The 144,179-nt window shown below is 37.2% G+C and overlaps 5 protein-coding genes across 6 annotated transcripts; 4 read left to right on the top strand and 1 right to left on the bottom strand.

Moving 5' to 3' along the window:
- Positions 1-27,681: 27,681 nt before the first annotated feature.
- Positions 27,682-53,884, top strand: LOC139141893 (E3 ubiquitin-protein ligase listerin-like). Its single transcript, XM_070711651.1, has 30 exons — positions 27,682-27,873; positions 30,150-30,350; positions 30,661-30,759; positions 31,075-31,305; positions 32,290-32,342; positions 32,945-33,125; positions 33,994-34,167; positions 34,563-34,753; positions 35,390-35,537; positions 36,371-37,219; positions 37,422-37,605; positions 37,844-38,001; positions 38,660-38,741; positions 39,376-39,526; positions 40,126-40,309; positions 40,647-40,979; positions 41,372-41,505; positions 41,964-42,080; positions 42,922-43,064; positions 43,641-43,767; positions 44,353-44,497; positions 45,075-45,276; positions 45,927-46,164; positions 46,742-46,813; positions 47,475-47,661; positions 47,924-48,080; positions 48,851-48,983; positions 49,571-49,862; positions 50,677-50,844; positions 52,570-53,884. Exons 1-30 carry the CDS (start codon positions 27,829-27,831, stop codon positions 52,627-52,629), a joined length of 5,439 nt encoding a protein of 1,812 aa, XP_070567752.1. The 5' UTR covers positions 27,682-27,828; the 3' UTR covers positions 52,630-53,884.
- A 2,124-nt stretch (positions 53,885-56,008) lies between these two features.
- LOC139141892 (calcipressin-2-like) lies at positions 56,009-69,867 on the top strand. Its single transcript, XM_070711649.1, has 4 exons — positions 56,009-56,548; positions 63,419-63,589; positions 64,049-64,223; positions 65,283-69,867. Exons 1-4 carry the CDS (start codon positions 56,345-56,347, stop codon positions 65,411-65,413), a joined length of 681 nt encoding a protein of 226 aa, XP_070567750.1. The 5' UTR covers positions 56,009-56,344; the 3' UTR covers positions 65,414-69,867.
- Positions 69,868-74,846: 4,979 nt separating this feature from the next.
- Positions 74,847-95,106, bottom strand: LOC139141891 (adhesion G-protein coupled receptor G6-like). Of its 2 annotated transcripts, none has more exons than XM_070711647.1 (13): positions 94,868-95,106; positions 88,763-88,871; positions 88,072-88,462; positions 85,677-85,759; positions 84,506-84,692; positions 83,279-83,394; positions 81,918-82,146; positions 81,342-81,498; positions 80,766-80,924; positions 80,310-80,426; positions 79,627-79,681; positions 77,600-77,712; positions 74,847-76,954 (listed from the first exon to the last, which is right to left on the bottom strand). In XM_070711647.1, the coding sequence occupies exons 2-13, from the start codon at positions 88,866-88,868 to the stop codon at positions 76,850-76,852; spliced, it is 1,818 nt and encodes a 605-aa protein (XP_070567748.1). In that variant the 5' UTR covers positions 88,869-88,871; positions 94,868-95,106; the 3' UTR covers positions 74,847-76,849. The 2 variants fall into 2 exon arrangements, with proteins under 2 accessions (XP_070567748.1, XP_070567749.1); XM_070711648.1 differs by having other exon boundaries at positions 94,907-95,106.
- A 5,121-nt stretch (positions 95,107-100,227) lies between these two features.
- Positions 100,228-116,060, top strand: LOC139141889 (adhesion G-protein coupled receptor G6-like). The gene is made up of 18 exons (XM_070711646.1): positions 100,228-100,375; positions 103,199-103,307; positions 105,047-105,452; positions 106,108-106,190; positions 106,576-106,771; positions 107,263-107,384; positions 107,852-108,083; positions 108,525-108,672; positions 109,069-109,230; positions 109,408-109,524; positions 109,992-110,049; positions 110,835-110,947; positions 111,502-111,629; positions 111,840-112,111; positions 112,625-112,694; positions 113,021-113,406; positions 113,853-113,939; positions 115,292-116,060. Exons 1-18 carry the CDS (start codon positions 100,364-100,366, stop codon positions 115,306-115,308), a joined length of 2,718 nt encoding a protein of 905 aa, XP_070567747.1. The 5' UTR covers positions 100,228-100,363; the 3' UTR covers positions 115,309-116,060.
- A 6,283-nt stretch (positions 116,061-122,343) lies between these two features.
- LOC139141888 (adhesion G-protein coupled receptor G6-like) lies at positions 122,344-143,727 on the top strand. Its single transcript, XM_070711645.1, has 16 exons — positions 122,344-122,467; positions 124,944-126,035; positions 126,211-126,361; positions 127,832-127,953; positions 128,320-128,551; positions 129,530-129,698; positions 130,215-130,373; positions 130,585-130,704; positions 131,171-131,228; positions 133,422-133,546; positions 133,931-134,052; positions 139,943-140,214; positions 140,936-141,011; positions 141,693-142,075; positions 142,374-142,453; positions 143,015-143,727. The coding sequence occupies exons 2-15, from the start codon at positions 125,984-125,986 to the stop codon at positions 142,445-142,447; spliced, it is 2,115 nt and encodes a 704-aa protein (XP_070567746.1). The 5' UTR covers positions 122,344-122,467; positions 124,944-125,983; the 3' UTR covers positions 142,448-142,453; positions 143,015-143,727.
- Positions 143,728-144,179: the final 452 nt, after the last annotated feature.

Raw genomic sequence — 144,179 nt, 5'->3', positions numbered from 1 at the left:
CTGACCAGTCCCTAATTACTGAAGCATCAAAACACCGATAGCCGTCCCGGGTCATGAACATTTACGAATGAACAACAATCCTGTAGCGGATCAATTTGACAAAATGAATGGGCCGGAGGCCCGAACGGTGTCCATATCGCCTAAGTGTCCAACCGTATGTCTTAATTGTCTTGCAAGATTGTGAAATTGTCGATAGCTGTTCGTTATATTTTTTATTTGTTTCGTATTTTTCGTGTAGCCTGATGTTCAAATAAGACTGTAAAGTTGCATAACGTAACCATGTGAATATCATCGAAAACAGACTTTGTTTTAACAGCATGACTTTTGAAGACTTTGTATAGCCAATGGGCTTCATGATCTTTGAACCAATAGTTCTGTACCCGCTGGTATGGGGTATAAAAGCTAGGTTTTACGGCGTTTTGTTTAGTTTTCGGGTTTGTTGGTTTTTTCTTTGGTTATTTCGTGTAATGCACTTATCAGTGTTTTCCGCGGGGACGTAGTGCAGAGAAATTGATCGGACATCGTATTCCGGCAGCTGCAAATTTGATCGCTACCGTACGCCCAACAGGTGGGGATTTGACAATGTCGCAAAATAGTAATTTTTTTTAGTATATGTACATTATACTTGCAATGTTCCGTTCAGTTCAGCATTGGCATGCAGATTCTAGCATCTGAATGGATCGATTTTGGTGCAACAATATGATACAATACAGTGTTCGAAATAATCGGTGGCAATGATGGCATTTGCCACCAAAACCTGTCAATCTGCCACCAATTTTTTTTCTGGTGGTATTTTTCTACCACTAAATTTTGGGGTATCATGTCATCGATCCTACGGCTTGAATGAAGGAACACTGAAGGAAGACGCGTTGTCTGACGGCGGAAAAACTCATTAGCAAAATAAAACAAACTAATTGCGACATTTTGGCATGAATGAAAACATAGCGTGAATTCAAACTTGTGATTGGCTAATCTCCATATCGATGACAGCAGCTTTTGTACACTTGACATGTTGTTGCCCTCTGTGATAGCCGCATATGCAGTCATACGGTACAAGATAAAAGCATGTTGTGACATTTTGAAAACAAAGCAAAACCGCAGCCTGCGTGATTTAAATATACATGTTAGGCCGTGTAAATAAAATTCTTTGTTTGCCGTCCTTGGATTTTTGAAAAACCTACCAGCCAGCCAGCAAAAAAAAAACAAACACAGAAAAAAAACACAACACAGATCAATCGCATAAACTCTAACTTTCCCATCGGTTTATGGGTCACAAGTATGAAAAAATCACTGTTACATTTACAATGCAGTGTTTCTTATGCTCTTCATTAGCACGCTGAAAACAATGCGTGGAAACAAAGGTTATACTTGTGTAAATACAACAAGCATACTTAGAGTTAGGTGACTCTGAGTCTGAACAAAAATTCCATAATAAACAATGGCAATAAACACTATACCAGTACATAATGTACAACATGTACAGTGTGATAGTAATCAACTGGTTGTGTTACGAAGATCTACAGATTGTCTCTGACGGAGATTTATGCACTGGGTGCGTGGTCATAGGTGCCAGTAAAACTATTAATTAAAATAACAAGATCTCAAATATGAATAAAAAGCATATTTGCGACAAATGCAACTTACGTATACGAGGATGTTTACAAAGTTTTGAAGAAAACAAAATATATTTGAATTAACACCTAATGAAGGAACCTAAGAATTTCACGTAATGGGTTCAATTTTGCAACGTGTCTAAGTGACATTTGTATATTAATTATAACACGTAAATTTAAGATCGAGACCTGTATTGATGTTTACGATTGGACGTATATTTTTATCTTTAATTTATATCTATCATGATCAAAACCAAGCTTTAAACTTAGTTTAAAATCCTTCTAAAATAATACGGGAAAGGACAAGAGAGAAAAATACAACAGACAGGGCAGGAGGACACAACGACCAAAGAGTAGTCCAGGGCATTTAGACAATTGGAGAAGCGTAGCTTGGACGGCACCTGTCAAGCTTGTCTACCGAGAAGTAAAGTCTACATAGTACCAACGAAACACTATTTCGAAATGTTGGGGTAAGCTTACAACAAAAAGGTGTTCTTGCAAAACCTGAACATTCCACATATTAAACTGCAAAAGTTACTGAGTATAACAAAGTATAGATGTCACTCAGAAAACAAATTCTAAACATCTTGGTAAAGGTGAAACTACTGTCTCTTCCATACAACACAGTCCCTCTATCCATAGTGGATAGAGGGACTGTGCATACAATTAGAATTTTTGCAGTAAGAAGAGTGGGTAGCTGAGCAAATCATAACAGCCTTGAGTACAAATCCTCCTTTTTAAGTGTCAAATAAATACTAGTCTGAGCACTGTTTCTGTTGAGTTAAATGCTCCATTAGCTATAACTTTAAAGGCTATTTATTCTGAATTTTGTGTATCAACTAGTCTTTTACCCGAATTCTAATAGCGCTGATCTCGGTGTCAGGTTTGTTACTATATATAGCTGCGCGCGCGACTTCGAACACCGCTGCCTGAAAATCGGACAAATTGTGTTACTGCATGCGCGGTCGTTGTTGCAACTTGTAGTCTGAGCCATAAATTCATATGAATTAGTGTGATTTTCTGTATGCATTATGACGCTAGCAGGTTTTGATTTCATCGTTCTTGCCGAAAATGCGGACAAATTTTTGCACATTAATGAAAGAAAAATGACGTTAAGTGATCAGCGCTATTGCATACTAAAATGCTGAATATTCTGTTTGTCAAGACAGCAATGCCGAATGGCCATTGCTATTTTTGAAAACTGAATTCTAATCCGGACTATAAAATGACCACATCGTTTTTAGCACAAAAACAGTGTTCAAAGTGAAAGCAACTTATCCTGCGTACGAACTATTTGGAGCATTCACAACGAACATTTCACCGGCGGTAACTGCTTGCCCCACCACCGGGCTGCTTGCCCCCTCGTGATCAATCGCGGATCGCGCAGAAGCTGATGGAAATTCAGTTCCATTCCTTATTCGAAGCTAAACCAGTCAAGAATTGTTTTCGATCCGTCTTGTATGGAGACCAAGCCAATACAGCGCACTTCCGCCGATTTGGAAACTTTGAGGGAGAAATAAACTTGTGAAACGGTCGATCGATCTTCACTTACGGTATACTGCAGTCCACTACAACAGGAGGTGCACATGTACACTTTACGTACAGCGGTTGATGTAACCCTTTACGATAGGTAATCTGATTTGTATCGAAACGATCGTACGACATTTGCGTTTTTGAGACATTTGAGTAAGTTGCTGCGTCATTGCCAACAAAGGAAGGACACAACGCGTCGTATTTTCGAGCATACGATCTGTGTTTGTTTTTCATATTTCGTCCAAAAACCTACCCGCACGCGGACGGCAAACAAAGATTATTTTACGGCGCCTATAATAATAAACTTGCAATTCATTAGCCAGTACAGGGCTCAAAATTCCTATCGCCCGACGCCCGGCCGGGTGCTTCCCGTCCGATGGGCAAGTGCACCAGCGGTTAAATTAACTAGGCTCTGGACAATTCAAGCTTGAAAAGGTATTTCATTACGTCTGTACACGCCTACAATCATTTTAAGTCCTTCAACTCTGAGAATTTTTTTTCTGAAAACCCTTGAAAATCCGCCCGACATCGCAAAATAAATGTTCTTGCTATTGTAAAACACAAAAAGTCGTAAAATTAGAGTTTTGCGACATGTTCTCTCCAACGTACGCGGAGTCAACTGACTGTTTCTATGTGTGCCGTAAAGTGGTATGCCCTTGACAGTGGTTGCCATTCTCTGTGTGCAAGTGTATGACGGTCGACTTCACTCAAGAGTGTAATTGCAACTTGCATTGCGCTTGGTAAATGGATGTAAAGTGTATTTGGAGCCATGGATCTCGGCAATGCTTAGGGTGAAACGCATTAATCAACCCTCGGTTGAAAAAGTACAAGTTTACATCGTAGTCGAAACGGGCTCAGTCGACCAAGGAGGCCACATATTGCAGCTACGTAGTGCGTGAGATGCAGACAGTTTCAAATTACGTGACCTTGGTTGTTAGGAATCGGCTCTGACTTAGAGAAAACAATTCTGCACTGAAGAATAACGAAAACGAAACTGGAATCTGCTTTCTTCACGAATACATTTATCAAAATAAAACTTTGAAAGACGGCTGTGCTCAGTGAGTAAATGTGTAAACATGTAAAAGGGTTGCAGATGTACATGTGCGTATGCATTGGCAGATAAACACTAGCAGAGTAGTTGTTTGTGATCTCAGCTTGATAATAAAGAGCAGCAGCCAGCCCCGGCAGCCAGCCAAGCACATTGTAAATTAAAGACATTATTTAATGAAGAAAATCTGAAAGTCACACAATCTTATTGATCTTATGCAAAGATTTTAATTTTGGATTAGGTTGTGGAAAAATTCCAAGATGTTTTCTAGATGGCCAAATCTACACAAAAGACAAAAGTATTCTCACATTTCTTGTGCTACATTTCAGATTTGATAATGGTCCTTCATTTTAACAAAATGTAGTTCATGTTTCAATCTGCTTTTTTCCTCTTTGGATTCACTTAATATGCCCTTGTACAATTATTATAAATTTCGAGCAAGTTCACAAGTTCTATACTTCAACAGATTCGGAATTTACGTGTACACAAATGTAAATAGTACAGCCCTTCATTCTCTGTTTTCTTGGCTTGATTGGACTTCTTGAAGTACATTTGTTATATTTTATAATACATTTATGATGACCATGTAACTCTGATTTAAAACTTGTACAAAAATAAATTCTGTGCTTGGCCTATATGTTGAAAGTGAATGTGATATTTGTAACTTAATTTGATATGACTTCTAAGCTTCAGCAGCTATACTTACTTTAAGTCATGCTTGAAGTTTATGAGTATCTCATATTATAATTAGCTACATTAAGCCATCAACAAAACTGAATGGAATGAATTTGATCCAAGTTTCGTTTAACATATATGCTTTTGCTTAATGAGCATGCCATGAGTCATCATACTTACATTTTGCTATATTTTTTTGAAACATTTTTGAAAGTTTCATGAGTTTCCCATATCATAATTAGTTCATTTGCATATATTTGCATATATTTTGATATATATATCCTTTTTTCTCTCAACAGATTTCTGAAGGGCTGACCATTATTAATTATAACCCATGGCATTCACCTCCAGGAGCACAGGAACGATAGTGAAAGATGTCAACTGTCAATCATACCAAATTCACTTACTTTGACTTGGTCATGTCATTGCTCCTATTTGAAATGCATAACAGTCCAACAAAACAAACCATCTCGAATCATTCTTGTCACAACTCAAATTAATTCCAAAGTTGCACTTCAAAAGTTTTACTTTATCTAACTTTATTGTAATTCTTGTGTAGATTCCTGAGTTTGTTCTTTGTCATTCTATAGTGTTACTTGAAAAATGCACATTGTTTGTTCATTTATTATAATTAATTGTCTCGCTTCATTTACTCTAGTAAAAGAGTTATTAATACTTATGTGTCATGTAATCATTGTCAATGGAAATATTTTGGTCTGTATGCTCATGTAACTTCAGAGACACCATGCTTGCTTTTATATCATAGGAACGCAAATCCTATTTTTTTTGTAAATTTATGTAGTGACAAATTCTATTATTGGATTAATCTTGCATTTTTCAACTATTTCCACGTGGGCAACTTAAGTTTTACTTTGATTACATATGTGGTAGCTCTGTGGTCATTTACCCAGGAAAAACTATTTTCACCATTTATAACTCGCAAGATTTTTTACAAAAACGATAAAAATAGTACAGGAAGTTGCCCATGTAATTTGAATCATGGGAAAAAAGCTCCAAGCTTGGAGCTTGCATAATGTGATATGGAAGGGACCATCTCCGGACGGGTATGGCCCCACACATAGTCCACTCACAGTAACACGGTAATAGACAGCAACACAAAATCTGACAGTGGACAGTTTATTATAAGTGAATCATCGTTTATGCAAGGATACTCAGTATAAACAAAAGTTATGTAAATACGCACAGCCTGGTTTAAGCATGGGTGAGTGGACAATGCCATACCCATGGGAAAATGGTCCCTTCCATATCACATTATGCAAGCTCCAAGCTTGGCGCTTTTTCCCATGATTCAAATTACATGGGCAACTTCCTGTACTATTTCTATTGGTTTTTGTAAAAAATCTTGTGAGTTATAAATGGCGAAAATAGCTTTTCCGGGGTAAGTGACCACAAAGCTAGCACATATGTAAAAATCATCCTTGGTGAACTTCCCCTTTAAGGGTATAGAACCTGTGGTTACTGAGTTATGCATATATATGTATAATCAAGGTCAAAGGCCATTTTGAAAAAAAAACTGTATTGCTAGTAAATCCCTATATGCCAAAAATCAGACCTCCAGCTCTATTCGCTTGCCCAGAATTAGATATGTGCATAATTAATGAGGTAAAGCGTGTGTTGTCATAAGGTCTCCCATCCTACTAAATATAAAGGAGATAGCACTTGTGGTTACTTATTTATTGACATAAACGTATATTTTAGGTAAAAGGTCATCGAGTTAACATGACATTTGTCAAAAAATTTCTATCCTATAGTTATCCCTATATACCAAAAATCAGACATCCAGCTCTATTGGCTTGCTCAGAATTAGATATGTGCATAATTAATTAGGTAAAGCGTTGTTGTCATAAGGTCTCCCATCCTACTAAATATGAAGGGTGTGGCACTTGTGGTTACTTGTTTATTGACATAAACATTTATTTAGGTAAAAGGTCATCGAGTTCACATGATTTTTTGTCAAAATATTTCTATCCTATAGTTATCCCTATATACCAAAAATCAGAAATCCAGCTCTATTGGCTTGCTCAGAATTAGACATGCACATAATTAATGAGGTACATTATGTGGCGTCATAAGGTCTCCCATCATACCAAATATGAAGGGTGTAGCACTTGTGGTTACTGAGTTATGGACAAATATGTATATTTGAGGTCAAAGGTCACCAAGGTCACGTGACATTTTGTCAAAAAAATTGTATTGCTAAGTTATCCCTATATACCAAAATCAGACCTCTAGCTCTATTGGCTCGCTCAGAATTAGACATGCACATAATTAATGAGGTACATTATGTGGCGTCATAAGATCTCCCATCATACCAAATATGAAGGGTGTGGCACTTGTGGTTACTGAGTTATGGACAAATATGTATATTTGAGGTCAAAGGTCACCAAGGTCTCTTGACATTTTGTCAAAACAATTGCATAACTAAGTTATCTCTATATACCAACCAGATATGAACTGAATATGCTCACGTATTTACAACAGGTTCATTAATCCCTTCACAGAACAGTAAGATATATGTTATCACTATATGTTGCAGGTTTTTTCAACTTCGCACAGTACTCTCAGAGTTTAATCACTAATTACAAAACTTTATTTAATATGCAAATGAGCTGTTAATTAACTTGGCACTGCTCAATGCTTCATGGGACAATAGATATCCATCAGATCAACATTTGTAGCCCGTTTTATTTGCTCACGTGTGAACACGTGAGCATATGTCGCAGCGATGTCTGTCTGTCTGTCTGTCTGTCTGTCTGTCTGTTGGTCCATTTTCTCAAAAACGGCTGAACGTATTTCAGTCAAATTTGGTAGACATCTTCAGAATTCAAATGGCTAGAACTGAAAAGGTTTTGGTGGGCGTGGCTTGGATATTAATGAAGTTATGAAAGTTTTAATTTTTCTGTTACGCCGCGTATGACAAGTGAAAACAATCGACTGTTTGAGGGCGCTGTGAAATGTGCTTGTCCAGGTTGGCTACAGCTGGATAGCCCTGCGTACGATGCTGTGTGTTCCGCTACAGCTAATAGCCCCGCTCACCACAGCCCTGCAAAGACCCGTACGTAGAGTTGGTGACTTCAAATCCATTTTTGGACTTGACGTAAAAAGCCAAATTACTGCCGAAATTCAGCGTTCTTGGCCCAAGTCGTATCCCTGCCTACCTCAGCTACTCGATCGCTTCCAAAAATGCCAGTCTTTTATTCTTTTTTCGTAAATAACCGTCGATGTCGGCAACTCTCTCGCTAGCCCTGCGTACGTACGCACTGTACGCTGTGCATTTCCTGTGTGCGTTCCTAACACACAGCGTACACTGCGTACGTACGCAGGGCTAGCGAGAGAGTTGCCGACATCGACGGTTATTTACGAAAAAGAATAAAAGACTGGCATTTTTGGAAGCGATCGAGTAGCTGAGGTAGGCAGGGATACGACTTGGGCCCAAGAACGCTGAATTTCGGCAGTAATTTGGCTTTTTACGTCAAGTCCAAAAATGGATTTGAAGTCACCAACTCTACGTACGGGTCTTTGCAGGGCTGTGGTGAGCGGGGCTATTAGCTGTAGCGGAACACACAGCATCGTACGCAGGGCTAACAGCTGGATAGCTCTGGTTTCAACCACGGTCCCTCCGTGTTTCAACCTCGTATTGAACATTAAAATATGATATTTTATTACTCATTCAACTCACTATTCAAGATAAAATATCGTTTAGCAAATTAGCTTTATCCTTGGTAATTGATTGTTTCCCTCGCTGCTCGATCGCCAGAAATGAGTACATACGTTCTCTACCTTGCCTCATGGCATGGAAGTGCTGATGAATAATAACTTTGGGTCAAAGGTATTGAAGTGTCCAATCAGGTTCGTGCACAGAGTCCAAGGCCATGACCTACTTCATGTACTTCTGCACTGTTTTGATTTTGCTTCGCCAAGAAACGTGTTCGTCATTGTCCATAGAAGTATGTTTGCTCTCCTTTGAGGTTGTTTGTGAAACAAATTCCGGGATAGGCCTTGGAATGCATACGATCGGCATCGCGGCATGTAGCTAGCCCTACGAGTATGACGAGAGTGTCCGGCTTTGGCTACGCCGCCTCCCACCTCCGGTAGGCGCCGTAGCCAAAGCCGGACACTGTCGCCATACTCGTAGGGCTATGCATGTAGCGTACCATGCTTGTGTAACTGCCGAGCTCAACGTGCATTCACGGTTGATACTCGTGTACAATCATGATGTGTTCAATTCTGATGAAGATTCATAAGTCTTACTTTGGCAGTCTTTTTTCCGTACGATAATCCCGACAATACGTGTTACTGTTAGACGAGGTGGCCATTTTATGATAAGTTTCAATACTGCACAGCTACATAGCGTCACTATCGTGTGATCGAGGTACAGCGTTGTTGAACGGGATACAGAAACTCTGCAGAGGGAGAAACGATCGTTGACATGAACAGTCAATGTACTTCAGCACGTAGTCCGCAGATAGCGGATCGAGAAAATAAACGTGTCCCAGTAAATAACGGAATATTTATGTACATTAACTCGATATTAATCAAATTTCCAGCTCATCGCAAAAAAAATGTATTGCAAAGATTAATTTGTCACTGACAAATACTGCACTGTATGGAAACAGTCTGTAGAATTGTTCAACTTCAAGTGGTATTACCCGAGACAAACACTTGTGTTGTCAATTTTGATTTCATTTCATAAACTTCATACTTCATCGAGTATCGTGTATTTCAGCCTTTCTGAAGCCATTTTATTGATATTTTCAATTTTTGTCTTGGCTTTGTTGTGGAACATGTTGAATCGTCTCCGTGGACATGTAGGCAAAAGTGTGACGGGGTCGAAGTGACTTGGGTACCTGGGGCCGACCAAAACCAGTGTGAATTACTGGGGTCAAAGCGGACAGCGGCCGGGATGACGTGTTCCCCAAGCGAGCTACCTTCAGAAGTCTGTTTTCATCGCAAAAAACGTCAACTTTTAAAACCCGTCATTTATTTACTGATGTTATTCTCAGCATCACAAACATATACGCCTCTGCTATGTATCACAGCAAATAGTTATATTTGAGCGCCCCGTAAATGGGATCCTCGTTTTTTTGCGAACCCGGAAGTGTGTCTTGCTCAATGCATTTCCTACCCATAGCGAGGGAAACTGCCCGCGTTCCCATGCTCCCATGCACCCTTTTTCAATGCCAGTGCAACGCCATCTGTGCAAAATTTGTGGTGGTATGCTCCCGTGTGATGGAAAACCTCTCTTATTCTAACAATGACGTAGTTGACTTTGGACTTCGATTTCGTAAATGTGATGTCCATGCAGTGAGTTTGGGTTGGCGCGCTTATAATGCAATCTTCGCCCGCCTGCGGTCCGATATCCCGCATTTATTAGCGATATTTATCTGTTTTGACTTGACCAAAGTTGGCAAAACTTGCTATGTACATTAAAGATACTATGATACAAGATTATTGAAAGTCATTTGACATTTTTTTCAGCCAATTCCCAATATGCATATTTAATGAACCTTCCAATTAGGGATATATACTGGCATTTACTTGATAAAATTTGGCGAAACATGCTGTGTACATTGATCATTATACCAGGTTATAACAGTATTGAAAGTCATTTTGCATTTTCATGTCAGCTAATTCATAATTTGCATAAATAGCTAACAAGCTTTCACGGTTTGGCATATAGAGCTTGAAGGACTTGACCAAAGGTAATTACACATGCTATATTGTGATACAATGACAGTACTCAAAGAAATTAATTATTTTTATTTCAGCTAATTACATATTTGAATACTTAATGACCTTTAGAATTGATCTGTGGTGAAATTCATTGTGTTGATCATAACACTTTAAATGTAGCAAAGCATGTAGCAAAGGTTCAAACTTGCACATAAATGCAATATATAATGAAACACGTGAGCATTTTCAGTTCATATCTGGTTTAATTTAGTGCTGTAATTTTAGAGTAATGTCACTAATATAAAAAATTCATTAAATATGCAAATAAACCCTAAATTAACTTGACACTGTTCAATGATTCATAGCACAATTAAATATTTATCAATCAATGTCTGTCGCACGTTTCACAAAATTTAGTGACGTAATTTCAGAGTTATATACCTAATTACAAACATTATTAAATATGCAAATGAACCCTTAATTAACTTTACACTACTAAATGCTTTACAACACAGTTAGATATCTGTCGGATCAGTATATGCAGCAGTTTTCATGACGTTTGAAGCAGTTATTTCGGAGTTATATGACTAATTATAAAACTTCATGAAATATGCAAATGAGCTCATTCTTAACTTGACACTGCTCAATGCTTCTCAGTACAATTGGATATTTATCAGATCAATATCTGTAGCAAGTTTCAACAAATTTAACGCTGTAATTTTGGAGTAATATCACTAATTACAAAGTTCATTAAATATGCAAATGAACCCTTAATTAATTTCACACTACTAAATGCTTTACACTACAGTTAGATATCAGTCAGATCAGTATCTGCAGCAGATTTCATCACATTTAGTGAAGTTATCGGAGTTATATGACTAATTACAAAACTTCATAAAATATGCAAATGAGCTATTTGTTAACTTGACACTGCCAAATGCTTCTAAGTACAATAAGATATATATCAGATCAATATTTGTTGCAAGTATCATCAAGTTTGGTGCAGCATGAGAGAAAATGCCGAGAGAGTTTGACCGGTTGACCTCGCTGTTAATTTTATGCAGGAAATTACAATAACAATGCTTGGTCGAATGACGCAGTGCCTTGAGGGTGGGATCACCAGTGGTATATGGGGAGGAGTACCTTCCCGATGGTGATAAGTGGTGCAGATTACCGTCGCCTAGGTGACTGGCGTATACGCGTGCCAAAAGACACCTATGGTTGATTTCCTGTTGACCAGTCGGATGGCAGAGTTGCAAATACCTGGACTGAACCATTTGTTTTTTTGTGGGTGTCGGTGGTACTTTGACAATATAAGTAAAGATGCACATATATTGAGTTTATTGTCTTGTTTATGAGCGGCCAGTATTTCCAACAGCATAAATTATGTGCATTTGCCCTTGAAGGAATAAATAATTTTCGAATAAAACATCGCGAATGTAACTACATTCCTTAAGCTCGACGTACACTTAAGTGCCCCAAAGAACCATGAATCGCCCGACTTTCGATTGAAGAGATGAGTTTTGCCAAACCGCGTATACAGAAAAAAGTGGCAGATGACTTTATCTTTAGAATCATAGACAGTATAGCGAGATGTAAAAAATGTGAAACAGGCTCCCCACCTAACTATCCTAAATGTTTTTGTGTCGAGTTTGTGTTTGATTCGTTTCGAAAATGTGTTCCTACATTCTTATCCGATTGTTTGTGTTAATGAAATGTTTGTTTCGCTTTGGATATTTGTAGAGAAGTTTGGATTAGTGTGTACGGTAATGTTTTGTTTGTGTGGGAAAGCTTATGGCGAGACGCAGCCGGACCTATGTTGTTACAAAAGTTGATAGAGTCGCCCTTTGACGCTTGCGTTTCGAAACCCGAGTGTGGTTTCTCATCAGTCGCAGTGTAGATTCTTTCCTGAGTTTGTGTTTGTGAAAATTTATTTTAATGCATTTTAGTGGTCTTGCTTTCGATTAGCGAGGCAAGTTATTAATTTTGGTCACGTTGTGAGTCCGTTTGGTGGTTCGGTTTGTTTGTTCTATTTTTCTTTACTTCGGTAAATTTTGTTTTGACTGGTGTGTCTTTTAGATTTTTGCGGAGGTTTGTGAATTTTTAGGCAATAAGTATCACTGCGGGGTACGGATTTTATGTTTATTGAATCAAGATACTTACAAGTATCCTGGTTGATGTGCTTGTTCTCGTACATTTTAATTAATAGTTCATTTACTTTGTTTGCTGTTTGTTCTGGCTTGTTGTGTATAATACTGAGTGTTACGTAATTGCCTTTCGCATTCGAGTACGTAATCGTTTGTGTTGACAATAACGAAAACCGACCCTTGTCGAAGGGTTATTTTCCCAAATTTGTCCAATGTTTGCAAGCTGGTTTATCGCGATTATTTTGGCACGCGACATGTTTTGTTTCCTTGTTTGAAAGGGTATCTCTAGAAGTGCGAGTAGACAGCTTCAGATAGCTTTCAAGTTTTTGTTTTTTTGTTGTTCGTGGAGTCCAATTTGACTTTTCTTTGAATTGGTGTTGTTGCGATTGTTTGTGTCTCACGATGTAGCGTAGTCACATTATACGACTTTATTTGTTGAAATCCAGAGGTGGTTTTATTCTGTTTGGTTTTGTTGGTGTCCGAATGAATTTTAAGGCTTTTGCCTAGTACTATTTTCGGAGTTTCATAGTTTGAGCGATGATAGGTTGTTGTTGAATTTCATGTTGTTGTCGGCTTTTCTTTGGAAATAGCTGATTTATTTCCACGGCCATTTTTTCTGTTACGTTACTGTGATTGTTTATTTTGTATTTAATGTTGTGTTTCAGTTGTTTGTTATGTGTACGATTTTGTTATTTCTTTTAAGTGTTTGTGTGTTCTATGTCATCTTATCGTATTTTTTGGTAGTTCCCTTTTTGGAGTATTTGGTGGCCCTGAAAAGGGCCGCTTGGTATGGGTTTTTGTTAGCGCTTGGCGCGTTTGTTTTGGCGATGAGCCTAGCTTTTTATGCTTCTTTTCGCCGATTCGATGTGCTTGGTGAGTAGGTGTTTGCCGCCTTCTTGTCACTGTGTGTGTACATGGACAGTCTGCATAGCCCTTGAATGTGGTCTCGATTTTGATCAAACTTACAATTTAGGAGTATATATCAAAACTGATAAATGATTTATGTGATTACTGTAGCTATAGATAGGCTACATTCAGGACGGGCAGCGACGGGCAGTAATTAGTAGGCAAAACAGGTGGTTTTCACCATGGGCAGAACTCGGTGCAATGATACTGAACATTAATAGTAAGCCTATCACCTTGAAGGTAATGCTGTAGGTGAAACAAGGACACACGATGGTACAAACAACACCACAAGTGAAACGTACACACAGAAATACACGCGTTCCTACGTTGTGCCCACCCGGGCCACGCGATTAAAATATGACTGATACTGCTGGATAGTGTTAATGGGTCGGTAAACAGTCATTAATAGTTTAATTGACTACCTGGGTGATTGGCAGGTCGTGTCCAACGACGCATATGCAAAGCAGGCCAAAAGACAAAAGCCCCCAAAGTTATTGACAGCTGGCCAGGGGTCACCATGAATACGTAATGAAGCTTCACTACGCAGAAACTGCGTAGTCAAGCCCTTCTTAACCGGTCAAACTCTCTCGGCATTTTCCGGCATGGGAATTTCAGAGTTATCTCACTAACAAAAGTTCGTTAAATATGCAAATAAGAAGATAATTGACATGACACTCACAGTATCATCATAATGTTCTGAGACTGTGTCATCTGTGAAAAGTTTCATGAAATTTTGTGCAGTATTTCTTGATATATGTCGACACTGTCATTACTGTCTCCATAGGGAAACTATTATATGAAAAAAATGATATTGCATAACTTCATTAATATGCAAGCCACACTAACCAAAATCAAATCAGTTCTTGCAAGTAGCATATGGTACCTGTCTACCAAATCTGACTTGAATCCGTTCAGGCATTTTTGAGTTATCGTGTAAACAGACAGACAGACACACACACACACACTAACATACACACACACATGGACAGACAGACAGACATCGCTACGACATTAGCCCACGTGTTTACACCATGAGCTAAAAATCAGACCTCTAGTTCTATTGGCTCGCTCAAATAGTATATATGCATAATTAATTAGGTATAATATGTGGCATCATAAGGCGTCCCATCATACCATATATGAAGGGTGTAGCACTTGTGGTTACTGAGTTATGGACAAATATGTATATTTGAGGTCAAAGGTCACCAAGGTCACGTGACATTTTGTCAAACTGTCTGAGATATCTGCTTGAACGGATGGAATCACGGATGGACTCACGGACGGACATGACCCAATCTATAAGCCCCCTGGACTTCATCCGTGGGGACTAAAAACTGTGTCACTGCATCCTTTTGCAATATGAATACAATGAGAAACTAAATTGTTATTTTTCTTGGCCTTACGCAGTGAAAGTGTTAATAGCTCCTATGTACCTTAGCTTGTGATATTCATAGTCAAGTGCATTTGAAAACATTTTGATGCACCGTCCACTGAAGTATGAAATGGTTGGCAACTTGCAACTGTGTGACATTTACACAATGCCTTGCAACCTAGTACATCATAACTAGTGATATTATCAGCCATACCAAACTAAAGGTCTCCCCTGTAATATTGTAATGCTTTATGCATTACAATTACATTAATGTAGACAGTATGTGGTCTCTCTATGGTCTATCATTGCACAATGAAAGACTAAGGTAAGATGTAATAATTGGCATTCTTCAGAGCTTCCACTGTTAATGATATGCTGCCACACCTACCCAATCAGATATGTACATCTGTTTTAGAGCGCTTCAAATCAATTAAAAGCATGAAACCGGTGATTTGTATAGAATTCTAGAACCATATGACTATGGAAAGAAACAAAGTCCTTTCAACTAAACATGGATGCATTTTTTTCAGACAAAATTGTCATATTTACATTTGCAGCGGATTAAGCAGCAAAGTTTACTGACTATACAGATAACACCTTTTATGAATATACTTCTGTTATCCTGCATCTTGAAAATGAAAGACTGGTTGTTTACAAGATCTGTACACCATAAATTCTTTTAGATTCACTCATAGCAACTTTCATGCAACACTTTTTGTACAATATGGTATGTTAGCTGCCTTGCCAAGACAATCTGATCAATGTTTATTGAGATTTTCACCAAGTTTTTCAGTTTTTGTTGCTCATCAGCATTTTTGGTAACGTTGACTTCATTTGAACAAATACTACCGGTAATTTACAGTTGAGCATGTACATGTATACCATAAATACACACTAAATGTGCAGCAATTCACAATCTTTTGCAATTTGACCTTGGTCTTCGAGAATATCACATTTGGCATTAACAAAAAAATGAAACATGCAAAAAGTGGCCGATTACCAGATCGGTACCTGAAAACTTCTTTTAAACACAACATATTGATAGCTCAATGTTATTTTTTGTAAACAGTGTGTCAGCTACACTGCAACTTTTGTCTTCCAATTCGCTCATATTTACTCATACAAATTTCATCAATATTTTGATTTATGGTATACCGGTAATCAGATGATCCTTAAGAACTTAAAATCCAAATTTGATACCTGGTATCTGACATGTGACTCTTAAAAACAAGACTTTTGACCAAAAATCGGAAAAAAACTTCAAAAATACATATATACCAATTTTATGCTTTTCAATCAAAATATCGCATACATTGTCCCTCCTAACATAGGTACCAAAAATAAAGTAATTACTCTCTTATCCATATAACTATTGCAGATTATGAAAAATCATATTCTTTTTCTTATTTTTTTATCAACATCTACAAGCTTCCATTGTATTATAGATAACCATCTAAACATTCTGAAGCTAGCCACATTTAATGTGGAAATTATTCAGTTATGAGCTCCAAAAACTTGGTCCACAGAAAGACTGGCAGAAAGATGGACATACAGGTAGACTGACATACACAGACTGGCAGTGATGGCATTAACTCTTAGTGTACTTTGGCCAATGTAGAGTGATAAGATATAACAAACAGCTGGATGTAATGATAAAAAAAAACTCATATAAAAATGAATTGTAACAAATGTTGAAAAGCAGACAAGAATTCTTTGATTGCAATTTGTATGATGATCATCATGTGGAATTGTAAAGATTTTTGTCAAAATATTCCGGTATAGTTTGGTCAGTATAGTGACAAGTGTGAACGTCATGACAACTAACAATGAGACACCATTATTATTTTGACAAATGAATTCCAGTTGTAAACAATAATAGTAATATTACACACACAGGCCGAATAGACATTCACTATAGCTACCAGTCATTTCTACATGATTGCAGTAGGAAGTTGAGGTGTTTATTATAAACAACTTTCGGCAATATAAACTACTTTCGGCAATGAAACAGTTGTTCCGTCAAATCATCATAGCGGAATACAAGCTGAACACATTTTCGTTCATCGGAACATGCAGCTAGAAACGGAAGCCCGAAGAATACATGACGAAAAATACATGACTATTCCACTTTCCAGCAGCCTTCCCACTACTGTTAAACAGTTTGTTCAGTGTACAACTCGGATGCTTTGTTGTCCTCTTGAAAAATTGGTTAAAAACCTTTTCCATCCCGGCTCTAGGCTAAACAGCCCGAGCTGTCTCAACAGGTACAACTCTAGCGTACCATCATTCATTCTCAGCATGACGAATAAACAGTAGCTACATGCGTGTATGGCATGCGAAAGATAGGGCTATCATTACCAATGACTGTTTTACACAGTCACTGTTTAATCAAGACTAACCGAGACACGTCTTGGAGGTATGAAGATCCACTTTATAGTACCAGAGCGTTGATGTAGTCCTCAGAGAGACGGATCTTCTGCATTTGGTGCCGGACGAAAGCCGTGTACATCCGTGATACAAACATCATTTTGTTTAGGAGTAAATACAAGTCAGAAATTCCAAAGCAGCAATGTCCGGAATTCCCGAAATCAGCGGCATACGCGTAACTACGTAACTTTGTGATGGCGCTAATCTCGTATAGTCTCACTCGCCCGACGCCTCATCAGCGGCTATGACGTGATTTGCGAAGATCAACCCACAGGCTTTGGGCATGGCATGCATGGATTGTCTGCTCCTCGGCTGCACAGGTGCTATAAAGTGTTTGGAATTGCCAATGCATGCAATGTGATACAACAGGAAGTTGTGAACTGTAATATTATATTTGTCTCGCGTCTTCTGTCAATGGCAGTACGACTCACTACGTAAAAACATTCATAATGATACAAGGAAGTGTGGAATGCAGAGGAATAAGCTCCGAACTTACAGACTTTTTAAGACAAAATTTGAATTTGAAAGTTACTTGCTAGATATAAGATCTTTTACCTATAGGAGGTGGCTGACAAAACTAAGAATTTCGGATCAAAACCTACAAATAGAACTGGGTAGAAGGTCAATTCCAAAAGTTCCTGCAAATGAAAGATTCTGCAAGTTTTGTAAGTCTTTAGTTGAGGATGAATTTCACTTTGTTATAGAATGTCCAAAATACAGAACGTATCGAGATGGTCTATTTTCATCCACAAGTTTGTATAATCCAGGCTTTCTTGATTTGAATGACAGAGAAAAGCCATGTATATCTTTACTCACAAAGATAAACTACCTCTTGCCATTTTTTTCCCTTGTACTTTAGTTCCTCCCCCAGCAGCACCTTCATCCAGTGTTTGCTGAGTAATTTTTGCCTTACCGCACTCCTTGAGTGTGTTGTTGAGCAATAAAGTATTGTATTGTATTGTATATGTACAATATATACTACGTATGATACGGAAATTGATGGGGACTAAGGGAGACCCTGCATCTCCCCTGCATTGTCATACCGGTGATGATAGAAAGTATTCAATACATCCTTCGAGCAACCGGGTTAGAATGGGATCACTCCAACAATATTTTAATGTTTCCATAACGATTTTCATTATGCATCTTCACAAATCCAGGACCTCTCCTCGGTTACCGTATGGCTACGCTTCTACCGAAACCCTACTTCAATGAATATTTTAATACTTCATCAGCAGTGACTGATTTGAAAACTTCATATTTTGAGTAATTACTGAAGAAGTACACCTTTCTGTTGGTGCAAATTTTTTCCACTTAACAGACAAGTTCTTATCTTTATCTACAAAATTATCGCAGTGTTCAGGACGAAAACTGTAAAGCAACTCGACAAAGAAATTTAAAATTTCAAGGGCGGAGGTTTTGAGGGCAAAAGTGAGCTCTAAGTCCGATGTTCGACAAGTAACGTTGAACGTATTAAAGGCTAATAGCTGCAACTTTTTGGTGATATTTTCACTTTTTTGCGTTGAATGTCAACTAAAGGTTATTCTTCTCCTTCCAAAGCATGTTGAGATACGCAGTGTTCATCAACTCAGCCTGTACATGTTTAAACTACATCGTTGTTAATTGTTGACACAGATCCTGGTGCAGTCTCTTTCCATAAATCGCTCAGAGAGTTGTTTGCTATTTTTGTTGAATTTCAGAGACTGAATTAAAATAGTAAGTTTGGTAATCTCTTGTGAGGGTAGGGTTCTTATGGTTCACCTTTGGCCAACATGCATGACTTTCAACTTCACGCCATTTCTCAAGCGTTTGAATTTCCAGTATCGTGGATTGCCTGTGATCAACAGGTGACTGTCTAGCGCCCTCTACCGGCAGCGGGGTTTAAAACTGCTGATGCCCCGCGACCATGCATGTATTTTCAATTTTCACTGTACCGGACTTATGAACTCTCGGAGTTTCACAGAATTCGAGGACCGTTAGCTGTTTTTGCTTCGCCGTGATTATTTTTCATCAATTACCGCAAATTCAAGGATATTTGGATAAAATTAAACAATGGCTTTGAATAACATACAAAAACAAACAAACAAGTACTTTCATGTGTGTTATAAAGTATTTAATAAAGAAATACCCCGTATGTGATGAATATTCTTATCAGAGGGATTTATATACATCTTGAACAATACATATACAGTCAACAAGACCATGCTTTGAAGAGGGTCTTACTTTTATAGTTTCTGTCACAATTGAAGCTTTGATTAAACGTACAAAGCTCCGGATAAACTTTTGCATTTTATTGAGGGTAAAAGGTTGACAAATCCTTTTCTAAATATTGAAATGTGTTAGATCATGTGACATAAAAATAACATTACTGAGTTTCTAATTATTTTAATGATCAATATTTAATGTTTTATCTCGTGTAATCAAACACGATTTTTAACATACAGTACTGAAGTTTCAATATGCTCAAATTTAAATGTAAATGATAAAATTTTACTGGATTGAAAGTTTGATATGTACATATTTGATACATATGCATCATGACATCTGGGAAGGCTTTAATGGTTGTACATACACTGATGAATGCACATTGAAATGCAGGGAGGATATCTGAACAAATCATGAGACTTAAAAAGACCTTGAAATCAAATTGATGTACAAAATTGTGTTGGAACTTCTGACAACTGAAGTCAAACGAAAATGAGTAACACAAATAAACTTGTGAGAAAAAAATACAAATTTTTGTATTTTCATAGCAACAATTAAGAAAAAGAAAAGGCGAGAAAATCTTTTATGATGGAAAGTGCCAACGATGAGAGGCTTTGTCTTTTTAAAGTCTGACAAAACGTAGGGATTCCAGTGAAAACTAAAATTTCTATACAGTCTTTGTTATCTGCTCAATCCTCAAATTTAATTCAATATTTTAAGTATGATGAGATACCTAACACTATTTGCTCTGCAAGTTTTCACTTTTTTCTTCGGACTTTTGGATGGACAATGGGGTCACAAAATTTTTCCTCTTTGTAGATATTTGAAAGCTTTACATGTGGCTGTTGCAACTTCAGTCTGGTGTTGATGGATCTTTGTACATCTGAAACTGACTTACTGCCACCTGACTTGTACCTGGTTAAGAAATTACAGAAGTAAAATAAATTTTAAGAATGCCAGCCACACTGAAACCAGTGCACCACTAAAGCTAATCTTCTCAATAAACGAAAAGTTCACATATTTCTTGTACTGCGCATGTTGCAAAGTTAATGCAATGTTATTTCCAGATTGACACTAGTGCATAAATGTGGCAACACTGACAGTCAAATAAACCATGCACTCACACAGAAAACACATCAGTCCTTCAATTGACAATTTTCAATATTTTTGGTTTCTTGACAAACCAAGAATGTTCCATGATCAGAAATACTTGAACACAATCATTTTAAACCAGTGAGCTAGCAGCCTCTATAGCTATACTGTCATTTAAAACAAGTGAGCTCGCAACCTATACTGTCCGGACCAGAATTCATTTGTAAACAATAAACAATGATCACTACACACTTACAGGCTGTGTTGAAAAGAATTATCGAGATTTCAGCATGACAAACGGATTAGGGTCAGACACGGTAGTTGATATACAGAAACAGAGTACTGAAAAACTTGCCACAAGTTACAGCTTATCGTCCCTTTAACAGAACCGTTAACACCTGTTTTAGGATTACATCAAACAAATTAGAAAGAAACTGGAAAAGAGCATCGATACTATCATTAATATTTCATTGACAAGCCAATCTGGGCTCGTGAAATTGCCAACACATTAATTGTATCGACTTCTTCAAATGTACAATTTTTGTTTACCTCAAAAAGGTAAATTGAGCTTTAATACACAATCGACAGCTCATGGCAAATAATCTTGTCTAAAGAGGCAGACTAAAATAATTTAACCATCGATTTGAATCAATGCTACTATTATTAAATGAAGCCCCCTGGGACAAGATACGTCCACCCCTTCTGATGCAGTGATACTTGTCTTGACATTTTTGATTTGTAATTTCGATTATTTTAATCGTAATAATGCACAAGCCTTTAGTCGATTATCTTGAATAAAACAGAAGGGAGATGTAAGATATCCCACTTTTCGTAGATTTTAAGACAACGACATCGAGCATTAAATTCAAAAAGTCAAGTTGTCGTTTTGGCGCGACCAATCGCGTACAGGTGATGTAACATCTGAAAGCTGTGGTTGATAATTCTCAGAGTAACTCATAAGATCGTGTACACTGCGTGTATCCCTTCTACACTCTGCAAATGTAATATACAATGAGGTCAACTAATAATCGGTTATCGCAAGTGAGTTTGAGTTTGACCCCATTAGGGACTGGTCAGTTCTTCAGCCTGGGGGGGCGGTGGATTCAGGGGGGGGGTCACCCTGTTTTTGACTTTGGTGATAGGGGGGGCCACCATGTTTTTGAAATGCCAAATAGGGGGGTCAGTGTGTTTTTGAATTTTGACACAGGCTCATCATTGCCTAAAATGCTAGTGTCAGCCACAAATTTCATCATTCAGTTGTATTTTTCGGCGCGCCCTTCGGGCGCGTAACTTTAATAATCAGTCATATTTTTCAGCACGCCCAACTTTAACGTATCAAGCATACATACATCAGAGATATCTGTATGTTCAATATTTTTCAGCATGCTCTTCAAGCTCAATTACTTTAATATATCAGATATTTTTCAGCATGCCCTTCAGGTGCATGACTTTAATATACAAGGCATATATATCAGAGATATCAGGATGCATATATTATCGGCGCGCCCTTCGGGCGCCATACTTTAATAAATCAGAGATATCTTGATGTTTGCTAAGTGAAAGTGTACTATTATGAAATCTGCATTTCATATGAAAAGGATGACAAATTCCTGATACTTTTCTGTTCTCTCTATGAGAATTCAGTATGAGAAAGCAACATGCACACATATTCACAATACCCTATATTTGATACAGTGACTTATTTTAAAGATAGAAAAATGAAAGATATCTTTCCTTCTCATTGCAATTGATGCAATTATTTTCCTTTGTTTCACAGGTTTTCTGTAGAAAGATGCTTTTTATGAACAAAATAACACTTAAAAAGGCAGTTTTTGTCATTATTGGCTGTGCTTTTATGGTTTCAATGTTACAAGAAAAGGTCCTCTCAGACACTGTACACATCAGATTTGGCTAAAAAAGCTCTCTATGGCTCCTCAGGAGATTTGATTGAATGGTTGGCAAGTCTTAATACCCATCAAAGTTTTTGATTTACTGCTTTTTCCTCTTTGATATTAATGATTGACATCCATTTCTGTACAACAGTTCAGGACATCTGGTTAAGCATAGAAAGTGTGAAATACATTCACAGCTGCAGCTCATTCAAAATACAGCTCATTCAAAATGTACTGTATTCAAACTTTAAGATTGACACTTTGAAATTCCTATCTTGCAACTGACATGTCAACAATTTCATTAAAACATAGAATGACTATTAAAATATAAATATATGTAAAATGTAATATATATATATATATATATATATATATATATATATATATATATATATAATATATATATATATATATATATATATACTGAGAATCTAGGAACTTGTAGTTGTCACTCTACAGGCTGTTTCATGCGCTAAGCAATCATCAGGAGTGAAGGTTGGCGGCAATTGAACTGTTTATATTGTGTTGCAGGTGGGCATGCTATTCAAATAAGCGGTTGTGGCCAATGGCAAGTCAGTTATTACAGAGGAGGAATTTGCTGCGGTGTCTGCATTTTGAGAGGAATTCAGCACGTTTGTTGAGGTTGATTTGCTATCTGAATAAATTATATGGAGTTTTTCTGTTATGCAAAGGTTGCAGCGTTTGGTTTTTTTGCTCACGTGTGAACACGTGAGCATATGTCGCAGCGATGTCTGTCTGTCTGTCTGTCTGTCTGTCTGTCCGTCTGTCTGTCTGTCTGTCTGTCTGTCTGTGGGTCCATTTTCTCAAAAACGGCTGAACGTATTTCAGTCAAATTTGGTAGACATCTTCAGAATTCAAATGGCTAGAACTGAAAAGGTTTTGGTGGGCGTGGCTTGGATATTAATGAAGTTATGAAAGTTTTAATTTTTCTGTTACGCCGCGTATGACAAGTGAAACAATCGACTGTTTGAGGGCGCTGTGAAAAGTGCTTGTCCAGGTTGGCTACAGCTGGATAGCTCTGGTTTCAACCACGGTCCCTCCGTGTTTCAACCTCGTATTGAACATTAAAAATATGATATTTTATTACTCATTCAACTCACTATTCAAGATAAAATATCGTTTAGCAAATTAGCTTTATCCTTGGTAATTGATTGTTTCCCTCGCTGCTCGATCGCCAGAAATGAGTACATACGTTCTTAGCCCTGCGTACGATGCTGTGTGTTCCGCTACAGCTAATAACAGCGTACACTGCGTACGTACGCAGGGCTAGCGAGAGAGTTGCCGACATCGACGGTTATTTACGAAAAAGAATAAAAGACTGGCATTTTTGGAAGCGATCGAGTAGCTGAGGTAGGCAGGGATACGACTTGGGCCCAAGAACGCTGAATTTCGGCAGTAATTTGGCTTTTTACGTCAAGTCCAAAAATGGATTTGAAGTCACCAACTCTACGTACGGGTCTTTGCAGGGCTGTGGTGAGCGGGGCTATTAGCTGTAGCGGAACACACAGCATCGTACGCAGGGCTAATACGTTCTCTACCTAGCCTCATGGCATGGAAGTGCTGATGAATAATAACTTTGGGTCAAAGGTATTGAAGTGTCCAATCAGGTTCGTGCACAGAGTCCAAGGCATGACCTACTTCATGTACTTCTGCACTGTTTTGATTTTGCTTCGCCATGAAACGTATTCGTCATTGTCCATAGAAGTATGTTTGCTCTCCTTTGAGGTTGTTTGTGAAACAAATTCCGGGATAGGCCTTGGAATGCATACGATCGGCATCGCGGCAGTGCATGTAGCTAGCCCTACGAGTATGGCGAGAGTGTCCGGCTTTGGCTACGCCGCCTCCCACCTTCGGTAGGCGGCGTAGCCCCCGGCGTAGCCAAAGCCGGACACTGTCGCCATACTCGTAGGGCTATGCATGTAGCGTACCATGCTTGTGTAACTGCCGAGCTCAACGTGCATTCACGGTTGATACTCGTGTACAATCATGATGTGTTCAATTCTGATGAAGATTCATGTCTTACTTTTGCAGTCTTTTTTCCGTACGATAATCCCGACAATACGTGTTACTGTTAGACGAGGTGGCCATTTTATGATAAGTTTCAATACTGCACAGCTACATAGCGTCACTATCGTGTGATCGAGGTACAGCGTTGTTGAACGGGATACAGAAACTCTGCAGAGGGAGAAACGATCGTTGACATGAACAGTCAATGTACTTCAGCACGTAGTCCGCAGATAGCGGATCGAGAAAATAAACGTGTCCCAGTAAATAACGGAATATCTATGTACATTAACTCGATATTAATCAAATTTCCAGCTCATCGCAAAAAATGTATTGCAAAGATTAATTTGTCACTGACAAATACTGCACTGTATGGAAAAAACAGTCTGTAGATCAACTTCAAGTGGTATTACCCGAGACAAACACTTGTGTTGTCAATTTTGATTTCATTTCATAAACTTCATACTTCATCCGGTATTTCAGCCTTGTGAAGCCATTTTATTGATATTTTCAATTTTTGTCTTGGCTTTGTTGTGGAACATGTTGAATCGTCTCCGTGGACATGTAGGCAAAAGTGTGACGGGGTCGAAGTGACTTGGGTACCTGGGGCCGACCAAAACCAGTGTGAATTACTGGGGTCAAAGCGGACAGCGGCCGGGATGACGTGTTCCCCAAGCGAGCTACCTTCAGAAGTCTGTTTCATCGCAAAAAAGTCAACTTTTAAAACCCGTCATTTATTTACTGATGTTATTCTCAGCATCACAAACATATACGCCTCTGCTATGTATCACAGCAAATAGTTATATTTGAGCGCCCCGTAAATGGGATCCTCGTTTTTTTGCGAACCCGGAAGTGTGTCTTGCTCAATGCATTTCCTACCCATAGCGAGGGAAACTGCCCGCGTTCCCATGCTCCCATGCACCCTTTTTCAATGCCAGTGCAACGCCATCTGTGCAAAATTTGTGGTGGTATGCTCCCGTGTTATGGAAAACCTCTCTTATTCTAACAATGACGTAGTTGACTTTGGACTTCGATTTCGTAATGTGATGTCCATGCAGTGAGTTTGGGTTGGCGCGCTTATAATGCAATCTTCGCCCGCCTGCGGTCCGATATCCCGCATTTATTAGCGATATTTATCTGTTTTGACTTGACCAAAGTTGGAAAACTTGCTATGTACATTAAAGATACTATGATACAAGATTATTGAAAGTCATTTGACATTTTTTTCAGCCAATTCCCAATATGCATATTTAATGAACCTTCCAAATTAGGGATATATACTGGCATTTACTTGATAAAATTTGGCGAAACATGCTGTGTACATTGATCATTATACCAGGTTATAACAGTATTGAAAGTCATTTTGCATTTTCATGTCAGCTAATTCATAATTTGCATAAATAGCTAACAAGCTTTCACGGTTTGGCATATAGAGCTTGAAGGACTTGACCAAAGGTAATTACACATGCTATATTGTGATACAATGACAGTACTCAAAGAAATTAATTATTTTTATTTCAGCTAATTACATATTTGAATACTTAATGACCTTTAGAATTGATGTGGTGAATTCATTGTGTTGATCATAACACTTTAAATGTAGCAAAGCATGTAGCAAAGGTTCAAACTTGCACATAAATGCAATATATAATGAAACACGTGAGCATTTTCAGTTCATATCTGGTATTTGAATAGGGGGGAGCTCTGTCGATGATTGACCATTTGATGTCGTAGTTTATGTTGTTGCCTTTGAGCTTCCATATGAATTTTGAGAGCTCTGTGCTATTTCTTTGCTTGGGAGTTTTGAAAGTGTACTTGTGATACGTGTATCTTTGTTTGAAGGTTGAGTCCGTGAGTCCAATGTAGTGTTTCTGATCGTTGCTTGTGGTGACAGTGGCTTTGTATATTACTGAAGAGGTGAGGCAGTTTCCTGAAAGTGGACAATCGTCTTTTTTGCGGCAATTGCACCACTTCTCTTGCTCCCTGTCTTTATGTAGTATTGGTTGTTGTGGGCTTTGATTATACTTCCCATGTTTCTGGAGCAACTGTAGCTTACTTTTATGTTGTTTTTATTGAAGAGCTTGTGTAGACGGTGGCCTTCTGGAAAGTGGGTCTTAATCAAGTTCAGGAATGTTCTGCCGATGTTGGTTTTCACTGCCTTGTTGAACGGGGGATTGTACCAAATGATTCGTCTGCTGCGTTTTCTTTTGTTTTCGTTGCTTGGTGACGGGGGCTCGTACTTCATTTTGTATGTGTATCCACTTTGTTTCAGCGCCTTTTCGAAGTCGGGGGCTGCTTTCTTGAATGTTGTTTCACAATCTTCACAAGCAGTAAATCAGCAAGGCAATGTGAAAAACTGAAAAAGGAACTCACTTCCATTTTCCACGCATTTGATCTCCGCATAACTATCCAAGCAAATATCAAGACCACTAACTTCCTTGACGTAACATTCAATCTGGAAAATGCTTCTTACAAACCATACAGCAAACCAAACAACCAGCTTCTCTACGTCGATAGACGATCCAACCACCCCCCGCCAATCCTGGAACAAATACCTATCTCAGTCAACGGCAGAATATCAAACATCTAAAATGTTGTCGATGATGTAAACATTAAAATATTTTTATTGAAATATTCGTTGCATGAGTGATACATTTATTTATTTGTTAAGCCTATTGCATGCATGTATGTTATCCAACTTACAAACTCAGGAAATTGTGCCACTAATAAAAACAATGCAAGTTCACGGAAGAAACTTACTGAGAAACAGGAAAATCATATACTATGAATGAACCCGACCAATGAAATCTCTCTCTCTCTCTCTCTCTCTCTCTCTCTCTCTCTCTCTCTCTCATATGTTTTATTTAGATGATTACATTTACTTTACTTATCTCATACAATTGACATTCCATTAATATCCTTCGAATGCAACAGATGCATCCGTCAATTTACATTACGTCTGGGATTGTTTGAGCGCCACCAGCGGCGTACACGTCGCTCAACCCCACTCTTCCCTTTAGAGGAATAGTTTAGTCCTCACCGGAAGTGGGATTTCCAACATGGCAGTCGTGTGACGCCGGTCGTGCGAGTTCGACTTCCTCCAATCTTTACGGAATCGACGTCGTGTACCCGCCGAGGAGATCTAGTTACCTCATTTTGCGAGAATCAGGTGAAGAGTTTTACAAACACACGAAAGAAGATGGGAGGGAAAAAACAAGCCCAACGAACAAAAGGCAATACTCGGGTAAGTTACAGCATGGAGGAACAGTTTGCCAGATGTTGTGCAACAACCGCCCAACGCTAGTACATATGTGAATGAGTCAATGACACCACCAAAGCTGATTTCTGAGAACATGATCGTTTAGGAATCGTGATCGATTTTAAACACTGATACTTTACGCTATTATTTAACACATAAAAACAAGTCTGGAGAAGCACAGTTTTAGTTAACGTAGTCTTCCGTCGACGCCGTAAGAGATTTTCACGGTCAGTAGAGAGACTGATGATGAAGTGTTGGGTTTGAACTTGAAGTTAACCTTGTTTTGTTTGAACGTCTCATTTAATTGTGCTCTTGACATCTGCAATAACATGAGAAAATTCATATTAAAATAGCTATTAACAGTAAGTGCTCGTTTGATGTTTCAAGTATTCGTCAACACGTAATGAATGGGGAATGAACAGATGATACGTCAAATTACCCTACGTGGTACCATGGCGCTACCAATGGTGGTACTAAGGAAAGGAGCTTGTAACTTAGACGCAGCAGTAGAGTAGCTCGACGTTGTCGTCCGACCCAACTACCCAGGTAAAACTTCGAGCTACTGTACTGCAGCTGGTAACTTGGCAGTAACTGTCAAACCTTGGTCAAACCGAATAACTCATAGAGGATATCCTGATCTTCATGTTCGCCGAACCATGGAAATACATACTAGTCTCGATATTTCATCAATTAAAAGTCATTCTTGTTGTTATAAACTGCAATCAACTATACCCTCGCACAAGTGAATACATAGACCTATAGGACTATACCAATAGCTAGTGATGTCTTCCCTTAACACGAGTCCCATTGTATGAAAAAGTGATCCGTTTCGTAGCTTCACAGTGACAGGCATAATGTCAACCCATAGAGGTACAGTCCCTCCCGGTTCCCAGACACTTCGCACCAAAACCACTTCGCACCATACCATCTCGTCCCATACCATTTCGCACCAAAACCACTTCGCACCAAAACAACCTCGTACCAAAACCACTTCGCCCCAAAAGTCATGTCCCCCAAACCACTTTGCCCGAAACTTAATCGCTAACTGGTAAAGCTGAAAATAACCACCTCCTGTCATCCTGGGACTGAAATTTTGAAAGTGTAAGCATTTCGCGAAATTGACATCGTGCAATTCCGCGCACGGCACCTGAGTTGTAGCATTTGTGTGTTTCTTTTTTCTTATTCTATCGTTTATGGTTTCATGCAACAATAAATGGTTCGTGGTAGCCAAAATGTCCTAACACATTAATGCTTCCAAGTTGTAGGTAAAAACAACCTTATGATACGTCGTAACATCGTTGTTTCAGGACGAGTTGACGGTACTATACTTTGGGCGAAGTGGTTTTAGTACGATGTGGTACTTGGGGCGAAGTGGGGTTGGGCGAAGTACCGGTTGTACTTGGGACGAGGTGGTTTTGGTACGAAATGGTTTTAGGACGAAGTTGCGTGGGGCGAACTGGTTTTGGTGCGAAGTGTCTGGACCCCCCTCCACCCACCCACTATGGATGGAGGGACTGTGGTAGAAGTCCCTCCACCCACTATGGATGGAGGGACTGTGGTAGAAGTCCCTCCACCCACTATGGATGGAGGGACTGTGGTAGAGGTTTAGTGTTCTCCATGGCTTGGAAAACTGAAGGTTGGCCACTTAACATAACAATACATAGCTTGCATTCTCTTTTGTTATGAAAATGTATATATTCTTTTGTATAGCATTAACACATGAATACATTATTAAAAACGAGAGGGGTGAAGTTCCTGTCAGAATCCTCTTATTGACATCATTAAGGTGCTAATAAAAGTCCCCCATTTGTGAGGGATGTTCAGCAAACATTCAGTTCCGCAACCATTACATTTTTGTCAGGCCTTCCGAGACCAGACATCGGTTCTATAAAAAAAATTAACCAACTTATTTGAAATGGTCTTTGCAAATGCATATGTTTCTCTCAATAAGCTAATCCGAAATGTGCAGTGATGCAAAAATGAAAACTGCCCAGACAGTTATCATTGCAATGTTTAATTAGAAGCCATTTTAATTCGTTAGGTGGTGGTTGTTGCTATTGTTGTTTGTTTTAAATTTCCCATGATGACATTGTTATTAGAGGTAGTTTGTTTGTTTACTCTTTGTATCTCCAATTTCTTGAATTTTTTATACCAGTAATCCAACATTATTGCAAGAGATTTCAGAAATGAAAATGAGCCATCCAGTTCTGGATGCTGTATAGTTTGAATGAAACTGAAATGTCGTATTGATTTGTCGCTAGCCATCCAGCAGTGGTCGCACAGCAGAGCTTCTTGCCAGGGAAGGACATGGTGCTGTTGGATTTGTTGGTTTTGGTTCAATGGCAGGGGACCTAGGCTATGTACCAATGAAAGTATCGGAAGAAATTGACTCTTCTGTTGATGGTGACTTCAGAATGGTAATGCGGAAAATGACCAAGAAAGATGTCACCACAAAACTCAAGGTAAAATTATTTATTGACTTAACCCCATTTACACACACTGTTGATATGTGATATAGAGCCTGTCAAAACATAAATTGTCATTCAGTGAATATAAGTAAAGCAAAATTTGAAAAGCTTCTGACAAGATCATTAGATGATATCATGATTGTGAAAGAGTGGAGTTAAATAACTTATAACGTGATGAAAGCGAATTATCTAAACAACCTTTTTGACCGTTCTACATGGTAGTATGTATGTACATTACATGATAGTGTAGCTTTAGTAGTACATAGTAATATTTGTGTTTTTTGCTGTTTTTCCGTACTTGCAGGCCATCCAGGAGTTTTCAGGAATGTGTAAACAGAAAGATGAAGCAGATGTTATTGCTATTCTTCCATACTGGCCAAGACTTTATGTGAAAATAGCCATGGTAAGTGATGTGAATAGGATACAAGTGAGATGTGGTTGTCAATCTGTAGCACAGTCTACAACACATGTAAATGTGTTTGTACAATGCAGTACCAATGCATGTACAATTTGCTGTCTTTGCACCGGCACTGTACAGTTCATGAACTTGTGTCAGACGAGGCTTTGTTGATGAATTTTGGAAAAGGCTTTCAAAGTCCTGTTTCACTTCTTCTTGACCATGCCTTACAGACTGATGTACAGTAAATCTGTCGGAAACGCTTTCCAACAGATTTGCAGATGTTAAGTGCAGTCATTCTTGCATCTGTGATAATTTCAGGATCACGATCGGAGGGTTCGTGAAGCCATCCAACAGGCCCATGAGCAGGTAGCATTGAAAGTGCGTCGCAGTCTGGCACCTCACTTGAAACAAATCATGGGACCCTGGCTGGTTGCTCAGTGTGATACGTATGCACCAGCGTCCAGTGCAGCCAAGGCAGCATTCAACAGCGCTTTTCCACCGGCCAAGCAAAGTGAAGCCATAACCTTTTGCAAGGAAGATATCTTGGCTGTAAGTTTCTATTTTAAAATTTAATTCAGGTTTTCGAGTCTGACGGTATATCATGTGTTTGGGGTTGTTAAAGTTCTACCTGTTGAACCCTTTGAATGATGCTGAGTGAATTCTCAGTTGCTGGTATCAGATCCAATGCATGGGAGAAAACCTTTATGAATAGAGCATGAAGATTGCAATAATTCCTCGGGTTTTAAAATTTAATCGAAACATGTATGGTGATGCAGGCATTGTTACCACCAGTAAATCGTCCTGTTACAGAGCATATTAAGCAACCATATGATACATGTATGCATTGCTCGACAATTTGTTAACTCTGGCTGTATTCTAGCACCATAATTGTATAAACCTCTTTACACAACATGGATGTTTCACTGGTTCTTCTTGTTCCTTTATACCTTCTACATCAAATAGTAAGTATGATACGGTATGCTGCCGTAAGACCAACATTTCATTTGGTCTGAGGTCCTAAAGCTGTAGTTTCTTTTAACACATGTAATATAGTCTCTCAAATAAAGATAACCTATAGTCGCAAGCTTTCTGGTTAATGAAGGTTGCGTATGCCTTGAAAGTGAAAGACTGAAACTTTCGCTCAAACTTTCCATCATGAAATTTTCAACCATTCTCTTTCCAAATAAGGAATAAAAACGAGGGGTCACTTTGCAGTTTCAAACTAGAGAAACAAATTATCTAATATTTATTGCTACTCGATTTGAAATTCCAAATGGCCACCATCCCTGTGTTAACTCTATAGGAAAAAATAAACTTTTTGATTTTTAAGAAAACTACAACAGTGGAAATTTTCTTACTTCATCAACTTTAAAATTAGCATCAGGATGAGATCAGGAAGAATTTAAAAAAATCTGAGTCTCCAAATGACTGACCCTGAGGACACATTCTACCTTTAATTTGGTTGCTGAAGACAAGAATTAGTCTGCATTATCTGTCATGTAATTCATCGTGTACAACATTTTTTTCATGCAGCACATTGAAGATAACATCTTTAAGCAGACACCTACAACGCTAAGTGATGCAAAGTAAGTGATATCACAAGCACATGTATTGTCATTATTGTCATCCACCTATAGTCCACTATTCATATTACAAATCACAAACTCTGATTTCCTCTTGTGTTTTAAGGACCAGTAACTGTACCTTTGGATGACTTTTTTCACTGTTTTTGTTTTGCATGCCAATTGTAAGTTTTTGTTCATCTTCCTATAGCAAGTTGAAGCTCTCAAAGTATATTATTATACTTGAATTAAGTACTTCAATTGAAACTGAAACTCAAGGAAATGTTACACTATTCTCTGTGAAAGTCAAGAATAAAAATCAGGAGTCACTTGGCCAGTTTTGGTACCAGACAAAAAAAAATCACTAAACATCTACTGACACTTTAAATTCAAAATGGCTGCCATCCCTGTTTTAACTCTATGGGACAAATCTAAATTCTCAAAAATAAGACATTGAAAATTTCATTTCTCTGCAAGCTTCAAAATTAGTTCATACAAGCAATATATCTGTTCTAGAAGGGCATGCTTCCTTAGGAATATCTCAGATTTGTTTATCACCAAGTTAAAAAATATTGTGTTGTCTAAGTCCCAGCATAAAATCTTTAAAATCTTCTTCTTGATTTCAGGTCCACTCCACCAGAAGAAGTAGAAGCCAAATACAACAGAGTAATGACATCCAGTTTCTTAGCTTTGAGATATTTCTTACTTGTATTGCCAAAACAAGAACATGAATTGCTACAGACGCAGTACACAGGGCTTCTCAGTGAACCAAAGTTTTGGAAGTATGCCAAGAACAAGGCTGCAGCGGTAAGGTCAAGTTAGTTTTCAAAAATTGTACCAGTGATTTTCAACGAAGCTTGATGATCAATTTGTCATCATGCCAGAATTGACAGTGATTTAAAGGTCTCCAGTCTCTACATTTTCAAACCCACTTTTGAAGGCATCAATGGATTTGATATTTTTAAATTTCATAGCCCCTCTGCTATTGTTTGATCTGAACACCCGAACTATCAAAAACTTAATCTCTCAAATCTGGAAAGTCAATGCTAGTTTTGCCTATAAATTAAATATGATCCACATAGCTTATTTTGGGAAATCAGAACCCCCTCCCACCTCAGCCCCCACCCCATCCCTTACCCTCTTAACCACATTTTCACACATATTGATCCAATCAAGCCATTGAAATCAATATAGTTGGATCAAAGGTAGGTAGTAAAGCTCAACTTCAAAGGTCAAAGTCCACAAGGAATTGGACAAAGCATTGATAAATATCAATACAAAGACAATGGGTTTCAGTTCAGCACAACAACTCTGTATGTGAGACAGACACATCATATGCACAATATGAATGATAAGCTTGGACCACCGCTCATTGGAAAGTCACCGACTGATTGATTAGAACCAGCAACGGGCAACTCTGTCTGGACTGACAGTTGAACAGTTGATTTCACTTGATCTACAGTGTACAGTAGCTGTTTTGAGTAACAATTACAGCGGAAGGTTGGAAGATGTTTGCTGAAGCTGACATTGTCTCACACACTTTGTTGTGGCACTGAATTTAAACCCACTTTATTATGCATACTGCGGTACACCAACCTGTTGTGATTTGCATTAGCATATTGCATTACTGTTATTTCACAATAAAAGACCTGGGTACGCTTGTTTCTATTTGCAGATCAGAGGTGCTTTTTATTCAGCAATATCTGCTGTGTGCCAAGCAATTCCCAATGTAGCTGAAAGCTATGCAAATAAGCTATGCCCAGCTGTACTTGGTAACATAGATGATACAGACCCTAGTGTATGTCAACCACTATGGGAAGCTGTGCTCCATGTGGCCTCATCAATAAGTGTAAGTTATTACATTAAAGAATTTTTTTTAGGAATTAAGGATTTTCAAAAGATGAACTACAGTGTTATTCAGTTGTACCAAATTTATTTATATCGAAATATTTGTTTCATAAAGACGTGACATCATTTTTGTTCTGTAATTTGAATGAAAGTGGCAGGTTTAGGTTTTTTTCATCATAACTTGGTAGATGTACTGTTCTCGTAAGCTAGAATAGTGCTTCTGATATTAACAGAGTGTTTAGACTATGAGTCTGTCACTCTCATAGAAATCTTCGTATTGTTTTTCATGACATGAGTGATTTTGCATAGTGATGGACAGACACAAATAAAATTCCAGCCATGATTCTTCAAACTGACTCTCACTCACTGGTTCCTTTACGTTTTTTTTTCTATCAGGACTGCTGGAAGCATGTGAATGCAAGGAAAGCATTTCTGCCAAAACTCTGGTCTTTATTCCGTCAAGCTGGGAATGGTTCTGCCACGGTAATCTATCCAAACTTGCTGCCACTTCTCAGTAAAATACCAAGTGATGTCATCGGACAGGGTGTCGGGTTTTATAATGAATTCTTTGGAAATATGAAACTAGGGTAAGTCCTGTCATAAACATAGAAATTCTTGATTAGCTTTGTTGTGACACAGTCCTTCTATGTGATGAGGAACCGTGGTTGTAATAATTGTCATTGTTTGTAAGTGTTCCTGTGATGTAAAAGCAGACAAGTCACCCACCCTAGCTTGCTGTAGATACAGATAGGTCACCCTAGTTTGCTGAAAAGAGAAAAGGACATCATGCATGTAATAAGAACATGCTTCCTAATTATCATGATAAAAACAAATACACCCAAAGGTTGCTATATGAGTTTCATTTGAAAGATAAACCTAGTATTATTGCTGCATAAAGGATGAAAAATCTGTAAAATACTGGACTTTGACCATGATGTTAACCTTGGTAAGGTACTTTAATAAATTATATGTATACAAGTGTCACACCTCAATAGATAATAAAATTATAAAATAATAAATAAAATAGTCAACAAATAATAGATATGCATAGATGTTTGAACCACTGTTTAAGAATTTGAGGCTGCATTAATAGATTACTGCATGTGAATATTATCTATTTTTTTTAGTTCCAAAAGGTGAAAAAGATGGTTGTTAGTCAATTAAGGGAAATTGTGTTTTATTGTGATCACTGCCAAATAAAAGAGTCTGTTTTTTTAACTCAGATTGAGCACAGACCGTGTTGAGAATAGCAGTAGTGAATGTTCTGCAGTGGTTAATGCGTTCATGGAGTGTCTGCGATACTCACTGCAACAGAATCTACAAAGCACAGATGAGAATCAAGCCATTCAAGATCATCTCATACTAGACCAGGTACTTGTCAATTTCACAAAAAATTGCTATTCACATATTGAATATTCACAGACTGAAACCTACAAATAGAAATCTACCTAATGTAAAATATGTGTGAGTGTGGACATCTATGAACTATACCACTGACACACTGACACCTTCACAAAATACCTACATTTGCCAAATGAACTCTATCTGAACTTAAAGCTCCATAAGCTGTATCTTTTGGCTATTTTTCCAGAACTTTTGTGAACAGTAAACAATGATCACTACACACATACATGCTGTGTTGACGAAAAGAATACTCGAAATGTCAGCATGACAAACAGATTAGGGTCAGACACGGTAGTTTATATACAGAAGCAGAATACTGTAAAAGTTGCCACAAGTTACAGCTTATGTCCCTACTTAAAGCTACATAACTTGAATTATGAATAGTAGCGTCTGTGTCCCAACTCATGAATTTAGAAGATTTCTTTTACCCTAATTATACCTTCCTTGAAGGCAGTACCAATCAGGGCAGTTATGACATTGATAGGTGTTAACGTATATTGCCTAGTACTTGAAATATTGAAACTGAATGAAAATTTTATATACATCAGCAACCTGGTATCACTCTTTAGTTTTCCTCTCATCGACAATTTACCTGTTTTAAGAGGTTGTAATAAAGTTTGTATAGCTCCTGCATAATTTGTGGTTTCCATGTGTCTCATGTTCATGAGAAGTGGATTTTATGTACAGGTGAAAAGTCAAGCGTATGGCTATCTTTAATTATGTAAATGTATATGTATGTATGTTAACTATGTTTCTACTCACTGAAGGAAGTTTTTGTATTTAATTTCTCACATCAACAGCTACTGCCTGTACTGGAATCATCAATCACAGAAGAAAAATCTCAGCTGTCATCATCTCCATTGTTTGCCCAAGTCTCAAGTCTTCTAAACCACCTGGACAAAAACCAACAAGCTGAAAATTCAAACAGTGAGACATACCGCAGGGTTTTTGATCAGTTCTGGAAAAATTTCTCGCCAGTCTGTGTGAATGTTGTAGGAACTGCCGAAAGTGATTCGTTACTTGAGAATGTGGCACATTTCTTGGAGTTTGTGAAGTCACCCCATACCAGTCGGAAGAATGTCACCAAAAAACGAACAAAGGTAAAATTTTCAGATGGGCCACCAGTCAGCAGTGGTGCCAGAAGCAAAGTGGATCCCATTGAAGTTCCTGAGGTAATTGAGACATCTGCAACAGCGCCCTCACAGCCAGAACCTCAGCCTATTAAAGATGGACCCTTACTGCAGCTGGTGTGCCAATTGGCAAAAAATTCCCATCAAATGATCCAAGAAAACCATTCAGTCAAGCAACAAAAATTTCTGGCCAAACTCATAAAGGAGTTTGCCTCTCCAATGTTATTCAAGGAACTTATGGAAGACAGTACTTCAAACACAGTGGATGCCGACAACAGTGAAGATGCAGACAGAGATTCTCAGGCAGAACCCACACTGAGATTTTTCCACAGCATTTTGCTACCATGGATGAGACAGACAGAAAACAAGGAAACAGACAATTTGTCAGTGGAGTGCCTGGTAGACATGGTGCTTGCAGTGGTACAATCGTCTTCTGATGACTCCAAGAAACTAACAATACTGAACCAATGCTTAGAGATGTGTGACAACACGCTGGTACTGTGTGACCTTGTGAAAAAGGTAATTGTTGAAAAGAAACCATTTTGCTTTTGAAAACTGATCACAAAATAATGCACTGAACTGTTGATAATATATCATACTTTTTTACAGGGTAGATGACAAATGACTATACTGGGGTAATGTCAAAAACATTGAGCTGCTTTATAATTATAAAGATATTTCTTTTGTAATGTGTGCATGTCTGTATTTTCCAATCTGATAGGCAATTGCTTGTCCAAATGATGTGGCCATTATGCAGTGGCTGAAAGGTTCTGGATTTGGAAACAAACTGGTCAAAGTTGCCGAGCAACTGTGTCATGACAGCCTGACCTCTGATTCCTGTGAGTCAACCAATGAGAGCAGCTGGATGCTAATTAGCCTTGGTCTGTCAACCAATGGGAAATTGGGTAGGTGTTGCCATGATTATTATATACATGAAAGGGATGACAGTGATTTGTATTCCTTCCCTAAAATGAATTTTCAATCGATATGAACTTGCTCAAAAGTATGAGGAATTGAGAAAGTATTTGCTGACATACATAAGTGTAAGTAAGAAAGGTTTCAAACATATCATTTTATTACGGCTGGCTGAAATTTCAATAGAAACTGGTTATTTTGTTTATAACTTTTTGATCCTGTTTACAGAGCCAGTGATTGCATCACAGTACATGGAGCAGATATTGAATAGATTTCACCAGTCATTACCAAGGTCAAGGTCAGAGATGTCAGGAAACGGACAGCAGTTACAGAGATGCATCAGTTTCATCTGTGATATCACTTGCAATTTCTTCACTGCTGTACAGGTACGTAAGATCATGACCCCTGTCAACCCAAGACCATAGTTCAATGTCATTGCTGTGATTGTTTGATGGAACCAGTATTCATAAAAAAGGGGTGCAGAAATGGGATAAATTTAATTGATATTGTCATGGACAATATTTAGCTCCCATCTTACCATAATATATATATATCCAATTTTGGTTCAAACAGTATTTTTGTGTAATTTTGTGCTGTGTATCCATGTTTATGTTTGGTTCAATGTTTTCTCATTATTTTTTGTCCTATGGACAGATTGCATCCAGTCTGAAATAAAGTGAACAATGATAATGATTCAAAATGTTTAAATTAAGCATTGTGAATCAAGTCTTAATATTCACCATGATAACACAGGCGAGAGTTGGGAAAGTGCATCTCAAAATGACATTTCACCAGCCACTTATCATGTACACAACATAGGTCATCCACGTTGACCATGTTGGTCAATGATCAGTTCAGATCGTTCTCTGGTGAAGTTGGACCAGCATGGAGCATTTATTGCAGTATGACATCAGTAGACATTATCACAGCAACATTTCTGCACTAAAGTATGGTCGATACATGATGTCAGTTTCTACTGAAGCTGTGTGAATAGATAGAATTCCTTCATAACATTTATTTAGCCTGTTTTTTCCTTCTCTTCAGGGTTGTTTTATGATCAAAGCATCTGAAGAACTGCTCTTTACTCTGTTCCAACTCAATTGCACAGAGAGCTACAATCTATCTGGTAAGGCCGTGTCAATGTTTAATGACCAGTACCTATAACTTGTGATGATTTTTTCACTTTTTTTATTTCTAATGTCAACTACAATCTCTTGTTCTACTCCCTAAAGCATGTTGAAACACCCACTGTTTAGCATATCACACACTGTCTACATGTGTAAAATGCAATTCTACATTCTAGTCTAGACCAGAATTCATGTGTCAACAATGTCAATGCAGTCTGCACATGTACAGGTTGAGTTGACAAGCTAAATTTTATCTCAGCATGGTTTGGAGAGTAGAACAAGAAACTCTAGTGAACAGTAAAACCAAACACAGTAAAAAAATCATCAAAAGTTACAACTTTTGGCCCTTAAACTGCTACAGTGATGTCATTTTAACATATTAAGTGTGCTTTCTCAATCACTCTGATACATCACTGACTCAGAGAATGCTCTCTCTGACACAAGAAAATTGTTCATACTACATGTACATTGTACACTAGCTAGTGGTATTGGCCTTACCTGAGAGAATTTCATGAATTTTTTAAATCGATAATTCAGAAATTTTGAAAGAGGGTAACAATGCTGGCTGGTGTTACAGACTCAACGGTAGTTTTCATCTGTAACAAGTCATTTGTACTATTCTTTTTTTTTCAGATTCTGTGATAGCAAGGTTGAAGCAAACCTGGCATGCTGGTACAAGGTCTCTGATCACACAGAGAGGAGGTTATCTAAATGAAGATGGATTTCTTTACAAGGCAGCTGTATGGATCAAACAATCAGCATTGTTGGTTTCTGCACCAATCAGGTACATTTTCTGTTAAAAAAAAATCAGCTTTAAGACTCATATCTTGCAAGCTTTCTGTAAAGATAGAATGCAGCCAGTGTCAACTGTATACTTCAAGATGAATGTGACTGTTGTAGTCTGAAGAAATGATGTATTTTTATGGTACAATGTACCTGAGGACAGATAATCAGACTCTCAAATTATTGGTCTGCTACTCTTTTGGGCTCATTTTAACCCTTTCACCCCCAGTTCCCTGTATACAGGTCCAACTTTACCATAGGAAACATGGATTTGGACAAACCATGGTGGTGAAAGGGTTAAAGCTTAGGGAATAATTAAGTTTCCAATGGCTATTTTTGTGATAATCCAATATTTTGTTTTTCCCATAGAGTTAACACAGAAATGGCAGCCATTTGGAATTCCAAAAGTCAGTATATCTTTGGGCAATTCAGTCCTGTAGCACACAATTTTGTACAGTGAGCCCTGATGTTTTGTCTTGGTTTTCAAAAGAGATTTGTTTACAGTTTCCTTATTGAAAGTTTGAGGAAAGGTGCTAAGTTTTTCAAATTCAAGGCACATTACAGTTGCTTATTTAACATTGTGTAACTTTTCCTTTTCAGTGTGAAGAGCCTAGCAGAATCAGCCATTGAACTGTGTGAGATTGTTGCAAGTTGTCTTCCAGCTGATGAAGATGATGAGGATGATCACAGCGATGGAAATAACAGCACCGTCCAGTCCCTGCTAGAATTGATGTTACCAAGCACTAATGACTGGCAGTTACACAAGACGCAGCTACCAAGCTATGTAAGCATCATGAGTGTTATGGAATCAGTATTTTCTCCGGAACTGAGATTTCATGGAATCTTTTCCTGGTGCTGTCTATCATTTGTAGTGCATACAGCCTCACATGTAATCCTGGCAATTTACTCAGAGGTGTTTAAACAAATTTGTTCTTAGAAATTTAATCAGAAGGGGCTAAAATCCATTTGTAGCTGCCAGCAACCAAGGTTAATTTGAGTTGAGAGATGTTCCGTAAAGGTTCAAAGAAATTACCTTTGAGTGACCTAGATTTTTGATTGAAAAAACATACAAAAAACTCTTTTTCCAACACTGAAATACACATCTATCTTCTGTTTCACAGTGGAAATCCAGTGTTGCCATGAAGAGGGTAATGACGTTTTCTGACATCCCAGAATCCTCTCCTGCAAGCTGTACCTCAACACCGAGACACGCCCTACTCAGCATATTTGTGTCAACCATTCTGAGCAAATGTTGCCATGATAACAAGACGGAAGATATCAACCAGGCAGGGGATTTTGATGAAGAAGTTTTGACTGAGATTGCATCTCAAATAGACACGAGTAAATCTCCATTCAACATCGATATTGGTGATTTCTCTAGTGATGTCATGGAGTGTGTGTATGGGCTGACATGGTGCAGGGCAGTGCTTGGTTCCTGTTGTGATGACAACATGGTAAGATACAGTTATGGTCAGTGTGCCCTCTAAGCCAATATGGCGCTCCAGGATGCAAACAAATTTGCTGTGACACAAACAAAATTTTTAGTTAACAAGTAAAAGTATAGGACTGACATAAAAAAATTTTATTATTCCGCAAATTTGTGCAAAGTTTCCAGAAATCCATGTTTGTTAAAGGGCACGTTGCTTATGTTCAATGAAAGATAGGCTTTTAATGTTTTAGATTGCATTCTGAATAAGTTACACTCCTCACACCTTTTGGAATATAACCTGCAGGAAAAACTGCTCTTTTACGGCACACTGATACATTTCAGGTAACAACATTTTTTGTGATATTTTGTAAATATTTTATTGTATGATAACTCTCATAATTTAAAACTGTGTTTCAGGATCTGAAAGGAGTGTCTGCAAACCTTCAAGAAATTGTTGAGACTTTTGAGATGCTGAATGCAAACTTTACAAAGTTGTTGTCAAAGTTTAAACCAGGTCATTGGGAGATAATGATGTCATCAGTAGTTCAAAGGTGATAATTGATTTTCACAAAGTTACAGTCAGCCCATCTTTCTTTTTTCGCCTGCTTCTTGGGTGAACTTTGACCCTTGAAACCAAAAAAGTTTCATTTTCAAATCTCATGCTTTTCTCATGTCATAGAAATACTGTAGTTTATGCAACTCATATTTATTTTGACTTGAAGATACAATTGATTGAGGGTAATCGTACAATAGACTATATTGTAGATCTATGTTGATCAGAAAAGACTTCATTTTTGTAGGAGAGTATGATCGACATTTTACAAATTTGTACAGCATCGTGTTCAATATAGCTATCATCTCTCTTATGATGTGTCTCATGTTTTGTACATGTTATCAGCTATCAAAAGACACTGTCTTATACCAGGCTTACAAACTTCTCAACTTGATGTTTTAGTCAGGAATATTTTTGTTCAGGTTGTTAAGTTCTATTTTTCACGTCTTTTTTCAGGTCTCTGGAATTCGGCAATCTTTGGTCTCTTTCTACCGGCTACCTGTTGTCAGAGATTGAGAAATCAGAAATAAAGTTAGATCAAGATATCATACAGATGGCTGGATCACTTGACAGGTAAAGTACAGTTATTTGCCCAGTCAGGTTCCAGTGTTTTCAATACGAGTGATTGGTTTTCACATAAGAAAGGGTGTTTTTGTGTTTAATGTGCCGAGAAGGGTGTGTAGATTGTCAGTCCAGATGCGTAAAATCTAAAGATAGAATAATTAATGACTCTGCAAATTTGCAAATATTCGTCACCTACTGACACTTTGACTGGGGTCTTCTCCAGCCAGTGTCTTGCTCCTCAGAAAATCCCTACACAGTATATACATAGCATTGTGATGTTCATATTTTTGTACCTCAAGCGTAGACTGTCCAAAATCTACTGGCATATTAAAGAGCAATGGCTTCTTATGGGAGTTTTCCATATTAAACTCTCTTTCGTGGTTGGATGAATGATACTAACCGCATTTCCAAGTGTGGAGGTCTGGATGAAATACATTGTATTTAAAATCAATACGGCAGAAGACAGATGAATTTTACTTGTTTACTTGTTTGACCATAAAATTTCACTAATTTGATAAAGTAACAAACATGTAGAAGAGATATGAATAGACAAGTAACGACTGATAACCATAGAAACACAGGAGAGAAGAAAGACACCATTCATGAACAACACAGATATGTAAAATTAAATTTAGATTTATCAAACCTTTCAATCAGGTGTGTTTCTATTCTAACAAAACTGGTATGATCAGATGTAGTTTAGCATACAGTGGCATGTCACAGTGCCCTTCTGTAAATTGCACCAAATGTCAGCTTTGCAGTGATCATCTACCAGGTACAAAACTTTACAATGAACACTTTTTCAATGATTTAAAGTTTGATGACTAACTTACAACATCAATGCTTACAGATTTGCTGTACTTGATGAGGGCAGTCTTCACACACTGCAGTGCATTATACCATATCTGGACTCAGAGTATGTACTGCAGCTAACTGAAATCAATACAGCTGGGTTAATTACCGCAACTCCAGAAAACATCAGTACATTGACAGGTTAGTGTGTATAGAGCTGAAATTCAATTTACAAAAAACCATTCATACAACTACCATAAAGTTCACCATATTTCTGTGACGTGGCTGTGCTCAGTATCTGAATATTGCAATCTGTTAAAGTGACCTATAGTTTTGATTGAACATTGGAAAATTTTAGTTAACTTATGGAATAACAAACAAGGTGTTCTGATAAAAGCTGTGGTTGAACCAGTCAAATATTGATGATGATAATAATCTATAAGTTGTATGTGATATTTGTACAGAGAAACCCACAGGCATCTAAGAACCTATTTATGCAATCTACTGTACTGCTTATAGTATTGTTGAAAGGAATACTTCAACACGGTAACCATTTCAGAGCATTACTGTCATGTTATGCTCCTGTGTAGTATTAATTAATCACATTCACCTTTAAAAGTGGTTCTTGTAACAACTATAAACTTACCTTTTACTCATACCACCCTGACAGGTAGCCCAGCCCCTCTCTAAACCCCAGGGCTGGACCAAAAGTTTGACAATTATTATGATATCTCCTGCAGTATCTAATACATATTCATATTCCATGATTTATTCCAGGAGGTTTTGGCGCATTGTCTGTCTTGAATCAATGCTTTGCCAGTAGTGCTGGAACATCACATCTACTATCCAGCATTCTTGATCTGCTGAGTTCACTGAGAGAAGAGCAACTCTACCTGTTCTCATGGTGAGAACTCCTTCAACAATCTGACATTTTATTCTTCAGTGGAGCCCTATCAAACTTTTCCTTTTCTTATTAATGATTTTTGATAATGTTTATCAAAATTTGAAATCAATTGCAATATCTATGAGGTCACCATTTTATTCATATACAAGTGTCAACACATTTTCTCATACATGTAGTCCAAGGTTCTTTACTGTCTGTACCTTTCACGACATCAACTCCAAAGTGTGATATACAGTATACTCTGATGTTCTGTGTCATTTTAGACAACTGGCCTATAGTGTTCAGGTACTTTATAAATAGACATTTATGCAGAAAGAAATATCTTGAACGTGCAATGATGATGTGAAGATTATGGACAATATGTAAAATATTATTCAAATTGTATTCTATTTTAAACCTTGTGCACATTTGACTCAGTTTGAACATTCAGAACTTTTGAATCCATTCACTAATTGAATCATACACTTACATGTAACAACAGGTAGTGGCCAACCTAGAGAAGTGAACACACACTGGTATTATACAGTAACATTATAAGATATACATTAATGAAATAATCTTGGCTGTTTTCTTTTTCTTCCACAGTGATGTGAATGATGGAGCTGCCAGCAAGGTTATTTTCAACATTGAGGTGATCCAGCTGATGATAAACTGTGTACAAAGACAGCCAAGCCTGATTGTCACCACTCACTGGGACTTTGTTATGTGCAGTATTGTCTCCTGGATACAGGTGTGTTGCAATTTGTCTTCTATGCATATAAGCTTTTGCGTACAAATTAGCAAAGATGGCGGACTACATACATCATCTTTCAGTGCATATTCTGCTGTACTCAAGGTTAAGTGAAGGTTAAGATGCAAGTCATTTCATTTCTTCATTCTGCATAAATTTGCACAAAGTTGATGAAAGAATTCTTTATTTCTTCTACATTGATGTCTAATTCCGCAAAATTTGTACAAAGGTTGAGCAGTTTTTTTACAGCAGCTCGATCAAATAAAGGCACAAAAGTCATTGTTGGCTACTGCTACCAGGCAACAGTTGCTAAGTGACAAAATAAGTTGACTTGAAAAGGGTGAAGTAAACTTGTGCACTATATTTCTTAGAATACTAGACTGTATTATTACTGATACATACAGTACTCGTCCTTTGAATCCCCGAATTTACAGTTTTTATTGTCTTGATACTCTGTTAGTACAAATGTATCAGTTCAGACATGTTATTTTGCTGTGCAACAATGTTATTCAACTTTGCATTAAAGACTAAAGAGTACCCTATATAATTCCATCAATGCATTCTCTTTCATCAACAGAGCTGTTGTGAGAGCTTAGGGAGGTCATCATCAATTGTAACTCAAGTCTTTTGCTGTGTGACGTTTGACCTTTTAGAGGTCATCGCCGATTACATCATCAGTGATGCAAGCATTGTATCAACCAATCAGAGGATGGAATGGGATGAGTTTTTCAGTGACAGTGCGTACACCGCCATGTTTCCAATTTTCACTGAAATTGCAGGTGAGAAATTCTTGAATGACTTGTTTTCACTCATCAGTGAAATGGTTCTTTGCAATAATCAATGATGTGAGGATGAAATTGGGAAGAGACTTGACAAGATTTCTTACTTATTGCAAGCCATGAGCAAGATAGTTAACTTATAAATTGTGTAGAGTAAAATAATGCCGTAATTATTTTAACAAGCCTTGCTGCTTTTTATTGGTTTTACTTTAACTTTGCTGCTGGGCTACTCACAGAAAAGTTGATACCTTTCTTAAAATGTAAAACTTTACTATAGAGACTGTAGAGTTGTGTCAGAATTTTGTTGTGAAATTAAAAATTATTGCCTTTCATGTACATGTATGTCTTGGTATGGAAGCAGTGAAATGTATGTTGTCTCTTGTGGTAATAATTTTTTTGCAAAAACTTCACCTGTCTGCATGGTGAAGGAAATATCATGTCTTCTGTATCTTCCCTTTCAGCAGGAAGTTAGACAATGCCAATGAATTTGCTCATGAACTTTCTGACACTACCAGTGCATGTAGAATCTTTTATCACACAGTCCATGTTGATATTAATCTGTAACATGTATTTTGTAAAAATATTCCTTCCAGGAGTATCTAAAAGGCAACCCATCTGAATATTTCTGTGTAACTTTATTTTCCCTGAAGGAGATGCAACAAACAAGAATAAGCAAAAGATTGAAGATTACTTGTTGCGGTCACTTTGCAAAGCTGTGGTGGGAATCTCAGCAGAGCAGATGAAATCGTCCAAGATAACCATCAAGCTGAGAGCAGACTGTCCAACACAGCTACCTGACAACGTACAGTCTCTATTGAATCATCTGTGTCCAATGTTGATGACTCAGAACAAAGCAACACAGCTAGCAGCATATCAACTGCTGCTCAAGTAAGTCAGCTTTCATCACTGTTATCCCGCCACCCCTGGCAACCACCATGCAAGTCAAACCTGCACATAAACAATCGGTTTGCCAGTCAAAGATTGAAGAAGGTGGAGCCATTGTCACACCATTTACCACTTTGGTAATATATGCATTGTAAAACCAAAACTGTTATATACTTATTTATTTAAACTGACATTCAAAATAGGCATTCACAGGGATATGTAAAAGTCAGTGACAGAATTACTCAAAATTTCTTTTTGAGTCTTCCCTGGATACAATGTAAGAGTCTTCAAAATCAATTAAAAAATGGACATCATTTGCTGAATTAATTTTCTGAACATTCATGCCAAGAGCTGAAACACATCACTGTTTAGACAATTAACGCATCACTGTTCTTCTCAAATTCATAATTTTGCAATTAATCACAATGCCCAGTCATTCTTACCTCACAGCCATGTATAATTTGCTAACAATGAATGCCAAGCGTTACTTCTAAGGGTTGCTGATCATTGTATCAAATTAAGTTCAGCTATGTTTCAAATGAAAATAATAAGATCTGAAACTGTTTACCAACACTTACAGATTGATGTCAGAGTTACCAAAGTACGATGAGGTGAAGGTCAAGGAAGATGAAGACAAAGAAGAAAGTACTTTGTGAGTATTGCCGAGCATCAAGTAAAGGTGTTGAGAATAGGCATAAGAACTGAATGGTACTGGTATGAGTACTACAAAAATATGCAGAGCACAGAGTTCCTGCATGTAGAATTCAGAATATACAAATTCCTGTATCTTGTATGTTTAATCAAGAACTTCTAGTACTGACATTTATTACTGCTTGAAGTAAGATTATAAGATTATTCTTTTATGCAAGTTGAATCGATGCATTATTGTTTGAAATATGCAAAGCAATACTACCGTCAGCACTGAAACATTTTCTGTATAATTCTTCTCATAAGATCTTATAAGATACTTATATGACTCTAATGAGCAGATTTTGCATGGGATGGAAGAGGATATCTTCAAAAACACTAGTTGCCCTTATCGATCACAACTAACATATCAGACAATTCTGGTGATACCAGATTCTTGAAATCCATTTTCGAGCTAAGTTAGGGTAGGGTTTTATGCATGGATGTAAAGTATTTTTAACAGTACCCTAAAAACTTGGGTGAATTTTATATTCAAGCATGGTATTATCCTCAAATAATAAGTATTTTTGGTCCAATGCAAGCTACTTATAAGACCCACCCAAACATAAACAGTGAATATTCATAGATTGGGATAATTTTAAGAATTTTTCTTTGTATCTTCACAGGCGACCTCCATCCTCCCTGATGGATGTCTATAACTTGACCTCTGCATACATGGATGGTATCTTGTCTGGCATCAGAGTGGGTGAGAGTGTCATCATTGAGGGCTACAGTGATGCTTACCACTACTCATTAGCATATTTGTTGTCATGGAAACTGCTGCTTGCATTCTTCAAAGGTGCAAGTGCTGAGGTGAGTACTAATATTGGTGTATTGACCTTATCATTGTTGTTTTCTTACCCTCATGATTGGCAACCTGAAAAATTATTACTTTGCATACAGCACAGCATTGATTATTGCAACAATAATATAATTTTGTATCTCCAGACAAAATGTTTATCTGTGAAAACAATGCTCATGATGGGCATACGTTGGTTTCTATTTTCATTTTATATGCTCTGACTTTGGAGAGAATACATAATTGTTCATTGATTCACATTCTGTCTCATCCTAGATGAGAGCTGGATATGCTGCACATTTCCGGAAGCACAAAATGGTGGACACACTCCTGGACAACTTATTCCGGTTGATGCCCAAAGCTCCGCTCATAGCTGATAAGAGTTCTTCATCAAAGAATATGTTTAGCGTTCAAGTGAATCTTAAAAACCAAGGTGAGTTCAGGAGTTCAGTGACTAGGCATTGGCAGTTTCGTCATCTCTTCTGAAACTGCAACTCTGCACTTCACCCACCCTTTGCATAGTGTGTTTCAATGTAGGGAAGTGTCTAACTACCCAGGGGATCACATTTTGTTTTGAAAGAAACAGTTGTAGACCCACAGGTTGGTGGATGTTGATAGTATGCAGGCCTTTATAGTCATCTTACCATCCCACTTTGTCTTGAAATATATCTTTGAAAGCAACAAAAACAAAACTGAAAAATATATTAGTTTGTGTTCCTTAAAGAATTTCATAAGGTATTATTCTCTGTAAATTTCTGGAAGGCGGCAAGTCAATAGCCCTCCTCCAGAACAAAGTGGCACACTGACTTCTGCAGTGTTCTATGGAAAATAGACAAAGTTGTATTGTAGTGGTATAAACAAATGCAGTGGATAAATGTATACACAGGAATATCCACACACATCTATGTACATTTCTGCATGTGATTTTTGCACCTTGGTCCATTGGAATTTCAGGATTTAGGTATAGAGAATTTACCTAATGAAATATCTAGACCATTGTGAACCTGAATAGTGCTTCACCAGCATATAGATAGCCAGAACACTGTGATCACAAGCTAAGTGTTCTTTTCAGTAAAATGGGAAGTAAAGGTCTCCACTAAAATATGAATATCTTTTCTTGTATGACTAAATCTTAAAGTTCAAAAATTCACAAGAACTATCTTGTATTTATTCATTCCTACCTTATCACACTTTTACCTGTAGGTGATATTCAGTCACCTTCGGAAATCCGTCACCTATGTTGCTCTGTCTACTACAGTACATTAGAGGATGTACCAGCTATGGTTAGACAGTGGTGGGCTGAACAAGATAAACGAGTTGCCTCGTATGTTGATACGTAAGTGCAAAAATAATAGCTTTCTTGAAGTTCACTGTTCACTGTTGCCACACATAATTCAATCAAAGTTTAGAATAATATTTTTTAAAAGAGTTTCATTTTGAGGACAAGAAAAAGAGCTTTTTGAGTATCAACCAACAGATGTGCAACTACTGTCTCTGTCTTACAGCACGATTCTGATAAAATATATTTGAAAATTCACAGAAAACTACAGTTATTTGTATCAGCTTCTCTTCATGCAAGAAAAGTTGAAGGATCTAAATATGATAGTAAAAAAATAAATGGTGGTTAACTGCCACAAATTTTATTGCTTATTCAACCACAGTAATTAACATCTTGAGTGAAATTACGACGCATTATTTTACCAAATACCATTCAACCCCTACTCCTTGACCCTCACCATCAGCTGAAGATGTCATATAATAGGCATTGTGTTCATGAATAATGATCAAGTTTGTCCTCTCTAAGTTACATACAGTACACTAACTATTGTAAGTTCATCATGTTTGTACCACCATTCAACAAATCGATGCAACAACTTTAAAGTTAGGGCTCTGAAATATTTATATCTGAATGTCAAATTTCAGCTTTACAACCAAGTACGTCAGCCCACTTCTGTGTTCGCAAGAAATTCAATCAGTTCAACACACCCAACACAACATGGAGAACATGTCAGTGAAAGGTCGACCTATAACGAGAGAGGTCATTGCTACTTACACCATGGAACTTTCCGAGGAGGTTTCCGTGGAATTGGTGATACAGCTGCCACAGAACCATCCTCTGGGAATTGTTACAGTTGGCAGTGGAAAGAAAATTGGCGTCAAGGCAGCACAATGGAGGAACTGGATGTTACAGTTGACAACTTTCTTAGTTCACCAGGTGAGGAGAAATAAAGTTGCCAAGAAGTAAACTTTTCAACAACGTTTGCATGCTTTTGCAGATAATGTTCCATAGTATTGGCAATACTTTACAATATTGGAAATGGGTTTTGAAAGGGTCCAAATGCTAAGAATGTTTTCTTAATCATAATTACCAGCATTTATAAGTCATCAATGGCCACTTGCAGTTTGTTAGCTGTCTCAAAGATATAGTTACAAGCCAATCCTTACATGTAAGAATCCAAAAAAAATGGGTACACCTACTGTATAGCAGCCACCTTTCCCTGATATAACCATGAATAAGTAAGTCTAGAAGTGTTAGGTCAAGATCAGCAAAGTTTTCACTTGGACTAGAGACTTTGCCATTCCACTGGTCCAATGGATCAGTGATTAGCACCCTCTGATTACCATGCAGGATCTCCTCTGTCATGTAAATACTGATAGATACACTTGTTTCATAAAGAATGCATGCAGGAACTAGCAAACTAGACTGTAGGATTAGCAAACAAGACTGCAGGACAAGCAAACTAGAATACAGGATTAGCAAACTAGACTGCAGGACTTCAACTGATATCGCAAATACTGCACGAGTAAATTTGCACTATGTTGCATGACACTTCCAACTACGGAGAAATTTACACCTTACTTCACTGAAAATAAAATACACTGAGTTATGCGCTTTGTTTTTATCAAACACCAAGGGCAAATATAATGATGTGTAGCAATATTGATTGTGTTTTGGAAAATGTTGCCCTGGGTACGGCAAAAGTGTACAAGATTTGAAATTACAAAATCCCCATCTCTATGCTTTTCAGAATGGTTCTATACTTGATGGACTGATGCTATGGAAACGGAACGTTGACAAACGCTTTGAGGGTCTTGAGGAGTGCATGATATGTTTCTCTGTGATCCATGGAAGTAATTGTTCCTTGCCAAGACTGACATGTCGGACTTGTAAGAAGAAATTCCATTCAGAGTGCCTGGTAAGTCCACTGCTCCTGCACTCTGTTATTAGAAATTTAACCTCTATCATACAGACAACACCATATCAAACATTCTGTTATTAAGGTAGTATGTGCCTCGAAAGTGAAAGATTTTAACTTTGCTCAAACTTTCCCTGAATGAAACTTCGCATCCTTCTCTTACCAAATCAACAATAAAAATCGGGGGTCACTGTGCAAAGTTTGGAGCTAGCAAAACAAATTAGCCAACATTTTGAGATATTTGAAATTCAAAATGGCCGACATTCCTGTGTTAACACTATGGGGGAAAATTAAATTTTGTATTTTTTAAAAACTAAGCCAGTAAAAGTCTATCTTTCTCCAAGAGCTTTAAAGTGAAACCCTCAAGTGGTATATCAGAAAAGAAATGTAAAAGTTTGAGAGTCCATCTATCTGTCCCCAACGCGCATTCTACTTTAAGAATTAAATCGGTAATTTTGATTTGAGAAACCACGATATATTAGATTTATCTATAAAAGTGCACTTAATTTTTTGTTTGAATTATGGAACAGAGTCGTCACTTTCATAAAGGTAAAACTAGAGACGACAGTGTTCCCTAACCAGGTCCACTATTTACCATTAAGTTACAACTTTAAGTGACATAAGTGATGATGGATATTCGAACACGTGTGTTGCGAACAAATTCATCGTACTGTACTGGTTTCTTTTAGTGAAAGTTTGGCAGTGTGAAAATCCAATAACGTAATTACATTTTGAACTTCTCTCAAACACAGTGAGTCCCAAAAATAGGCTGTTAGAAGTTTAAACTGCTGATATACGTCATGAAATAACAAACATTCAAAACAAAATCTGAATGGGTATTCAGTATCTAGCATATACAGAGTTTCCAAGCCATAACTGAAGCATGTAGTCAGTGCAAATGATCAAAATAGAGCTGAATTTTCTGTGTCTAGATTTGATTAGTTTAGTTTGCTGTGCACGTGTTTTATATACTCATGGTCCCTGAGAGAGATTTTGGTTGCATAAGGTATACATGTAAGGTTGAAGGACAAACACCAACCGGTGACAATCAAGGAATTATCAATCAGAAGCAGTGTAAAACCCTGCAACGTATATGTACCAGTGCAAGATTTTAAAAATTTAAATATTTTGAAATTAACCTACAGTCATAATTTTGTCAGTATTTATTACAGTCACAAAAAACACATTATACAAATTATATAAAAAAAATTGCCTTTCATCATCGAAATGTACAAGATGGAAATTAGTAAAAATGTGAACTCTGTTCTATATGCACAATTTTATCATTTTGTAAAATGCATAGTCTTTTTTAAACTAATTGAAATCTGTCAAAACTTTTTATCAGGATAATTTTGCACAAAAACAGGAAATTCACTCTTTTTCAAGCTTGTTCTTTCAGCTGTTCATCAGAGAATTTTAACTAGAGACCTTTCAGCACTGTCCCTGGAATTACGTAAGATACTGGAAGGACAAGGTTTTCATTCTGAATATCAAACAATACAACTCTTTGAATTGTAGCAATGTCTTCACTGGTACTTATTCACCGACAGGCAGTTAGATTTTTGTCCCCAGAACCTCATCGTAACGAAAACTTTCAACCTTGGTGTTCAGTACAAGTAATACAAACGTTTTAGTGACCGTTACATACAATGCAAGTGTTTACACACACTGTAACATTGTGTTACACAACAGTCTTTAATGCTGAATTTTTCCACTTTTTTACAGTACAAGTGGTTCAGTACCAGCAACCAATCAACCTGTCCAATGTGTAGAAACCTGTTTTGATTTGTGGACACAAGTTCCATCAAACCAGGAAGTCCATGAGAAATATCGGAATGTAAAAAGTATACATGAATGGGGATAGTCTCATGCTGCTGCCCTCTGGAAAAGTAATCCAAATATTAAAACTCTGTATCATCAAGCTAACATGCGGTCTAAAGAGAGTACGCCATTGTTTTTAATATCTGAAAATGTGTACAGTGGCAAGCTTATAACAAGTCTGACAATGAATTTTTAGGACTGCTTTTTTTTTTAAGATCGGATAATATGAAAGCAGAAATATTCAAAAGTGTGTATTAGTAATTATGTTTTTACAAATTTTGTCAGGAAAGCTGTTTGAAAAGTTAAGTTATCAATGCTGCACAAAACTTTGCTGCACACTGGGGGGCATGGGATGTATATATGTGGTTATTTACTTGCAAACAGATTTTCCCGGAGAAAATTGTGAAATAGATGCTGGTGATGAAGCTACAATAATAACTTCATGAAAGACTATTATTGGGGCACCATCTACTTTACTGACATAATTCCATGCGTTGAACACATCACCTGCAAATGTGCAAAATACCAAGTATTTCTTTACTCTTTCACCACTATGGTTTGGCCCAACCCATTGTTATCAATGGTGATTATGGAACTGTTTGCAAGGAACTGGGGCAAATAGGTTAAAGGGACAAAGTTGGTCAATATACATAAATTTTGTTTGATACGAGATACTACTTATATTGTCTGACATGTTGAAAAACACTGAATGAATGAGTGACCATGCATATATTCGACCCTGATTTTAGACAAACCATCGCGAAAATGAATTAATGGTCATGACCAAAATTAAATTCAATTTACGCGATGGTTTCATTTATCGTTTTTAAAACCAGGTCGAATATATGCATGGTCACCCATTCATTATCTTTTAACATGTCAAACAATATAAGTAGTATCTCGTATCAAACAAAATTTATGAAAAATGGCCGACTTTGTCCCTTTTAAGTCCTTTTATATTTCTCACTTTATTTTCATCCATTCAGTCAAGTATCCAGTTTCAAATTTGAAATGCATATTTGCATATGATGATTTTCCAAAAGTGTCATTTCAACTCCTGAATGTATCATCAATTGACTATCAGATGTTTGATTGCTACAGTATTCACATGTAATAAAATGTAAATATAGAAGTCATAGAGAGTTACAGGAAAGTCTTTGGACTGAAATCATATGCTTTTATTAAAATCGAAAAATAATAAAAGTAATAAGTTCAACTGTATGTTTATGTGTTGTATATTTGTTGAATGAATAGGTGATTCTTAATTCACGTTACGTTTGTACAGTATGAGTTGCAGTCCGTTTCCTTCATGCAGAGAGCAGTTGAAGATTTTATCCAGTTGTATAAGTAGAATCTGGCCTGGGAAAGGTCCAGTAGTAGGCAATTATGCTTGTATTTCACACTAAATTCCTTGATTACTTCTCAAAAAAATGTGGGTTTTTTCAAACATTTTTGATTATGTCTCCCATTACAAGCTTTGTTTCCCTTCCCTCAATCATCCCCCACAACAGATACCTGGCAGTGTGGCATTCATCTTTGCAGGTCAGACTCAATCTTGCAGCATAGCAGCAGTTTGCGTGAATACCACAGTTCATATACCCCTCCGCCTACGGCCTCGGGGAATAGCTATGTGTTTCTGGTAACACACGGCCCCTCGGGGTAATAGACGGGCGCTATAGCCCTCATGACCAGGCAATAGGTGTTTATTATATTCGACAGAATTGTGAACCCTTCCAATATCCCATCAGTTAAATTATATCATATTACCGGAAAACCATGCACAGTGCAATGTTTTTATTTTCAGCAAGTATAAATTCAGTGTCTGTATGGTATCAGTACATTTAACCCTGTTACCCCAGTGAAGATACCGCAATGAAAACAGTAAAAGCCATTCTTTCAAAAACCACTTTATTTGAAATACAAATGGCAAATGATAGGTGAGGTGGCATCCAATAAAGCAGCCATTTTATGAGTATCGTCACAACTACATAATGTTGCTTCTTCGAGACATGATAATGACTATCAGATTACCATTGAAAAATTTCTTTTCTCTGTTAAAGATTTAAAATGTTGAGTGCCAAAGTCAATTTTTGTTGCCTTTATAAAAAATACCCCAGTCTATTTTCTTTAGATTTTTGCTAAGATTTTGATAAAAAAGTGTAGTCACTGAAATGTGATGTCCATGCACTTGGTAAAAATTATCAAAAATATTACAGAAAAATTCATAAAAATTACAAAAATGTTGCACTAAAATTTTGGCAGGAAAAAGAACAGCACCTTTAACAGACGGGCATTCTGTGGTCTTTAATGTATAAGGGAATATCATGTTAAACCTCCAAGAGTAGAGTAAACATATTGAGAATATTATTTTTTCAAAAGATACAAAAGATTTCAAAAGAAACATACAGTGTTTTGTGATCATAATTTGACAAGGAGCAAGGCTTGTGCAAACCATGTTTATTAATGTGCCAAAATCTGAGCAAACAATTTGTACTATTCTTTTGACTTGATGCCTTGAACTAGAATTTAAGTATTCTAAAATGGGTTGAATAGGTATGCGTAAGATATAACAAAAGAGTAATATCATCAATGATTGCATTGTGATTGACAACAATGATCAACATAGTATTTGACAGCCTCAAGTCCAGGACAATGCCCTGCATGAAGACTGTTTTATTATCTATTTGGTTGTTATGGGTTCCTTTTTAAGGAAAATGCCATTACACGGCACTTTTTTATATTAAAGAGGAATTTCAAATATGGCCACTCAACAGAATGAACAAGTGAATCTTGCAAAATACGACTCTCACTAATATTGTGCTGTGCTGTGCTGTGGTATAAGCTTACAATCACGGTATATTAACCTGAGTGTTACAATCATCTGCAAAAAGTAACTGAATACAAAGTATGTGTAATGTGTAGATGATGAATAAAATAGGGCCCAAAATCGAACCTTGAACTGCTGAAGTTACATCACACCAAGAAGAAAACGCATCATCAAGGCTTAGATCTCTATCGTCTTGGATAGGTAACTTTTGGACCACTTGAAATTAGTTGAACATCATCTGATGACAGCGAGCATGATCCGCTTAATCCAAGGCTTTTTTGAAGCCTTTGGTGAAATTGTCTTTGTTACAGCATAATCCACTTAGTCTGAGAAACTTTCAGTGATGATAAAGCGTACATGTTCGAAAACGCCCTTTTTCTGTTCATGTTCAAGGATTGAAATTCGCTTCAATTTTCGGCAGCCAACTTGCTGCGGGAGTTCCCTCGATCGAATTACGGGGTTAGAGGTCATAGTTTGACGTCACGAGGAAAGCCCTCTGTTTTTGCGCATGCGTATATGTACGATCCACAATAATATTCTGGAAAGATTTCCCTATGTTCCCCGTTCACTGAGTGTGGGTTCGAAAACATTGCAAAGCGAAGCTGTGTATATAAGGAAGATCATTTCTCAGATGGGTTAACAAAGTTTCCAAGGTAAAGATCGAATCAAGCACTGGTAATTTGTCACGTCTTGTCTAGAGAAAGTGGAATTTTCCATCCATTCTTTCAAGAAGTGAAGCGTCGCGCACGGTCCTCCGCTCCAGGGGATATTGTCATCAACATCATACCACATGCGCAGTGGGAAGAAATTGCTGTTGTTGTGAACACCGCTGTACATCACGCCAAGCAAGGGATGTCTGACACTTCGGAGAGAAACAGCGAAAAGCTGAATGACAAGGATAACGCCACTAAGTCAGAGATCGAAGGAAATTCCGACATGAGTGAAGATGCTCCCACCGGAAGCGAAGGGTCCAGTTTTGATCAAGCTGAAGATCTACCAAAGGCCCTCATTGCTACCAATGTTGATATAACGGTGTTTGATGATACCGAGGAGAAGGTAGGTCATTTGAAAGATCGAAATGTTTCTAGGACTTTCCGTTAGCGAGAGCGAGATGGTAAAGACAGAACAATGGATTGCAATGTACCGACATCACTGACTAGCAGTGTAATATGGCTCAACATTACAACATGGATCACCTGCTAGATTTATCAGGGCTTATCGTGGATTGAAAGGCCAAACACCGTGATAAAAATGGATTACGCGATAAATGGGGACTGTTTTTCGACAGAGCCGTGTCACTGTGTAAGCTGCCAATCGCACTGCCTATGATCTGCCCATGGATGTAAAAAATAGACATCCATGGTCTGCCGCGGTGTTCAGATCTTCGTGTCCTACACATAGCAGCTGTAACATACACCTCTGGATTCCCCCCCCCCCCCCAGTTTAAACTCTAAAAATATTCAATTCCCTACTAAAATTACAAAATCTCTCTTCTAGCATTACCTTGACTATGGTAGTTATATTAATATGATATAATTATCTAAGTTATATTCTTTCTGTACAAAAGAATCTGAAAAAATGCTGATTTAGTCGTTATTTAGATAATAGCAATATAACGCACCTTCATTGCATGGTCAACAACATGCATTTTTTTCATATAATCTATTAGTTACTTCAAAAGGCAAGTTTTAGAACACTGAAGTGCAGAACATTATGTGATACTTCAGCCTTAATCAGCACTCTGCAATTTTTCTGTGCAAATATTTGTGTACAAGTTTGAAAGCACTTGAACTGCACAAAATCAATGGGAAAGGCAAATATCTATGAGATATATCTCAAAAAGTAAGATGGGAACAGTCCAGACTCCTTTTTTTTCTTCATTTTTCTTGTCTACTTACAGAATTTGGTTTGCGTTTTCATCTAAAATGAGAAAACCTATTGATAGTAGACAAAACATAGGATGGGGTATTTACAAACTGTGTAACTAAAATAAGTAGGACAGAAACCCCTTTTTCTGTTTGTTTTGTTTTATAATAGCGCTGATCGTGATTTCAGGTTAACATAGCTGCGCGGGCCTGACATTGGACTCCGCCGCCTGAAATACGGACAAATTTTGTTGTTTTTGCTGCTTGCACGGATTTTGTTGCATCTTGTAGTCTGAGCCATAAATTCATGATACGAATTAGTTTGACTTTTAGTAGCCATGGTAACACTACCAAGTTTTATCGTTGTTGCGAAAAATGCAGACATATTTATTTTTGCATATTAATGAGAGAAAAATGACATCATTTGTAATCAGCGCTATTACTCAGAGCACAAATACATAGAAAACAGACAATGACAGTACTTTAAATTTTGTGAAGACTCACCAGTAATGCTAGCTTTTGATGATTTTTTCATTATTTTTATTTTGTATGTCAATTGAAAGTTCTTATTCTACTCCCAAAAGAATGTTGCCAATGTACTATTTAGCTTGTCAACTTAGTGTCTATATTTATATGTGTAAAATGCATTGTTACATTTGAATTCTAATCCAAACCAGAATTTACTTGTCAACAGTAACAACACAGTTTATACATGTACAGGCAGAGTTGATAAGCTGAATACTATGTATCTCAACATGCTTTTAGGGAGTAGAACAAGAAATTGTGGTTGAAATTAAAACCAAAAATAGTGAAAAAAATCACCAAAAGATAGCATTACAGGCCCTTTAATGACCTCAAAAGACAGACAGAAACTTTACAATGGTCAGTCTGCACTGTTGTATGCTGTCACATTTGGTAGGTCTAGCAACTCCCTACCTCTGCTGCTTTTTTTTTCTTGATTGCTGTACAGTGTACAAGCAACATTGAATTCAGTGTGTCAGTAAACGTAATTTTGTAAAGAATATCTTAAATACAGAATGTCCTTGAGGCATGTACATAAATTTTACATTCAATGACTACTGTATTATACCTTCTCGTGTCTATTTATAGACAGAGAAGGTATTAGAGTTGAAAACCAATATGCTGCTGTCAAGAACTTCCGTCTGTCAAGACTTCCGTCTGTCAAGATCCGTTGACGTCATGCCATTGTGATGGTCATATCATAAACTGGTGGGGTGTTCGTGGCTCAGTTTAGGTGTGGGAGAACGATTTTGAGCTATGACAAAAATCAAAAGGGACTTAGCGGCATAGCCACAGTGTTAAGCCTTTCTCCAAGGTTTCTTAGTTGACTACAATCTATTACAGACTACTGAGCTGACGTTAGGGGTACTCACTTTGTGTTTGCTCACTCTTAGTGAGCGCTAGTGTTTGGTACTGTGTTGCGTGGATATCCCCTCATGGCCTCACGTGATCTGGGCCTGTTGCATAATCTGCAGAGATGATCATATGCCTCCGAGTCTGAAAACTGTCATTGTGTAAGCCTGTCGGCATTTTCCTTGCATTTTTTCTCATTTAATTTTGCAAAATATCGGCGAGTACCTCAATATTTCAAGATAACCCTTTCTTCCAATCGTTTCCTGGAGTTTCAGAGTCATATGAACGAAAATGAGTGAAAGTTTTAGACAGGAAAATCGGACGTCGACCATGTTCAATGTTTACAGTACAATCAGAAGTTTACGTGGAGGAATTAACCAACAAACACAGGAGTGTTCATGATGCCCGCCCTCTAGAGGCAGACCCTCCTATATGAAGTACCACATTTGATGCTTGTGGAAAGCTTGACCACACAATGGAGCATTTAAACTTTTAGAAAATGACAAACTGAATAAGAAGGTATTCAGAAAATGTCAAATACTGAGGAAAAATGCGCAAATATTCAAAATAAACAGGTTAACTGATTGGTCAGCTATAAAAACAATGAAAATGTTTATGATCAAAAGTTTTTGAGATGCGTACATTTTAACAAATACAGAAATTATTAACATTATAAATATAAGACCAAACTATTTTTTCAGGGATGGGACAGGTTGGAAATGAGGGGTGAGAGACAAAGGCACTCCTATTGCTGCATGTGGATGCAGCCACACCATTTCATTTACAGCATACTTATTCACTGTGTTGTGTTCAAGTTCCATATTGTACTGACTGTCATACAAGGATAACATAAGCAAATCAAATCAAATTAGAAAAGGATCAATGCTCTTGTGTGGATTTTGCTGAACATGGCTGATATTTCGCCCTATATATTTGGTATCCAGCAAAGGCATATTTTGATGTAAAGTCAAAATTAACACTACATTGCTGACAATATATTTTACCGTTTCTGCATGAACTTTTCTTTTATAAATTATAGTATATTAGTACTTCAAACAGATTAACAGTTATCGTGATGTCAACCCATAATTTTACATCACAAAGACTATAATTCTGCCAATTTTTTTTGTTTTTCAGTCATTTTATAAATTTTGCACTGCACAAGATGATTGAACAAATTGCAATGTTTGATATACAATGCAAGATCCGAGGTACATGAATATTCCACATTGATTAAGGGTCATTAAGCATAGAATTTAATACCGAAAACAATGCTCATAATGTAATCTGCATATTTGAATATCATTATACCTCGCATCTTGCACTAATAGATGTTTGAATTTGTAAACTCAAAGAATAAAAATCCTTTGGTCACAAATTAAATTATTTTTTGAAAAGAAATTACTCTTAAACACTTTTAGCATATATTCTTTACATGGTCATGTATTTCAAGGAAAATATGCCTATTAAAAACAGTAATTTCTTCACTTTCATTTTTTTTTCAATACCATGACAATTATCAGCCATGAGGTTATACAAACACAAGACCAGATAGGCGTTTTTCATCATTTCCACAGGACTCTTTGGAAAATCCATTAAAAACAGTTAAAAGTGACTGGAAATGATCACTTGGTATACATTTAATTTACAGATGCCAGGTTGTGTATTTCACATGCACTCAGGTCAGTAAGGAAGTGCGTCATTACTATTTTGGACTGTTAATTCTTATTTCTGAATTGGTTTAACTTTTTCCCACATTGAACTATCTTTAGGCAGTTTATACTGTAGCTTAGAATTTTTTTGATTGATGTATTTAATCATCTTTTGGGTTCTTTGGGTCCATATCCCACCTCATGCCCTACATCATCAACTATTTACCAACAACTCCATGCCAACAACCAATTACCTGACCTGGCCACACATTAGAGAAGGTACAGCGTCATTGACGGTATTTTACATATATAGGGCTGTAAAGAGGCATCAAATCACAGGTTCTAACTGAATAGGATCCAAATTTTTAAACAAAATCATAATCCTACACATCTCTGTCTTTAACCCTTGTACCACAATGGTTTAGCCCAACCATGACAAAGGTAGAGATGATGAAAGGGTTAACCTGTTCACCCCTACTTGCCTATAAACTGGTCCACACCCAACAATTATTTCAATTGGTCAGGGCCAATCCATTGATTGTGAAATGGTCAAAGGCTCATTAGCTGTAAATCTCTTAAATTTCTGTTATACCACAAAGTATCTTCACATTTTTAAAGATAACCCATCTAATCACAGCAATTAAGTGATATTGCCTTTAACTGCTAGTATGCAATGACAATATGCATTTTTATTACACCTCACTCATTCAGCGTGCACTGCCATTGGTTAAACACGACTCACGTGACATGTAAAAGAACGTGATGATGCCCTCTGCGAACGTGATGATGCCCTCTGCGAACGTGATGATGCCCTCTGCATTTGATATTACATGGATGACGTCATTTTACTTACTGCGCATCCTTTCTGCGCATAACAAATTGTCGTTCGCTTGTACTTGCTACTATCGCTGCGAAACGTCATGCAGAGCTGTCACCGGCACAGTTAGACGATATTTTGATGCAAGTAAACAGCAAACGAACGAAAATGGCAACAAGGAATGCAATTTCTGTGTTCAGCGACTATGCAAGCAACAAATTTGGATACGCGACCGAGGAGATCGGCAAACTTTCAGCGGCAACCCTAGACTTGGCACTGACAACATTTTACGCTGAGGTCCGGACTCATGCAGAAAGGCGAACTGTACTCGAAGAAGTTTGTTCGGTGTAATAAAAATAATAACACATGAGAGCTAGGGCAAGATCACGATTTTTGGCCTGCCCTCGGGCTGGTGGTCATGATCGAAATATTGATGATGCCCTCGCCTACGGCTCGGGCATCATCAATATTTCGATCATGACCACCATCCCTTGGGCAGGCAATAAATCGTGATCTTGCCCTCGCTCTCATGTGTTATTATTTAAGTAAAACAAGAGGCAAAAAGTAAAGAGTTTTCAGTTCATTTTAAATTTCCCACCAGTGAAAAGGGATACCATTGTAAAGAATGTGGGACAGCTGCATCGAAATCTTCATTTTTGGATGTTTTGACAGTGTCAACTATTATCAACATGAGACTAATTCTGAATGATGTCATGGTCACATATAGAAATATCTGCCCAAAATATTTTTTATGAATCTTTCAGAAGGTATTCTTAAATTACAGAAACGGTGTTGATAATTCTTTGTTACCAGAGTTGTTATAGTTTATCTTTAAACTAAAAAAAATCTCATGGAAAATTATACAACCACAAACTGAAGCAATAAGCACAAAAACAAATTTGTCTGAATTTATGTCTTCAGCAGCCAATGGTGTGAATACATGATCATGCCATATACCGGTATAGTAACTAACTACAATTCATTGCGTTGTTACAATAGGTCACATCTGCAAATTTGTGTATTACATAAATGTGCCAGAAAAACAAAATTTGTAATGTTACAAAGTGAAATATGTACTATTAGGACGTATTTCACATTTATAGAATGACTGCTATTATTACAAACATTTATTTTGAATTTTAGCTGACAAACTGTACCGTACATAATAAGTCATTCTAGGTCATTTTCAGAACTGTGATTTCAACAAAAATGTCAATTATTACCTCGCACTAATACAACAAATTGTAGTCAGTGCTATAAACAAAAGACAAAAGTTGCAACTCACACTTGCTGGAGAGTGTTGTTTTCACCACTGAGAATGATGCAAGAGATTTTCACACCATAGAGTGGACACAAACGATGCCTAAGTGGCAAGCAGCAGGACTGTTGGTCTTCCGCTTTGAAATGGGTGACAGCAAATATTACCTAATCAGATCAAACAAGTTGTAAGAGGCCTTGTGAAAATGTGAAAAACTTCTTGTAGGTAGATATTCCTTCCGTTGGTCTTGAAGGGAAAATGCTAAAGGTCAATGGGATTGGCCTCGTAGGATGATGTATGATGTACCAACCTCTTCCGGCACTTGCCAATTATGTATACCCTCAAAAGCATAGCACCATGTGAGATGCAATCAGAACTGTGAATTGATTGCTGAGGAGGCATCTTCCATTTGTGCTTTGTGCTTTGGGAGTTCATTTAGCCCTTGCAAGAGGCGGTGACTCACCAGATACTCATACACTACAGTGCCTGATACAGGGTCAGTATAGCTGTAACTTTGGGTGATTTTACAATTTGTTTGTTTCATACGTCAAATTTATTTCATGTTCTGTTCCCAAAACCATGTTGAGACGCAGAGTGTTCAGCTTGTCAACTCAGCCTGTACATGTGTAAACACTTTTATGTTCAAAGTGCATTCTCATCCAGACTCCTATGTAAACGATATCAGTGAATTCTGCACATATTATTATAGACGCTGTGTCGGCATTCTAAATAGAAGGATAGGTGTTTTAACATGATATTGAGAATATCATACTTGCAATTTGTAATTTATTTACAAACTTGCAATTTACATACCAAAGAAAAAGTTACAGCTACTAGCCCTATGTATTTGGTGTATGGGAAATATTCCTGGGGATTGTTGCATAGTATTGTTTGATTAGTTGCTATAGCTTGATTTGTTGCTATAGCTTCATTTATATTTTTGTTGATCTTTTCCCAAAGGCATCATTTGAAGACATTTTCCGATTCTACGACGCTGAATCATTTGCATACCTGAAGAATTTCCGGAGAGTGAGAATTTGCTTTGCTACAGCAATGGATGCTGCTACGGCTCGTATTGAACTCCATGAGAAAGAAATCCTTGGATCAACAGTGAAGCTCTACTTTGCACAGGTAAAATTTTCAGTTCAATGCGAGGACCCCAGACTTGGCTCTTAACACTGGAAAGTTGACATTTTGAGCAAATCTTGGTTTTCTTCATTTGGATGATGTTTTTTTGGTTCATCGCACAGTAATGTTTTAACATGTATGCACTTTAGTTAAATTTCCTGTATAATGTAGGTTATATCATATGCACCTAGTTTACTCTGAGCCATATTCTATTTTTCCACCAATGATAAATGAGAATCTCAGAACATGGACATGGCTTTATCCTCAAAGTCAACAGCAGGTTTCTACACATTTTATGGGTAAAAGAAACAAGATTTATTTATGCACTCTTAATAACATTTTATGGCTAACATCTACCATAGCAATTAGATTGTGTATGCCTTTTCAAGTATTTGCATCAAAAGCTAGTATCATTTGACTAAGAATCAGAATCTCATTCTCAGTTGATCTACTTCTTTACAGCCACCTGTCCCATCAGATGACCTCGCCAAGAACCCTCACTTGGAACCGCCACCCCCTGTGAAACAGTTTCTCATCTCACCGCCATCATCGCCACCTGTTGGCTGGGAGCCCTGCAATGAAGCAACTCCTGTCATCAACTATGATCTGCTTCAAGCTTTAGCCAAACTCTCACCAGGTTTGTGCATTTCATTGCTGTTTCAAATCCTATATATGATATACCGCTATATGCAGTATGATTCATAGCAATTTTGGTAGTACACACTAGAAAATTGAAAGACTTGAACTTTCACTCAAACTTTCTGTTAGTAAACTTGAAATCATTACCTTTCAAAAGTAAGAATGAAATGCAAAATTTAGTATTGGACAAACAAATTACTCAATATTTACCTACTGTCTAAAATCAAAATGGCTGCCATCCCTGTGTTAACTCTATGGGAAAAAAATTAAATGTTCGATTTATATAAAAATAAGCCAGTAAAACTTAGGCTACTCCATGAGCTTCAAAATGAGCTCCAACAAATAGTAGACCAAAATAGTAGTTGAAAAGTTTGAGAGTCTGAATAGATGTCCTCAAGGCACACTCTACCTTAATTTTGAAAATGTTCAGTGGAATCTACTGTTATGTCAATTTGTTTGTCACAACTGCACTACTTAGGACACTGAAGAACTTATTTTGATTGTGCACACCACATGATCTGATGATGTTCTAAGCTGTGTTCACTTTGTAAAGACAATCAGAATTAATGTGTAGCACGGATAATGCATACCTTCGCTTGAGATGGCAGAGTGAGGTCTCAGTGAGTGTGCATGACCACACCAGAGATCAAAATCATGACAAGTTATTGCTTTAGGGTAGAACACGCCTCGGGGACAGATATTCAGACTCTCAAACTTTAACAATTCTTTTTTGATCTACCACTTGCGGTTCATTGTAAAGCTGTTGGTGTGAGAAAACTTTTCACCATCTTAATTTTTCGAAAAGCAAAAATTTTATTTTTTCTCCATAGAGTTAACACAGGGATGGCAGCCATTTTGAATTTCAAATATCAGTAAACGTTAGGTAATTTGTTTCTCTAGTACCACAATTTCCAAGGTGACCCCCGATTTTTATTCTTGATTTTTAAAAAGAATAATTGAAATATTTCTTGAGGATAGTTTGAGCAAAAGTTTTTAAGTCTGTCACTTTTGAGGCATATACAACCTTAATTTTATTCTTATTTTATCCATCCAATAGGAGAAGTGCATGAACTCCACCCAGCAGAGGGCGACAAACCAAGCATAGTCGTACATGTATGCGAAGGAGGCCAGTCTGATTCAACTCAACGCAAACCAATCATTCAAACAAAGTGTCCAGAGCGAAGGTGACCTCATTCAACAGGATGTTGCAATGTAATCTTCACAGAGCTCTCATGGTCAACTTAAATTTAGACCTAAGGCTAATGGAAGTACATGTACAGGTAGAAATTTGATAAAAAAGGAAATCAATGTGTAGCAACGGACATCCAGCCATCTTCACACATTATAGAGATATCAGTATTCCCATATTTAAGATTGCCGTTATTTATTAAACAGTCATCATGTTGTTTAACTTATTACCGGCTTTTTATGGGTAGTTTTAATTTATAGAAATCGTATGTGCTTTAACCCGTCCACCACCATGGTTTGACCCAAACACATTGTTATCAATGGTGAATGTGGACCTTTTTACTGGGAATTGGGGGTGAGCAGATTAAAGGTTGTATGCGTCCCAAAACTGAAGCACTTAGAATATTTGCTCAAACTTTCTTTAAAGAAACTTTACTGGTAGACCATTATGTAATTCAAAGTGGCTACTATTTCAGTGTTAAGTCTATAGGAAAAATGAGATTTTCAATTAGCACAAAAGTAAGATAAGAAAACTTTGTTTTATCCATGAGCTTTACAAAGAGTCCACACAAGTGATAGACTAGAAAAGTATTATAACATTTTAGAATCGAAATATCTGTCTCCAAGATGCATTCTATCTCAATAATTTGTTTTTCTCATCTGTTGAAAGGAAATTTTTTCAGAGGCGCAAAGCACAGCATTTGCCATCTTCACATAAGTTCGCTTTAATCATAGCAAATGCTTTCTTTAAGTCACTTACTGCTTGCTTGAATTTCAACATGTGTATCACTAGTGCTCCTTTCCTTTGATGAAGCCAATTTTTGTCAGCCTTTTGAGCCTGGCCTTTCACATGCCAGTTTTTGACTAATTCTTCACAGCTGTTGCATCTTGGGGCAGTGAGATCGAAATGCATAACTTTCAGATGAGAATGATTCAAAACACATCCCCATGGTTACAATTGCAAAAGAGAGCTGGTCATGCCCTCATCTTAAGTGTGCCCTCTAAGCCAATAGGACATGCCACAAAGCAACAAACTGCCTTTGACGTAAGCAAATTTCTTGATTTACAAGTAAAGATCTAGGGCTGCGGCAAAATATTTTCCACAAGTCCTCAAATTGACGCAAAGTTGCCAGAAAGACATATTTGTTAGGGGGCACACTGCTCACCTTGGACCCTCATATTGTGGGATAGCACATTTCATATTTCACTGTTCATATTGAACTCGCCATGTGTTTTCAAATATGCAGTCCTCAGACACCATGGTATGGAACCACAGTTGTGAATTGAAATCTCATAAAATGAAACTATCCAGTGATTTTCAACTCAGTTCTTATCATGTCAATGGAAACAATATATAAAACTCAAGTATTACTATGGTACAGGTAATGTAGGCAGTAGATTATAGTATTTACAAAGACAGGGTATTGACCTTTCTGTTATAACTAGGTGTTTTATATTTTCCCATAGCGTGCAGTATTTCCATGGATGTTGTTTAAACATTAAGTAAGATAGATATCCAGACCATCACTGGTAATAGTGTTATTGCTTTTGAAAATTACAGAGTGGTGAGAAACATAGCTACTGGTACATTTGTGTCATTTACTTCTCAGAATCACTGAATTCAAAAAAAGGGGAACCTTTTAATTTCCCATCAAACTCATTGATCCTTCTCTGAATATTTCAATTGTAGATTGAGTGATTTTTAATTCAGATAGTATAATTTGTTGGTGATTTGGTAAGAAAGGAATGACCCACAATATCAAAAGTGGTGGGTGTGCTGCAATGAAAATATCATAACAAAAGAGACGTACATATGTGTATCACTGATATACCAGTATATTGTGATACATATGCAGCAACATCAATACTTTACAAGACTGCTTGATGCATTGTGCCCCAGAGCATTAGAAATTTTGGCGATCGTACTTAATCTCACTTCATTGTTGTTTCATAACACCGTGGCAACTGAAATAGCAGTAACTGTCAACAGTTATATTTGAATATTTTCAGTCAATATTAAATTTCCAACAACATAACGTGGTGGCTATGTAAATACCAATCACCTTTTTAGTAATTTTTACAAACTAATATTTTTTGTGTTAAATAAAATTACTAGATTTTGTCCATATGATCAGCAATGTAGTATTTGAGTCTGTGACCTATGAAGTCTGCATGCTTTGCACTTGACTTGAATATTAATGTTTGTCGTATGGGCAATAAAGTGTTCAATCTCTCCCCCTCTCTCTCTCTCTCAATTTTACGGTATTTCCATCTAGTGTTTGACTCAAATGAAATATTGCTAGCGGACATGTCATTGGCTGATTTTTTTAATTGCAAGACATTGAAATTGAAGTAGCAGTGAATGTTTCACGCTTATATAGCTGCAAAGGTCAATCCCTTCATGAGCTGAATTTCAAAGATAACACAGTATTGATGAAACTTGAACCCATTGTGTCACAACAGCCAGTGTTATAGCCCCGGGCTCATCAATCATTGAAATCAGCCGAGGTTAACATTTCTACTCCACTGTTGGCATGGAAATAGCGGAAACTAAACTATCTGCTGGCCTTGCAAAATGAGACTTGCTTTCAAGCATTTGAAAACAGGGAGTGTGCAACACTACAGTTGAAACAAGTTGTTATTCGTGAAAACTGTCATGTGTAGCGACGACTCGTTCAAGTGATGGACAGATTTGAATGTATTAGGTCATGTCTACCAACTGATGAATATGTACCGGTAACTGATTGTCATTCATTAATAAGACAAAATCTTGTACTTGTCAAACATTATTGCTAAATATTTTGTAATATTTTTTATTTTCCATTGTACAGTAATGAAAACATTTCTGTAAAAGTTGGTTCTGTTTATTGAGTATCAAAACAAATATCACCAGTGGCTGTTTTATCTAACATTAAAGAAGATACTGTTCAAGTGTACAAGGCTTTTTCTGACTCTTTTAAGAATTTAACTGTAACTTCTTGCACTGTTGTAAATGTTTTTAACTCATAATTTTTTTCTGTGGTGCTCTTGTTGTCAACTTTCATCTTGCAGCTGTATAATCATTCACTCTCATTTTCTTAGCTCCTTTTTCCCTACATTTACCGGTATGTTGCAAAGGAAACTATTACAGGGCAAGTTGTGTGTCTTTAAAGGACCCTGGGGAAGTTGGCATGTTAGGTAGCCAGGTATGCTGTTCTAACAGCTGTTAACCCTCCTTAAATGAAGAGTAAACAAGATCACTAATATGTTTTGCCAGGTTCTACCTGTGAAGTCATACATGTATCTAACTTTACAACACCAGTTTCTATATATGCATCATATCATATAGAAAATGCAAATTTGATTACGGTAACACCAAGTTGCCACTACAAGGAGAGTGGTAGCCACCTCATGTTAGAGTGCTATAGAAGGTTTACTTCACAATGCAAAATTTTTCAGATCACCAGCAATGAGTCAAACAGTTTTCACAAAGTTATTTATTTGATCAAAAAAAAATCTAGAATTAATATTCATTTCACAATTGTCACAGGAATTGATGTACACACACATAGCACCAATAATTGAATTTATTGTGTAGATTGAGCCCCTCTGACTACATGTGTGGCTGGTCTGATTTAAATTTCTGTTCATGACTTATCAGACAGACGATGAAGTCAATGTTATTGACTTTGCAATGCACAGGCAATTTCACTACAGTACAGCATAGATAGTGTACCGACAATTGCACTAAGGTACAGCATAGATAGTGTACCGACAATTGCACTAAGGTACAGCATAGATAGTGTACAGACAATTGCACTAAGGTACAGCATAGATAGTGTACAGACAATTGCACTAAGGTACAGCATAGATAGTGTACCGACAATTGCACTAAGGTACAGCATAGATAGTGTACAGACAATTGCACTAAGGTACAGCATAGATAGTGTACAGACAATTGCACTAAGGTACAGCATAGATAGTGTACCGACAATTGCACTAAGGTACAGCATAGATAGTGTACTGACAATGTCACAACAGTACAGCATAGATAGTTCAAAGACTATTTCACTAAGGCACAGCATAGATACCGATAGTTAAGATCTTCAACTCCAGTGTCTATAGGTACAGCAACAGCGGCTCTGTACATTTTTCACTTCAAAGAAATTATTTATGTACCTGATTGTATTGATAGCAGTGAAATATAGTACAAATAACTCATTTAGAGTATGTAATTTAACATAACAATCGCACAATATTTCTTATTGGTATTTTCATTTTAGTATTAAACAGAAATGCTGTACAGAAATTTTACACAGTAGTCATTTACAGTTCTGTTCTGTGTGTATTTTTATGTGGAAATGAATGTTGTAAGTCTTGATAAATGATTCTAAGTTTTTGTTTTATTGGGAAACATGAAGACAAAAAGTACTGTTTCTCTGTCCATCGATGAATAAAGCAATAAACACACATGAAGCACAGTGTTGGATTTCAGTCATGTTGATTTTCTGTTTTCACTTCAACCATATTCATTCTCAACATTTTGTAATTGTAACAATGTTATGCTTTCAGTATGTTTGCATTGGGAGGTGTCAGCAAAGAAGATAATATTATTGATATTAGACAAACGTCACATGCATAAAACGAGAACTAATTCAACAACAATGCATGTTCTAATCAAACGCTGAATTTCCACATGGGTTGTGACATAAGCAGCTGACAGAGTGATTCTGAAAAAGTAACTTGTCCCAAAACAACAACTTTTAAAACATAAAAATATAATGGAATCTTTGCTAGATACAACAGACCAGCGGTTCCCTGTGTACTCACAAGTGATGTCATGGAGTGACCTTTGTGATATATCAGTACTTCAATTCTGTGATCTTAACACTGAAAAATCATGTTTTCTATTCATACACTGGTACTACCTTTGAATTCTGATCACAAAATAAGGAAAATCAAAATCAAAATAAGGACTGATGCCATATATCACAGTTTCTGATACAATTTTGACATACAGGGGAAATTATCATCATTTTAAACCTCAAGCTCCTCTGCCGAAAGATGGAGTAATTACTGGCAGCTTTTGAAGATCACAGTGGAACGGAAATAAGGCGCTGACGCCCCTAACCCCCGAGGCAAGCTCTGTAGATTAGAAATTATGAGCATTATGTATACTTTATCTTGTGACCATGGCTAGAGGCGCACCATAGTCCATCAGTTAATGAAGCATACAATACACCTGAGTAAGGGAAAACCAACCAGCCAATTCCTAGAAATTGTAACCAAACGTGTTTTTGAAGTGTTAATATGGCATTTAAGAGACTTTGGGCAAAATTACTTTTTTGAGGGAGGCGGAATGCTGTTCGCAACAGCCCACCCATCACGGTTTGAGAAGTCCCCCCCCCCCCCCCATTCCACTTTTCCCTTCCACACTACCAAAACTCCCCAATGCCTCTCTCCCCTTGCCTATACGTCGCTTACGTCCTCCATGCCTCCGACCGGAGTGGGGTCGGAGGCATGGAGGCCGTAAGCGACGCATAGGGTCTAGGCAACTCTCCCCCACAAGAACTCCCAACTGCCCCTTTCCACAACACAAGCTTCCCCTGCCCTATCATCAACACATGATTGTGTCTTTGAGTCTAAAATGTGTTTAAATAAACATAAAAAATCTTCCAGCCCATGACATAAAGGAGTTGCTCTCTTCCTGGTCCACTGCAAGCCAATCTCTTGTCAACATTTGTTTTCCTTTTTACACGAAACAGCTTCATTTGTTCATGAGTGCTTTTAATTTGTATCCATGCGTAGGTTTTCTTCGTTTGCATCACACGTTGTCTTACCCGACACACTGCAGGAACCACTGTGTAGCGGTATATGCTGTGCAATCGTTCCTGCCGTGTGTACGTGAAGAAAGGCTTTCATGAAGATCACCTTTTGAAACGATCACACGTCTTGGGTTTTCAGTAGAAATTTTTCAGGCCAAGAGACGTAATTCAGGCAGCAAAGGGCGTGTTCGTTGTGTCATGAGGCATTTTTGGAAAAAAAAAACAACGACTTCAATGCCTTAGTATATGCAATCTCAGAAAAAGCAATTCGCTAATTATTTTTTATTTTCAAAGACAAAGTCGAAAACAAAAGTGCTTAATACTTGGAAGTGTACGAAATGTTTGAACAATTTTCTCCGGATTGAGTGCCCGTAGGCGCAATCTTAGAAAGGCGATTTTTGTTTTAATATGATCTGTTTTCATATATGTTATCAGTATTACTCTCTTGGGGAAGAGTACGAAGGGGATAGCCCCTTTTCGTTCAGTAATTTCAACAAAAATTACACAACCAATCTTGTGTGGTGCACGGTTCGCAATCATCCTTTGTTTGATACGCATGCAGATGTATACAATACAAAGTCAAACATTGTGGTTCTTAAAAAAAACACGAAAATACCCAAAGTGCAGTTCGAGATTGAGGGTATACAAAACAATAGTTGCGACTTTCAATTTCGATCACTACGTTTCATTTTTCTTCCTTCATCCTTTCGCGTTCCTCCACCATATGATACACATATACCGTCAACGTATCGATGTTAGAACGTACTATTTCTCACCACTTCATGACACGTATAGCAAACAAAGTACAATCATAAAATGTCTGAAATTGTATTTAGGGAGCCGTCATTATTAACGGCCGGGGGTTGGAGGAATCGGAGGGGGTCACTCAAAATACTGAAAGCTACAATGTGGGTTGCTCAAAAAGTGGAGAGAAAGAAGGGGGTTTCTCACTTTTCGATGCTAAATAAATTGAAAGCCCTCTCAGATTGCACCATTGCCACATATGGATTTTTCAAAATTTTCGATGCAAGAGGGCGAACACTCCCCTCTCGTGCTCTCCCCCTTGGGGTGTTCTGGCAGTTTTACTAGTAAACAACAATTTGAAGACACCTCTCAGATTGCACCAGACTGCACCATTACACACACCAATTTCTCAAAATTTTCCATGCAAGATAGGGAACATCCCTTCTGACACTTTCCCCCTCAGCCTCTCGCGTGTTCTTCTCCTAGTGTACTTTCAAATTCTGCCCAGTCAGATATTCTACTGAAAACCCTCTCATGATACCCATTCAAATTAAATAATGCTATATGGTTGGATACTGGTTATTGCGTGAACTTTTATATTTTGTTGTCACTTTACATTTCATTTTTTTTGGAGGGGTCACCTTTTTAAACTGTCATGAGTACCAGATGATAATCTAGCAGGGTAGGCGTACACCAGGATTTGAAAGGTCTTTGATATTCTGCAATTTTGTAAATTTTACAAATTATTGTATTGATATGTATCTTTTCTAGGTAGGATGGGTCATTCAAAATTTCTGTGTTAGAGAGGGGTTCATAATAGTTTCCTATGTAAGTTCTCCGATCCTCAGGCCGTAAATAATGATGGCTGCCTTGGGAGTAAACATAATATAGCACACTGAAAGGAATCACGACCGAATTAAAATATTCATCAAGGATTTTTACTGGATTGAATTATGCCACTTCTCATAGCATGTGTAATAGCTCCCACGAGTTTCCTGCAGGAGATTTTCAGATCGGGGTTTGAAGAAAACATGTGAATTTATGCTATCTCGCGAGGAAATCAGTGGTTGACTTCGTAGCGCTGTCTTCTGTCTTCTTTGTCTTCCTCGAAATAAAATCTTAGTTTTGCAAAAGTTTCAAACTCTTGACATGAAGCAAAATAAAAAAGACGTGTGTTTCCTGTAACCTAGACTACCCCATGGAAACCCGCCGACCATAGAAATTTTTGTTCGCATTTTCAAAAGATTTAAAGTAGATTTCCTTAATTTGAAAAGGTACTACATGAGTCTCGGGCAATAAAAACAAAAATGAAGAAGTTCCCGACCTATCTGTCCTAATTTTCGGAGGCATCTTACCAGAAAACAGTCTATGTGGAGGGAGTGTGCAGATTCTGAAATAAGCATTTTTTTTCATTTGGCCTGGGCATGGTGCATTTTTTGGAGATTCTTGAAAAGGAAAACAAAGCTGCAAAGAAGACACGGCAAACGGGATAATGAATGCATCAGCTGGTAGCTTATGATATTGCGTTACATCACAGGGTACTGCAGGCATCATTCGTCTAGTTGTAATCAATATGATCAACACAAGTCATGCATTAAACTTTTTTCAAAGCTTTATCAGTGTCACGTGAATGATATTACTTTACCCTTGTTGTATTCCCAGCATTCTTAGCCTTTCTCCTAGTTCATACACAGGACATTTTCTCTCTTTTTTCATATTCTTAAGAGTGATGATAACGATATCTTGTATAATGACGTGGAGAAGAATAATATTTTCCAGCTGATGACCGTGATGTATTTAGGCGCCACTATTAGAGCGCCCTCTGTGTCGAAAATGTGAGTTTTTAGTCGGAACTCTGGTTTTCAGCTTGCAATGGGAAGTTTGGCCAGACAGTTACTGTAACGATAATGATGGCACAACACTTTAGGTTGTTACCATGGTAAAAATTGCAAATTTATGTCCAACTTTTTGACAAATTAAACAGAAAATCTATACCTGCCTGATAGCGTGTGTGAACTGTTTTACATCAGAGAGTAAACTGAGTGTTAAAATTTATTGTTCACGCAATGCGTAGTGGTCATACTAATTTTATGGCATGTAACAATTAATTCTCTTATATTCTTTCTCATTACTAATCGTGCATCAATACTGTCATTGACCATGTAACGTCGACTGTGCATCATCCTCTTATCTTAACCTCTGGCGCGACTTCATTGGCTTATAATAGCTTGCTTGAAGCCACTTTATCACCATCACAGTGATATTACAGCAATAAATCTTTCTATCAATTTTGATGGCTCACTTGCAGATGGTTCCATAATGCATATTCTAATTTGTACAAATTGAATAGAAAGAGAACGGACAATGATGGCGATTAACCGGGTTTTATTCCAATAACAACTATTACTACAAGAAACCTTTGCTGAATTAATTGGTTAGTCGATACTATAATGCAGAACTGACTTTACTAACCCGTTAACCTCCTCAATCACTCTTGGCAAGTGCAAACCATAGGTAATGCCAACATTTGAATGGAAAACGGTGAAACCAAAGCCCTGTCAAGAAAGGTATTTAGAAATACGGCAATTGTTTATCCCCACATATTTGTTAATTTTACCATTCATCTTCGGCGTCTGCTTTCTATTGTACATTGCGTTGGCTTAGTGTCTTATTACTCTCGTGTCGGCCTTCATGGTCACAATAGCTGCGAATTTATCCATTATTTTCACGCTTTTATTTTCAAACATATAGAGAACACTGATACAATTATAGAGGCCTGTTTAGCTTTATTCATAACAATGTCCATAGATTCAACACATTTTCGCATAGTGTTTAGTGATTTTTATAATTTTTTCATAATTTATAATTCAACAGTATTTTGGGACGGGGGGGGGCGGAATTTGATTGCCGATGTAAATATGCAAATTACCAAAATTGGTCACAGGTCAAACAGAGAAGACATTTGAAGTGAATTTGCCTTGTAGTGTTTTCAGGAGAAGCATAAAGTAACTTTTTACAAAATTTAATATGGCTGCCGAGGCGTATGACCAATCGAAATGGGAAATGCCAGGTGATTGAGCCCTTGCAAATTTTCTAAAAGTTTATGTCACACATTTTTTGCTCACGTGTTTACACACGTGAGCATATGTCGCAGCGATGTCTGTCTGTCTGTCTGTCTGTCTGTCTGTCTGTCTGTGTGTCTGTCTGTCTGTCTGTCTGTCTGTCTGTCTGTCTGTTGGTCCGATATCTCAAAAACGGCTGATAAGATCAGAATCAAATCTAGTACATAGATTCAGTTAGCAAATGGCAAGAACTGATTAGTTTTTGGTGGGTGTGGCTTGCATACTTTTTGCTCATTTGCATAATTAATGATTATAGAAAAAACGGATATTCATTAAAAACGACTACACACAATTTGATGAGATTTGCTACAAATGTTGATCACACCAAGATATATCAGTAGTGGGAACCATTAAGGGGTGACATGAAAGAGAGTTGCTAATTTGCATATTTAATGAACTTTCCTAATTAGGGATATATGTCTGATTTGACTCGATCAAAATCGGCCAAACTTGGTATGTATATTAAAGATACTATTATTTAACATTATTGAAAGTCATTAAGCATTTTAACTGCAGCCAACTTCTTATTTACATATTTAATGAACTTTGCTAATTAGAGTATATATTTAAATTGACTGGACCAAAGTTGATGAAACTTGCTACATGTATTGAAACTACTATGATACAACATTTTTGAAAGTCATTAAACATTTTTACTTCAGCCAATTCCCAATTTGCATATTTAATAAACTTTTCAAATTAGGGATATATATCTGAATTAACTTGAATGTAGTTGTTGAAACTTGCTATATACATCAAAGTTACTGTGATATAATATTATTGAAAATCAAAAAACATTTTAACTTCAGCCAATTCCTAATTTGCATATTAAATGAATTTTCATAATTAGGGATATTTATCTGAATTGACTTGATCAAAATTGATGAAACTTGCTATGTACATTAAAGACACTATAATACAATATTATTGAAAGTCATTAAGCATTTTCTCTTCAGCCAATTCCTAATTTGCATATTAAATGAACTTTCCTAATTAGAGATATATATCTGAATCAACTTGACCAAAGTTGACAAAACTTGCTACATATATCGCAGATACCATGATACAACATTATTGAAAATCATTAAACATTTTTACTTAAGCCAATTCCTAATTTACATATTTAATGAACTTTGCTTATTAGGGATATATACTGGGATTTACTTGATCAAAGTTGGCAAAGCATGCTATGTACATTGATGATTATACCAGGTTAAAACAATATCAAAAGTCGTTTCACATTTTCATGTCAGCTAATTTATAATTTGCATACTAATGAGCTTTCACAGCTCGGCATATATGGCTTGAAGGACTTGGCCAATGGTAATTACACTTGCTATATAGAGTGGTGATACAATGACAGCAGTCAAAGAACTTTAATATTTTTATTTCAGCTAATTACATATTTGTATACTTCATGACCTAATCGGCGGTGATTATTGTTCATTACGTTGATCATAATACTTTCAATGAAGTTGCAAACATTTGGCAAAGGTTAAAATTTACACATAACTGCAATATATAATGAAACCCATGAGCATTTTCAGTTTGATTTCTGAGTGGCCGAAAACCTGCGGAAAAAGACGAAAGCGTGAACTAGTGTCAAAACAACAGGGGCCTCAGCCCAGTCGGCTTTGCCCTTTGTGATGCAGTCATTCGTTTCCCACATTCTGTACAGATGCATAGGAGAGTTTTGCAAATCTGAGTGCTGAGCTTAGCTGAGCTGAGCTGGAATGTGAAAGGCACTTTTTACTTCTCACTATCCTTTAATCGTGGCCAATCAGCAGCAGGATTACTCCACAAACAATGTACACAGTAGTAGATAGAGGATTCTGATTGGCTACACCAACATCATGCTTTTCAAGGAGGACCTAATGCAAAGTACAGACATAATGAATAATGAATTAATTAGTGATTAGCCACTACTGAAATGCCAGCATCAAATAAAATTTGCAATTTGTCTTCATATTTTATCATTTTGGCTACATTCTGCATCATTTTTTGACAGAATCAACCATATCATGTTCTTCTCCTAATACCTATGAACTTAAAATAACAACCTGCAGATATTTTCATATACATATTTTTATTATCGTGTATTTTCGCAAGTGGACTTAATATTATAAAGTGACAACATAACAAGACCGGACAAAGAATAATTTTGCAACTTAAAGTATAGTACTTCAGTACGGGAATATGCAATATTAATTCGATTGTACCTAATTGAAATGAATAGGATCTTTCACAATTGTTCAAATGCTTGAAAAATGTTAAGTGCCGAATAGCTGAAAGTTGAATTATTACCCATTGAAATAAGCGAATTGCAAACAAAAGAAAAACTGATTACCTTTAATTTGCCGATTAAATCACAATTACTGCAACATCATATTCTTCAAAATTTTACTAGAATGCATTGTGTCACAAAAAATTAAAGTTACAGTTATTGGTGATGTATAATGTCACTATATTGATAATAAAAATTAAATATGAGAATGCTTAAAGTTAAAAATGCCTACCAGTCGAACTGTGTAGAAAGAAAGGCGATTACATTCACACACAGTTGTGCTTCTCTTTTCTTTCCCTTCAGTTGAAACATCACAGCCTTCGCTTGACCAAGCACCACTCAAATCTACGATGAAGTGAACTGCAATTATTAGTTGACTTCAAAACTGCGCAATAAACACACTGCATTTTCTAGAATAGCTACTGTTTGTCATAAATATACCATTGCCCATTTTCATTCATTTATTTGATTGAAAGTCTGGTGCATCAATATTGTAACACTTTCATACTGTAAGACTTGTGATTGGCATAGTCATGTAGATAATATTTTGTCCTCTATATTATTAGCTTTGCTGTGAGTGACACGAAGGTTTCAAATAGGCTGTTTTTCCATCGTCACCAGTCTGGTCGCCCATCGGCCGTCAACAATTGCCGTCTATGAAAAAGGATGTCCCAATGGTTTAAAATTTGATATGCAATTCCTTAGGGTAACCTCTATTGGGTTTATTGAAATCGTGGCGAAATTTGCAAATTTGTATATTTTGGGCATTTTTTGGCTGTTTTTGATCAAAAAATCTTCTCTGAAACCACTTGTCAGATTACTTTGAAATTTGAAGTGCAGTTTATTTGGGATGACCTCAGTCAGGTATGTTCAAATCGAATTTGAATTTAAGGCAATTTTTTGTCATTTTTGGACAAAAATTTTTTAAAAATCTTCTTCTTCAAAATTGCACTTCAGACAGCTTTTGATCTTTGGGATAAAGGTCCCTAGAGATGAGCTATCTTAGATTTCTTCAAATTGTGCAGAAATATACAAATTTGTATTTTTAAGGCAATTTTATCATTTTGGTCACAAATTTATTTCACCAAAATCTCTTGTTTCACAGCCTTGATATCTGGTGTACAAGTTTATAGAAGATGATCAAAGTATGATGTATACAAATTATGATGAAATCTACAATTTTGTATTTGGGGACAAGTTTTGCAATTTTTGGTCAAAAAATTTGTTTCTCCAAAACTGCTAGTCTGATAGCTTTGATATTTGGTATACAGGTTGCTAGGGATTATCTTAATGTGATATATTAAAATTATGATGGAATCTGCAATCTGTTATTTTGGGGCAATTTTTGCCCTCTTTGGTTAATTTTTCTCAGAAACTACTCGTCTCACAGCTTTCTCGGGATGATAATGTGATATGTTCCAATTGTGATGAAATCTTCAATGGCGTATTTATGCAGCTATTTTTGACATTTTTGTCAGGCCATCCTGAAATGAGCTATCAAAGATTTCCACCTTCTTCATCAACACAAGTGTCACAAGCGGTTATTCTCTATATAGCACAGCGGAGCTGTATCAGCCTTTAGGTTGCTTGTTATTAAATTGTAGCAATCTGGATATCGTGATGAAGGGGCATTATCTCCAGTAGGTTGGATGACAAAGAGGTATCGAATTGTGTCACAGTAGCCAAAATTTTCCACCAGTATTCTTTCAGCTTGAGAAGTACCTAATCTTTAAACGACTCCAGTCGGTTCAGCTTTGTCAAAGATTTCGACTTCATTGTTTGGCCTTCAGAGTATGGACGAAGGCCAAATGACAAAGTCAAGATCCTAGACAAGGTACAACTATAAGCAACTCTCTCTCTCTCTCTCTCTCTCTCTCTCTCTCTCTCTCTTTGCGGTTCTTTGTTTGCCCCCTTCCTTAGTGAGATGTAAATAAACTTTCACCTTCATCCAGTATTTGTAATAAATCCAGTGGAGGTTGTATAAGGAGGGTTTCCATCACAGCATATACTGACTCTAATTAGGTTCCACGATGTCTTCAGGGGTTGTCCGCTATGACTCCCGCTTGTGTATCTCAATCCCCCTACTTTTTATCCCACACCTTGCCTCGTGTCTCATTTTAAAAGCATTAATTTGCGTGTTACACTTATGCTTTGGTGCTGTTATATTTATTTTTAACTTTTTTTTTACATTTGTGGTTGATTTTATCACAATTGTTGTTGGTTTAGCAGTTATGGAGGTTAAAAACAAAGTCTACTTACCTGTGAGATTGAAATGCCAGACGACACATGCAAGTTTGAAAACTTCATCATCATACTACAGTGAGAAATGTTTAAAAAGATAAATGATAAAAATATCGTTGATTTAAAATGTCTAGTTGATATAAGAAAAAAATTGTAGTGTTGGCTTTCCATCTTTTCTTTCTTTACATTCAGACTGCTGCACTTTCTTGCCCAGAGAAGACATTTACAGACATTTATATTATATATATATATATATATATATATATATATATTATATATATATATATATATATATATATATATACCTATATATATATATAGGTATATATATGTATATATATATATATATGTATATGTATATATACAAAGTAATGATATCTATTACTTAAGTTTCACTACTCCTTCTGTCTGATGATTGATATCATAACTTTGTTCTTGAAGTAATTTTGTATTATTTTTTATAACTCTCTGCTCTAGCATCGAGCACTGTAATTTCTCACGAGGACATCTGTATACTTCGATATATATATATATATATATATATATATATATATATATATATATATATATATATATATATATATATTGTCATATGACGTGCATGACATATAACACTTTCTATAAATGTGGTGCTGTTCCTAAAGGCTTGTTTCAGGATAAATCATTGAGTAAACAATTGAAGAGTGTAGAGGGCGCCGTACCTGATCTTCATGTGCCATTCTTATTTTGACAGGCTCGTCCGATTTAGTTTCTCTTAAATCCCCGATAGCTGCAGCGATCACTGGACTGAATCCGGCTGATGTAGAGTTGTCGATGATCTGTTGATAGACGTCACAGTTCACTAACAGTACGGTTATTTGACTTAATGTATTGTCTTGTTGAACCATAGCCATTATAACATAATTTTAAGAGTAGCAAACACACAACAAAAACTACCGGAATATAATCACATGTTACGGTAAATGTGCTTTGAATGGGGCATCAAATCAAGATTTAAATTGTTTCATTTTCTCATTGTTCATCACTTGTCGACAAACAGGTATACAATTATTTTTCCAATGTCTTCTTTTCAGTATTTGCGAATTATTCGTATGTCTACCCGTCAATGACAACAACAAACGCAGAAGAAGTAACATAAATTTTGTGGGCATACGTACTGTAAAGAAAGTGTTCGTCCTGAACGCAACGAACTCTGCCCGTTCAATCTGAGATCGTTCAGATTCATCCAATCCATCAAGCGCTGACATTGGTAGTGTGACCGATGAAGCGTCCTTGTCCGATGGTTCATCTAAATCCGTTTCTGATGAAATTTGACTCTGGATCGAATTGATGACATACTGTTTTAGAGTCGGACAGACTTGTAGAGGTTTTTTAACTTCCTATTTTTCACACACCACTCTTTTGTGATGCAAAATCCGTGTAGGCATGGGACTTTCTTCAAACAAGAGCAAGGACTGTTTCTGTAATTTATTGGAGCATTGAAGATATGGCCAGATGTAGTTCGAAGCTGTGACAAAACTACTGCCACCTTTAGCAATGTTCTTTGTGCAGAAAATAAAACTGAATCTTATGATAAACTTGTTTTTACAATAGATAGTTATGCTTGAGGACGTGCTTGAGTGTTAGGCAGTATTATTTAACCATAACCGATCATATCACAAGTTTTACCGTTAAAAATGTGATATTTGCGCTTTGTCTTTATTTATGAATGATCTGCTGTGTGCATGCCTCACCTGTTTGGAAGTCACCTCGAAGTTCAGTCCGCTGAACGACGATGGATCAACTCTTGCTACTGCAATGACGATATTAGCGGTTACTATCATTACAGTCTCATCAGAGGGATCGTCAAACTTTACAAGTGAAGGAAGTCTTTGTACAGCTTGTATGAGTCTGAAATCAAACAGATCAGAGAAAATCTTCAAATGTGTACGGTTTTTTAAAATTAATTAACTGGATTTTACTGTTGACAATGGAAAGATGACAGGAAGGTTATGTCTTCACATAGTGTAGGCCTAAGAAGTTTTGTCGTTGAAGATGTAATTTTTGACAATTCAATTTTTTTGATATGGAAACGAATGATTTTAACTAACTGCAACACATAAATCGCCTCGGTTAAGTATTTGCTACTTTTTTCAAACTTGTGTGGTGTGTGCAAAAACACCACGTGAAATAATGTTAGAAAATGTTGGCATATGTGCTGATTTTTAGTCTATATTTGGCAAGTGTATCATAATAAAAAGCTAATAAAATCTGCCTCACAGATAATTTTAACACCGGAAAATTTCTATTTGCTGCCAGTTATTCTTTACCTTATAACGTTTTTGTTCTTCTGACTGGCTGACAAAACATCATGGCTGACGTTCAACAGGTTTTCGACACTCTGCAATAGATATTGAGCCACCTCGACCTCCACGCCATCGTCTTCGCTATCTAGAATATTTACGATTATGTCGACGGAGTTCTCAAAGTCTTCTTCGTTGAAACTTTCAGCTTCTGCAGTTAATTGGGACAGCTGTTGTGCAAGCATTGCCTCTTGCCCTGGAAAAAGAAGAGAGGGGTAATTCTTCGTATCTAAGAAGAGATAGCACGATGGCCTTGCTATCTTGAAGGCTTTGTATATATTTATGAAATCCTACCGTGTCAACAAGATCCGAGAGAGGAAATTTAGAGCAGGTGATGTTCATAAGCGTCAAATGTACACACTGCATGCTTGTTAGCAGCCATTGCACAACTTCACTATCATTATCTTAAATTTCAATATCGTTTCATTACAGGTTTTGGATTAGTTTTCAGCTGTAGGCTTATTTAGTGGTTTGGGTTTGATGCAAAACTCTCCGTACAGAGTTGTCCGGACAGTTTTAAGGGTGGGGATCAAGCCGAGCGGTTTTGACTGTGATATCTTCGCTAGGTACTTGGTGCTGCATGGTTTAAATTCTTGTCCCATCGATAATTTACTGAACCTATATAGACTAGTAAAGATGTGGATGATAAACAGCCAAACATGAACGATCTATTCATCTGTTGAATTAAGGAGAATGGGAAAAGGCAATAAAAAATTCACGGCTTAAGCATAACGTTATGAAAATCTCCATTAGGTCGCAGCTTGCTAAGGCAACGTACAGAAGAGATGTTGTTTAACTGGTGTCAAGAGCCACATCATTTGGTGTCTCTAAAGTGTATATGGAATCTTAAATCTTACAATGTTCGGTGCCGAAAAGAAATATTTGTATGTTTTGCATATGTGAATATACAGCAGTCCAAGAATAGGCAATGACTGTGTCTCCTCGCTGCATACAAAGCGGTATATAAGAGCGATTTTTGATGAAAGTGTATGCTACGGTTTAAGTTTGTGTGTTGGCCGAAGTAGTTTACAAGGATGACCATGTATTTCAAACATAAGTTAGTCAGGCTATTGTAGAATTAGCAACTTTATAATGTTGGCATACTTTTTTGTTCGAATTAAAATATATTTCTACAGATTCTGAATTAAACTTCTTCCATAGCCAATTATTCATACCCGAAGTGAGCGATCACAAGTTGAGAGTGTGCAACAGATTTACCTGCAAAAAGGTAATTTTGCTAATGGATAATAATTTAGTTGATGGCAATGATATGCTCTTAAATTCCTCTCCAAGTAACGAAAGTAAGCTTAGTGTTTGAATCAACCTACCGGCTGGAATGATGTTGGCTAGATGACTAAGGCGATCCCGTACACTGACCTCACTTTGTGAAATACACTCTGACGTGTCGCTAACGCCCCATTCTGCTCCTGACGATGTCGATGTACTGTAAAAATAACATAACAAAGCTTTGAAAATCCGCCCTCTATCTACAGATAAAAGCCAGTACATAAGACAACTTGGACCTTTATGTTTCCAGTTTTGTCGATGGAAACTATACGCGTCGCTTCGTATCAGATGAGACTTCTAAATTTTGCGCGACAATTTTTAGTACAAGACGTGTGTTGGACACAGGTTGATAGAGTTACGGTATGAATGGATCACAAACTCTTTGGAAAGAGTTGTTATTGAAATGCGGAAATGGAATACCTCAGTATAAGATTTGCAGAGTGGGCTAATTACATATATTTTCTGATTCGGTCCCGTGAATATATACATTTTGGAAAGCAATAGTACCAAAAATATTCAACACTAGCGTTTACCTCTGAATAAACACACTTGTCGTTTCTGATACAATATCGAATGCTGTTGATATTATCGTTCTTTGTTGTCAAACTGGCTTTTTTGGATTGTCTTAGGGGTGGGCCAGTTTGGATTGTCTTAGGGGTGGGTGCATACCTGTACCGTAAAATATGACTCTCCCCCCCAGTCCGATATGCTATAGCTAAAAGTTGACCCTCCCCAACCACCGTGACTGCAGTTTTCTCCAAAGGAATAACTGAAACAGTATCAGCTAATTTACATAACAATAGGTTTAATTGTTATGTTAGTTAGGAACAGAAATTACAGGGGGAGGGTCGGTGTTTTGGGAGGGAGGGTCGCAATCTATCAAGCAAGCATTTTTGAAGGGACATGATATTTCTTACATTTGCGGGAGGGTCACCATATTTTGTGCAACTTTAAGAAGGCAAGATGTGGCTGATACAGTGCTTCACCCAAAAATATCAAATCATAATACATGGAAGTCTATCAGGCACACTATTTCCTATTCAGGAAATATCATATGGACAATCGAAGGTTTGGTCGTAAAATGAGCTTCTATTTAAAGTGACCCTCCCTTCCCCCCGTCGAAATAGGTTCATAAAAAGTGACCCTCCCCCTTGGACACTTTTCTAAAAATTGACCCTGCCCAATTCCCCCGCCCCCCTGTAATAATTGAAGGCTCCCTAAGGGTCATGAACATGACCAATTGATTAGGAAATGACAAGACTATTTACCATTCTCTCCTTGCTTTGCTTGTTTCATTCTTGGAGAAGGGGCAGTACACCTCCACGTCTTTGCAAACATCAGTCATCGGCCAGTGCACCAAACCCTTATCGTCAGAGGTTACTTCGACTGGACACCGCACTTTGCTCTCGTTCCGTGGCGTACATGAGTCGCGAGTTATAACGTCTTTCGCATTAGCTGTGAAAAATAGCAGCAATGATTTAGCGTTAGTTGGTGTCGCCGTGTGACTGATTAATTTCAATTTCTGAGTCACTCTCCATCCTAATCATAGCAGACCTAAAGTGTTAAGGGGACTAAGTCGGCCATTTTTCATGAATTTTGTTCGATGCGAGATACTACTTTATATTGTTTGACATGTAGAAAGATACTGAGTGAATATATTCGACCCCGGTTTTAGATAGGATCAGTGAAACCATCGCTAAAATGAATTAATGGTCATGACCATTAATTCACTTTCCTGATGTTTCATGTATCATGTCTAAAACCGGGGTCGAGTATATGCATGGTCACCCATTCATTCAGTATCTTTCGACATGTCAAACAATATAAAGTAGTATCTCGCATCGAGCAAAATTCATGAAAAATGGCCGACTTTGTCCCTTTAAGGCCGTCGGCACTTGTTTCAAAGTTTGTGTGGATGCCATCCGACCAAACAGTGTGGTACAAATTTGCATCGGTCAGCTGGTGAGAATCAGACGTCACACATATTGATTCTGTGTTATTGTACATAAGTAAAACATATTTATTAGCGAGCAAGTTACACATGCGCAGATGTGAGGACCTTGGCCCTTGAACTCTTCTCATACATTTGTAAGATAAAGCTTTTGATAGAGATAAGTTGTACATGTCTTCTGACATTCGAGTGTAAAAAACGTAGTCATTGAGGTAGTTATAACCTAGATGACATTTTAAGTTTAATTCTCGATTCATATTAAGAAAATCATTCTCGATATTGCAACAAATTAACACAAAATGGAGACAAATTTCCATCGTCTACGAAAATCTAATGATGACCAAACATGCCCGCGTTTTATGATACAAATTATGATTCACTTTTTCTTTTGAAAAGTAGATTAAATTCCTTTTTGTACATTCCTTTCCAAATATCCCGTCTTAGTGAACAGCAAGTTGAATTTGCACATTAACAAGCTTTTTACTTACTAAATTGACAAATAAATTGTCTGTGCTTGGTACAACAGAGATCATCTATCTTCAACTGATCATCTGGATTATTGACGGTATTCCTGGTGGAAAATGATCGTAACGGAGAGTCATAAATCAGCATGAGCAAATGTTATCAGAAGTTAGAGAGTACAAAGTTTGAATTGTATATCTTTCAGTTTGAAGCATGACAAATGACGTAGTGAGACAAATGTAACCTCGCGTGAATCCAAAGGAGCTCACCGGTTGAAGTTAGTTAATTTGAAAACTGACTGGTTTACGTGTCTTAATAACTATAGCCCTTTGCTGAGATATCGTCCGCTGAAACGTAAACTGACATGAAATGGTGGTAGTTTAGCGCCATTGTAAACAGCTAGCATCTGTAAGGCAACAGCTAAGGCGCGATATCGCCATGTCATAGCGAAAAAATTACCCCAAAGCTCGAGAATGTAGTTACGCTGCGCATGCGTAGGACGAACTCCTACCAGAGAGTCCTTTTCCCTCTGTTGTACATTGCATTCTTGCTCGGCAGTGTTTGAAACTGATCAGACCTACGCGCGATGTTTATGGCACTTTCTCGAATAACTTCGTCATGATATTCCAACGCTGTCAGAATTCATATATTTTTCTCCATATATTTCAGATATTGTGTGATGAAAAGTATTGCTATTAATTTTTTTGTTTCAGTATAAGAGGAACCATTAATAAAGAAACAGGGACTGTGAGCATCAGTTAGTAGATCACCGCATCTTTGCATTTATCAATAATTTGTAATACAGGTACGTCGCTGGCGCACTTGTTCATGCGTGACCACCTGAGTGAAAATCAGAGATTGGCTATTATTACACTTACGTATTATTCAGGTACTGTGATTGGCTGAGCCTCACTCACGTGATATAGAACAAAAAGTGATAGAACATGGCTTAGGTGATATAGCCCTGTCGCGTGCGCTGATATAGCCCTGTCGCGTGCAGTGATATAGCCCGCTACCACGTTCTGGAATACCGCGCGTACTTTCTGCGCGTACCACATCGTCGCGTACATTTGCTTAGTATTTTCTGTAAAGCAATGGCTTTTGAAAAGGCACAAGAAATTAGCTCGACCTGAAGTACACGACAAAGTTTAGTACATTAAACGAGAAAAGCTTTAAAGGTATACAGTCACCTTTAATCTAAATTTATAATATGCTTAGCTGGAATCCGGCAATCTGATTGGCTGGAGCCGGGTTTATATCCTCAACAAGAAGACCTGCGCGTCGCGTAACATTTTTGAGCTCGCGCAAATTTCGAACGCCAGCTTGAGAGTTCAACGCGTCAACGCGCCATAATATCGAACAAGTCTACGGCTTGAGATTGATTTTGATTGTTAAATTTTAGTCTGGTGCAGCTCGATGAGACACAAATGAAGAATTTCTGTAAGCAGCGACGGCTATGTGACAACAACATAATTTTTTAAAGTTTTTTGAGCGTTTTTTTCGTTGTCGCAATATCGATGCGTTACCTTACCGTATTTATTGAATCAACTGTGCACGCGCGCGTTCTGAAACGTTCTTTTCAGAGTTTGTGTGAGGCTGGGCGCTCGTGAACTCTCGTTCCAACTTTGGCCTAAAAGAACGACAATTGTCCATTTGTTTTTGACTTTAGCATTTATAATGAGGTTATAAACGGTGCGCTCGGGTATTTGGTTGCGGATATAAGACCTGCACATATAAGGTCAAAGGTGCGTTCCTTGGTATTCAAAATACCTATGTGAGGGCGCTGTTTTAAAAAGCGGCCACCCGCTTAAAATCTGTGATTGGTTAGATTTTCTCTTTCCATGGTAACTGTGGCAAAATTGGAACAGGTGACAGTATACCTTTAACAACACTGTGTTCGTTTTTAGACGTCAACTTTATGTAGCATTGCGACCGAGCAACAAATAGTCTAAGAACGTTTCACTGTGGCGAGTCTCGATCGACTCTTGACTGCATTCTAAGCAAATTTTCGAAAACAAGTGTTTGTTCGGTGTAATAAAATTAATAACACACGCTAGCACGGGCAAGATCACGATTTGTTGCCTGCCCTCGGGCTGGTGCTCATGACGGTAATGTTGATGATACCCTCGCCTTCGGCTCGGGCATCATCAATATTACCGTCATGAGCACCATCCCTTGGGCGGGCAACAAATCGTGATCTTGCCCTTGCTGGCGTGTGTTATTATTTAACTATAAATCCATGTGACAGATTTCCTTTCACGCTGTGAAATCAAATTAACTTTTTAAATAGAAAGGTAGGATGGGACATCATATCTGGGAGCGTCCGCGTTTCACTTGCTAATGACGTCAATGTGTTCAACTTGGCAGTAAATTCATTATTTACATAGCATAGACTATATCACTTGAGAAATGTGAACCAACCACATTTGGCAGCATCCATGTGGCTCCGATGGGGCAAGAGTGGGCGTTCCAGGCGTACTATGACATCCTGAGTTGTCCGGTTGTCCGTCGAACCACATTGAACTACCGGGTGTTACGGTGCTGCCATCCAACCACGTGGTGTCCGTTTCTCCCCCAAGGTAGCGACAGCCGATCCAATACCCCTTGATGTCTCTGCAGCTGAGTCTGCCGATGTTCAACAAATGGTCTCGCACAGCGTTGAAGGAAGATGTGCTATCGAGGATGGCAAGACGGCCAGGAAGTCCAAGCGTGTCTTTGTGCAAATTCTCGCAGTAGCCAGAAGCACCTGGCGTCCAATGTTTTTTCGTATGGGTAATTATCTGAAATACGTCATCTCCAATCCATATCAAATCTGAAACAGTATACAGTCCAAAATGAATATATTTTGATGGCAAATCTTAACATTGATCAGCAATTTGACAGAAAATGAGAGGGGGCGAACAGGTAGGAAAACACCCTGACAGACACAGTGACAGAAGCAGGGTGACAGACAGTCACAGAAACATGCAGAAAGACTACAAAATGCGTCAAAATGGAAGAAAGGGGAAGAGAGAAGTGAAAAGCATGTACTTCTGAGCGAGGCCAAGAGTGGCTGGTAGCCATTTCCATGGTAATATAGTCACGATATCATTTCAGTGATACCAGAACCTACCATCACATTCAATGTCGCTACCACTCGGATCTGAGTTGTGGGGTAGTTGTGATGTCGCATAACACAGTGCCGTACATAGGCTTATAATTCCTATTATTTTCGTCATTTTCTATAGAAACAAATGGAGACAAGTACATTATGTAGTCATGAGCATTAATTCAATTTGAAAATAATCTCTTATCGGCCAAACAGTCTCAGGTGACACCAAAGTACCATAGTGAGTGTTCAAAATGTAGTTGCCACCAATGCAGGCACTTTTGTAATTTGACACAATAACTTACAGTAAAATAACATCTTTGAAGTGATCCATTGAGAATGCTTACAACAAATCTCATCTGTAGGGGGCGTAATACTATATCACCTTCCTGGTCGCTGATGGAACACTAACTTAGACTGGCTCTCTCATCAAGTGCACACCAGAAGGGGCATTCAGTCAATCAACATACAAGTATTATGAATGACCTTGACCTCCAAATGAGGAGTGCACATGTGAGGACAATAAGAAATTTTGCAGAAAGATCGAAGAAAACCCATTCCTGAGTGTAAACCCTTTACTTATACCTACTTTCGGTTTGGAGAAGTACTGAATTAAACAATACTACTTAACATGAAATATACCGCCGTATGTCTTTGTCTGATCTACCAGTCTGAAATATATCATATTTGTATCAACAGGACAAGATCTAGATATGCTTTTGTACAAAACCAGGTGATCCAATACTTTGCAAAATAATCAATGACTTTCAATTTACAGCTGCTCTACAACTACCTTTCATGTGTTTTCCAGTATTTATGTCAGTAAAATTTTGTCTTTTCCTCTACTCCTGACATAATGTCGAAACTTGTCAAATACTTTCTGTGTGTACATGTAATGTCTAATGTCACTAACTCGGGACAACTGTATTTTCTTCCGACAAGAATTCATTGTCAGCCCCATGACATTGTATATAATTGTAAAAACGGACTATGTATATCAACACATCTTTGGAAGCAGAAATAGAATTTTTTGTTTTCCGGAAAGAACTTGTGAAAATATACCAAATGTACATCTATTTCCCTTTTAACGTTTTACTGTTGACAAAGTATCATTGAGTATGTTTATACGACCTGCTCTGTAAGTCCTGAGACAACACTATGTGCGACGTCAACACTTTGGAATACCTTGCAGACCCATGACATAGTTAGTTAGTTTATTATAGTGACATGAGGTCAAAATTACATATTCTTTACAACAAACGTAGCAATGTGAATAAGAAAACCTCCCAGCCCAATGGACTTATATGTCACTTTGAAAACAAAACAAATGATAAAAGGGTGTACAATACACAATAGCAAAGGTATAAATTACCCTAAGTGAGCCTATACAAACTTTCTTTTCTTCGAAGAAATGCTTTTTCAATATAATTAGCTTTAACTTTTCTGTGTCTGAAATATAACTAACTTGAACTTCTGTAAGACATTTCATATAAATTGACCTTAAATCATCATAAAATGAACAATACAATAGAAAGTGAGTCTCGTTTTCAATAGAATGACTCCGACAAAATTCACAAAGCCTTCTATCTACACTCTCGTGACGAAATCTTCCACTTTCGATCCTAAGAGGCAATATACCACGAATTTGTGCCGTCAACGACCGCTGTCGACGTGACAGATTCAATGTAACAAAGCTAGCTTTCTGCTCCATAATGAGATTTAAATAAAATATAGGTACGTAACTTAGCCTTTTGTCTAGCATTTTCTAGCGTGATCTATTAAATCCTATCCAGCGATAACCATTTAATTGTATACAATCATTTCCAGACAAATGTGTCTCATTTATTGAGATAATGTCCGCGTTTATACTAAATAAAATTTCACTTCTGAAGTCACTGTTCCACTTTGTCCACTCGCCGACGCTGTTATGAGCGATTCTCAGTCCATTGAGCGATGTGTCCTATTCCGATCTATCTTCTGCATTGCCTCCGTCTTGATGTGTTACCTTTCTGACAATCCTTCCGCTAGCCGTAATTCTATACTCTTTCCCATTTGGCAGCTCACTAAGTATTGTTTTCGTGTTTAACTCGACCAACCGTTCAATATGGGTCTTGCTAGAACGAAGATAGACTTTTTTATACAGCGCATTATCTTTAAGGCGTTGTTTCGCCTGAAGTACGAGTTTCTTTTGGTCAACATTTTCCAGTATAAATTTGACAAGACCTGGCGATCCTATCCGACGACTTCGTAGTCGAACGGATTCTACAACCTTTACTTTTGTACAGATATCTTAACCAAGCTGTATGGTAAACGATATTAGCTCATCAAACGGTGATTTCTACTGAGCTCGTCGAGTGTGTAAAAGCATAGTTTTTGAATTTGGTTACAAATTGAGTGTCGAAAGAGTTCGCGACGGAATCCAAAGTTAAAATGCACATTGGTGAAAAATAACAAATTAAATAATAAAAACAACGAATATATATGTATCGATTTTGTGTGCAAAATTACAGAGTCTCCGTTGAAACAATGTGACAACAAATTCATTCTGACTTTCGGATTTGTTTATGAAATCACGTGGATGTCAAATCTGGATTTCGTCGGGATATTTTTTACAAGAATACTACATATGCATGTGTATTACCCCTCCAACTCTGTGGTGGTGTTATGCTTATTTCATGTGAATCTAATGACCTTTAACCGTTAGACAATATATTATAGCCTAACCATAAGACTATGTGCCCGAGGGTAGGTGACCATTTGCCCGACGTAAGGAGGACAAATGGTCTCCTGGCTCGAGGGTACATAATTCCATGTTTGGGCTATAATGTTTTTATTACATGCTTCTCTTACATAATTTCCCTCCAAATTTTCGGGTTTACATGCAAATCACAATTATATGCTTTATTTTCATGTTAAACAAAATTTGTCGAAAAAATGGGATGGTTATCATTAATTTTATCCAATGGCGCATTGATATAATTAAATCACTGTTATGAGGTTTATCGAATTATTTTGCATGATTTTGTAAAAGTAGTATTTCCTATGTAATACATGTATTTTTATCATTTTTAAATCCCGAAGTTGTCCAGCTGAAAATAGTTCCGATTCACTTTCAGTATGATGACAATGCGGTCCGTGACGTCATCAAGGAACGAGTTACTATTGATTCCTATCGAGCGCGCGACATTCGATATACGAGGCATGTAATAATAATTACTCGCTACATGTAATGTTTTGCCACAGACACACTGAATATTCTCATACGCTGATGTTACGTTTGAGCTAAGTAAATCACCCACTTCACATGGTAAATACCCTGTAAAATGATTTCAATGTACAACATTTCAAATGTAATGGTTGTCATTGCAAGTATTATACAAACAGATTCATGTCGCTCCAGTTTCTACAATAGGTTCAGAACGTGACCTTTATCGAGAGTGGGAGTTGTGGGCTCCGCAGTGATTGATCCATAATGCGGGTAGATCCCAGTGTAAATATGAGGCGTATGTCTTACATAATTTTAAAAGCATATAATTGGCAGCCTCTATTTTATGACTACGAACATACGGCAACCGGGTAGAAATAAGGGCCATCTGGATAAATATAGAAAGTGTCATTACATCAGAAATGCACGTTTCGAACGATGAGATTCACAATAGAAACAGAGGGCAATCGAGATAAGCAGGCAATATTTACACCATGATTCATCTCAATCATCATTTAATCTAACCCTCAAAATTCGATCGATCATATGAAAAATAATTTCATATATATGGGAAAGGGAACTTTAAGAGTACGTCAAATCCGAGCAAAGTTGAGTGATACAAATACTGGTATTATTGAAATAAACAAGTGTGTCAGACTGAGAAAGACGAGCAAGAAATTGTGAAAGACGATAGGAGTGGAGCTTGCAGTCAATTTTGCAAATCAGATGGGCATTTAGTTTCCTTCGCAGGGTGAAATGCACTTTTATCATGGTCATGTTTACCTGCATATTTACACTATTTGAAGTTTTTTAAATACAGACATTTATCAACCTTCCCATTTTTGACGTACTCTGTTCATTGATATCGAATGCCTTCTTCATTGCCTAATTATTTCTTGTCTGCATGCTCCTCATAATGCCTCGAGTATTTTGTACTTTTCATGTTTTCGTTGAGTTGTTTTCATCAGTCTAAACTTAGGGCCAGTGAGCTGCAACGAAAACTAGTTTGTCTCTCTTCGGGTCGCGGTGGCAAATTCACGTCGTAGAGATGATTTGCGTCTTGTAATTGGGGTTGATTTTCCCTATGATTACGCACGATTGGTATGGTAATTCGGTTGTGAGGCGAGTTACCCTATGAGTTGTATGTTTGGAATGATATCCATTATCCATATCACTTTATGCAATTTTTAATGAAGCATTATGTTCCTAACAGCGCGTGCGACATCAATTTTAATGAATTATTTTATGTAAATCAAGTCTACCAATAATATCACAAAATTACTGAATGATTAAGTCTTTTAAATTACATGGGTGTTAAACCGAAGTTTAAAAAAAACTTAGTTAAAACGTCACCTAGTTTCATGATTTTGGCTGTAAAGAATGACACTACACAAATGGCGTGTCAACATTGGGGAAATAGGAACAGCATGTTTGTTTGTCTTTTTATTATTTTGAGACAAAGTAGCGCCTTTACTTTCTATATAGAGATTGAGACCCTGGGCAAGTGCATTCAATTCCTGTTGAAAAATTCGCATAAATTTTGAAAAACGTTCCTTATTTTCCAAGAGGAAGGCCTCTGAAAACCTTAGCGAATACGACTAAGGAAAGTGGTCAGATTGTGGCCCACTCAGCTTTGCGTTGACTTAAATCCCGCCACAGACACTGGCCTCTTGTTTTCGAGTATCTGCTGTTACGGAAGATATTTGCTCCTCAGAAAAAATACTTTCATTAAAGTACAAAATTCAATACATTTTACGTAAACAGACTTTATGTATTTTACGTAAGCTCACTTCATGAATTCGGACAGTTATATGTTAATTGGAAACTGTGACAACATCACAAAGTTGGTGGTAACTCAGCACACAAGTGCCATCTAATCTACGTATACTCTTAATTGTCGGTATAACGACAGAGTCATTGAGTGATGTTAGCATAGGATGATGTCAGCATAAATAAATGTTAGCACAAACAAGTTGGAAGTTTGATGGTAGACATCTCTGCTGTTTTCGCTAGAGGTTAATTAATTTACCAGCGTAACTTGTGAAATTGTTTCACTTAAGCTTATTTAGATATGTAAATTATTACCCGCCGATTGCTTTTAGAGTTGTTTGTATGATTAAGTTTTACCTTGAATTATTGTAATGGGTTGAATCAAATTTCCATTTATAATTTAGTTAAGAAAGTATATAGTTAAATGTTAGGTTTGATAGAGCAGCCTTTTACTATCAGCGGCTCTTCTGTAAGCATCTTCTTTCAAGAAATAAAGATTCATATTTGTCATCCACATTCCTCTACTCTGGTAGATTCCAGTATCCTGCTCGTAAGACGATCGAAGTGACACTAGTAATACTGCCGTAGCCATTCTCTTACAGTCTGATTTGAATTATTTGAATGTTCAAGCTGCGAAATTTACAATCATGCGTTAGGTTTTGAATTACATAGAGTAAACAATTTCTGGATTCAGGACAAGGGATTGTAAAATATTTGCGGACCGTCCTATTACGCGTTACTGTACATATTATGTGGTCTATACTTACCAGAGCATCTCTTGATATCGAAATAATCACTTAGAGTTCCCGGCATGGGATTTCAGAATGAGAGGCCAGAAAGAAGCGGGCAGATCACTGTAACTTTCTTTGTTGATCAAACAAGGGAGAGTAATGAAGAATGATAAAGATGGGTAAACTATGTTCATTTTTCGAGCTCAGACGGTACGTATAGGTATTGTTTTATGTCTCAGTTCACCGCCAAGAGTAAGGAGTAAACTTATATTACATCGTACTTGCGCGGATATTGTCTCCAATTTACCCAGATCATTGTCATTTGAATTGAACCACGTTTGACATGTTTTCGATTCTCTGCACAGCGGTTACGTGACCATACTTCATAACCAAAGAGGAATTACTTTAAGGGCGTTAACTCACCTGCCCGAAAAACGTCTTTACCTACTCCCCGGTTCTAACCTGTGATCATCAGTTCCACCAAAGTGTCGATCGATTTCCACTAAAATGTTTCTGTCTTAGATTCCGAGATCTAACCGCAGTGTCGCCTTGCTTCTCTCTGAAATAATGCTGACGGATTTTTAAGACTGGAGACACGTAGTACGACTATGTACTATTCTACTATGACGAGATATTGTCGGCAGTGCTACCTTATCGCGAATCAAGACATGTTATCAATGTTGACTGCGCATGTCCATCTTGTCTCTGTTTCTCATTGGACGATTTCCAGTACTTGTACCCCGTTATCGAAAGCTTTTTCTACCTCGTCAAATATGTCGGTGTCTGTGAGCGTGTAAACTTAGAAACCGTTGCATACAGATTACTTATTTGTGCGTGTACAGAAGGCCAATGCACTTTGGAAGCAAAATGCAGTAAAAGTATATTCGACCGATGATTGGATAATTGATTGCGAGGCCACTCTGAACCCTAAATCCTATAATTTTGTAATTTGTAAATGAACACTTCACGGTTCACGGCATCAATGTCTTTTTTCAAGTCTTAATTATTCCAATAACCAATTCTCTGTTCCTTTCATCAGATACTTTTATAGTTCATCTACAACGGCAATCTTTGTACTTCATCTCTTAATCCATGTTTATGATAATACAATAAATCGAAGCTCTGCAAGTCAAACAGGGGTTGCTTATTGTTTTGTTAAATAACGAAATTAAGGAGTATAAAAAATGAGCGATAACTTCCGGGATCAATTTGTGTTCCTATTTATTGCTACTTTCAGTTCCAGTATGAAATTCATTTTTGAGGCAGAACAAGCATACAGTTGCCGCAATTCCACATTTTCACTTTTCAGGCATGTGAGTATCTTGAAAAATAAACACACCAGCAACATTAAGAACTACACTACTAAAATCTACTAGTCCATCTCTAAACATTTGTCTTCCTTCCTTCATATGTGTAACAATTGATGATATTGCAGGACATTAAAATGCCATTTGATTTATTCCACGTTCAGCAGCGAGACATACTTTGATCGACTGGAGGTTTTGATGATTATGCATCGCAGAAGGTAAAACCCCATTACTATACCGCAATGTCTGGTTGTTCTTATTGTAAAGGGAATTACCATCAAAAGTTTAGGAGAAAAGACCTAATCACAAATTAGGTTAGAAAATTACAGTGGTATAATTCTGCTTCCCAGTTTTCGTCATTTTTACGGAATAGGAACGTACTCAGTGATGATGTTCTTTCGATTTCATCATCGAAACCGGGTCACGTCAGCAGTATCCTATAGTCGTATACCTGTTTTGAATTTAGCGGACCCTAAAACGATGTTTCAAAGATCCTGTCTTTCACATGGTTGATACTCCTCATAGGAAAAGGCGCCCACTAGTGGCAAAATCCTAAATTACACCTTTAAATAGTCCTTTTACCGGTTCCATGCTGCAGTGCGCTAGAGTGTACAAAGCATATACGTTGCCCTTAGAACGCATGGTATATTACTCATGGAAGAATATGGCAGGTTACACCTCGACCTACATTTTCGTCGCTGACAGACACAAAAAACACAAGGCGATTTTTGGCATTGCAAATTTGTGTTCAACACAAATTTGTTTTGAGTGTGTATACGGTTTTTGATACAGCCATAGTAATGCCAAGTATTGTGAAACAACCAGGAAAAGGTCTATAGCAAGTACGGCTAGCAGATGCTGGAGATAATCCCGACCGGTACCGCTTGTAAAGCATGCAGATAGAGACCAATATCATGTATGCTATGTACATTGATACAAGGTGATGCAATTTGTAATATATGTCTAGCCACAGTCCCTCCACACATCTGTGTGCAGAGGGACTGTGAACACAGGTTTGTACTTGGGCAAGAAACGGGTGTAGCTGTACAACCCAGCTGAGATAAGCAAGTTTTCTCTTAAATTCAATAAATCGCTCTTCTGTATCAAAGAAACAACCATGCAAAAGACAAGAAAGAGGCGACATATGAAGTTAACCTACGATTTACTATGAATAATAGCACAGGTAGTGCAGGCAATAGTCGTCTAAAAGACATGATCATTAGTTAAATAATAACACATGAGAGCGAGGGCAATATCACGATTTATTGCCTGCCCAAGGGATGGTGGTCATGATCGAAATATTGATGATGCCCGAGCCGTAGGCGAGGGCATCATCAGTATTTCGATCATGACCACCAGCCCGAGGGCAGGCAAAAAATCGTGATATTGCCCTAGCTCTCATGTGTTATTATTTTTATTACACCGAACAAGCAAACATGCAAAGAAACAAAAACACAAAGACTTCTTCGAGTACAGTTCGCCTTCTGAGTCCGGACCTCAGCGTAAAATGTTGTCAGTGCCGAGTCTAGGGTTGCCGCTAAAGTTTGCCGATTTCCTCGGTGACGTATCCAAACTTGTTGCTTGCATAGTCGCTGAATACAGAAATTGCATTCATTGTTGCCATTTTCGTTCGTTTGCTGTTTACTTTCACCAAAATATCGTCTAACTGTGCCGGTGACAGCTCTGCATGACGTTTCGCAGCCATAAGTTGCCGATTGCAAAGTACAACAAGCGAACGACAATTTGTTTTGCGCAGAAAGGATGCGCAGTAAGTAAAATGACGTCATCCATGTAATATCAAATGCAGAGGGCATCATCACATTCGCAGAGGGCATCATCACGTTCTTTTACATGTCACGTGAGTCGTGTTTAACCAATAACAGTGCACGCTGAACTTCGAGTGAGGTGTAATAATATGTTCTACCATTGACCCTTCCGATCAAAAACGCGGAAGCTTATTGCCCTGCCAAATAACTCGGTAACGGCTTATAAGCTGCTAACGAGTTCTCTGGTCAGGGGGATGAGCCCACTCGTTGGTGATCGGTAGAACAAATTATAAAGGGGACTGTTTTCTTTGAAATACTATACAGAGATAGCGAGTGTAAAGTAAGAGACACACGCGACACAGGCGAGACTTGTATAATAAAAAGAAAGTTCAAGGCATTACATTTATTGGTCATAAGTCCTAGATGAATATTGGTTGCAATACCTTTAGATAATACCTACATTGGAAACTCTGCCAACGTGCATTCTGACAGTCGGTTGAATGCTTCAGCTTTAAATTTATAGAATACGGACAAAAAATACATGTAAGATATTCGAATTTCACCTAGAAATATCAATTCACTTTACATGGTTGTCTTGATGTAATTATCCCTACAGAACTTGCTAAATCTGTGCATTTAGATGTATACATGTTGTTAAATATTGACGTTCAGGCAGTACGAAGTTTCTTGACAAACAATATTAGTGTTTTCAGATTCTGTATAATTACAAGCCAAACTGTAAATGAAAGTAAACATAAGAGCTATTGCCCCTTTTAAGAATTAACAGCCGATTGTACTTCAAGTAGTTAATTGGATTATTTATTGTAAAATGTGATTCTTTTTTCGTCTAGTCAATTGAAACCCTGCATAAAAGTACTCAAAGGTCAAATGAGAAATCATATATCAATCAAAATATTGATATGGACACTCAGGGGAGAGTCACTGTTGTTTGCACACGGAAATTGGGGACGGTCACTCACTATTTCATGCAAACACTTTTAAAGGATCTCTATTTTTGGCGCAGCGTAATTAAAAAAAACACCGGCCCTCTCTTCCTTTGTAATTTCTGTCCAATCCCTCAATAGAGAACAATTCACTAGTTATAATAACACATACGTTTGAAACAATGGCATCGTATATTCTGGCAATATTGACTGTCTCAGCTTAGAGTACTATCTATCTATTAGTATCTATCTGTCTTTCTACCTACGTACCTCTCTATTTATCTACCTTTCTATCTATCTATCTATCTATCTATCTATCTATCTATCTATCTATCTATCTATCTATGTATATGTCTATCTATCTATCTAGCTATCTATTTATTCATAGTCAATTACTCCTCCATGCATTCATTTTAATATTCCTTCATTCATCATCGATGGATCTACTTGGCTGGTCGTCGAGTAAATTCTCTCTCTCTCTCTCTCTCTCTCTCTCTCTCTCTCTCTCTCTCTCTCTCTCTCTCTCTCATAGAGACTACATGCATATTGGTCTCATGATTTGACGTGCCACAAGGCTGTGGGCTTGATTTTGTTATAATACAACAGGGTTTTCTCTCGACTGCGCGATTGCGCAAATTGCGCACTTCGAGTCATTGTCTGCCCTGAAAAAGTCACTGACTGCGCGAAAATCGCGCACAGAACACAGCAAGCAAAGGCGTCCACATATATTGATATTTGAGGATGACCAAAGCAAATAGTACAGCGAACTGTGTGAATGAATGATGGAAGTTGGGAAACTTCGAGCTTTAGCATTGTGTAGGCACGTGTATAGCAATGCAACACCATCGTTTGATCGGCGCATGGGGATCGGTGCATATTTTCATGGATTTAAGCCCCCTAAATTCGGACCGAATCGTATCCGAGGGAACATGTATGTCAAATCCTGAGTCGGGGAAACTTGTAGGTGACAATTAGACAGAAGATAGACAGCAGCCGAGCACAACAAAAGCTGACAAACGTCATCATGTCGATGTTTATGCATATGTGCTGCATACGACAAATACGACACAACTGAACTGGGTGACGATCGTAATGATATCAAGGAAGCGCTTCATAAGAAGGCAAAATTCACATCAAAAGTGACTGCCCCCTAAAATGTCAAGTCTGCCCCCTAATTTTGATGAATGGGGCAGAAAGTGCCCCTTTTAATGAACATGCAGAGAAAACACTGATACAATGAATAAAAATTATCATCAGTTTATGTAGCGTGAGTGGAGTAAACGCATTCAAATTGTTGTCATCGTGTATAATCGTGTAAGCCTTTGATCACGAAGGCACACAGAGCACTAATCTTAATCCGGCTTAAAAGAGTCCGGAGTGGAGAAAACGATAAAAGAAACGGGAAATAGCTGTATCTTTATGAAACATGAAAACAGAAATGCCAAGCTAGCGTGCCAGTCCATGACATAATGTATTTGTTTGTCTGTCGTCTGATTTCGCATTCCGACCATCTGTTGTTTGTTGTACGGCTATTGAAAGTGAGGTACCCGCAAAAGATAGTTGTCAAATATTTTCTGTCTCCATCGTCCTCCAAAGATGGCTATTCAAAGTATGACGACATGCGCCCCCTGACCTCAAATAACCTCCTTTGGTGAGGCCGTCCCACAACTGTAAGCAAATATGTGGACTATTGATGTGTAAATCAGGGTGGACCGGGAGTTCACGGAAGAGTGACGTAGTTAGGACGCTTTAGGTCAACCATACAGAAATACTCTCTACCCGTCACCTGTTTTACATTATGTCGTGTGAACGAGTCGCTCCTCGTCGGCGTATAGAGTGATTCACCGTAACAAGCTGTGAGTTCTAATTTTGGCCGTGGTGAGTGTGATAGTTTGATAGCAGATGTATAACAAGGTAAGTGAACGCCCTTGGCGATAATATTTGATAGTAATACATTCTGACCCCTATCATGGCCATAGGACAGATCCACCAACGATAGCAACTGAAACACGCCGGATTAGAGCGGCTTCAATAATGAAAGGACTGCTGTTTGTCAAATATTTGAAGAGGTCGTTTACGCAATTGAATGGGTTGACAAGTAAACATGAAGCCACATTGTCGAGGTCTAAACAGAATCCGAAGTTTACTTTGTCCATTCCTACCCGAGTCCATGCTTTGTCGAAATTGAAAAAGGCGGCGTTGATTAAGTGTCAGTATAAAAACCCATAACTTTACGCATATACCAAAAAAAATTGAGGTTGTCTTCTTCTGGTACTGAAAAAAATGCTTGAAAACGTTCGCTTTTGGCTTTCAATGTTTGCCCCACTAATAATTTTACCAGTCTCCTTTATTTACACACATATATGTCCTCCCGCCATGCCTCGGTCAAATCGTGTCTGAAAGATAAAAGGAAACCGTACAGCGAACTCAGCTGAATGCTTTTTCGGATAAAAGTACGTTCATAGTGATCGAAATACAATTAAGGCTTCATTGACAGACGTGACCTTCAATACAAACTAGACGGGAGGTACCATTGAAATGAACACTGTTAAATAGCCATAGGCGTGGCGCACATTATGTGGTCTGTTGGCAAACTTAAAAACCTGACGAAGGACTTTTTTCCTGTCGCATCACTTGAGGACGTTTATCGTGTGCGATGTTTGCAATGTCGCCATGAAAGTGTTTATTCCGTCCTTTTGTTTATCCGATTCGAAATATTTTTGTTCTTTTTCTTCTAAAATGAACCACTGACATATCATGAGCACTGACATTTTGTCATGTCACTTGAGTCTGAACTTTAAGGACTGTCGAAACCCGCTTTGTCTTTACATTAAGTTTTTATTATACCGTTTCCTGCAAAGTGATACATGATAGCACAGTGGGCCCAGAGAATACGACTTTTATAAGCCATGACCTGCTCTGATGAAGCCAAGGTTTAAAGTATCCAACGGGGAAAGAGCGATCGCCAATGAAAAAGCGTTACCGCCTTCGCTTTTATAGATTTAGGCTCTGCGCCAGCTAAGTGAAATGACTTTCGAGTCGCCCAGCCAGTTTATTTCTCTTCAAAACTAAATCTTTGAGGACAACATAGACAATTAAATGGAAAGAAACCGTCGGAACGCTTTTGTGCGGATTTATGTACGTAAAAGGTCACATTATCTAGGTTACATCCGATTGGGAACATTGTTACTGCCGCGCCCGGGCATTGAAGATTGTACAGCGTATTTCCCCGTGACGTCATGTCTTTGGAATTCGTGCCAATTTCAAGAATTTGACGAAACGTGTATTTAACCGTTCTGTGAATATTCAATCCAAAGAATACATGTCATAGAATCTCTCCTGACAGGACATCCGCTTTGTTTTATGATATCTCCAGTTTACATTAAAAGTGAAAGTTTCTGTAATGACGTACACTATAATGCACATAATGAGACCACAAATTTCAGCTGCTCTCTGGAATAGCATGTCTACATTACCCCGCATAGAGCACCGCAGGAACACTTACTGCTATATGACGCAGACAAAATAATAATATCATCTTAACTTTGCTGACGGCATTAGACATTGAATTTAATTTGTAAGTATTAGAAACTAGACCTACGTAACTGCTTTTCGAAAGGTGAATCATTTTTTTTTTTTTTTTTTTTTTATTCATTCTGACATCCAACAGGCATAGCCCAATAACTGGATGCAAACAGAGAAAAATTAAAACATGAGAAAGACAAATTACAACATGCAGAAACTAATTTAAAAAAAGGCACTAAACAAGTAACAACAGAGACTGACAAACATCAAAAACTCTCGACAGTAAAATGACTATCAGCAAGAGATAATAAAACAGATGACACTTGTGTTTTAAAAGTACTAAGACTGGTAACAAATCAATATCAAAACGATAGACACTATTTAAAAGTGACATTGCCCGAGACGAAAAACAATATTTAGACAGGTTAACGCGGTGAGTTGGAATCCGGAAAAGGTCAGAAGACCTGAGACGCCTTGGGGGCACAAAGAAAGTGAAGGAGCTATTAATATCCGGACAATCGGTAATAAATTGACACACTTGTGAATAAAACAAAGATCTAAAACTTGACGACGAATAAAAAGAGGCGAAAGTTTAAAATAAGAACATAATGTAAAATAATTATCAACATTGTACTCCACACCCTCCTTAAAACAAAGAAATTTAATAAATTTCTTCTGAACTCGTTCAATTTTGTCAATGTACGACTTCTGGTGTGGAGACCACACTACTGAACAATACTCAAGGATACTCCTAACAAGTGCAATGTAAATACTTTTGATGGCAGTGGTATTAGTGAAGTCGCAGCAAGTCCGTTTAATAAAACCGACCAATTGATGTGCTCTTTTGATTGTGCAATTGATGTGATATGTTAATATTCGCCTTTATTCCAAATCATGTCCTTGATATTTGAAGTAAGGTGTGGTGATTTGTCCTAAATCACTTGTTGTTTGATTTTTCGAGCAAGAGCGATAGTTCGTCAAATCATCTTTCATCTGCATGCTTCTGAAACGTGGACATACTTGGTCAAGACCAGTGGCTCAATTTCAAGATCATTGACGTGCGACTTCTGATTTTAGTTGTTGTACATTTCACCTATGATAATCCTGCTTTCACTTAAACTAATTGTTATCATTTACCCTTTGTGTCGACAACAACAATTCAGAACAGCTACACTGAGGAGTTCAAAGATATTATTACTTTTTTCATTTCAGTTCAAAATGGCCAATTTTCTCTGTTTCGTTGGTCTAATGAGTTTAATGTCACTAGTGACAGTGACTTTATCAGGGAAATTTCCTTCAGAAGACGACATTGGGTGTGAAGGTAGGCTTGCATGTGTGATTTTAATTTGTGATATTCTTCGACCAACCATCTTGTCAACGGAAAATCAAGGAATGGCCTTGAAATAAATCTAGGCAAATTTCAATATTCAGACAGTTCACATGATCGTTTCGATTAAAATTTGACTGTCACAATATTTCGGTCTTTATTGTGCTTTCTACGCACAGTATTTCTGAATTCAGAACAACATTTTCCTCACGGTATTTTTATCAACCAACCACATTTTAACCGATAAATGAAAATAGGAATGACGAATATAAATTGATAAAATGCCGCGTGCTAAGAAAAGTGTTGTTATCCCTGAGTTCGCATAATGACGTTATGGCCGAAAAGTCAACTCTAGTCGTGTAATGTGAACAGTAGATTGAAATTACAAATTAGAAACACGTGATGTTAATCTGCAAGTTTTCATTGTTTGCCTGGAATGTTCCGGGATAAATATGGTGAGTTGAGTTCAACAACACAGTTCTAAGGGTCACATTTCACAAAAGAGTTTAGGAGTCATATTTTATTTAACTTAGGTTAGGTTAGAACAATGGCAACAACAACAAAAATGAACGAAACGTATACACAAGCGAGCATAGACTCTAGAAATGAAATATGGTTTAACTCTGAGAGTATGAAAGTCTACGAATTCCTAATCACAACATTTCACAATGTAATGAGAAGTCGTCATTATTACGACTCGTGGAGATGGGAGAAGGGTCTCTCAAAAATAACACACAGAAAGGATTTCTTAAAACATGCTGACGATGACATGATGGGGGTTACACAAACGTTTCAATATATGGAAAATGGTCTCACTATCACTAAACAACCCTATTTTAATGACAAATTTTCAAAAGTTTCAGCATCGGAGGACCCTTATAAGCTTAAGCTTGCCTTTGTTGCTCCGCACTGCTGGAGGATACTGATAAAGTTTGGATTGGTGTAGATCCTGTGTTTACAAAGTGAAAATATGTAAATACATAAACGTATGTTTGATACACTGTTTGATACTGTGGCTTGGCTGATTGAGGTCAGATGTATGTAGTGTTCTAGATATTATTCAAGTCACACTATTTCAACATTATGTTTTCAAACGTTTCAGCATCAGGACAGGGGACTGTTAATGTTCATAGACACTTGATTTACTTCAATTCTGCCCCTGAGTAGCAGTGCCTTAAATTAAAAGGTTAATGCTCCAGCAGTCATACAAAATAATCGAGAAATATATCACATTCAATAATGCATGTATGAAATAGCATAATAAGAATCTGGTGTAATATTAGCATACACGGGTCTTTCAATGAAATTCTTGCAAAATATCATAGTAATGTCGTGTTTAATTGTGTCCTGGGGTTTGACTATGTGTCAGTGATATGTTAACCACAGCCAGACCGGGTCAACTCCATATTCAATAAATTGATATTGAATATTAGTCATTTTAAAATTTGTAGAGCCAATTTCTAATTTCTACTTTCACTTTGCTGTTAACAATGCACGTCTAGAGTAGAATTGCCATCATAAACGTCGACGCCGCTATACGTACACTAGAACCTCAAAATATGTCGTTATACTCTAATCGTGATTCTCATTTTCATTTATCTGTTCAAACAAGGTTGACTGATAAAGATACCGAATCGCCTGCGACATCATTCAGCCAATATCCTGAATTCAAAAAATCAAACTATTTTTGTTTTATGAGTGATCTAATACAGTCGGATAATTGTTTTGAACAGACGTGATCCAGATTGGAAACGATGCATTTGTGATATTTTCCCAAAACAATTTCAAGAAAAATTGGGACGACGCCAACGACACTTGCAAGGATGCCCTCGGAGGACAACTCGATGGCAGTTTGGCAGTTTTATCAAGCCCGTCACACGTTGAAATGATACGAGAACGTCTGATGGAGAATGACAAATTCAGCCACAGAAGCAAGAAGGGTTACTGGGTGGGCTGCTCAAGTCCGGCCCGAGATTGTGATTTCAAGTGGCTTGATAACAGCGAGGTTGAAGACAGCAATGCCACGTGGTTTTCAGGACAGCCTGACTGCACTGGATGCCCAACGTCTTCAGAAGAACGGTCCGGGGAGGAAAGGGACTCAAAATTTGGAACGGATCGTACAGATTGTTGTCAGCTATGGTTCGTGCAAGGATTTTATCTATTTCTTGATAGCGAAAATCTGTTTTTTTTTCACAAATCTCGAAAATCGATGTGTTCGAAATATACTTAGCCAGTAAATTTAATTTTCTTTGGTTTATATCTGTGTCTCTGTTCTGCACGATGTGTTCGTAATTATTAGAGGACTTTCCTCAGTCTACGGATAGAGACCAAAAATTAACAGAAAGCAGTGTAAAATTATCTCGAAGAAGTTATTCATTTCCTCGCTTTTTACGCATTGGAAAAAACCACAGGGTTTCGGGGAGGGTTGTATTATTTTGAGAGACTTTATTAACAATTGCTATAGCTTTGTACGTTCTGTAATGTTGACTTTAGATATCAGCAAAATCATCAATGTGAACCCAAAATTGAATGAGTGTATCATACTTTGTTTTGATTCAGGTAGAATACAGGTAGATATAGAAACTGAACACTTTAAGTTTTTTTCGATAACCATGAGACTTTCTGTCCAGCATAAGTGCCTCTGTAGTTTTGGAAAACAAACAGTGAACATATGTTTATCTGGGTTCATATACGAAACAGGAATATCGCCAATCGACAGATTTCGATCTAACGATTTTAGATGTGTTTCTTTAGCTCGAAGAGTGACATTTTTGTAACATTTGATATTCAATAGGAATAGTGACCAAAATACAGACGATCACTTCAAGATGGATGACGCCTGTTGCACAAAAAATAAACATTTCATTTGCCAATTTCGTAAGTAAATTCTTACTCTCCTTTTTCATGCCCTTTAGTCAACTAAGTAATTTCTCCCCACTATCTCTTTCTGTTATTTTCTCTATTCCTTTCTCCGAACTTTTTGCTCTCTCTGCCTGTCTCTCAGTCTCTCCCTCTCTGACTTTCTGCCCTCTCCCTTTGACTCTCTGTCCGTCTCTCTCTCATAAGTAAGGAGGCCCTAAGTAAGGTGGGTAAGTCAGTAAGTAAGTCAGTAAGTCAGTAAGTAAGTAAGTAAGTGACTGACTGACCAAGTAGGGAGGAATTTAAAGTCAGTCAGTCAGTCAGTCGGTCAGTAAGTAAGTAAGTGAGTAAGTAAAACCCAAAACTATGTCATTCAAATTGTAGGTTACAATTGATTTTACAGGTAATGGAATATCTTACGATCGGTTTACAAACTGTACGCTGCCCGAAGAAGCTACCCAGCCGATCGCAAGGTGTCCAGCACATGTTTCAAGTGACGAAAAGGTCGTTATTCAATGGCCGACAACGTTTGCTGGTCGTACGGTCGAGATAAAATGTCCTAACAACCAAGGAAGCGACAGCAAAGCGCAGAGAGAATGGTAAGGCATATACAGTGATACTCTGTTTGAACTTAAAGCTTAAGTATACAGTTTCAACCTCCGCCTTTGAAAATGTAAACGTTGTTCTAGTTTATGAGAATATAGTTGCACTTGGCTGTTGTGTAACTGTTGTGTTCCTGCTGTTTTGCAGGTATTCAGTTTTTGCTTAGGTTTTCAAAGTTATAAAATTCCGCAAAGTGACAGAATCGTTTACGAAAAATGCACGAGGCACACTTACAGCTATAGTAAGTCATGTGACCTACCATCAATAGACAACCCGTGATTTTTCGGCTCGTGAATTACAATACTCGTCGTGAATTGCGGCATAACATTCAACAATGCATGTTGCCTAATTAAACCATTATATTTGTTCATTTTACAAGTTTCATGACATAATGAACACTCTTATCGTTGATTTCATGTCAGTTATCGCCGTTCGAAATGAAGTTTAAATTGAGTGATATTCCACTCATGTTTCCTTTCCTCAATAGTAAGTTGAGAGCGCCATTGCAAGCAGTATGGGGGCAGGCCAACACTACGGAATGTATTCCTGAAAGCCCTACAAGACAAGAAGAAAACCTGAAAGACTTGGTGAAAACTACCATTCTACCAGGTTAGTAGAAAAGTACACGAATGGAGTGAAAAAGAGAACCTTGCATCATACATAAATAGAACACGATTGGAACTAATTTGGGATAATTGGATGGTGAAGTAAGGTCATTTAACCTGCAAATGTAAGCTCATCTACTTTTCGTTTTAAGTTACACACTTGTTTTTATGAGTAATTTGTTAAATTGCAACATTCAGCTATATGGCACCTAACACTTTTGAGAAATTTGGAAAATATGAAGATCCAATTATCCCAAATTAGTTCCAATCCTGTTATAGAAACACTTGGTTTTAAATGCTACTAAGATGTTTCACAGATAGATAGTCAGAATCCGTAATCTCATCTGGTCACCTAGACTGAAAGCACCGTCGACGGATCTTTCAGTCTACTGGTCACCATGGTAATATAAAGACGACTTGTGTGGCCAGAAACTGATGGTAAGAATTGGCTTTTTTCTTGTTTGTTGACAGAGCAAACGAAGAAAATTGCCAAACAATTGACAAACTTCACGTCCGCCTCCCAAAGTTTCGACATGGAGGACCTGATGCTGTCTGTCAAGGTCATTGAGAAAATTCTGGAGAGTGGAGAAAATGGCACGAGTGTCGCTGTGGCTGAAGATGTACTAACAAGTATCGATAACATGCTGAACGTCAGTCTCAAAGTGTTGGTGGCCGGTCAGAAAAATGATAGCTCAGCAACACGGTATGGAATATGATTTCAGGGAAAGATTCCACACAGAAATTACTTGTTATGTTATGTTTTGTTTGGAATTGGTTTTATCAATTTCATCGGAAGTTATTGCCGTCTATAAGTCTATAGAGAGAAAATGCAATGAAGCACAGAGTAACCGAAAATCCTGAAAATCAACAGATTAATTGATTGAAGGGTTACAGAAAAGCGCAATATTTTGGATAGTTATATCGTGAACTTTCAAAACACAGAAAAAAGAACATAGATTATTTTAAATTGACATGAGAACTAAATTATTATCGATAAACAAGATGCATAGATAGAAGAAGATAGTTACTTATCCTGACAAAGGAAACGTTTCAATAAGAAACGCTGAGGGCAGTGTCATGAGGTAATTGATTTCGGTTTGGGTAGCATTTAATCAGATTTTCACCGATCTTTGTTGATTTTCAGACTCATTGAAGCTGTCGAAAGACTCTCCCTAATCGTCAACAATTCAAATGGATCAGTATCCATTGAAACACCAAATTATGTCATGGCAGTAACGGAGATAGGTTATGAATCATTTTCTGGACTCGACTTCTTCGTCTCGTCTGGAATGGTAAGGAAATCTGAAGACAAAAAAATCTTTCTTTATTTGGAGTGTAGGATTCGCATATCAGACAAGAATAACTGATTGCTATGTATAAAGCTTCAGTGGTTATACTTCCATGCTAAGCATTTCATTGCACCAACACACAAACACCGGCAGAATATATGATAAATATGAGTCTCTAGAGTTTCCTATGGTAACACTTGGACAGAACGGGCCAATAACGGTATTTTGTGGAAACCAAGACTGCACTTAAAGACTTTAGTTTCGTTAGGTGAAATGTGAATTGGTTTGGAATCATTTTACATGAAACTCCCCCGAAAAATTAAACCAGCCATCACGGTGTTTTAGAAAATCTTTGATGAAATTTCTGTTTTTTTCTTCCCCTTTCCCAACTTAATGAAGTCTCGATTTTCGAGAAGAACAGAGGTTATTGACACGACGGAAAATCGTAGACCATTGATCAGCCTGCCAACGTCATTGTTTGATGGATTTGATATTCCATTTCGACCTCGGGCCAGCACTAGAGCTCAGTTCGTGGTACATAAGAAGAACACTTTTTTCAAGGTATGTCATATTTTCCTCATGTCGTCCTGCATTTTGATTCTGAAGTATTGGTTTTTGAAAACAAGGTTACTACAAATATAGCTTTTTACTTCTAACAATGATTTATTAGTTAAAGACAGTGCACTTTATTGCATCTTTTGAAAATCAATCATGTCGCTGTATTGTGTCTTTGGCTAGGTTGCTGACAACTCAACGACAGCTGGCTTCAATCCTGTCATCGCAGCCAGTATCGGAGAGATACGAATCACAAACCTGACAGACCCTGTCAAGATTACAATACCACACAAGAACACGGTATGAAATTTGTCACTGACTGATTTTCTCATCCCTGACTTCATTTTATCAACATCATTCAGCTACTCTCCCTTCCCTCTTTTTCCTCATTATCATCTTCACCCACACCGTCATCATTCATTTCGTCACCGTCATAATCCTCATCATGGTCATCTCCGCCATCACTACTTTAATTATCATCATCATCGCCAACATTAGTACCATCATTATCATCACTATCATCATCATCATCATCATCATCATCATCATCATAATCATTATCGTCGTCTCGCGTCGTATGTGATATCACCATCGTCGTCGTCATCATCACCTCTTTCACTGCTTTCATCATGAACGTCATAATCTTGGTCTTTATTCATTTGTTTGCTGTCTCTATCCTCGGCGTATTGTTCTTGTTCTATTCTGTAGATAATGTGTGTTCAATTCGTGCAGTAAATCGTATCACTGTATGTGGTTTACATTTATAGAATAACGACGCCAGTCTATTGAATATCAGCTGTGTATTCTGGGATTTCAGTCTAAATGGTAAGTGGTGCTAGCCATATTATAGCCTAACAAGTTGAGTGAGACCAGAATGACCGAAAAAGAGTTCACTAAGAGTAAAAGGGTATTTCAAGAAATATCGCTGCAATTTTCTAAAAGTTGTGCATAACACTAACCTCTCAGAACGGTTTTGGCTTGGCAAATATAATGTATGGGGGTTTGCGTACTATGAAAACCTCCTGGGAAATACGGCGTGCAGTTTCTCCGCCGAAAACGGCTGATTTTGAATCCAAAACTTGCACTGATATTACAAGCTGAGATGGTATCACGTATCGGCTTATGTTACTACATATTCGGTTGGCAATACATGTTGGGTTGACACATATTTAAAGTAGAACGCGCCTCGGGAACAGATAGACTCTCAATTTTCTGATGTACCACTTGTTGGTGCTCATTTTAAAGCTCTTGGAGAAAGGAAAACTTTCACAGTCTTGGTTTGTCGAAAATGCAAAATTTAATTTTTCTCAAAATGGCGACCATTTTTAATTTCAAATATCGCAAAATGTTGGGTAATTTGTTTCGCTTGTTCCAAACTTTGCACGTTGGCCCCCAATTTCGATCGTTGATCGGGTAAGAGAACGGTTGAAAGTTTCATTGATGAGATTTTGAGCAAAAGTTTAAGTCTTTCATTTTCGAGGTTTATACACCTTAAACATACTAACGCCCTATCCCAGTAGTCAGTAACCACGTAACATCTTTCTGTGGATGAAGTACCACTCACTTCGTTTTTTTACTCTTTTTTCTTTCATTTTCGAATTTCATGAAAGCTGGTGATGGCGCTTGGTCAGGAGACTGTTGTGTGGTTTCAAACGACACGGGTAATGAAGACAATACAACCGTATGTGAATGCAATCATTTGACAAACTTCGCACTTCTTGTGGTAAGTAAGATTCAAAACTTCTCAATTGTCTCTTGGATTTTTCCTACTGAGTCAACCTTGATTGGTAATCCCTCTTCCGTTGGTAACCTATCTCTGTTAGTAACTTGGTTGGTGCCGACCGCAAGATCACTAATAAGCCAATGCTGAATAATGTGTAAAAATATAGTTCTTTTCAACTTTCGTGAGAAGTGAATTAGATTAGATTAGATTAGATTAGATTAGATTAGATTAGATTAGATTAGATTAGATTAGATTAGATTAGATTAGTGAAGTAGGTCAGATCAAACGGAAAAGAAACCTAATTCGCAGTATTCATTAAACTGAGTGACATTAATGTGATGACCTGGAATATTTTACGTTCATTAGACTTTGGTTTCAGAGAGAGAAACGTTTAAATTGAAATACATTTTGAAGTTGCACATTGTGTTTCATTTTCAAGCAAATTGCCAAAGAATCGCCGCTAAGACTTCGAAAGCCAGGGTCAAAGTTCAATGCTAATAGGTGTATTACCGTGCAACAACAATTTAATCATCCTCACGCATCTTTCTTATTAGGACATCTACGGTCATGGTGAGCGGATCGACTCAGCAAATCGGAGGGCGCTATCCATCATATCCTATATCGGCTGTGGAATATCATTACTAGCATTGCTGCTCACGATAGTCAGTCTAATAGCATGCAAGTAAGTACACGATCAACGTATCAAAGTTCTATTTAAATATTTCTTCACAAAAGCGTTTTTTCAATCAACAAAGCATAACAAGAAAATTGAATAACCCGTTCTATCTTTTTGAAGTCTGTCTTCTTCCCTATTGTATTATTGTAAGCTGAATCTTGTTATCCCTGAGTGACCGGTGACAATTTTAACTCAGAGCTACTGTTTCCATTTCAGAAAGAGGAAAGACAAAGCCACTAAAATCCTGATCAATTTGTGTTTTGCACTCTGCATGGCGTTATTGATGTTCCTGATTGGTTCATTCGCTGTCGACTTTTCACCAATCGCGCGAGAGCTTTGCACAGCCGTGGCTGTTTTATTACACTTCTTCCTATTGGCCGCTCTAATGTGGATGGCTCTCGAAGCACTACATCTATATTTCAAATTGGTCAGGATTTTCGAGCAGTATATCTCGCATTTCATGGTCAAGTTTTGCCTGTTTGGCTGGGGTAAGGCATATTTATATTTTCTCAGACTATATATGTATATATATATATATATATATATATATATATATATATATATATATATATATATAGTGCACTCAGCGTCATACACTATCGATATAGCAAATATACCAAATATACCAAAGTAAAAAGGACGCGACGTCAGAATAAAACATATTTTATTCCGAGTTGAAACATTGTACGGTTTAATATTAGGACTTTAAGTTTCGAAAACATAGTGTCTTTGTACCAAAGCGTTCTATCGTATTACGTCGGACACAAAGCAGTCACACGTATCCTATGTCTGTGCTGTTTTCGATAAAAGGGTATACGATGTTTTTAAGTAAACGCATTCCTGTATATACCTCGCTTCCTTCTTCGAAAAAGTGAGAAGATATAATTTCGGCCGACTTATATTGATTAATTTTCATCGTGTCATTTTCATAAAAGCTCAAAGTGATTAATTGAATTTGTACCGTTTTAGTGATTACTGAATGAACTATCCTTCTATCACAGGTGTTCCCCTTGTATTTGTCATAATCACCCTGGCAGTGGATATTGGCAACTATGGATACCACAACACCATGTAAGTGAAACGATAACGATTTTTGCTTGGAATCATCAGTCGTGTTCACTTACCCTGCAATAAATTTCAAAGAACTCGACTTTATAAATAATGTTGGATTCCACACAGAGAAAGCACGTGCACGACCACGGTTCTCCAGGACCCATTTTGGCATGCCTTGAAGTGCTTGAATCGTAAAGTACAATATGTTATATGCGTTGAGAAGAAGACAGAATACATGATATATGTCAACTAGCCGTATGAAAGTCAGTGAGTGTTTCCTGTACTTTGTACTATATACTCATAGTTAGCGATGATACGACATTATGGATATTATCTTATTTCAGTTGCTGGTTGTCAAGGTACCCATTCTACGGTGCATTCTTGGCTCCGTTGTGTTTGGTCATCATTTTCAACTTTATCGTATTCAGTCTGGTCATCTACAAGATGTGTGGTCTAAACTCCCCGTCCATGACTAAAAACAGTGAAGCCTTCAGCCTCAGGATTCGTCTGAGGGCGGCAATCGGCGTGACTGTGCTTTTAGGTCTGACGTGGGTATTTGCTATTTTTGCCGTCGGTTCAGCCAGCCTCGTCTTCAATTACCTGTTCGCCATTTTCAACAGTTTGCAAGGACTGTTCATATTTATTTTCCACTGCGCAATGAAGAAAGAGATTCGCAACGGTTGGAATAATGCATTCTGCATAGGAAACAAAGCCAAGTACCATTTAACAGGTTAGAAATGACAGATGACAAGTCTCTCTCTCTCTCTCTCTCTCTCTCTCTCTCTCTCTCTCTCTCTCTCTCTCTCTCTCAATTTTTTAAACATCTTCAAGATCTTCTTGAGTACGTAGCCGAGTGCTCACGCACACGTTGTGGGCGCTACACAGCCATATGAACGTTCGACAGACTACAGAACGTTCGACAGACTAGAGTACCGTACTATCCGTCACATTTCCAATCAAATCACATAAGAGTAAGGATTGCACCTGAATATGAAAACCTGGTAATGAATTATAAACAATGACGTGGCTACGCTCAGAAAACAAGGTAGTTTTGAGTCAGTGAGGCGCAGAAGAATAGTTTTCAACCTAGAATAATGGTCCCACGGAGAATGTTTTTCAGCACAGATACTTAATATTCGTAAAACGAAACCTTTATTTTTATAATCTTCTTCACAGAGGGTGGCCCTTCGACGGCTAGTGACAAATCTTCCAGCACTGTCAAGTCCAGAGTGACAAACAGGCCTGTGACAAGTAGAAAAACAGGTAAAATCATTATTCTTACCACGTTATCATATCTTAACGTATTCCGTTTTGGCTTTTTTTTACATTTAAGCTCCATTTTGCTATAATTGTACGAGATGTGAAGTTGTTCTTGTAGAATAGGGCCGTTCACAGTTTACGTCACTGTTCTCTCATTAATATGCAAAAATAAATATTTGTCCGCATTTATAGATTACGCTTTTGAAAATTACGCATGCAAGAACGACGAAAATACATCTCAGTGGGCGACTGCTAGTGTAACAGTGAATACTATAAAAACATATTCATGACTCAGAGTACAAGCTGCAAAAACAGCCACGCATGCAACATTGATAAAATCTGTCCGCATTTCAAGCTGCGTGTCCGATGTCGCGCGCGTGCAGCTATATTTAGTAACAAACCTGTAACCGTGAACAGCGCTATTAGTCTGTTTAGGATAAGTGGTGCAGGAAAAAAAACCAAGTATATTTTTTTGGAAAGAAAGTCAAAAACGTCATAGAATACAGGGCCGTAGCTTGACCAAATTGCCAAGGGGGCAGAACCTAGCTTAGCTAGGATTTGGGTGATTTACAAAATCTACATAATTATTGACAGTACTAGTATGAGGAAATTCCGAAGACTATGGCCCTGGAAAAAGCAAACTGAATTAAGGAGTTGAAAGTTATCACCATTGAGTCGTCTAAAATAGTCCCTGTTCCGATTGACTATAACTGTAGTTATTTAATTTAATTAGTAAACATACCAGCTGATTGGCTTGAAATCAACAACTTCACATTGAATTTCTTTTCAGAACAAAACTGCGATACGATGATTCTCCAATATTTCAATAGGAATTACATGACATGCCTGGTACCAGTTCGGGGGATCAAATCTCCTTTATGACTGTTGACCTCGTTTATTACTAAGGGAAACACGGAGGTTACTATTTCCCTAAAGCAGCCACTTCAAGCGTGTGAATGGCGCATGCCTTTTTTGAAAGTGACAATTGTAGATCGTTTACGTGCTCCCTTAATGTGAAAAAGTCTAATCCCTTTTAAATATTGAAGAAATGTTTGTCATGTCTGCAAAGTGCTTGTTAATTCTATCTTCTCTCGGACAAATATTTTTTTTCTAAATTTACCTATCCGTTTGTAGTCATTACTTTACAAAGTGTCACACTCTCATCAAATTGATCGCACAGTAAAAGTGTATTGCAGACATTAAACAACACCTCCCACATAAAAATGTAAAAGCAGCATCGACGTATATTTTACCTTGAATAACGGACATTCGTATGCACAGCTTGAAAAAAGACATGCCACATAGAAGTGCCATAACAAAATATTTAAAAAATGGTTCCCTTTTTTAATTAACAGACTCGACGACAATGTGAAAAGGAGTCGGTGGCTAAGAGTCGACCAAATATGAAGAATACTGCGATAAGCTTGCAGAACCTGGTGTTTTGTTCATCGCTGAGAAACAGACGAGGCTTGTATGACTGACGATAAGCTGATGCATGAAAATTTAGATAGAAAACATGAAAGCGGGGACAACTTCTACTGTAGCTACTGCGCTGATATCATACTAGGCTTGAAGTTTGGTTTTCTAAGTAGTTCGGAAAATTGTATTCTTGCTGTCATCGACACGTTGCATCTCAGCATACAACAGCAAATGTACGACTCGAGAAAGAACCGCAGTACTGCGGATTGCCGCAAATGACACGCTAGCATTTGTTCAGACTTGTGTGCATATCTGTATGTCTGTACAGACGTCAGGAGGTCTTCATTGCTAGACTGGATTTAATTTAATAGCTCTGTTTTAAAACTGTCCAACTTGACAATGAGTATTTAACGAGTCTTATGAGCTGCTACTAAGTCTGTACATCGCGTAGATTTTCTCGTAATCTAAGCGTATTACTGATCCTTTGCCTTTAGCTTTGTAGCTTTGTAGCTTTTTTCAAATTTACCCAAATCCTAAAGCTGGAGAACTGTAACTTAATACTGCCAAGAGAGTTAATGACAAACAGCAACCAATTTCATGAAGCGTCACCAGGTACGCACATTTTAAAACATACTTCAGTGTATATTTACCTTCGACAAAGATCGCGTTGTGTAGTCTACCGGTACTTTAGCAAACACCAATTTTAAAAGCAAAAAAAAAAACCGAAAAAAAACCAAAACAAAACAAAAAACTAAACTTCTTTGAAAGGCGTATAAATGAAAGAACGGTACCCAAAGATTACATAAAATTAAGTAATATTACAAATTCTGATGTCATGTAATATAAATACGTAGAATTTTTATACTACTTGAAATTTATTACCAAGAGAAAAATGTGTTTTTAAATTCAGACATGTATCGGATAGTGACGTCCTGTGTCAGATGTGACAAACGCTTCATACGGACGCGTACGGGCAGCTGGACAGATAAGGATTCAAGAACAAAAATAAAAGAATAATATAAAAAGACATAGAGACAAATAGAGGCAAATTGTGTGTGAGAATGATCTCGGAGAAGGACGGAGTAAGACGGACGGACAGACAGACAGACAAACAAAGCACGATAGACAATAGGAACAGTCTGATAGAAAACAGGTAGGCCTACCCATAGAAAGATGTCACAAAAAATTAGGTATTCATAAATTTAGACAAATCTGAATACAAATGTATGTAGTCGATTTTCTTCTACGAATTTTGCTACATAAAATGAATCTTTAATAAGTCAAAGTTTTAAGTAAACACGATAAAGACTTTTTTCCATAAGCATTCATATCGCTTTTTATGTGAATCATACAGAACCGGGTATTTTAAATGCAATATAATACTGTTTCTGTTCTACCGAGAATATCGCGAAACGTTAAGAGCGAATAAAACGTTGTTTGTGAAATCCACTCACATAAATCTGCTCATTTATAAAAGTATATGCAAATATGTTTTGGACAAAAAACTTCCATCCTAAAGATTGGTTGTTTTGATTTCTTTGTTCATGACTGCCATCATTTTGTTGCAGTGTTTTGCTGTTTTCTTTTAAAACTCTGCGATGAAGGAATGTCCATCTTGTTTTCTAAAGACAACTCCATTTACGTTTGTTATCTCTGCAAGTTACTGAGGTTTGTTTATTTCAGATAGACTGATCGTCCGAGTAAACATGCCACAATATCAAGTCAATTGACTTTTCTGATTTGAAAATGCAAAAGCGAACCAATTAATTCAGAAATATGTAAAATTTATGAAAAATTTGCACTTTTTTAGGGTTGAAGATTTAGCGCATGTCCAGTTTTGTGAATTTGGTCACATCCGTTGCTCATTTACTGATTATTTACTTTACGTAAATAGGCACTTGATAGTTTTCAATCGTTTTTAAAAAATTGTCTTAAAATATATGCCTTCTCACTTTAGTCGATAGGATCAATCATAGATATGACAAACTGCATGGTAACAATCTGATCAGACAGGTTTTGTCATGGTCGTCACTACACAATGTACAGCTATGACGACTCATATAAGCACACATGACAGTACCTCCGCATTCGGTATAATTTCTACATGATCTGGAACTAGCCTGTTGCCGAGTAAGGTGTGGTTGTCCCTAGTGTAATTGCATTGGTCTTCTAATGCAGTAGGTGTCTACAGGTACAACACCAAGTTTTAAAGAAGACGTGCATGTGTGTCTTTGAATACGTCAGCCGTGTCATTTATGTATTTTGACGAGAATTAGTAAAACAATAGAGGGCGTGGCCATGAGGCAATTTTGATACCATATATGTGATTATTATTGCGTATAGAATTGAAATGGAGAGACAGGCTTCGTGGGAGATTATCTGAAAGTCAGGTATTATTGCGTCAAGGAACACCATAGGTGTTTACATCGGTCAAAGTAAGAGCCGTTGTCAGTCATGACATCTTAATTAGATAAATGTAGAATCAAATGTACGTTTTCATAAATGCGGTCGATCCACAAATGATTCGGGCACCCCAACATCAGTGACGTCACAATTGTAGTGCTAGCGATCAATGAATTCAAACTTTGTTTCAACGACGACGACTATTGCTTGAGTGGCTGATCTTCTGGCAATTAAATTCCAAGAGTGACCGCTGAGTAATATATTCTTCGCATAAAAAGGTGCACTTAGCATCACCATCATCCTCTTTTATTACTTTCAAGTATTGCCAAAACATTCACAACAAGCATATGCAATTATTTGCGTTGTGCAATTATTTGCGTTGTAGTCTGGTCGACTGTGTTGACCGATGACTTACCCTTACCTGAGTGGATGATAGAAACGGGGTGACGCCCCTGACGATTATTGAATTTAAATTGCCTCCTCGGATTGTGCCGGCCAGCTCCTGAAGTAATAGGTAGACACATCCCAAGAGACCCAAAAGTGTTTATATTCAGGTATTCGAAAAGTTTCATTTCCATACTGAGCATGCGCGGAAGACATTTCAGCCTATCATTCAACAGATTATATTTCCCGCTATATGAGCGTTACGTCATCACCAATTTCCTGACAAAATTACATAATAATACGGTTACAAGTTCACATTTTATAAAAGATGCTAACTATAAACAATTGTAAATTTGTATTTCATTTTATTAATCTATTCCGTGATGCCATGATGTTTCGGGGTAAAAGTTAGGGCAGTTGCACGTCTAGTTTCAAATTAGAATTACATTTCATAAAGGAATATCAAGTTTTTGACCAAAATTATTTTTGATTAATAGTAAATTTATGAACCCCTTCATCCGTATAGTAAAGTTACCATACTAAACTGGAGATTCTCTCCTTTTTTAAACATAGTATGAGAGACTTTCTGTCATCTTTGATGAGAAATATTGATTTGAAAACATGTGTCGCTAACACGCACTGCCAAATTATACACCTTTTAAGAGAGGTTTTCAAATTTTTTACGGATTTTTTTAAATTTCTCAATTCTTCTGTTTGTATATTCTCAAGAACAATTGTATAAATGCTGCTTCTAGCCTTGTATTCTAGATTCTATTGATATTGTCGACTGTTGTTTTATTATTCATATTGAATCAAAGTTATTTATCGCAGCTACCTTTACTGGGGACTTAATAAACCTCCCCCATAAAAAAATTATATTTGTGTCAGAATAATTTTATGAAACAGTTTTGCGAACGTTGAATCATTCCAAGATATGCGTACCTAATTTAAAATCAATCGTTTAAAAAGGGAAACAAAACAGAACGATACTTAATCTTACTCCAACTTCCCTTGTAGTCATAGATAAATAAAAATGTAGTAGCTATAAATATTTTAAGTGGTGTGACACACCTGTGTTTTACTAGGTCTTACAAATGTCAGACTGTATTATAATTCATTCGTGGATGGTCCCATATAACGTGACCACAAACGTTTCAGAGCAGTTCGGATCTGAGGGTTTTTGTAATATGCGTCAGACATCACAGTTGCAAGGACTCTAGCCAAATCTGGACACCAGCCTTCACAAGAGTTAAAACTTATCGCCCAGTTAATCAGTATCGTCCAAAGCTCAAGTCGAGTTCTACGAATATCGAGTGTCAGCTGTATGTTATTTAGAGGTCATATAAATACAGACTCTGACAGACTGAGACCAGACTTTACCAAATCAAACAGACGTACCGGGCCGCGGGTGGTAAACGACAGACAGTCTAGGCGAAGTAAAATCCTCGCAGGTAAGTGAACGCCTTCCAACTTTACTATCGATAACATATGACCGTGCAATCGTTTTTCACTAAGTATTTAGCTTTGCATGTTTTGAAGATTAAAGCAACAAAATTCCAGTGTGGTTGGTAACTTACAAACATAGGCTTCCATTTTACGTCACTGGACTATAGTAATGCGTCTATGCGTTGCATGCCGTCCTTTACGGAGGAATTTTAGCTGAATAAAAGTTGCAGATAAAGCACTTTGACTAATGTAATTCTTATGAATATTGCTGAAACATGAAACGTCTAAACTTCAAAACATTGTCTTGACATCATAAAATTCCTTTCAGATGCACCTGCAACGTGGCCAAAATCATTACAAAAGCCTCGACTTGCTGTCGACAGATATAAAATGACATCGTATATAATTTGACATTCAACAATGACACTCAGGTGTCTTCAGTTCGCTCTCTCATACATATAACATAACTTAGAGGGAGGGGGAGGGGGTCGTCGGATCTGCGTTGTTTACAAACAAATCATTTTCATGCACGATATCTAGATGCATCACATTAACATAGCTGCAACATTTAAACTTCACGATGTACATGTTTTGACTTTCATCAATTGCTATGTGCCTTAGAGACACGGTTGTATGGGTCCCATACAAACTTTGCACGCAGTTCCGATGACCTAGGCTTTTCAATACCATCTATATGAAATGAACACAAGGCTGTTTATATGAGTTTCAGAACTTTCGCCACCCCCCCCCCCACACACATATATTTTGCTGCAAGCATAAAAATGCTATCAGAACGTATTTCTCAAATCGTCAAACCCGTGAACTTTTTCTTGAATAAGAGTCTCCAGACAGTTTCTTCACTTATAGAAGTGAGGATTGATAATTTTATTGACAATTGTAATCATTCTTAGCGAGGTTTTCTTTGATGGTTATTATCGATCAAACTTTTCGTATGATTTGTTGACAACAGGTTCGTTGTGTTGTCAGTTGTTGTTGAAGAATGCTATTAAAATGAATATATCAAAACTGTTAATTACAATACTTCATGTCATATATTGAAAATTTGTATAATATTTTGCTATTTTGAACATCCATGCCAAAGCGCAAAACCTTAGCGTCAAGAAAATGCTTAGAAGTCCATGAACCGAAACTCATGAACGTTGACAAACAGAATAAGTTATTTTCGAATTACGAACCTCTACTTCTTGTCTAGATAAGGTCTCCATGTAGTCACTTTTAACTTTTTTTCAGGAAATGTTAATATTTGGAAGTAGGCTTGCTGAAATGCTTGTTATTAACAAGTACCTCAGCAAGCCTCCTTCTAAATTTTGTTCTCATTGTCAGATCAGTCATTAAATTTATTTTTTGCTGATTATGATTAGACTTTTCTGTTTTGCCGCTTTCAGCGATTGACCGTGCGATTAAATGTCTTCCATGTAAGACGATAAAAAGTTTCCTTCCTTTTTGTTTTGTTTTGTTTCGTTTCGTTTTGTTTTGTTTTGGGGAGTTGGTGTTTTGAGTTCTATTTTTCCTTGTTTTCTGATTTTCTTTCGTTCCTTTGTCACTGGACGTAATTCCAGTCATTCAGTGCCATTGGTCTTCCGCATCCGAACAATTAGTGAATCTAAAACCGGGAAAACACGAAATTTCTTGAAGGTGTCCTAATACCTGGGCCAATAACAATTAACGGGACAGGTATTGCTCTCCGAGAATTTGGAATAAAATGGGTTTAAAATAAAACCAAACTTTTGGTTGTGTCTATTATATTTCTGCAAGTAGCTTGGTGAAGAAATGATTTAGCCATTTCAAAACAAAGCGCCATATCCTCTCCGCTTCAAATACCACAGACAGCTTGTTAGACGGCTGAATATATCAATGACGTAAACACACAATGTATAGATGCCATATAGGATTTTGCGTTCATTGCGATAGTTGTACGAAAACCGTCGAAAAACAGTCATTATCAACCAGCGAGAAAATATGATGACAGACTTAAAATACGTTTTTTAAAACGTTTTTCGGAGGTACTATATACTGTAACGTATCAGTGACTTTCATATAGCTAGCAATACTCGGATATTCAAAATTTAAAGCAATTAAGATATGCACACAATATTACTCAATGGTACCAAATGGTATATTGCCAAATCCACTGAGATTTAAATAACTGGACAAAAGATTTCATATACAGGTGGCAAGTCTATAAGCCACTGCACTGGCTTATTGTGGACACATTTTGCGCTAAAACAATGACAACGTTTGTCTCCTAATACAATAAAAACATATTCCACTCAAATACAATATAATAAATGACAGTTATAACAGTACTTCTACTTGACCAATATAGAGAGAACTTACTTGTTGTGTAACATTATTCCCTACCTCAATATTCTTCTTTTAGATTCCACTGTACAAATGATTGGTTTATTTTTTATGTTCGGCTTTTATTTATTCAAGGCAGTTTATTGTTTGAAGTAGCATGGCCTACAGGTCAAGTAGACGTCAGTGTTCTGCAGTTCGTGATCTGACCTGCTCATAATGCGCAAAAAAGGGAAGTATGGAAGAGGGATGCTGTTTCGTTTGAAACGAAAGCCTGGTGTGAGACATAAACTGTAAACAATTTTCAAGTGAGATTCCTAATCACGTGACAGAGAAAGTAAAAAGTACATCAACAAAATGTCAGCCATCGTGTGTTGTGCATCCAAGTCAATGGCAGATGTTTGATTGTTCTTACAAAATTATTTTCATATTTCAGTCCAGAATGGCCAGACATCACCTTTTCGCGGACCTATTTATTGTTTTGCTCTGCGCATGTGCACATCAAGCCTATCAGTTTTGTTCACAGTTGAAAGAAGAAACAGAATTATACGATCATGGTGGTAAGTATTTTAACTGATATTTCACAGTCAGAGTCTTTAATCCAAACCAAAAATATGAATAATATCTTGAGCTATTCTGGTCACCTATTAAAGGTAAATCAGCCCCGCCATCTCGGAGCATATTGAATAATGAGTGGTTTAATTACTTTTCCACTTTACTAAATACTCCAGAGTTTGAAAGCGATGACCTTACTTAATTTTACGAAGAGATTAAGAGCTTTGTTGACAACGTTCAAAGTAATGGAGAAATTACGGATGTTGAGTTAGAATTTTTGACCTCTCCTATTGTAGTTGAGGAAGTGGAATGTTGTGTCAACAAACTCAAGTATCCTAAAGCTCCAGGTATCGATGGTGTGTCACCTGATATTTTTATAGTATGTGCCCATCCTGTTATATAAAGACATGATGTGTAAATTGTTCAATGCTGTCCTTGAGTCTGGAAATTTTCCAACTGCTTGGGCACAAGGTGTCATTGCACCAATTCATAAAAAAGGTGATAAGAATTGTCCAGTAATTATAGGGGATAACTTTGCTTCCAATAACGGGTAAAGTCTTTTTAGACAATCGACTTCGTGTTTGGCTTGAAAAGAACTATCCCATTGAAGATGAACAGGCGGGGTTTACACATAATTACTGTACATCAGACAACATTTTCATTTTACACGCTATTATTTCAAAATACTTGGCTCATAAAAAAATTAGATTATACTTAGCATTTATTGCTGTTTATTTTATAAATTGCTTAAATGTGAGTTGTAATATAACATTTTTAGAGTTATCTTATTAATGTATAGAAATGTACAGTCGTGTGTTCGGACATCACAAGGTATGACTGATTTTCTTCAATGTAATTTTGGTGTTCAGCAGGGCTCAGTACTGTCCCCTCTTTTATTTACGATTTTTTTGTCAATGATATTGGAGTCAACACTTACCGGTATTCTGGTGTCGAAATCGGTCTGTTGAAAATAAGGTATTTATTATTTGCTGACGATTTCACACTTGTTAGTTCTACAAAGAAGAGGACTACAGCGTTTGTTTGACAAATTGTATGAATATTGTTGCAAATGAAAGTTCACAGTTAATGTTGACAAAACTTAATTTTTATCTTTAGGAGAGGTGGGGTCTAAAGAGATATGAGAAGTGGTTTAGCAATGGTCAGCAGGTGGCGGTAACTTCTTTCTTTGGCCATCTTGGTGTTGTTCTTTCTTGGACTGGTCATTGGTACCAAGCACAAAAAGCGTTTAAGTGACCAAGCTAAAAGAGCCTTATTCAGCCTTTGTAAATTTGGTACATTACATGTCTCAACTGCTCTCAAAATGTTTGAATGTAATATACTGCCAATTCTACGCTATGGTACTGAGATTTGGGTTTGTATCCGGCCAGATATTGAAAAAGTTCACAACAAAGTTCTGCCTCATATTTTAAAACTAAAAAACAATACTTCGATCATTGCTATGAGGGGTGAGCTAGGCGGACCAACTTTAAAGGTTCATATGTATTGTAAAGTTATTAAATACTACTTAAAATATTGAAAATGGACAAAACAGAATGGTATTCAAATGTTATAAATTTCAAAAATGTAAAATAAATGTACAACGTTATGATTTGGGGCAAAAAGTGTAAGAGCTTTACTTCAAAGTTACGGTTTCGGAGAAGTTTGGGAACAACAAGGTGTAGACGACGAGACTATTTTTAAGATTGTTGAAGCAAAGATGTACAGATATTGATATCCTACTTTGGGTGAGAGACTTGAACAACTTCGGGGGACTAAATACTTACTGTACCTTTAAGGAAGAGCTCACTTTGGAACCATATTTGATCTTTATAGAGAAACCTGTTTTCAGACTTGCCCTTTGTAAATTTAGAACGTCGTTCTCATTTACTTAAAGTTGAAACAGGCCGGTGGAATAATATTCCCAGACCTGACAGACTTTGTGATTTTCGTAATCTAAGTGTCGTTGAAGACGAATTTCACTTTTTCCTTGTTTGTCAAACGTATATGGACTTGTGAGCGAAACACATTCCTTATTATTACTTTAACCCTCCTGTTATGTATAAATTCAAGACCCCCCTTTCATCTGCGTCACACTAAGGAAGTTGAGCACATACATTGCTAGAGATATCCACTTGGTAAATATTTTTTATAATATTTTAAATAGTTTGTTATTTAGTTCTACTCTTCAGGAGAACATGGTGCATGCTAGAGAAGAATCTCTCTTCCACCCCCACCCCCCCCCTCTCTCTCTCTCTCTCTCTCTCTCTCTCTCTCTCTCTCTCTCTCTCTCTCTCTCTCTCTCTCTCTCTCTCTCTATTTTCTGACAAACTTGAGTAATTTTATGGGACCAGTTTAACTGAGATTGCAACTTTGTGAAGTCTAATTGAAGTAATTCAAAGATTCTTAGATCGCTTTGTAAACTACGTTACTATCAACAATTCCTCGTCACGAATAACAAACATCAATTTTTGCTTTTTTCAGATATACACGTACTTCAGATTGGAGATGATGCCTGTCAGCAAATTGTTACGAATTTGGATGCGATAAATCATTGGCGATGTTTCTATCAAGACAGCTCAGAATTCGTCGGACAATTATTGCCTTGTTCCAATATTTCACTATTTGAATTTTTTCGGAACCACTTATTACAAAATGCCAGCTTTACAGACGCAGATGTCAAGAGTCACTGGGTAGGCTGTAGTAGCGAGCAAAATGTACAGAGTTACCAATGCAGATGGATTGATGTTGCACAAGTTGAAATGAGTGAAACAACGTGGGCTACTCTTGTGCCCTGTGAAAGAAATCAAAGGTCAACATCTTCACCAACAACATCGATACCACCACCGCCAATTTCATCATCACTATCATCGTTGTCGAGGTCGTCATCATCAATGTCATCATCGGTGTCGTCGTCATCATCACCACAACCGCCATCATCATCAGCTGCATCAGGTGATGATGGTGGTGGTGATGATGATGATGACGACGGCGTTGCTAATGGAAAGGAAATAAAAGCAGGAGATAAAGGGGAGGAAGATGAAGGAAAAGAGGAAGAATACGAATTAAGTGGAAAGGGAGAATACACTTACATTGTCACAGCGACTAACCCTGTTCTTTGCTGCCAAATGTGGTTCGTAAACAAAAACTTCCATAATTCTTAAATTGAAACTTTGGAAATAACCGACGCTGAATCTTTAGATGCTTACGTAGTTAAATGGAAAAATAAAGCCGGAAATACTAATTGGGCTGTTATTCTTTGGCCAAAGTTTAACTCGACCAAAACATTACCACTTTTCAAGTTTAAGAATATGTCCAATTTAGACTATATGTACCTCTGGCCCTTTTTAAAATGTTGTCAAAAGGCTACGAAATTCGTAAAGAAGTATGCCAAATATTTTAAAGAACTTTAAAGAGTTTGGATTCACCGAACTTATGACAATTCTAAATGACTTATTTTGATAGAATCTTGTAGTTTTCACAGCAATGCACAATCTGGAAGAGAACAAAGTAGCTATTTCAAGATGGATGGCGGTGAATATTCAGAATTGATCCCAAAGCCTCGCTGTCAATTACGTGAGTTAAAACTTTTCTTTTAACTTATTTCCCGCAATCATTGTATTTCAAGCACATTATAAAGTATTTCTTTGATTGAATGTTATCGGTGATCATGCAAAAAATCAATTTCTATCTCGAGGTTTTCAGTGTTTTGCATTTCGGCTGCCAGAAATCCCAATTACTACCCTTTCAGGTTCTGCGCCGTCACCGCAAAGGATATGTTTGCCTGAGATCTCTTCGGATGACAGGGTTCTTATATATTGGCCGAGTATTGGTGTCTGTCTCAATGGCCAAGCGGAATGCCCTTACGGAAACAAAAGCGATGGTGGGGCATGGAGGACATGGTATGTGTTAATACCCAATAATGAAATACTTAACTAATAAGCAGATGTACGATGAAGCATGATAGCGTTTTATGCCAACACTACATATTTTAATGTTATTACACATAAGGTTAGTATTAAGCATTTGAGTGATCACAAAACATGAAGGTAATACATCTATTTTGTATATTTAAGAAGCTGAGTTTTGGAAGACTGAAAGCTAATTCACCTTTAGTGTGTAAAAGCATGTTAATGTGAAATGTCAAGTGTAAGCGATTCTCGCCATGAAACATAACATAAAATTAAAGTTGACATAGATTATATTACCGTAATCCTATTTTAACTTACCAAATAACAACAATTTATTTGAAAAGTACAAATTCTTATGTTAACTTCCTGTCGTTATGTCTTCTGTACTCCCCAACTTTTATGTAAATATGTTGACCGCACAATATCCACTGAATCAAAATGCTTGTCAAGATATGATAGTTCGTTTTTCGGCTAAATTATAGTTTTCGTGCATTCTGCAGATGAGAATGAGCATTGTGTTTAGTTCAACAATTCTAAGATATCAATTAACAGGCTTACATTTAGAACCTTGTATTCTATTCCCATAAAGAACACTCAATACATACGAAATACAAACTTTTGAAATGACTTGAGAACTTACAAGTGAGAATGTGACTATCCTGCGATCTGGGTAAACACGTGTACAAAAAAATGATTAAAAGAATTTCAGTGTAAACTTTTATATTGACTTACTCCATGTAACAAATATACGTAATTTTGGAAACTAAAATAAGGCCATTGTTAAGGCAGCACAATAGAGAATACATTTTTACACCGTAATATAGCTGTTAGATTGATCTGGGATATATCAGAGTACATGTCGAAACAACAACATAAAATAGTATATTACTGAAGTAAGGGAGAATATCATCGATGAGGAACACATATTTGTAATCTGTTTTAATCGTGATTGGAGTAATCATAAATACTGGGCGACTTAATACAAAGACACCGATATAAATCATCTTCAAAAATTAATGTCTTGAGATAAGAATTAGAGAAACAAACCAATAGGGTTAACTGTGTTGGCAGCTTTTGGAAAATCCATAGTTCTTATAGTTCTTCGTCATTCATAATACTGTATTTATTTGTTAGCATTTCACTAATGCTTTTATATGAATTTTCATATGTTTTATAATAAACGATAAAAAAACTTTGGAAAGATGATTTTTTTATCTTGCTTTTATTTGGAACGATAGACTTTACTTAAAGTTCACCATGTCAACATTTATAGGTCTAGTGAACATTTTCCGACGTCATTTTATAATTTGTAAGTACCCCCGGTATCTCAGGAAGCCTAACTTTAAATTTGAAATAATTCTTGAATGTCCAATATTAAGGATTATGTAAATTGTATTACGTCATTATATAGCTTGTCTAATGTTGCAATGACCTAAATCAAAACTGCATGTCGTTTTCAAGTTTTCCCGACAGTCAATTTGAAGGTGTGTGGGGGGAGGCGAACACGTCGGCATGTATACCGCGGACAGAAGCAAGCCGGGGCCAACGCCTGCTTCATTTGAGTACAATTACGATTCCACCAGGTAGGCACTCACTGATGAACCTAGAAACATTTACATCTACCCGCATGCTCGAGCTTGCCTCTGCCACAATATGTGTCAAATACAACTACCTATTCGCACTTCTGTCTCCAGACTCTCGCTTGCGTTTGGGGAATATTCCGTAACCAGGTTTAGAATTCTCATCCCCTTCTCTTACTCTTTTTAAAAAAATCACTTTTCAACTATCGTTAAGAAAATGTACGCAATGTGGATAAGATTGTCATATGACACCCAATAAGACCATGACGTTTGCCTAAAAAGCAAGGAATCTTGCATTTAATCCTTCGTTATCGTCAAAATGTTGCACAAACCTTGGTGATTAGCCGCTAACTCTTATGCCTTTTGCAGGACAAGCTGAGAAAGTTACCGAACAATTGATAAACATCACCTCCGAAGCGGGCAGTTTCGAAGAGAGTGACGTCACGCTTTCTGTTGACGTCATCGATAATATTTTAGGAAGCGACGATTACGGCACCGAGATTGGGGTAGCCGAAGGTGTGCTTCTGAGCGTCGATAATTTGCTACACGTCGATCTCGGAGTCTTGGTTGCCAGTCAGCAAAGTGGCCATGCTGCTTCAAGGTAATAATAAGGCCGCAGCCAATCAAATACAAAAGTTTATACATTTTCTCGGTGAGCGAGAGAATTGTGGATGAAAGGAGCGATGTTACTATGCTTTTGGTCAAGTGAAGGGTGTGATCGATCTCCGTCTTTTCCCGCCTTTCGAAGTCTTTTAATTTCAAATTGAGAACGAGTGAGTTATAAACAATGTGAAAATCGCAATTAAAGGTTGGAGAACTGCACGTAATCATGGCACTACAGCTTATTTTCCATTCTTTCCCAAGAATGTTGCGCTTGTAAACTTTTTGATCGTTTGCGTACTTTCTCAGTATATTGGTTTCTTGGCGTAAACGTAAGCACAAAGAATTAGATACAGCTTTAGGGGACACATAACCAATGAGTTTTTCAAGATCCGAATCTGTACTCAGGCATAGGGAGGATCTATCTTCAGTACAAACCCCATTAGTAATTTCATCGACGTGACAGGGTCTGTGACTACCGAACACGAGTCTGTATACGCGTTGTGCTCCGAAGTTTACATTCACTGCCCCATGGAATCACAAAAATAGGTTTCCGTTGACATTACAAATCCCTCTCGCAACTATGTTACCCCGGCCTTCTTTCCTGCCGTAAAGTATTGGTAAATTGGAGGGGATAATTTGTCCGCTGGTAGTTCAATCTTTCTATCATTTAACTTGTTTCATGATTTTCAAGAAAAGCGAGACTATTGTCGATGCCTGGATACAAGTGATATATTGTACCGAAATACATTTATAACTTTAAGACACAGATACGGAGATGAACATTTATGCCTGTCCGTTAGAGTATTTATATCATCCCCGTATCTAACACACAGGATGTTTCACAAAATAATTTAACGTTCTCGTGTTAACATTTTGGCAATACTGCATAATGTTTAATCAAGTAGGCATTATCCCACATCGATTAAAATGTACAACTCTTAACGGTGGGCAATTCCTGTATTTTCCTATCCCTCAGACTCATCGAATCTGTGGAGAAACTATCTTTGATTGTAAACTTTTTAAATGATTCCATCGATACTGGAAACCAGTCTGTAACCATACAAACAGAAAACATCGCAATGACCTTAGCAGAGATCAATACCGAATCGTTTACCGGACTCAAGTTCCGTCACTCGTCGGGAAAAGTAAGTTATGTTTCTAAAGGTTTATCCACAACAAGCAGTCCATAGTGGAAGATTCCCATGTATTATACTGCAGACTACAATACAACTTTCATTTACACGAACGTATTTTTTTCGGTTGAACTTTTTTCAAAGAAAAGGTAGATTTGAGTAGTAAATATTAGAGGTAAATGTTCCCAAGTACACTGTGACACACTTTGCTTACTCCTAATCTCCAAGGACATGACTTTTATTACTGCTAAATAAATATCAGTTATCGTGGTCCATTGCCTAGTATTATAACTCGCTGCTGACATATTTAAGACTTGACTGATTTAATAATAACTTCAAGGCATAAATTAGTGGCATATTCTTAGAACAGAATTAAGAGGATGAGAGATAATGTTTTGGCTCAAAATACCAACGAAGAACGGAAAAGGTTGCATTCGAGCACCAGCCTAGTTGAAAAAAGGTCTATCAAAACGCAAAAGGCGAAGGTAAAAGTTTTTGGCACTGTTCTCTCTATTTGTTCGGATGCAGAATGAACTTTCCAGAGAAACTGAGCCTGATGACGTCATCGCGGAGACTGAATCATCCATTCACTTACCGATATCACTGCTTGATGGATTAGATCCAGACGAACGATCTCAGGTCAATCAAGTACAATTTGTCGTTCACAAACTGAACACTTTATTTAAGGTAAGTAAAAACTGGAAAGTGTTATCCCTTTTCGACTTTGGCATCGTTTGTGCTTCTAGTTTTGTCGTGGTGTGTTCATTTGTGTTATTTCAACTGTGCATTAATTCAAAAGTGTTCTCAGAGATAAGATAGGATTGCTTTCCCAGTCAGTTGCTCAGTCAATTCATTTTCTCATTTTAAAATAGATAACAGTTGTCTCTAACTTTTGCAGGCTGTTGACATGAATGGTACGCAAGCACAGTTCAGCCCTGTCATCGCAGCCAGTATTGGGGACCTTAGAATCACCAATGTAACAGATCCTGTTAGAATCCAGATACCACGCAATAATCAGGTAGGAGGATTTTCTGTTTCGTTTCTGTGTTCTTGTGGTAATCGTTCAATCTGCGTCAGTGTGCATATTCACCTTCATTCTACGTTTGACAATTTTACTATCTATTTCTGATATGAATTTATAGTACACAAGCAAATCACTCTGTCGCTCCACAAAAGAATACATAGTTCTCGAATTATATCTTTATTATATAAATATATATATATATATATATATATATATATATATATATATATATATATATATATATATATATATATATATATATATATAAAGTATGTGTTTATTATAACATGGGGTCTATAGTATCACACGTTTGTATCATATATGTTTGCGTGATGTATATGTATTGCGTGGTATATGTATATATATCATGCTTACATAGTCATATTATATATATATATATATATATATATATATATATATATATATATATATATATATATATATATATATATATTCACAGGTTGTCAACTCGACCTTCTATAGTGTCAGCTGTGTATTTTGGGACAACGACAGGCGAGGTAAGTGATCTACGATTTCGATGCACATTAGATAAAGTTTCCGTGCTTTGTCCTGAGTAGAAGCAGTTTCAGTGTTTCATAAAATTGTGCTATACAAAACCCATTATTTACCTTCACGAGCTTCAGGGTCAAACAAAAGAAATAGGAAAACGTACTTCTGCTTTTATGTTGTTTAGAGTTAGTGATGGCAAGGGCATCTTACATCTAGTTTGCTATACAAATGTATCGCATAGGGAACTATAGAGAGCAGTCGGTGTATTCCCGTGTGACTACCTTTCTCTCTGCATATCAGTCTGTGCTTGTCGGTCTGTAAGTTTGTACATATTCATGTACAATGAAAATGAGAACAAATTAAGTATATTTTGAACCTGATGTGCGAGTTTCACGCATTCCAGGATGCGTTCTTGTTTTTATTGTCATTGCTCTGCGATCCTGCATTGAGTACTGTATTAACCTTTGAATCATGCGATATCTTGTAAAAATGTTTGTCGAATTCGAAAGTATCTGTTACGAGGGAAACGCCCTCTATCATTTTTCTAGTGACAGTTTGAATTCCTTTTGTTTGCTTTTGCTTATTTGCGTGACTAGGTGTTTACGAATAATGTATAGTTTTGGTCGCATGTAAACGTGTGATTGCCACGTCGCGTTGACTTTCCGTCAGTGCTTTGATCGTCTGAAGTCCACGTTTACTGAGTTTTCCCAGTTTTGAAGACGGAGCCCGACTTTACTGCAGACTTCTCCCTCTGGTGCCGAAATTGTAACTGCAGTCTAGAAACTGTGTGCCTGTTGACGCCTGAGGAAGTTCTGGTATCAGAGTTCAGTTATTTGGAACTGTCCTAGTGGTAGGAGTTTCATGCGTGGACTTTCTACGAAGATTATGGTACTTGTGAGACGAGCTGCTACGTGGCTGTTCTCCATGGTCTGACTCGCCCGGATGGAGTTGGCACTGTTGTATCACCCCTATTTGTAACAATCAACCCTATTTGTAACAAAACCTAATTTTCAAAAAAACACTTGGCCGTATTTGTTGAAATCTTGATGAAATATGCATATTTGTATGTTTGGGGGCATTTTCTTTTTTTTCCTTGTCGAAACTCATTTTTTCTGAAAGATTTAGTCGGCAGATTCCTATACACATGACCCACTAATTTTCTTTGAAAACAATGATGACATTTTCATATATAGATTTTTAGACTAACGTTTCCACTCTTAATAAACGCATTCTTTCTAACGAAGTACTGATCTCACAGCTATATTTGAGATGTACATTCCTTTTGACAGCTTGGTTTTATGCGTGGAATGAAGGTGAAATTTATCTTTGTAGCCTTTACTTTTTCTGATGAACACGATTGGAACTAATTTGGGATAATTGGATAGTGAAGGAAGGTCGTTTTAATCTACAAATGTAAGCTCATCTGCTTTTCTTTTTACGTTACACACTTGTTTTTACGAGTAATTTGCAATTTTGCAACATTCAGCTGTATGGCATCTAACGCTTTTGAGAAATTTTAAAAATGTGTTAATCTAATTATCCAAAATTAGTTCCAATCGCGTTGATGGGAAATTGTCTAATATCTTCTAATTATGAATCTAGTTACAATGGATGACTTGCCATGATTTTACGAAATTATGTTAAAATTGGTAAATTTTCATGGCTATTATTCCCGATTCGGTGAAGTCAATTTTGTCTCCAAATTAACAAGAAAAATGGCTTTCGAATTTGCGACACAGGGTCTTTGCGAGGATTTTGACTTTATTTTTTAATGAAATAATGGAGAAATTTACATTTATTCTTTGGGCAAATTTTCATTATCTCTAAGTCAAAACGTATTTATCTATGAAACCACTGGACAGTTAGTTTCTCAATGCCGAGGAATGACTGACTGAATTAGATATGAAATAGTTTAGATGCCATGGTGACAACTTTTACAGGAATATAATCAGAAATTGTTACTTTTCAACCTGACTGGTTGTATATTTAAGAAGATTTTGTCAGTTTCTGCACAACATATCTCACAACAAATCATCAAACGGACCCAATCCAATGCTATAATCCAATGCCTCACCGTTCTATCATTGTTAGATTTTTTTCCTATTGCTAAGTCACCCGTGAAAAATAATTAACGACATTGAAAAATGACGATGAACCAAGACAATGTGTCGTATTATACAGACTTTACTTTTTGCCTATAGATGGCGCTGGTGCTTGGTCTGAAGAAGGCTGTGAGGTTGCATCAAATATTACAGATGGTCAGGGTACTGAAAGTAACACTACAGTTTGTGAATGTAATCATCTGACGAATTTTGCTCTTCTTGTGGTGAGTCAAATTTGAAACCTTGCGCCAGCGCATTCTCTCTTGTTCAGCCATAATCAGAAAACATTGTAGCTGTCGAGGAGCACGAGTTACCATAAACTGCGGCATATGCAATTACACTTGACAATGCTCATTGCACGGTTAGTCCTCCTCAATTTACTATTTACGGCGTGTAGCAACTTACAAACGTAAAGCTATCATGAATCTTAAACCGTGCATGAAACAATCAATTATTTTGATCGCATCACATCGCCAACACAGCTGACGCCTCTTTCACGTCCTATGAAACAGCGATGGGTTTGTTTGTTTTTATTTGTGTTTTGCAAAATAAAATGTATGATTTCGTTTGGATGACATACATTTTTTCATACCTTCACACTATGTTAGAACATCTATGATAATGACGTCGACCAAACCAATCAGAAAGCCTTATCGATAATTTCTCTCATCGGTTGTCTGATATCCGTACTTGCGTTGGCTGTTACACTTGTCAGTATCATCGTCTACAGGTGAGTGGACCCGTGATGCCCCGGTGTCCGTGTAATGTATCCGGCATTCTTGAAATCAGTTCAGTTATTGACACATGTTAAGCTTGAATACCAGCATACTTACTTACTCTTGCTTGTACAGTATCCAAACGCTCTTTCTTTCAACTGTAATCTCAAAACAATCTTAAATTTTACACTTCATGCACATACAGTAATGGTGTCAGTAGTTTCAGTGCAAGGTCTCTTCGAGTGTAGCGTATTCATGAAAACAGTACTAAACGATGCACTTTGGTACACTTTTGTGTGACCTCGTAGATAAAATTTTCGGGCTCTGATGTTTATTTTGCAAGCTTAACTGTCTCTATCTCTCTCTGTAATTCCAATTACTCTATAGATGTACATGGGGTAACATCACCGCTTAGAGGAGAGGTCAGAGGTCAGTCCTATGAGCGTGATCCCCTGACAAGTCGGCTCCAAATTACCCACTTGGACAACAGTAACGGTAGCGATATTCTCCGTAAACATTAACTCTACAGTTGTGTAAACATAGTTTCTCCAGACTGGAGAAGTTTGGAATCATGGCACCAAAAAACAAGGGAGCAAAGTCTGGAACAAAATCTCAGCGAAAACAGACGCAGAGACAGCTAACCTTTAGCAGCCATACTGGTACGACACGTGATTGCGAGCAACAGGTGTCAGATTCCGATGGAGAAAGTGCGAGTGGTATCGAGTGTGACAGTCCTCCAACAACGATGCACAAGAAAGGAGATTTCGAGCATTATATGAAGACTACCTTGGAAAGAATGGAAAAGAAGTTGGACCGAGTGCCGAAGAGCAGAAGGAAGTGAAAAGGCGAGTAAAGCTAGTGGAGGAAAAGCAGGTAGACTTTGAACGGTCTTTAGAACATTCAGCAGAGGACATAATGAATCTGCAAAGTACGCACGTGGCTTCAGAAAAGCGAATTTTCGAGCTCGAAAATACAGTTCGTAGTCTTGGTACTCAGCTCAAAGATACGAGGGAAGAAAACCTTCGTCTTCAGCGTTATTCAAGAAGCTTTAATCTCAGAGTTGGTGGGATTAGAGAACAGCCAGGTGAAAACTGTATGGAAATTCTTACAGAACTTTTCGAAAACAAGCTGGAGATTCAGAACGGAGCGGCCATGTTGGAAAATGCCCATCGTGTCAGTAGAGCTGCCAAACCAAACTCGAAGTCTGGGCCACCGAGTCATATTATTGTGAAATTTATGAGAAGACCCGACAGATTGCAAGTAATGAGGAAAGCAAAGCAAGCCTTACAGGGTTCTGGTATTTTTGTGACCGAAGACTTGTGTCCATCGGACTACAAAAAGAAACGTCAATTTAGCAGTGTCATGAAGAAGGCGTATGAAGAAGGAAAAAAGGCAAGGTTTGTCAACGGAAGACTTTATGTTGATGGAAGACTGCACCAATGTAATGATGACTGTGAACATTAGATATTGGCAACACCACGAAAAAGCTATAAATCTGATCATGATATAACCGCATGGACATTTAAATTTGACATTTCTAGTATGTTTTTTTTTTTTCGAAGTCTTTATATGCGGAAGTTTATTAGAGTATTTATATATATTTTTAAAATTTATTTAAATTTTGAAACCACATTTAAGTTACTGTTTATATATACAGTTTTTTCAATTTTCTGAATTTTTCGGGTAGGAGCGTTTTTGAGGTTTGAGCCTTTTTTGTTTTCTGTTTCTGTTGCGCGGTTTGAGTCTCTCCGTTTTTTTGTTCTTTTTTGGGGGTTCTTTTTTCGTTGAGTGTTAATGTTTTTGTCTGGGGGTTTGTTTATTTCTTTTTCGTTTTGTGTCACTTTTGTTCGTCTTGCAAAAAATAGAGTTACTATAGAATCTGGAAAGCATTTTATTTACAATTATGCATTGATTGCTAATTATGTCTGAAATCAAAGTTCTGTCATTGAATGTAAGAGGTCTTAGTAGTTTCAAGAAACGTAAACAGGTGTTCAAATGGCTGAAAGATAGTAAAGCCAATATCATTATGTTGCAAGAAACTCACAGTACAATTGATTCCGTAAAATATTGGACAAGTCAACTTAATGGTCATATGGAATTTTCCCATGGTACAAACCTCAGTAGAGGTGTGGTGACTATTTTTAGAAATATCGATTTTGAGATCAGAAATACCATCACTGACCCACAAGGAAGATTTGTCATTATAGATACTTACTTAGCAGAAAAACATTTTATTTTAGTCAATTCATATGCACCTAATAATCAGGGCAGTCATGTCAGTTTTTTAAATGACTTGCTTTCTAAACTAAAGAATATTGTCTCAGACCCATTTGCTTATATTATTTGGGGAGGCGACCACACGTTGCTTTAAACACGGTGTTAGACCGATATGGTGGAAACCCAGACCCCTGGAAGTATTCAATTAAGAGTTTTAATGAAATAATGGAGACTTTTGACTTAATTGATGTATGGAGAGTTTTGAACCCAAACAAGAAATCCTTCACATGGAAACGATTCAACCCAAATGTAGTTATGAGTAGAATTGATTATTTTCTGACAACTGATAATTTACAGTCTGATATCACAGACGCAACAATTGTGCCATGTGTTTGCTCTGACCACTCTGCCATTGTGTTATCCATGAGGTGGGAGCAGACTAAAAGGGGACCATCATACTGGAAATTTAATAACAGTTTATTGAGGGATCCTAACTATGTAGAGTTGATGGAAGAGAATCTTATTCAGTGGACAGGTAACCCTGAAATTACTGATCCTGCTGTAGAGTGGGACTGGGTAAAGTTTAAAATTAAGAAGTGTACAATGAACTATAGCAAAAGAAAGGCCAAAGAGAGAAGACTTAAGATCTTAAAACTTGAGCAAAGAATTAGAGAAATTGAAAATTGGTTAGAAGCGGACCCCGAGAATGAACTAATTTCCCGGGAATACAACTTAGTCAAAGAGGATTTACAGACTGAAATGGACTATATTACAGAGGGTTGTATTGTTAGATCTAGGTGTAATTGGTATGAACTTGGGGAAAAGAACAACAAGTATTTCTTAGGTTTGGAAAAGGCAAACTACAAAAGCTGCAGATTAATAAATTACTTTCCATGAAGGACAATTTAATTCTTGTTAATCCTATGGAGATAAACCAAGAAATTAAAGAGTTCTATCAGGACCTGTACTCTTCAAAAATACCGTCTGTCAATGTGAATAACGGTACTGATCAGAATTTATTTTATAATAACTGTAATATTCCAAAGCTGTCCCAGGAGGATTCAGATTTCTGTGAGGGGTTAATTACCTTAGAGGAAGCCACATTGCAATGAGAGATTTACCAAATAACAAAACACCTGGTAATGATGGGATAACAGCAGAGTTTACAAACAGTTTTGGCATATTCTGGGTACAAAATTGGTCGCAGCTCTAAATAACGGTTTTGAAAAGGGGCAGATGTCACCCTCACAAAGACAGGGTGTAATTACTCTTTTAGAAAAAAAGGGGAAGGATCGTAGATATATCAAAAACTGGAGACCTGTGTCATTGTTAAATACGGACTACAAGATTTGTACAAAGTGTTTGTCGAAGCGTTTAGAAAAAGTTCTTCCAAAAATTATTCATGAAACTCAATCAGCATTTGTTAGCAATAGATATATAGGGGATGTTATACGTTTAATTGAGAATATTATGTCTTATACACATGAAATGAATTTACCAGGTATACTTTTGACAATCGATTTTGAGAAGGCTTTTGATAGTTTGGAGTGGGATTTCCTATTAAAAGCACTTCAGGCATTTAATTTTGGACATTCATTCATTCATTGGGTGAAGTCTTTATATACTAACATTTAAAGTTGTGTTATGAACAAAGGTACGACTACAGGATACTTTCCATTGAGTAGGGGTGTGAGACAAGGTGATAGCATATCCCCAGCACTATTTATACTTAGTTTAGAAATTTTTTTGATAGAGTTACGTAGTCAAGAAGGTATTAAAGGTATTCAAATTTGTGGTAAGGAAATTAAGAATGCCTCCTTTGCTGATGACCTGACATGTTTTTTAAAGGATGTGAGATCAGCGAAAAATCTGTTTACACTCTTAAATGCATTTCAAAGTTTTTCGGGTTTGAAAATTAATTATGATAAGTCAGAAGCACTGTGGCTTGGAAAAATGAAAAAGTGTAAGAAAAAGCCACTTAAAGTCAAATGGCCTAGAGAACCAATCAAGATTGTGGGTATTTATATCTCATATGACAAAGAAGCTGCTTCCAATATGAATATTGCAGGACCAATCGAGAAATTAAAAACTTCGCTCAATTTTTGGAAGAGTAGGGATCTTACACTGCTGGGAAAGATACAAATAATTAAATCAATGGGACTGTCTAAAGTTCAGTATGTAATGTCAATAACAGATATTCCCAATGTAAAACTTAAGGAAATTAATGGTATGTTGTACAAATTTCTGTGGCGTGGCCCAGACAAAATAGCGAGACACACTGTTATAGGTAAAAAGGCAAATGGGGGACTGGAAATGCCAGATATTTATGCAAAATATAAAGCAGCGAGAGTCAATTGGATAAAGAGATATTGTGATGATTCTTTAAAGCATCCATGGAAATTGTTTTTGAAGAGAATTTTATATCCAATAGGAGGTATAGATTTATTGTTGAAATGTAATTTTAATATTGATTTACTTAACATAGAGGTAACTGGTTTTTTCCATAGCATGTTAAAGACTTGGTCAGAGTTGCAAACAGAACAGCCCTCTTTAGACCAAGTCTCTCCACAGAGAAAAATTATTTGGAATAACAAAGATATTTTAATTGCGGGTAAATCAGTGTTTTATCGGGATTTTGCAAATATTGGCATTTATTATCTTGATCAACTCTACACAGAGAATGGCCATAAAATCAGTTGGGAAAATATTCGAAATAAGGGAGTTCCACAGTCTTCAATTCTGAGGTGGTTTGGGTTAATGAAGGCCATACCTAATAGAATGGGCCAAAATGTAGATTTCCATGAACCCGAAGGGGAAGCCAGAGTACAGTTGGGGAATGATTTGGTAGCTTTAAGTAAATGTACGACAAAAATGATCACTGAAAAAATCATTGAGAATATTTTTATTAGACCTCGAGCAGAACATTATTTTTCTCACATATTTGATTTGCATTTTAACTCCTGGGGTGAATTTTATCAGTTGCCACAGAAAATTACTATTGATGATACAAAACTTCGTGAGTTTCAATTTAAGATTCTTCACAATATTTTAATGACAAATGTGTATAAAATGAAACCCCCAAGAGTGGAAAGCGCTTTGTGCACATGTTGCAAGCAGGAAGAGGAAACTTTATTGCATTTGTTATGTGAATGTGAATATGTTATGTTATTTTGGGATAAATTTTTTCTCCTTTGGGGTTGTAAACTAGGGTTGCAGAGTAAACTAAAAGGTTGGCAAATTGTTCTTGGAGATCCAAGTCTCTCATGTCTTGTAAACTTTCTTATTCTTCTTGGTAAAAGGTTTATATACATTAGTCGTTGTAAAAAGGTTAAGATAGAATTTATAGCTTATAAACAATATGTACAGTCAATACAAAAAATCGAGTATAATATTGCAAACAGAAAGAACAAATTTGACTTTCATATAAAGAAATGGGCTGGATACCTAAAACTTGTTACTTAGGACCAAACATTCAATGCAAACAATTAACAATGTATGGTATTTATTTAATTGTTTTGATTGTATAACTTTCCAGATATTTCCAGACTTAATCAAACATAACTTTGTAAAAGCATTACTGTAACTCAATAAAAAACTAATAAAAAAAAAAAAAAAAAAAAAAAACATCACCGCTTAGCACTGCATCGCTAAAATGACATAGATACACTTTTCAACCATTCTTTTCAGAAAAAAGAAAAATAAAGCTACCAAAATTCTGATCAGTTTATGTTCAGCCCTCTTCATGGCGTTGTTGATGTTCCTGATTGGTGCATTGTTTGTTTATCTTGGTCCTAAAATACCTGGTATTTGTGCTACCATAGCTGTTTTACAACATTATTTCCTGTTGGCTGTCTTTTCCTGGATGGCACTTGAAGCGGCGTACTTGTATCTGCAGCTGGTCAAAGTGTTTGAAAAGTACATCACGCATTTCATGGTCAAGTTCAGCTTGATTGGTTGGGGTAAGGAAAATGGCTTTCATACCTATCAGCATAAACTTCGTACTACATAATTAAAATATAATTTCGTTTGAGAATACAACTGACAGTGTTTTTTCTCGGAAATTATCATTATCGAATTTGTTTTAAAGTCAACGCTAAGCTATTTTCCAGTCTTCGTGTCTCCCTTCGGCAGACCTTGGAAGAGATGTAAATCAGAAATCCTCTTCATTTATCCTGTGTTCAGTCTTCTTGGACATCTGCGATAAGAAAATTAAATTATTCTAATCACCCAATGAAGGAGTGATCTGTTTCAATACTCGCATCTATTTCTGTCAAGGTATCCATATCGCATTTAAACCATTAATTGTGTTAAAATCACAAAAAAAGATCTCTAGTTTTTCTCTTACATGAGATACCGAATGCTTAAATATGATATTTAAGAGGTATGTCTTCATTCGCTGTTACCCAGTTATACGATGTATAAATTTTCATATTGCAAGAAGTATATCGAGTAATCACGTTTGGGTTGCATAGCTATGGAATACGTTTTGATGGAGGTATAGGGGACAGTGTAGATTTTCCGTGACAATGTATCACAAGTTATTTTTGACCCAAATAAGTCCACATCAGTTTTACAATTGTTGAAACATCGTAATTTATGAAATAATATCACATGAACAGTTTTGAGTAGTCTTCATATATGGCTTACAGTTTTGTCGTCCATTTTCCTAAATTATTATAGGCGTTCCTCTTGTTGTCGTAGTCATTACCCTTGCTGTAGGTGTTGACAACTACGGTTACATGTATGACGACAGGATGTAAGTACAGTGTGGTATCATTATCTACGAATTACTTAAAATTTTCTGTCGACTGATTGGTCAGTTCAAGCACCTGCCTCTCCGTTTTCTCGTTGATTTGTCGACTGAGTGACAGGTCGACCTTCTGACTGATCGACCTCCTTACTGCTATATCATCGGTGTTTTGAACTTGGCATTTGTTGAGCAGCTATAACTCTTAGGGTTCATATCTTGAATGACGTTCCCATAAAACTTCAGTTTGCTAGAGTTAGAATGTACATAAATCGTAACAGTTTGACAATGAATATCGCTTGACTGATCATGTCATTTGATTTGTGATAAAGTTGAAAGTGACTTTTTCTGTTTAAATAATAGTAGTGTATGGGTCAAATCTGCCATGTGGCTACCATAAGTAAATTAAACAAGCTGTCACCATCAAGCTGTTTACTTGGAAATGGGATGATGGGAATTTGATATTTGTTTTGTTTGTGGTAACAAATGAAGGGCAAGCATATTGATGGTCGTGCTATATCTCTGGAATTACAAATTTTCTACGTAACTCCTCTTTAAAGTGTTACATTTTGAAGATTTCAATGAGCACAGCGATATGAATAGTTGCTAAAATATACCAAAATAATGTCAATTGGTACAATATTATATAGATTTCACGACTGAATATGTTCCTAAATTTACTTTTTCCAGTTGCTGGTTGTCACAGTACGCCTTCTACGGTGCATTCCTGGTTCCTTTCGGCATCGTTCTCATCTTCAACAGTGTCATCTTCTGTCTTGTCATTTATCAAATATGTGGACTCAACTCAAGGGCGATGACTTCTGGTGATCGATTCAGTATTCAAGCACAGTTGAAGGCAGCTATAGCGTTTATGGTATTGCTTGGTCTGACGTGGACTTTCGCCATATTTGCTATCAGTGAAGCCAGCCTCGTTTTCATGTATCTATTCGCAATATTCAACTGCCTTCAGGGATTGTTCATATTCGTATTCCACTGCGCGTTGAAGACAGACATCCAAAATGGTTGGAAGAGGACTTTCTGTGGACGAGAGAACGCTCCTTACGAATCAAACGGTATGTATTCAATGACATTTTCCTCATTCTTCTAAAACATTGAGCTACCGACATACAGTTTTCACATGACTGACAGTGTATATGTCACAAATGCTTGTACATGTATAACTTCTCTGTGTGTGACCACCTGATTCTGTCGGTATATAAGAACCAAGTGACAAGACACTGGGGCCTCGTATTGAGACCTCATGTACAAACACATAATAGAACATAGCTGTCAAATCTTCCCATTTTTCGTTCTATAAGAAAAAGTAGTCTGAAGTTCAAATGTTGCTTGGATTGTGTATGTTTTTTGCAGCGAGTAACAGGACGTCTTCCACTGGCATTCAAAGTGCTGCCGATAAATATCTAGAAAAAGACAATAACATCTAGAGTCAGGTAAGTTTAGATATTGGATAGTGATCGAGACATATTGATTTAGCTATATGTACCATAAAACTACTCATCACGGCCGAGTGTCCCGATCGGAAATAGCTGCATCATTTGCCAGTATTGGTGAAAGAGATTGTTTTGTCACCAAACGTTCATGAACAGCAAACAAGCGTAGCAACTTGAAATAATCGGCGCGATTTGTTACAGTATAAACGACGACAATGACGATCACAGTTGTCATCCACTCGTTGTGATGTACAAAAAGGGAAAACAAAGTAGCAAAACGTTTTGTTATGTTTTACTTTCTCTTTTCTTGCTTTCTTCTTTCCTTTTCTTTCTTCTCCATATTTCGTTCTGTTTCTATGATTTCTTTAAAAAAGTTTGATTCTCTTTTTCTCAGACACAGCAAAATGCCATACCAAATCGTACACGATCAGTTAGCTCACTCTGCCAATTCCTTAAACCCAGATTCGTACCTCTTTCCAGCTTGAAACATTAACCCTCTTTTAAACAGACAATGACAAGTAAACAAACTGTTTTTTCATTTGAAATCTCTCTGCTTTCCAGATACTTCAACGACAACGTGAGCGATTCGGCGTTGTCTTGGTAACACTAACAGTAGAACACTCTGAAAAGCAAGATAAAACGTATCATAAACAGAGAGACCTGAAGATAATCTTCTGAAACACGGAAGCAATAAAGAGAAACAATTCGTGTGTATGTATGATATTTTATGCGAACACGTAATTCAGAAAGAAGAACAATATTAGAAATCCGTCTTTAGATAACGAAATAGAAGAACCCGTAGAGCTGAAGCAAAGAACAGTCAATCAACGTTAGGAAATTTCACCACGAGATCAGGCTTACATAGTGTATTTTATATTTTCATAGAACAACAACATTTATCTACTCAGTGTTGCCGACTGAGGTATGTCACTATGTATGACAAACACGCTAACGGAACTTTACAACCAGTGCCTCGCAGATGGCATTGATTTGCAATATACCATAAACCGAGACACATTGCATGTTTGCATTTTAAAGCAACAGCATCTTATACACCCTTAGTTTTCCACACTGCGTAATGATGCTATCTGGTCACTTTTAAGACCAATGTATGTTCTCATTTCCCGATATTTTTATCTACTTGTAGTTTTCTAAAGTTTACAAGTTTTCCTGTTGTGGAATTTTACTTACGTGTTTGTGTATTTTCGATAATCGATCATCAATTTTAAGTTTAAGGCATGCCTTTGTCTTACGTAATAAAGGTTATAAAAGTTGTTGATTTGCTGAAATTGACATTAAGGTAGTATGCGCCTCGAAGATAAAAGACTTAAAACTTTTGCTCAAACTTTTAACCATTCTCTCGCTAAATCAACAATAAAAACCGGTATCACCGTGCAAAGTTTGGAAATAGCTAAACAAGTGATCCAACGTTCTGCAATATTTGAAATTCGAATTTAAAATGGCCGCCATTCCTGTGTTAACTCTATTGGGGGGATTAAATTTTGGATAAGACTGTGAACGTTTTCTTTCTCCAAGAGCTTTAAAATGAACCCGGACAAGTGGTAGATTTGAAAAGAATTGTAGAAATTTGAGAGTGTGACTATCTATTCCCTAGGCGCGTTCTACCAAGTTAACGAACGAGTATAACAGCAGCCCGTTGATGTGACATTTGGAAGTTGTGATAGAGCTAGAGTGTTTGTGTTAATATGACTGTGTCTTCTCACGT

Source organism: Ptychodera flava, chromosome 10, assembly GCF_041260155.1.
Source record: "Ptychodera flava strain L36383 chromosome 10, AS_Pfla_20210202, whole genome shotgun sequence".
Lineage (NCBI taxonomy): Eukaryota > Metazoa > Hemichordata > Enteropneusta > Ptychoderidae > Ptychodera > Ptychodera flava.
Note: the sequence above shows the minus strand (reverse complement) of the source record. Positions and strands in the feature narration are given on the sequence as shown.

Excerpts from the sequence above, each read along its gene's own strand:
- LOC139141893 (XM_070711651.1), top strand. The coding sequence starts at position 27,829 with ATGGGAGGGAAAAAACAAGCCCAACGAACAAAAGGCAATACTCGG. Across the intron at positions 35,538-36,370 it reads ATCATCTCATACTAGACCAG|CTACTGCCTGTACTGGAATC; the intron begins GTACTTGTCAAT and ends TCACATCAACAG. Across the intron at positions 43,768-44,352 it reads CAACTCTACCTGTTCTCATG|TGATGTGAATGATGGAGCTG; the intron begins GTGAGAACTCCT and ends TTTCTTCCACAG.
- LOC139141892 (XM_070711649.1), top strand. The coding sequence starts at position 56,345 with ATGTCTGACACTTCGGAGAGAAACAGCGAAAAGCTGAATGACAAGGAT. Across the intron at positions 56,549-63,418 it reads TTGATGATACCGAGGAGAAG|GCATCATTTGAAGACATTTT; the intron begins GTAGGTCATTTG and ends CTTTTCCCAAAG. Across the intron at positions 64,224-65,282 it reads TTTAGCCAAACTCTCACCAG|GAGAAGTGCATGAACTCCAC; the intron begins GTTTGTGCATTT and ends TCCATCCAATAG.
- LOC139141891 (XM_070711647.1), bottom strand. The coding sequence starts at position 88,868 with ATGACGAAAATAATAGGAATTATAAGCCTATGTACGGCACTGTGTTAT. Across the intron at positions 88,463-88,762 it reads TAGCGACATTGAATGTGATG|ATTTGATATGGATTGGAGAT; the intron begins GTAGGTTCTGGT and ends ATACTGTTTCAG. Across the intron at positions 79,682-80,309 it reads GAATGGCACATGAAGATCAG|TATGATGATGAAGTTTTCAA; the intron begins GTACGGCGCCCT and ends TTCTCACTGTAG.
- LOC139141889 (XM_070711646.1), top strand. Across the intron at positions 103,308-105,046 it reads AGACGACATTGGGTGTGAAG|ACGTGATCCAGATTGGAAAC; the intron begins GTAGGCTTGCAT and ends TGTTTTGAACAG. Across the intron at positions 108,673-109,068 it reads TCTTCGTCTCGTCTGGAATG|TCTCGATTTTCGAGAAGAAC; the intron begins GTAAGGAAATCT and ends AACTTAATGAAG.
- LOC139141888 (XM_070711645.1), top strand. The coding sequence starts at position 125,984 with ATGGATGGCGGTGAATATTCAGAATTGATCCCAAAGCCTCGCTGTCAA. Across the intron at positions 127,954-128,319 it reads TACAATTACGATTCCACCAG|GACAAGCTGAGAAAGTTACC; the intron begins GTAGGCACTCAC and ends TGCCTTTTGCAG. Across the intron at positions 130,374-130,584 it reads AACTGAACACTTTATTTAAG|GCTGTTGACATGAATGGTAC; the intron begins GTAAGTAAAAAC and ends TAACTTTTGCAG.